This window comes from Neofelis nebulosa, chromosome 15 (genome assembly GCF_028018385.1).
Source record: "Neofelis nebulosa isolate mNeoNeb1 chromosome 15, mNeoNeb1.pri, whole genome shotgun sequence".
In the NCBI taxonomy this organism is placed as follows: Eukaryota; Metazoa; Chordata; class Mammalia; order Carnivora; family Felidae; genus Neofelis; species Neofelis nebulosa.
The window spans coordinates 64,412,023-64,556,201 of NC_080796.1; the positions used below are offsets into that span (position 1 = coordinate 64,412,023).

General features: G+C 44.8%; 1 protein-coding gene, 1 long non-coding RNA gene and 2 pseudogenes across 5 annotated transcripts in view; 3 read left to right on the forward strand and 1 right to left on the reverse strand.

The window, feature by feature from the left end:
- Nucleotides 1–24,306: 24,306 nt before the first annotated feature.
- LOC131495495 (uncharacterized) lies at nt 24,307–96,672 on the forward strand. Of its 4 annotated transcripts, XR_009253983.1 has the most exons (7): nt 24,307–24,571; nt 25,139–25,246; nt 71,965–72,170; nt 72,845–72,935; nt 79,148–79,252; nt 88,037–88,139; nt 96,328–96,672. It is a non-coding gene; the product is annotated as an uncharacterized LOC131495495 (long non-coding RNA). The 4 variants fall into 4 exon arrangements; XR_009253984.1 differs by lacking the exons at nt 88,037–88,139; nt 96,328–96,672 and adding an exon at nt 94,781–94,884; XR_009253982.1 differs by lacking the exons at nt 88,037–88,139; nt 96,328–96,672 and adding an exon at nt 92,910–93,439.
- LOC131495494 (ATPase PAAT-like) lies at nt 48,062–49,752 on the forward strand (annotated as a pseudogene).
- Nucleotides 87,681–87,805, reverse strand: LOC131496691 (U4 spliceosomal RNA; annotated as a pseudogene).
- A 36,638-nt stretch (nt 96,673–133,310) lies between the features above and the next one.
- Nucleotides 133,311–144,179, forward strand: part of LOC131495802 (uncharacterized) — a 14,381-nt gene continuing 3,512 nt past the window's right edge. Inside the window, exon 1 of the mRNA XM_058700949.1 lies at nt 133,311–134,317. The gene's annotated coding sequence lies outside the window, so the exon portion shown is untranslated. The remainder of the gene's footprint in view (nt 134,318–144,179) is intronic.

The following is a 144,179-nucleotide window of genomic DNA, read 5'->3' on the forward strand; positions in this document are numbered from 1 at the left end:
CCTAAACAGACAGGCCCTCGCAACCCTCCCCCCCTTCTTTAGCCTCTGGCGAAGGAGGGCTGCACTCTCCATGGTCTTTGTGAAGATCCAGCTACTGGGTTTTATGGAGGACTCCAACTGTAGGTATTTGGGCTTTGGGAGATACACCTCGATTTAACTGTGCTCAGGCACGCATCTGGCTCAGTCTTTCCCTTTGAGGTCGTGACGGGATTGGCTGGGGTCCTGAAGACAAATGAACTGCCTTCTCTGCGGGTTCTCCCCACGCCCGGGATATTAAAACCTGCAGCGGGCACCCTCCTCCCCCCACCCCCGCAGCCGCTCTTTGGATTTCCTAACTGCTACACGGGAGGCGTGCACTTTCCAAACTATTCCTTCCCCTCCAACCCCTCCATGCCCCCACCCCCGCCCCACCGGGGTTCAGAAAGGCTGGGCCCCCGCGGCGACTGGCCTGGGGCCTCTGACACCTCTGACAGGTGAGCTCAGAGAATGGGTGGTCCTTGGGTCCCTTGGATGTTCTGTCTTCTGTTATTTTATGAACAAGCATAGATGTCGTGGCAGGTGTGATTACTTCTGACTTCTTCATTTTAAGGATGGGGCAACAGAGGCTGGGTTCTTGACACTTGCCCAAGGTCCCCTGGGGAGTGAGTGCCAGGACTCTGATAAGGCTGTGGGTTTAGTGCCTCCTGAGGGGCAAAGGGAGAGGAGTCCTACCAGACACAATTGACCAACCAGATTCTGATCTGGATTGTTACAACTCAATGGCTTTTTAACTTTTTTTTCTTAACTGTTTATTTATTTTTGAGACAGAGAGAGAGCAGGGGAGGAGCAGAGGGAGAGGAAGACAGAGAATCCAAACAGCCTGGTGCGGAGCTTGAACTCACCAACTGAGATCATGACCTGAGCCTGAGTCGGATGCTTAACTGACTGAGCCACCCAGGTGCCGCTCAGTGGCTTTTTAAAAAGGGGGCATAAAAGGCGCTGAGCCTGTGGGGAACAGTGGGCTCCAACTGATCCATTTGTTCTTCCTTTCGGTAGTCCCCAAGAAGTTTCCCTCCAGGAGTTGCAGGCCTGGGCCTCTCCAGGATTGATACCCCCACCCTTCAGCCTGTACCACCTGTGTGGCTTTACTAATATGTCTAAGGTCGGGCCACATCCTGCTCTTGGGACGTGACATCATTCTTGAGTGTTTCTCCGTCTGGTTGCTGACATTTGGGATTTGGGACAGCACGAGGTGTCCGAGACCTCATCATGCTGGTCATGCAGCCACTGAGCTAACTCCTTCTCTCTCCCCCGGTCCTTAGACCTAGTCCCAGCCAGCAGATGATGCCTCCTCCTTTTGCACAGTTCTGGGTGGGTAACAGACCAGCCATAGAAGGTGGTGGAGGTGACAGCGGCTATACCACCTGACCCACGCCCAGAGCTCGAGGCTTCAGTGACCCCAATGACTATTTCTGGGGGGTTTTGAGTATGGGAAGAGGCTGGCATATGAAGCTCGGAGTTGAGGGTGTCAGAAGGAGCATGCCTGACCCCAACCCCAAAGAGCCCGAGAAGCGTTCATTCATTCGCTAATTATTAAATGTGAGACCTTGGGAAATTGGCTTCAGTTTCTTCATCTGTACAATAGGAAATAATGTTACCTAACTTCTAAACCACTGTGAGAATGAATTGCATGGTAAAATGTTAAATGAGAAAGTGGATGGCATATTATATTCCTTCCTTCCTTTATTAATTACAGTATTTACTACCTTATTAGTATTTGCACAGTTGGAAAAAAAAAAAAGGCAAGGAATCAGATCCTTAGATGGAGGCTCGTGAATTCAGGGCAGTCACTGTGTCCCCGGGGAGGAACCTTTGAAAGAGTAGAGCAGAGTGTTTGGATACAGTGTGTCCACAGAGGTTGTGCTCAGACCCCTCATCTCTATGGGAAGACCAGTGGCATTTCTTCTTGGTCCTTCAGGCACTGCACCTGGCATTCTGTGCATACAGCAGGTGCTCAAGACAGTGCTTTTAGGTGTGGTTGGGAGTTTTCCTTGGGAGCTGGAAGGGGAAGGAGCTAGAGTTTTCTGACACTTCAGGTTTGAGGGAAACTTAAGTATCTGGGGTCCAAGGAGGGAAAACTATGTGCCTACTGTTGAGGTCATGTCAGGACAAATGGAATTTGGGGAGTTCTATTACGTTCTTAACTAATCGCGTAGAGGGAAGTCTTCAAAACGGAAACAGGATATCAACTGTCCCTTTAGCTGGGAAAAGGCACCCTTTGCTTCTTGAGGGCAAGGCTGGGCTCTGCCTTAGGGTCGGAGCAATTCTAGCACCTCGCACAGCGATAGGTACGGGGAAGGCGCCTCAGGAAGTGTTTACTGAATAAATGAGTAACACATTGTTGTGTTCCTTGTGGTTACTGATAGTCCCAGTGGATCCTCAGGAACAACGTGATCGGTGGTTAGCACTTGGACACAGGAAGAAGTGAGCTAGAAGGCGCGGGAACTACTGAGTGGTGACTCGGGGAGGAGGAGCGGACTTGGAAGTCCCAAGTCATCTGGATGAGGACACACAAGGGTCCCGGACACTAAATCCGTTGCAGAAGAAGAAAATAAGTTCCCGAGCAGCGCTCCATTTGGTGAGAAAGCGCTCGTTCGCGCACGTTCATCTGGAGAACGTCGTGCGCAGGTGGGCATCGTTGGCCCCATTTTGTAGGTTGAATGACTCGCCCACAGTCACCTCGCCGGCAGTCAACGCGAGGACCAGGACGGAAGCCGGAGACTGTGTGCTTCCCGGGGTGGCCCGCTCCGGGCGTTAAGATCCGCGCCGGCGTCTCTCGGCACAGTGAGCGAGCGGGCTGCTGTCAATGTGCACCTTGCTTTCTCGTTCTGCTGCGCAAAAGCGTCGGTTAGTTTCGCCGAGTTCCAGAGCTCCCCCCACCCCCAACTGCTCACGCCCCACCCGCCTCTGGCGATTTCAGGGTCAGCAAATTTCAGCCGCGCTTTGATTTGTCAGGGCTGTTTATTTTTGTGTGTGCGAATGGGGTGAAGAGTGCACCCCGCACTTTCCTGCACGTGGTGCGAGCTCAAGAAATGAGCCAGTGAATGAATGAAAGAACGAATGAACTAATGACCGCATAAGATTCCTTATCTCGCAGGCCCCACAGGCGTCTGGTTGAGGATCTGGCCATTTTCTGGATCCTTCTATGGAGACAATCGGAGGCCGCGCACGCCCTCCAAAGGAGTCGCTGCGCGGCCCGGCTCTCTCCGCTCCCGGCGCAGACTGTGCTTGAAGCCTCAAGCCTGTAGGAGGGCGCCCGCCCCCCGCCCCGTTCGCCACTCATTTGGGTCCGATGGAGGGTCCCAGGTCCTCTGTCTTCTTGGATCCCCAGCGCCCAGTCGGAGGTCAGCGACCTCGCTCGGGCGGGTCCCGACATCAGCCCCGCAGCGGGTGGGCTGCGCCGGGCAAATCTGAAAATCTTCCCGGTAAGGCTGCCTTGGATCCCCCGCAGCGATCTAAGCCGCATCCCTTTGTTCTCGTCTCCCGCAAGGTTCCTGCCTCCTCCGCGGACTTGTCTCCCTCGGCGAGGGCGCAGTGGGTGAAAAACTAGAAAGGAAAGGAATGAAACTTTTCTATGACACACAATTTAAAAATGAATGTCGACCCACCGTAATGCAAATGTTCCCCTTTCCTTCGGTCTCCACTCTCCCAGTCCTCCTTCTCGCTTTGGGCATCCCCATCCCTTCCCACTTTTTGTTTCCCCCTCTCCACTCCTTGTGCTTGGGTCTTCCTTCATCCAGCGATTGTCCACCTTTCCACTAGGACTTTCAGAGGAGCTGGGCCGCGCTGGCGGGGCTCGAGGGCAACCAGGGCAGGTGATGTGGTGCAGGGGCTGCTCCAGAAGTCATGGCTCCAGCCTCGGCTATGACCCCAAATGAAACGAAAGGCAGTTATGTTGTTTGAAACTATTATTAAAAAACGAACGGCCCGTAAGATTGAAACAACAACACCGACCCACGATGATGTCATCCTCGTCAGAAGCATGGTTCAAGAGCCAAGAGAGATTGATGTGTCGGTGCACGTGAACCAGCCATAGCCTCGGTGTCATCCGTTAACACATGCATACACCATCTGCGCCCCTACTACGCGCTGGCGGGTTCGGTTCGGGACCATCAGCGGCTCCAGAGGAGCAACAGGAAAGCGCCCTGAGGTGCGCCGGCTGAACCAACAGTTTTAGCTCTCGGAATCTTTCTTTCTCCCCTCTTTTCCCCTCTTTTGGTTTTCCCATCGCAGAGGAGTGGTCATCAGGACACCCATCCTGCCTTCTGAGTCCTCCCCAGCCGTCCCACTATGCTTCCCCATCTTCTCCCCATCAGTTTGCTCAGCGACCCTGGAGGCAGTTCAGTATCCCTTCTACATAGGTTAGGGGAGCATATCTAATAATACAGGGGACAGTCACGGCCGCGCGCACGGTCGCGCGCGCCGTTATGCTGGCAAACAGAAGTGGCGCTCAGGAAGCGAGAATTGGCATTAAACTCTCACCACCCTCACCGCCTTTACATCGCTAATTTCTTCCGTTTGGAACGCGTCTTTACTTGGAAATCACCCAGGGTGGGGGCGCGCAAGTGAAAACGGAGGAAACAGACGCAATCGTTTCCCACTTTTAAGGCACAAATTCAAAGTCTTGTATCTCATTTAACCTTCCCAGCAACCCTGGGCGAGAAGATGTTTTCTTCCAATCTTACAGATAATCCAGTTTGAGGAGCAGAGAGGCTGGGTAATTTGATCCAGGTACTGGCTGGCAAGGGGCGTGGCCAAGCCTCTGACCCCGAAGCCCACCGGTTCCTAGTTCCAATCCTGAAAGGGTGGGCTTCCCCGACTCCCTCTTCGAAGAAAAAGAAAAGTTCAAAGTTCAAAGAAAAGCTCTGCTCTCCTTTTTAGCGAATTACTCCATTCATTGTTTCAAATATCCACTTTACATTGTGAGAGTAGACCCCGCCACAGAGAAATCCATTAAGCATCGTTCTGTCGCACCCCCAGAGAAAGCGCATGCCCGGTGTACCCTGTCTGGTGTACAAGGTTGATGACTGAAGGAGGGGAGAGTTCAGTACAAAAACATCTGTAAGCGAGTGGTCGCCATGAGCACTTAACTGTTCCTTTCCACCTCAAGCTGGGAAGCTAAGGTTAGTCTAGAAGCCACATCTTCCCCTTTCTGTGCTCCTAGTTACTCCCTTTTCTTTCCGTCCTCACCTGGCCTCCCGCTCTGCTGCCTCCCTCCACCTCCTCCTCCCACACTGCGGCCCAGAGCCTCGGCCGGGCTGTGACCCGAGTCCTGTCCTAATGCTGCAGTGGTTGTCCGTGCAGCGGCGGGACGGGATGCGACCGGCCTGGAGCTGCGGCGGGTCCCAGCAGCGCTTTGCCGCGGGCCGCAGCTCCTAGGACCGGAGCGAGGGGCCCGGCGCCGGGCGGGGCAGGAAATTTATGGTCTGTGTATACTTTCTGGCTCCAGAGCCCCGCGCACCAGAAGGATGGGGCCCCGCGAGCCCCTGAGGCCGCGATCTGGGGCCGCAGGCGCCGCGGCCAAGTATGGTGCCCTCGAGTCTCTCCTTTCTGCTGCGCTAAGGCCATAAACCTCCCCGGGAGGGCGCGGCTGAAAACGAAAGCCCTGCAGGGAGGTGGGTACCAGACTCGCCGAAGTTAACCCAGCCCGGTCAGCCTAGGAAACCGGCTCCCAGGCCTGCGTTCAGTCGCCCTGCGTGTCTGCACCGCCGGTGCGGCCGTGGCACAGGGTGGGATTCCGGGCCCAGTGTAGGACTGTGTGGCCCCAAGTGCGGCTAGGTGACGGGCCCCGGGGTTCCCACGGCGCCAAGTCCTCCCGGCGTCCCGTGGAGGCCTGGCCTCGGTCCTCCGCCCGTGGGGCCAGACTTCATTCTATTTCTCGAGTGGGTCCGTGACAGAGAAAAGAGCCCATCCAAAAGTTGGGGGCAAATGCGAGACTTCCTTGGGCCTGGGGGGCTGGAGGAGGCGCGAAAATGGTCCGGGGCAGGCGGCCAACGCCCAGCAACACTAGAAGTTCCAGTGCTCCGGCTTCAATCCTGCCGGGTTAGCACGAAGCGCGTCCACGCTGTCTCTCCGAGGCCGGGCCACACCGGCGCACAGGAGGTGTGAGTTAAGCCAGGCAGCCAGAGAAGGACAGGTCCTTTCATTCACGTTGTCAACAGGACTGGTGTTCACGGAGTGGCGCCGCCTAACGCACCTCGAAGGACGGTTAGGCCTGAGCGTAACTAATAATATCGGGCACAACTTTTAATTTAAATAACGTAGCAGAGTTTTGCGTGCCTATGTGTCAGGCACTGTCCTGAGGACTTTATATACATAAAGTATATACTTTATACTTTACTTATACTGTATATACTTTGTATACAAAAGCTTATTTGCTTTTTATAAAATTCCAATTGTTGTGATTACTTGGATTATCCCCATTTTACAGATAAAGAAACAGTGGCTAAGAAAGGTTAATTAACTCGCTGAAGGGCAGCCAGTTCGCAAGTGGAGTTGGAAACAATTTCCATCTCCTTCTCCAGGGCCTACATTATCTAAATCGTCTACGGTACTAATGAAACCACTACTTATTTCGAATATATTAAGAGTCACGCAGGCGAGAGCGGGCTGAATTCCCGCAGAGAGCCCGGGGGGGGGGGGGCGGGTGTGTGTGTGCAATTTATGCAACTCTTAGTCCTTCTCGGAAGGGGCTGGACACTCGCCCCCTCGCTGGGAGCTGCAAACCTCGGGGTCAGGCAAGCAGGGTGGCCCAGTCCATAAATACGGACCATTTAGCAATTACCCCGGGGGGTGTTAATTGCGCTGGGAGGTAGTAATTGTGAGTCTCAGACAACGGCTTCTCTCCCTCTGCTTTCTTTTGATTTACTGTTGGGCCGGGTCTCTCGGGCAGGAAGATCTAGGCGAACCCAGGCTTGGAGAAAACCCGCGCTCTGGGATGCGCAAGGCCGCTCGGGCAAGTGGTGCGGGGCCTGCGCAGTTCCAGCTTCTCTGCAGGGACAGCTAATGACTGCTGCAGGTGTCTTCACTCAGCAAGGGGGAAGTGGGGAGTCGCGTCTCCGAAGCTTTGGCACCTTTCATCGGGCGCGCCCACTGACGAAGGTGGCGATGTATTTGAAAATAGGAGAAGAGGTAGGAGTAAAAAATTGAGCAGGGTGGATTATGAAACAACGGAGTGAAAAGAAGAAGAAGAAGAAGAAGAAGAAGAAGAAGAAGAAGAAGAAGAAGAAGAAGAAGAAGAGAGAAGATGGAGATCATGAAAATAAGTGGAATTTTGCAGCATTTCTCACATTTTTCTAAAGAAGGTGGGCGGGGCTGATACAACCGGTTTGGGGCCGGGCCATAAATTAATAGATTTATTCCTCAATCAGGAAAAAGCCATTAAGATATTCTTGGCTTCGTCTGTGGGAAAATAATTTCTTTGATTGAGTTGCCCCAGAAGACCCTCCGAAGCCCTCTCCTCTCCCCCTCCAACGGCCTCCTCTTTCCTGCCTGCCGGAAGGAGGGGAGAAGCGGGAGACCCCTGGGAGAAGAGGCCTTTCCATCTTTTCCAGCATCTTGAATTTCACTTTGTAAGCTTCTTTCTACTTCTTGATTTGATCCCTGCTGCCTTGGAGACTCGGAACCTCTGAGAGAGAATTCTCCCGCAGCCAGCCTCGCCACCACCTCTGTCCCCCACCTCCCAGTCCTCTGCCCCAGCGGTGACTGGGCGCTTAACCTCCGGCCCGGCCCCAGCGCGCCTGGTGAGCCTGAGAAATCCAGTTATGGGGAGGGGGCGGGGCAAAAGTGCCCTCAAATGAGAAGCAGCAGCCCAGAGCCGGGTGGACGGAGAATTGTTCCTTTGGAAGGAAGGAGTTGAGCTCCTATCAGGCCCTTACGACCAGATGTGTGGTTCTGGGACCCCTCTGGGTCTCTGCGACCCTTTCAGAGGATCCCCGAAGTCAAAGCTATTCTCCCCAAAAAAGATTATTGGCTTCTCCGCCAGGGTGTGATGGAGTTTCCCAGAGGCCACATTAGGTGTGGTGACATCTTGGCTCTCATGGCTTATGGAATGTGTGCATCTTCTAGTACATTCCAAAAATATGTTTTGGTTTTCCGTGTGTATCTGTGCAGTGTGGCTGTTTATATTTAAATTATTTAAAAAGAAATGAAATATTTATGTCTTCAGTCACACCTGCCACGTTTCATTGTTCAATAGCCACACGTGGCCAGTGACTGTCCCCAGTGGGACAGTGCAAATGTACGGATGTTCCTTCATCATGGAAATTCTACAGGGCAGTGCTCATCTATGAGGTAAATGGGCATGGGCACAAACACACAAATAAATGCCCTTTAGCCACCTCAGGACGTTTTAAGATTGTAAAGGAGTTCTGAGGCAAATAATGTTTGAGATTCTCTCCTGAGAGCATCTTCAAGGTTACATCTTTGACATAGACGTTGAAACTAGAGAGGGTGAATTTGTCTGGACTTTGCACTTGCTATCTTCACGATGATAGACGATTTTCTGAACTCCGAGGGTCAATTCCTGCTTCTACAAAACAAAGGTAATGGTTTCTGATAACAAAACACGGAAAGGCAGAGTGGCTGGTGGTGGGGAGCTTACACTCAGGGCAAACTGAATGGACTTGACTTGTATCTCAGCTCAGCTCAGCTCAGATGACTCAGGGTTAGTGCTGGAACTTCTCCAGGGCTCAGTTTCCTTATCAGTAAATTGGAATAATAGTAGTAATGATAACATTGTCTTCTTTATAGGGTTACTGTGAGAATTAAATTAGATAATAAATAAAAAGTACTTAAGAACCTGTAACTGGCAGACTGAAACCTTAGTGGGTGACGATAAAATTTAACTCCCCTCCCCTTTCAGATCTGTATCTCTATCTATCTGTCTATAAAATTCTGGGTAAATACACAAAACATAAGATTTACTATCTGAACCACTTTAAGCATATAGTGCAATAGTGTTACGATATCCAATCTCCAGAGCTTTTTCATCCTACAGCACTGAAATTCTATATCCATTAAATAATAACTCCCCTTCAATAATATTTCTATGTGGATGTGAACTGGGCTCCAGGCTTTAGAATTGTAGTCAATACTTTGCACTTATGTTAACCATTCCAGTTAAGAAATCAATTAGTCCTTCAAAATAGCTGAACTGGTTGGAAAAGGACAGCCAGAGTCCTCAAAATGTAATCAGGCTCCACTGAATATGCCACTTCCACTGATTCCTTGGTCTCAGCCCATCGGTGACTAAGCAGTGGAAATACCCTGGGGCTGAAAATGATGTGATGTCCCCTATATCAGTGCTCATTGTGTGTTTGGGGAGTTAATGATGGATCTTTGAAATGTTTTCCAGAAAGTGCTTGAATCATCATCGTTACAACAGCAGATAAAGAAAGATAAGCTCCAGATTAATCTCCGGTTGCACCTAAAACCCTGGTGATGGTTAGTTATCATGAGAACAAAAAAGTCAAAATAATTAGCAATATTCTTGGTACAGTGTGTGAGGAGAGAAAAAAAACTTCTTTTTTTAAAAAAAAAATTTTTTTAACGTTTATTTATTTTTGAGACAGAGAGAGACAGAGCATGAACGGGGGAGGGTCAGAGAGAGGGACACACAGAATCTGAAACGGGCTCCAGGCTCTGAGCTGTCAGCACAGAGCCCGACATGGGGCTTGAACTCACGGACCGTGAGATCATGACCTGAGCCGAAGTCTCGGCCACTTAACCGACTGAGCCACCCAGGCGCCCCGAAAAAAACTTCTTTAAAAACAATAGTAGTCACTAAAAATAATGAAACACTTCTTTCGGGTAAAGTTTATCTTTCTCCAACGATTTAGTTTTCTGTCATTTTTATTTTTTTATTTTTATTTTTAATTTTTTTAATTTTAATTTTTTTTTCGTTTTCTGTCATTTTTAATTAAAAAAATAAGATCTTCACTAGAAAATATTAGATAAATACAATAGACTTACTACATAGGATGCTTTGAGATGTAAGAAAAGAGAACTCAGTGTAAGGTGGTATATCTAATAAAGGAAATTAATTGCTTCACATGATTGAAAAGTGTAGTGATGGAGTGAGTTTCACGCATGGTTTGATCAGGGCTCTGGCTCTGTTTTCTGTGGGTTTCTCACCTTCTCTCTATATCCCTTCATGCTCAACCTGGCCTCCCTCCTGGTACCATGGCGTCCTTCTCTTCTGTGCATGCTAGTATAGAAGATAGTGCTTGACCATAGCTGGAAGGATAATCAATTGGAGATTTTCTGAAGTCTTGAGATGATGGCTTTCTTCCTACATCTTTAACACTTTTGCCTTTGTCTACAATTCCCATATTGTGTTCCTAATTTCCAGATGCTGTGACCTATTTCATCTTGGAAATTTATTAGAATCCAAGTTCTTACTGATTTTCTACTAGGTTTTACTTCAGTAGGTTTTGGATGAGGGGATGATTGGATATTTGGATGTTTAATATGGTATCCAGGAGACTCCTATTATCAGGCTAGTTTAAGAACTAGGAACCTAAAATTGGTTATCTTTGCATTGGATGTGGGGGAGCTCCGCAGGCCAGTTCCCGAAAAGTGGTCAGGATGCTGTATGCATGCATAGATTTTGGATGCAAATTCAGTAAAACCTTGGGTTGTGAGTGACATGTTCTGTGAGTATTCCTTCCACGAGATGAGCAAACACCTCTCATAAATCTTAGCTTGATAAATGAGCGATGTCTTGTAATACAAGTAGTATGTGATGCCAAATCTCACGTGATCCCAACTGAGCCAATGGTTCTTGAAATTCACTTTGATATACGAGTGCTTTGGATTATAAGCATGTTTCTGGAACGAATTATGCTCTCAAACTAAGGTTTTATTATATTAGTCCTGGCACCAAATTCTTTTATCCTTACTTTTTTTTCTCCTAAATTTTCTCCTTAAATGAAATCTTACTGTACTCTGTGTGTGTGTGTGTATATGTATATATACTATATACTATATATAGTATACTATATATAGTATATATACTAGTGTGTATATATATATAGTATACTATATATAGTATATATACTAGTGTGTATATATATATAGTATACTATATATAGTGTATATACTAGTGTGTATATATATATATAGTATACTATATATAGTGTATATACTAGTGTGTATATATATATAGTATATATACTATATATAGTATATAGTATATATACATATATACACACACACACAGTACAGTAAGATTTCATTTAAGGAGAAAATATAGTATATTTTCAATGATATAGTAATATTTCATTTAAGGAGAATATATAGTATACTATATATATATATATATATATATATATATATATATATATAAATATGTATATACTCGCCCTGTATATATATAGTATATATATATATATTTGGGCTCGAACTCACGAACCTTGAGATCACGACCTGAGTTGAAGTCGGACACTTTACCAACTGAGCCACCCAGGCTCCCCCTCTTACGGTTCTAGAGGCCCGAAGTCCAGAATGAGTCTCCTTGGGCTAAAGTCAGAGGGTTTAGCTGGTTCCTTCAGGAGGCTAGGGTGGAAAATCTGCTTTTTGTCTCTTTCAGCTTCTGGTTAATTACGGCATTCCTTGGCTTATGTTTGTGTCACTCCAATCTCTGCTTTTCTGGTCACATAGCCTTTCCTTCTAGGTCAGATATCTTTCTGCCTGCTTCTCACAAGCACATTGTGGTTGCATTGAGCGCCCACTCAGATAATTCAGATAAACTTCCATCTCGAGATCCTTAATCACGTCTGCAAAGCCCCTATCGCCACATAAAGTCACATTCGCAGGCTCTAGGGATCAGGGACTGGTTATGGCTGGGGGCCATTATTCATTCTCCCACACAAGGACCAGTGTTGCTGGAAGGTTGCTGGAGGAGCCTGGAGCCTGGAGCCTGCAGCTGGGGAAGAGCAGAGACCCAGTTGTGGGCAGAGGGTGTAGCTGTTGACACAATGGTGTCACCTGTCCCTGGGGGGAGGGGGCAGGAGGACTTCCTCGTCTCACCCCATGCTCCCTGCCCTGATTTCCTGCCAGCGTGTCCCATCAGCTAAGTGGCCCTCCTGGAGACAAAGCAGAGCACAGCATGGATATGGAGACACCCAGCATCTGGGTGCCTGGAACTACCAGAGCACTGCCAAGCGGTGGGCCCTGGGGCAGTCCTGGGCTCTGAGCTGCGTTTCTCAGAGGAGGGCCTTCTGCCACCTAGGGCTGCTCATACTCTGGTCACACACATTCTCCAACGTTTTCACGGAGTCCTCGGTCTGGGTCCTGCCAGTTAAGAGGAGATAGTCTAAGAGATTTGAGCCTGAGTTTCAGCCCAGGTTTTGGGTTTCTCTTTGTATCCCCAGGACCCTTGTCTAAGGTGAAAAAAGGCTATTTGGTTGACATTAAAGGGACTGAGCAGTAATGGGATCCAGGGCACTCCAGCAGCCCCTCTCCGTCGGAAGGTTCCAGTCCTTAGGAACTTAGGCTGCATATCTTGTCTTCAGGAACCCCATGCTGTTCTGGAGACCAGCAGTGGAGCTCTGATACTTTGTATACCAGCTGCCATCTCCATATGGAAATTTAAAACCCAGCTTGGATCAGCAAGAGACCGGAGCCAGGCCTGGGATACTGGGTTACGGAGAGCCGCCCCCTGGGGGTGCAGGCCCAGCCGTCTGCCCTGATCCGAAGCCCCAGCCTACACACCTCACCGCTTCTTTCCCCATTGCCACTTCCTAACGGTACCCCCCTTCCCGTCCTCTGCCGGACCCACAACGGGCCATGCCCACAGCCCTCCTCCTGCACCTCTCCCCTGTCTCCCCTGTTGAGCCTTGAACCGCCCATCCTGGCCGACCTGCTGGGACTGACATCAGGTGTGATGGGAAGCTCCCATGTACAAATTCCTGCTTTCTAATGGTTGCCTGGATTTTTTTTTTTTTTTTATTGATATTTGAAACTAAAGACAAAACCAGCTGGTTCTTGAGGGGAAAAAAACAAAACATGAAAAGAATCTCCCATATAACACACTGCCCACCACCCCCTGCCAAAGCCCAAACCAATAAAATGAGTCTAACTAATAATTCAATCTCCCTGCCTGGTTCACTGTGACCAAAGCCAGGAGAGGCAGCACAGCAGGGAACCCTCATTGATGAGAAATTTATCATTGGTAATTTTATTAGGTTTAATGTAGCCAACAGGGGTTAGTGATAGTTTCAGTATTCTTTTTCCGGAGGGATTTCTTTCTGTTATATAGTACTCATATTTGATTGTCTTTATAATTTAGTGTAGTTTGGTTGAACTTTTCAAAATGCTATCACTGAGAAAGGATTCCGTAGTTTGTAATCTATACCAATTTGCCATTTGTATCTTTCTTTTAAAAATTTCTCAGGGCGAGGCAGCGGGGCGGCTCAGTCGGCTGAGTGCCCGACTCTTGATTTGGGCTCAGGTCATGATCCCAGGGTCATGGCATCGAGCCTCATGGCAGCCTACTTGGGATTCTCTGTCTCTCTCTCTCTCTCTCTCTGCCCTTCTCCTGGACACACGCACTCTCTATCTCTCTCTCTCAAAATCGATTTCTCCGGGCTCACAAGCGTATCTACCATAATTATGATAATAATCCTCTAAAGAAGACATTCCTCTGTCATGGTTGAAAGTCATTTCTTTTTAGTGGCAATGCTTTAAAATGTCTTGTTTGGACAGAAATGGCCATCCGTTCGTTGGTAATTTAAGTAAGTTACTTAAAGTCAGGCAATTAGGTTAATGAGACAGTTGGCCTTTTGAAGTTGAATGGGATCAGGGATGAGCTCACCGCTCCTCCAGAAGACGTTCAATCTACTTGGTGTCAAAGGTGGAGGGACACAGCTCCCCGCTGCAGTTTCGAGGAGAGATCATGCACACACAGATTTAGTTCCAGGCATGGAAATTGGATGGTGGGCCCCTTCGACTTCTGGCAACCACCATGCTGTGGAGGAAGAAACAGCAGCTGCTTCTGCTATCACTGGGGAGGATGACAGGCCTGGATTAGGCCCTCCGTGGAGCCTAGAAACTCTTGAGGGAGCAGCCCCGGGCCCTGACACGACAGAACCACGGACACATGGAATGCCCCAAACCGAAGCAGATGGAATTGCTGATAAATGAGTTGAAATGGTAGAGGTCCCTCCAGCGGGAGCCGGTTGGATTTACTGGGAGCTGCTCCACGGAGGGGGCAATTTCAGGGCGGCCAGGCTGCCTTTAGATGTTAATCAGAGGCATTCATATATTCTGTCGTTCACCCTTCAAAGGCAGGTGTCAAATGTCTTGATGAAATACCTCTCCCGCTTGCTCAGACACGGGCAATCAGCTACCGTGCTGATAGATGACTCAGGGCGAATCGACAGCGTGAGGGTCAGGCTTGGCTAGACCTATGGTCACAGGGCAAGAGTAATAATGTCATAATCGATCTGTGGGGCAGAGCCCAGGCAAGGCCATGCTCTATGTTTGAAGGCAACATGTGGAACTGGGGGGGTTGGGGATTATAAGGGATGGGAGCCGGGAGCTTAAGACAACAGCACTCTGTGATGGCCCCAGTTGTGCCAAATCATCTTTCTGCGACCGTCCCGCGGCCCCCACACGTGGCCGTCCAGATCTGGATGTAGGAAGCAGCAGGATTGCGTAAGGATATTGGTGCTTGCAAAGGGGGCGTGCTCTAATAGTTTGGGAGGTCCCCTGGCGGAAACGGGCCACCAAAGTCACACTTAGCTGAAGGGAAGGGTATGACCTATAGAGAGAAAAATGTGGGTGCTGTTCCGTGGAAACAAGTCCGCTGTGGGAGAAGCCACTATTCTGAGATGGACTTCTCTGTTGCACCACTCCTGCCTCTTCCTCTGCCTGGGACCTTTTTTTTTTTTTTTAATGTTCGTTTATTATTTTTGAGAGAGAGAGAGCACGCACAAGGGTGGGGGAGGGGCAGAAAGAGAGGGAGACAGCCGAGAGCCTGATGTGGGGCTTGAACTCACAAGTCGTGAACTCATGACCTGAGCCAAAGTTGGACGCTTAACTGACTGAGCCACCCAGGTGCCCCTGCCGGGGACCTTTCATGCATCGTAGACTAGTAGAATAGGGGCACCATCATGCACCCTCAAGATTTGGGGAGATAGAACTCTATTCTTCATGATGGTGATAGGAGGGAACAATGGGTGGAGACAGAAAGACCCTGCATTCTGGATGCTTCTGGGGCACCACCACACAGCACACCGGGCCCTCATGCTGCTGCTGCGGATCAGTGCTTATGAGGGCAGCCGCTGTGAGAGAGGAGGAAGTCACTTTGGCAACTGGTGCTAGAGAAAGGCCTGGGGTCATGTGCGCGTGGTTGGCTGACATTGTCTGCCCTCCTCTCTCCTTGCTTTCAGTGCTTCTTCCAAAGCTGCCCACATGTGTCTTCTTCCCCACTTGAGGACTGTCCAGATGTTCAGATGTTTCTTTTGACCCCATGTCACCTGGAGCATCTAGAAGTATCCGTTGTGATCATCTAAGTCTCTGGGCTCTGGCTTGTGCTAAGGTTAGTCCTGATCCCTTCATAATTGTGTCTTCTTTTCGCTAGAGTTAGAGAATCAGGGTGAGCTCTCCGAATTAAAAAAAAAAAAAAAATTGAGTCACTGAGACAATCGTGCATGGCTTTGGTCTGTCTTGACCCGCCTGTGATTGAACCACACCCAATGCAGTTGCCAAGGCCGTTCGACACATGGCACCAGACTCAGAATACGGTGTAGGATGTGGGGCCGGGTAACATGGATTCCCCAAAGCCTGAGTGAGATGTCCATGTAGGGCAGGTGGGATGATACCGGCCAAAGTCAGCCTGCTAAGGTGGTGTTACCCTGATCAGCAACACTGGCCAGGATCAAAGCAGTATCAGAGGCAAGCTCCAGGGCAGCATCATGGATACTTCTAGGCCTTTCCTGCCCTAGGTTCCTCCATTTCTGGGCTACTCAGAACTACCTGAGTGGGTTTTTTTTTTGGACATTCTTAAATCTTTATCAAGAACCTTAATGTGCCAGGCACCGTTCTAGGTCCTGGGGGGAAATAGCAAGGAATAAGAAAAACATTCCTCCGTGGAATTTAGAGTCAAATGTAGATGCAGACAAGAGGACAAGACATTATGATACGATGTAACAATACATGCTAAGATAAGGGGATTCTTGGGGGCTGGAGTCGGGTCAGAGAAGGCTTTTGGGAAAACGCCATCTCTCAGCTGGGCCCCTCCAAGTTTTTTTTCAGGCAGAAGGAGGATTGTCTTCAAAGATCTAGAAGGAAGAGAAGGCACAGCACATTCTATCATGGGTGTGGCCAGAATGTAGAGTCAGGGTTGCAGGGTGGAGATCTAGTTAGGAACCTGCTGCCAAGACCATCCCTACTCGCAGGCAGCTGACTTAACAGTGATGTATGGAGCTCCTTCAAGGCACTGGGCTCTGAGCTAGGAATTGTGATGGCAACAAGAAGGACAAGGCAGGACTGTTGTCTTCAAGATGCTCCTCTCGCCCATGACCTCTGTGTCTAGAGCAGAGAAGCACATCTCCACCCTCTTCTGAGTCTCCCTGTCACAAGGGCCAAGGCCTTACATGGCTCCTTCCAACACCTCCTGCCCCTGGAGGCAGGTCCTGACCAAAGGGAGGACATCCACGGGTTAGAGATGCTGTGCTTGGATTCTGTCAGCTGGCTGTCCCAAGAAGGTGCCCTGAGGTGGGGTGATTTACATCCAACCATTCAAATTCTCTCATTTTCTTCTGTGATCAAAGGGTGTAAAGGCTTAACAGGCTGGGTTGGACTAAAGGTTCCATTTGACGATTTGCCAACACGAGGCCTTCAAGACCTTTCTCTTTGACTTCCAAGATCCCCCCTCCCCCAACTTTGCATAAGAAATTATTCTTCCTTCTTTTCAGTCAGTCCACATCCTTTCTCCTTTATCTCTTACATTTCAAAATAAGGTGTACCTCTTCCAGGAAGTTGGCCTCGATTAATTCTACCCACCGCCCTAGCATCTCTAGTGGCCTCTATCCCACATATATAATTGGCGTGTCTTACGTACAGGGCTTTCACTCATTTCTGAACCCTGGTTTTGCTCTTTCCTGAGTGGAGGTTGTATTTTCACCTTTGCTGCTGCTTATGCAGTTTTGAGACCCGTACAGCAGGTGGTGTTAGTATCCTCGTGCTCTGATTACACATTCTGAATAATTTGCAGACGAGGAAAATGGAAGGGGAGAACTAGTTTTTAATCGAGTACCTACTATGCGCCAGGCCCCTGTGCCGCAGCTAATTTGATCATCAGAAATATTCTGTAGGAGGCAGATATCACTGTTCTCATTTTCCAGTTAAGGAAACTGAATTCGGGGAGAGGTAAAGACACCTCCCCAGACTCACGCCATCCTTTGCGGCAAGGCTGGGATTGGTCCCTGGGTCTGAGCTCTCCAGCTTTGTGTTTGAGATGAAACATGCAGATTTTCTCTACCTGATTATGAACACAATAATGAAATGGACCACTGTTTCAAAGTAACTGTTCTAACAACACCTCCGGGATAAGTTGGTATCTTTCTCACTAAATCTTATATTGTAATAATCCAGAATATTTGTAGATGGGCAACAAGCTGCCTCGCAGAATTTTTTCTCAACACTGGCCATGTTTTCCTCCCTGCATAGTTGCCCGCTTAGGTGTTTGGATGATTCACCAGGATGTCTAGGAAGGCCCTTGTGTGCTATTGAGACTTGGCGAGGTTGGGAGGGGATCTAGTCTGGATCTTAACTTAGGAATCAAGGTTCTGTGATTCATGGGGTCATAGATAGTGAGAGGCTTGGGGGCCAGGACATGGGTGGGGTGGGATGGGGATTCCAAGTCTTATGGGCAAACGTAGTGTGTCTGGATTAGCATTCCAAGCAGAGGAAAGAAATCACTTAGTCTCCAAGGTCAAAGAGGAGACTCTAGGAGGCTGGGCAGAGCAAAGGGCTTCCACCTTGGGGTCCAGTGGACTGTGAACGGTCATTGTAACCTATTCCAGCTTCCAGTGTGCTCAGACCTTTTGGGGCAGAGAAAGGAGGGCTGGGCCCGTGCATGGCAGGGAGAAGGAGAGCGGAAGCAAGACGGCATGCTATTTTTCCTCTCCAGTTGTTTTCTCCTTTCCCCTTCACTATACAGACCAGATAAAAAGCTACAGTAGCAGGGGGGAAAAAGAGCTTTAAAGCATCTAATGTCCCAAAGTGTCCATTCCCCACAACCAAGTTCTCCGAAACTTCTAAATCATTTTGCTAATTTGCCATATTGCCTCTACTTTGAGGGAAGACTTCCCTGTCCAGTGACTTGAGAGCTCAGAGTCTTGGCTTCTAGCCCCAGCTCTCCAGGTAACGAGAAATATTTCTTGAAGTCTGTCTCTTCTCGGGTCTGGGCTTCAATTCTGCCACATGCGCAATAAGGGGGTTAGAATAGGGCCACTCCACTCCTCTTCCGCGGTCGGGCTGTCTACTAGGCTGTGCGAATGGCCTCCTTTCAACTCATCCGACAAATCAGGAAATGTGCCACCATGAGGCACATTTTCTGGGTTGGTTCATGTAGTAATCAGTAATTACGCATAGTTATTCAATAGTTACGATAATTCAATAATCAGAATAAGCCAGCCTCTTGTGGCGGAACTTGCTTCACAGTTAAGGGTAAGTTTCGGGACCATCCTATGCAGGATGTCCCCACGTTTCCGTGAACACACTGTGTCGTTTCTCTGGTGCACACCTTCCTCACGCCTTTGGCCCCCTCCAGACTAGGGGGATGATGCACGCATGTATGTGTGCGTGCGCGTGCACACGGGTGCATATACGCAGACACGCACGCACGCAAGTAAATGTGTGCGCGTACGTATGTGTGTGCGTATGCATTCGTTCATTTTTCACAGTTGTGTTCGTCTCACAGAGGAGGGTCTGTAATTCTCACTTCTTGTCATTTGATTGCGAGCTGCAGTTTGTTGGCTGTTTCTTGGGGATTCCTGAGAGTACCAACGAGGACCACCTTTCTCCCTGGAGCACGGTGCTGACCACCTATGGGCCTCTGTGCCAGACCCTGAGGGAGCGAGGCGGATTAGGCGTGGTGCTCCGAGCACCGTGGAGGAGACGGTTGGGCAGACCGCGGGCACAGCACCATCAGTGAGTGCCTTGGAGGTGTGGGCCGTGGATACGTGCCCCGGGAGCGCAGATGAAGGCCTGTGCAATCGCTTGGGCTGTGGGGAAGCAGGCAGGGCGGCCACGTTGGCTCTGGGCCTCGTGGGAGGCCGGGCAGTACTGGGCAGATACCATGGGAAGTGTGCACTCAACGGAAGGGTTGGACCAAGGAGGTGGAAGGGTTACCTGGGAAGTGTGGCGAAGGCATGGGACTTAGAGATCAGTTGTGTCTGTCGTGACAGGAGATGGGAGAAAGATAGATCTGTATCGTGGACCTGTTTTAATTTTCTGTCAAAAGGGGTTCCTAAGATCGTCCTGAGGAACCTATTATTAGGAAGAGCCTTATTACTGAGGTACTAAGATACCAGTCGAGAAGAAATAGTTATCAAGTGTGGGCTAGCTGTATTTTCAGGTCTCCTTGCTGATCCCTGGCGGAAGGTTGAGGAGGACTCCCAGGCGGTGAAACACCAGAGACCAGTTTGGCCGTTCTGGCTGAGCTCCCATCTCCCGCTCGACTCTTCTGTAAGCCTTCTAGTCTCACCGGATGCGGCCCTGCCCCGTTCCGGGCTCTCCATGGATGCTGCTCAGAGCGTCCACCCTCCCATAAGATGGGGAAGGGGTGGATGAGAGTTTCACTCTCCCGTAGCTGCAGCTCAGAGGCGGACAGAGCTCAGGAGAACGGGGCACGGGCGATGGCAGGAGGTAGGGGCCAGGCAGTGACTGCTACAGCTTCGCAGGCCTCTGGTTCCCGGGGCTCATGGTGCTGGGGAGCCCTGCAGTCAACGGAAGTCATAGGTACACAAGGCCCAGTCTTGTGTGAACGGCCATAAGTGTCCAGTGAAGCCAGGGGCCCAGCAGCTGTCATTTCCTCCCTGGGACAAATCACTTTAACACTCAGCCCTTCCTCAGAGGGTTCTTGTAGGGTCACGCAAGACTGCCTGTGTAAGGGTGGTAGATATCAAAATTTTTGCCATTTTTTGTTGACAGTATTTGCTCAAAAGGGTTTAATAATGGGACACCCGGGTGGTTCAGTCGGTTGAGCCTCCGACTCTTGATTTTGGCTCAGGTCACGATCCCAGGGGTGTGGGATCAAGTCCCACGTCGTACTCTGCACCGATCGTGGAGCCTGCTTGGGATTCTCCCTCTCTCACCTCTGCTTTCTCCCCGACTCGTGCTTTCTCTCTCTCTCTAAAAAAAAAAAAAAAAAGAGAGGAAAAATAAAAAAGGATTTATTAATGATGCATATTGTTTTTTCACCCCCCTTGGTGCTGTATCTTTGTTAGGTGTGTATGTACTAATATTGTAAAACGTCTAGGAACTGGTGTTTTACCACTTGAAATACTGCTGGGAACGGCATGTTGCTGGGATCGTGATACTGGGACAGGAGAGGCTCTGATGATTATTCCTAGGTAAAAATAACAATACATGTGATTCACAGGAATATTTGGAAACTTCAGAAGAGACAACAAAATTTTCTATGATGCCATTATCTTGCTACCAACTTCCGTTGTATAACCAGATGCCCGGTCTATGTCATGACTCCCTTACTTAGCTTATTTCACTAACACTATGTGGGGAGCATTTCCCAGTAACAATATTTGCGGTGCAAAAACAGGCTATCATTTCATACACATTTAGGTTCGTTCCAATTTTCATTCTTTTTTAAAAATGTTGTTTTAGAGAGAGAGTGAGAGAGAGAGTGTGTGAGCAAGGAAGAGGGGCGGAGAGAGGGAGAGAAGGAATTTGGAGCAGGCTCCATGGTCAGTGCAGAGCCTGTCTCGGGGCTCAATTGCACGACACTGAGAACATGACCTGAACCAAAATCAAGAGTCAGATGCTTAACTGACTGAGCCACTCAAGTGTCTCCCATTTAAAAAAAAAAAATTTTTTTAACGTTTATTTATTATAGAGAGAGAGAGAGAGAGAGAGAGAAAGAGAGAGAGAGAGACAGAGAGACAGAGCATGAGCAGGGGAGGGGCAGAGAGAGGGGGAGACACAGAATCCGAAGCAGGCTCCAGGCTCAGAGCTGTCAGCACAGAGCCCGGCACAGGGTTCGAACTCACAAACTGTGAGATCATGACCTGAGCTGAAGTCAGACGCTCAACTGACTGAGCCACGCAGGCGCCCGCACCCACCCCCCCCCCATTTTTAATTCTTATGCATAATGCTGTAGTAAGCATATTTATGGGTAAATCTTTGTATTTCTTTAGGATAAATTTCCTTAGGATAAATATTTCCTTAAGATAACTTTGTAAGATAATATTACATGTCAAAGGTTCCATTTCTTTTCCTTTTCCTGTGAATTTTTGTTTTCTGTTTTCTGGTACCAATAGACACATATGGGCGACACAATTTTCTAACTTCTACCAAACATTTGATATTATAATGAAAGACAACGTTGCCTAGAAGATAGGCAGAAAATGACAAAGGGGGTCTCATTTTAATCTGAATATCTTTTGAAACTGGTAAGGTTCTATATTTTCATATGTTAAAAAGATTATTTTAATGCTTTTTAAACAGTTATTTATTTATTTATTTATTGAGAGAGAGAGAGAGAGAGACAGCGCAAGCGGGGGAGGGACAGAGAGAGAGAGGGAGACACAGAATCCGAAGCAGGCTCCAGGCTCGAGCTGTCAGTGCAGAGCCTGACACGGGGCTTGAACCCCGAACTGTGAGATCACGACCTGAGCCAAAGTCACACTTAACTGACTGAACCACCCAGGCGCCCCTATGTTTTCATATGTTAATTGCTTGTTGGTATTTATTCTTCAGTAGATTTTGAGTTAATGTCTTTGCAAATTTGTTATCAGGGTGTTCTTTTGTTTCTCATGATTACATACATGTAAGATTCCTATGTAGCTTAAGGCATTAACTCTTTGCATGCAAATATTTTTTCCAGTGTTATTTCTCAATTTTGTTTACGGTGGTTTTCTTAGGCTCAGAAAATGTTAATTTTTATATAGTCCAGCATTTAATTGTTTTTTTTTCATGGTTTCTGTCTTAACGATGTTCGCCCAAAGGTGACATTATATAAATGTTTATCAGTATGCCTTTAAGTATTGTTTTTTTTTAAATGTTTATTTATTTTTGAGACAATGCAAGAGACACAGTGCAAGTGGCAAGCAGCGAAGGGGCAGACAGAGGGAGACACAGCATCTGAAGCAGGGTCCAGACTCTCAGCTGTCAGCACAGAGCCTAACCCAGGGCTTGAACCCACGAACCATGAGATCATGACCTGAGCAGAAGTCGGAGGTTCAACCGACTGAGCCACCCAGTCACCCTTTTCAGTATGCCTTTAGATATTTTTATGGATTCAATTATTATTTACCTTGTAATATAGTGGGTTGTCATTCATCTGAAATTTATTTTGGTGTGTACCAAAATTCTGGTGTACCAGAAATATTTTTATTTTGTTTTTTTCAAATAATTATTAGATTTGCTTCATCATTTGTTTTCCTTATTGACTTGAAATGTCACCTTTAAGTGATTCCATTTTTATTCTTTTTACATTTTAAAAAAACGTAAAAAAAATTTTAAAAATGTTTTTATTTATTTTTGAGAGAGAGAGAGAGAGAGAGAGAGAGGGAAAGAGATCGTGAGCGGAGGAGGGGCAGAGAGAGGGAGACACAGAATTCAAAGCATGGTCGAGGCTCTGAGCTGTCAGCACAGAGCCCAATGTGGGGCTCGAACCTGTGAACTGTGACATCATGACCTGAGCCGAAGTCAGATGCTTAACTGACTGAGCCACCCGGGAGCCCCATGGGTGATTCTATTTTTAAATAAGAAAAATACCTTCACTGCAGAAATGTATTATTGACTTGTTCAGTCTTATGAAGAAACATGTTTTTAGTTGTCGAAGTGTATGGAGATGGTGAGAAGGATTCTGGGAAAGGAGGCAGAATAATGGCGGTGGCAAGAGCAATTGGAATGTAGGACCATGTGGTTGCCAACAAGTAAAGATTTAAGTTTAACTTCATTGGTTTTGTTATGTTCATCACACCAAGATATATCTGTTAGGAGAACACTCTTTTCTTTCTTCTAGCAAACATTTGTTAAGCGGCTATTTTTGGACTAGATTCCAAAGGGGGCTCAAACATAAATATGGCCTCTGTCCTTGACTTTCTCATCATCTGGTCCGGGAGCATATTAGCAGGGAATGCTTTTAGCTCTGGTAAACAAAATACTCAACTAAAAATGGCTTAAACTAGGAGTGCGATGCTCTGCATTTACCAAGGGTAGTTTAGTAGCTTAATGATATCAAAGCTCTGCGTTGTCATGTCTTTGATGTCCTTGGCCTTCTTCCTCATTGTTGCAAAAAAGCTGCAGCTGCTCTTAAGCATTTTGCCCCCCTCACCCGTCCATGTTCCATAGCAGGGGGAATGGGCAAAGTGGGACAAGAGCGCTTCCCCTCGTGGTGCTTCCCTCTTAACCAGGAAGGAAAAGCTTTCCAGAAGCCTCATGGGTCAGAAACCAGAAGCTGAGTCGAATCCATTTCTGGGGACCAATGTTTAGAGAAGAAGCTGGTCCCGTGCTTAAATCAGAAGCCGGGTCCGTTCCTGGGGTCTAATGCATCTGTGGCCCGCACTGAACAAAATTCTGGTTCTATAAATAAGAAAAGAGGCAACAGTGACATTTGGGGACGTGAGCGATAGTGTCTGCCATAGAAGGACATTAATTTATACAAATATATACATACACAAATATATATTAAAATACATGCTTATATGTATGCATATACTATATACTAAAGTAAGTGCCAAGAGAAAGCTTTAGAAACACACGTTCTAACACACGTTAGAAAGCTTTCTAACGTGTGTCCTGCTTTTTATGGCTTTGGTAAACCTGACCTGTCTGAATCTCAGTTTTCTCATCTGTAAAGTGGGGAATGAATACTCGCTCTGCCCACATCCAGGGCTACGTGCCCATCATCTTCTATGAATGCTTTGCAAACCGTAAGGCATTGAATACCTATTGGCTTCTCAGTGCAAACACTGCCCTTGTTTGGGACAACCTGTGTGATTCTGCAGATCTGTACTTTGGCCTGGTCAATCTGGACCTGGAGGTGGGGCGAGGGGCCGGGGCCTCGAGAGCGCTAGGATCCAGGCACAAAGCTGGGACACTGAGAAGCTTGCTGTCACATTTCTGTGCACCAAGTCCTGAGCCAGACCAGGAGCTGGGAAAGTGAAGGCTCTCCTCTCTGAAAGGGGTCTGCACTTGGGGGCAATGCTTTTACTTGATGTTGATGTGGGGGAGACAGATACCCTAGGAAGTGTCCCACGGAGGGAATCCATGGTGGACACCACAAAGTCGACTTCCTATCTCTCTCCTAGCTGCTCTCTCTCCTGGGCGTGGGCTGGTGAGTAGAAAGCTCCCAGGGAGAGCCTGAGGCAGGTGCTCCTTCCAGAGACTCAGGATGCCGGTGGCCGAAAGACTTGCTCCCTGATGGCAAAGAGCTGTCGCTCAGCCTCTAAAAACAACTTGGACAGGAGGAAAAATTGAGTTAGCTGGAATGAGAGGTTGGTCAGGGGAGGGCTTGAAGGGGGACCCTGGTGATTAAGTTCAACCGTTTCCTTTTTGCGGGTGTGGGAGAGAAATATTTCTGAGTGTGCCCTGACCTTTTAAACTTTAGCCTGCTTGCTAATCTGGTTGGAGCCCAAGTTCCTCTTCTAACCACAAAAGTCCTTTGCGTTCTCCCTGGAAATGTGGAGCCTTGCCATTACCCACATCTGCCAGAACCTCCCCTCTGTAAACCTTGCTTGAACCTTGGTCCATGTTAACCAACCCTCTTCCACGTACGGAGGCAGCTTGCTAAACAGACAGCGTTGGGCGCAGTTAATAATCTTGTCATTTTTACCTTGTGGTCTTGTATATCTACCTCACCCATCCAGTTAAATTAAATTACCATCAGTTTCTTCCCTGCCAGGGTGAAGATTAATGGCTCTTCAGCTCTCCCCTTAGAACACATGCAGTCGTCACGTCCTGAAGAGAAATGCAGCGGCTCATAAATTATGGGCTGTCGTCAGAGAAGATGGTGGGTACCTCCAGAGTCCTCCTGGGTTCGTGGGGGTTTGAGCCGAGCATGTGCAGGGTCAGGGATGGGCACCGGGTCGCCGCGTCTGTCAATGCTCAGGTTTCTGACAGGTGCAGAGGAGGGCGGGGTGTTGGGAACAGGGGATGCGCACGGTCACGGAGCAGTTACTGCTGTTGAGGCCCTGGAAGTGTGGGAACAGGTGGGTCTTCTCCCAGAGCAGACGGCCTTCTAGCTGGTTTCTAGGGGCAGGCACATTTGTTGTTACCAATGTCACCTCCAGGGCCCGTTTCTGCTGTCCCAAGGGCTTGTCTCCTGACTCCTCAGAAAGCTTGTGCCCTCTGCCCATTGAATGGGGCTTTCTAGGTTGTGTCCCGAGCCCTCACTTAGCACCTGTGGGGCTCCTGGGAGCTTTAAAAAAATCACTGTACCCCCAACTTGAACTGGCCTTGCAAAATGTGTAGCAATGTAAATGTCCCCCCCTGCACTCAATGATCCCTGTCCTCTCCTGCTGGCCACTTGTGGGGAAAGCTTGCAAAGTCATCAGTGGGAATGAACTCAATTTTATTTCAACAGAATGGATTCGCGTTGCAGTGCTTACTCTTCTATTGACGGATTGGGTTCTAAAGAGACATAAAACGTTTTATTTATTTATTTATTTAAAATTTTTTTTTTAATGTTTACTTATTTTTGAGACAGAGAGAGACCGAGCATGAACGGGGGAGGGTCAGAGAGAGAGGGAGACACAGAATCCGAAGCAGGCTCCAGGCTCTGAGCTGTCAGCACAGAGCCCGATGCAGGGCTCAAACCCACGAACCGTGAGATCATGACCTGAGCCGAAGTCGGACGCCCAACCGACTGAGCCACCCAGGAGCCCCAACATAAAAAACGTTTTAAAATAGAAATCTTACTGATACCAAACGTCCTTTCTAATGTTCCTTAGAAGTAAAACCAAGAGTCCAGTTGGTAAAGCAATTCCCCCGATCCGGTCTGTGCCATTGGACGCTTTCCCTCATTTCCTCTCTTGATTGTTAAATCTCAGAGAAAGACTGACCTTGCTAATGACGTTCACTCTGTTCTACGCACCGTTTCCACTGCTGGTTGGGTCCCTCTGAAGGCAAAACTGGTCGCTTTGGGGAAGTGGGCCCCCCAAACCCGAAGAACCAGTAGCTATTGTTTCATCCCTTACTGGTCAGCGAATACCCCACATGGTAATACTATAGAATTTTAATCAGAATGCACATAGATTGCATGTGCATTCTGTGCACATGCTGTGCAAAGAGCTGTGTGAAGAGCTGTGCGACCTTGAGTAAGTCATTCATTGTTTACCCCTTCTGTCTCTTCGCATGTAAAACGAAGCTACAAAGAGCCTGCCATAGGGGCGCCTGGGTGGCTCAGTCGGTTAAGCGTCCGACTTCGGCTCAGGTCACGATCTTGCGGTCTGTGAGTTCGAGCCCCACGTCGGGCTCTGGGCTGATGGCTCGGAGCCTGGAGCCTGCTTCCGATTCTGTGTCTCCCTCTCTCTCTGACCCTCCCCCGTTCATGCTCTGTCTCTCTCTGTCTCAAAAATAAATAAACTTAAAAAAAAAAATTAAAAAAAAAAAAAAAAAGAGCCTGCCATATTGCTTCATCGTTTGAGTAAAAGAAAGTTAGGAAAATGTCTGTAGTCGCGGCGCCGCTTCGACGGACTTACACGATCTTCATGAGTTGTTTTCCGTCCGAGGGGTGAGTGGCATTTGTAGAGCATGTCGCCTTGTACGAGGGGCTTGATATGCACTGTCTATTGTCCGCTCCGAATTGCTGCATGTATTGTTGTAGGGATAATTATTTACCCCCCTTTCCAGAGAGTCATAGTAACTAACACGTATTGTTTTCCATATGCCAGGCGTTATTGTAAGCAATCTACATGCTTCAATTTATTCTAATTTTCACAACAACCTTGTGAGGTATAGACGCTGTAATTGTTCCATTTTACAGATAACGGCGTCAAGGCGCGGAGAAGTCACGTGTCTTCGCCAACATTATATACTAAGTGATAGAGCTGGGCGTCCCATGCCGGTGGTTCGGCTCCAAAGTTGTCGCTTGCAAGGTGCTAAATTATACGACTAGGGTAACGACCAGCCAGTGAAAGCTCAGGTCCTATCTGGAATCCCAAGGCTTTTCTTTACGCGTGCTACCTCTTGTTTCCCTGATGCCCCGGGCGTTTCTAACTAGTGTTAAAAATCGTTATGAGAACTGTACGTACGTATGGTACATAAACGCACACTTATCTCCATGTATTTAGACAGCGTTCCTCAAATATGCTTGTACCGAGACCCCAGCAGACGCTTCCCATTCAGATTAGAATGAGAAAAATAGTGATAAAGGACCTCAAACTGGAGACCTTAGCATCTTGACTGTCACCGTTTATGCTGAAATGTGCACTGTTTTCAGCAAGAAGTATGATCCCAGTTTTCAAAGGTCAAATAAATCACCTTTAAAGTCGTGAAAAGGTAAACAGACTGATGCCTGGACAGCTTTCCTGAGTTTATGAGGTCTTCTGGCAACAGGGATATACAAAAAGCCCCATCAATCACCCCCTCCCCATCCCCACCTCCCGGAGCATTTATTCCTGGGGGGAATCACTCTACCATGAACGGTAATTTCCCCTGAAACTATTATTAGGAATATTAAATCAAAGGAAAATAGAACCCCCCAGAGTAAACACACTGCTTCAGAAAAGCATTTCTCCTCTAGCCAAATTCTAAAATGTGGCTGTGATTCAGGGAGGCAGGGGTAGGAGAATGGGGGTGGGGAGGAGGAGGTGCGTGAAGGGAGAATGGCAGAAGACGGTCGGGAGACCTCTGGGGCAAGCGGGCGCGATGCGATGTAAACAAAATTGTTGTCACAGAAGAAAACTGATTGTGCAGCGCCCACAGTGCATTTGACTGCCAATCCGTTTCCACTTGGCTGGTGTCATCTTCTAAGTCCTTTAAAAGGGCCCTACACACCTGCTTCCAGCACATTCTCAGGTTATACGTCTATACATAGAGCTCACTGTAAACCTACAAGCCATCCTGGAAATGACTATTCCGTACAAGAAAATAAATGTCTTTTAAAGACCTTTTCATCAGAGCACTTAAATTGTGTGCTATTATTTCGAAGGCATGTAATGAGAGCCTGCCTGGTGTAACAAAAACCCTTTAAAGGAGTGATTATAGTCGCGCCTTGCGAGCCGCCCCAAGGATGGATGGATGGAGCCTTGACCGTAGAGCGATATTGAAGTTCATGCCAAGACCCTTTGGGGATTTATTCTCTTCGCCAGTTTTTCTTCGGGGTGCAGTAACTGCCCCAGATGGGCTCTTTCTTCTGGAGAAGCTTCCCCAAGTTTAGAGGCATAGTGGTGTTTTCTTCCAGTCTAGATATCCTTGGGGCATTTGGGGAGGAGGCATGCAGAGTGCTTTAGAACTTCAGAAGAACCTGATTCCAGAATTTTCCTTCTTTCTTTCTTTGTTCCTCTCTTTCTTTCTCTCTCTCTCTTCCTTCCTTCCTTCCTTCCTTCCTTCCTTCCTTCCTTCCTTCCTTCTTTCCTCTTTCTTTCTTTCTTCCCTCCTTCCTCCCTCCTTCTTCCTTCTTTCCTTTTTCTTTCTTTCTTTCTTTCTTTCTTTCTTTCTTTCTTTCTTTCTTTCTTTCTTTCTTTCTCCCCTCCTTCCTCCCTCCTTCTTCCTTCCTTCCCTTCCTCCCTCCCTCCCTCTTTCTTTCTTTCTTTCTCCCTCCTTCTTCCTTCCTTCCCTTCCTCCCTCCCTCCTTCCTTCTTTCCTCTTTCTTTCTTTCTTTCTTTCTTTCTTTCTTTCTTTCTTTCTTTCTTTCTTCCCTCCTTCCTCCCTCCTTCTTCTTTCTTTCTTTCTTTCTTTCTTTCTTTCTTTCTTTCTTTCTTTGCAATAGACAAAGGGGAAGGGAAGGAGGGTCAGGAGGGAGGGAGCAAAGATGAAAACTGGATTTCTTCTAACTCTTGCTCCTTTTGAAATCAAATGGTGTTCCATTAAATCAATCTCATTTACCTTGGATTTTTGATCCCCTTCCCCCACTTTTTTTTTTTTTTTTTTTTTTTGTGGCCTGGGATTTGTCTAAGTCAAGCTGGAGAGACCACCAAGTGTTCTCATCAACCAGAGACCTAATTGTAGTCATTTATTATAGTCACTTATCTGATAGTAGCTTCATTATCTCTGATAGTTTTACAGGGACAAAATCCACCAGGCATCCAATGGAGTGTATAAACATGTTACCTTGTGACAGGGTGTCTGTTACGTACTGTCAACACTAACTGGCCCCAGCCACATATCTGCAGCTTATATGAAGTAACGATGAGTTTAATAAGCTCCAGTGAAAGCTGCAATGTAAACATCGCATCAGGAGTGTTTGCCTTGTCAGGCCTCTTAAACAAATAAAGGTGATGGAGAAGTACAAACAGAACTGGACTGGAGCCTAATGAGATGGCCATCGGGTGGCTGCAGCAAATTCCTCTGCTGCTTCACCGCGGACTCCGTGATCATCACAGGCCACGCGTTTGAAATCAGAATACATTAGAAGGGATGCCTCCTGGAAAATCTCTTCAACGGAAGCGCACCCCAAATTCTGATTTGAGGACTTGGGGGGAGTTTGCCAGCCATTGGGAGCAAATACGTGCTGAAACAGGTACTGATTTCTCAGGATTATCATCTTCAGAAAATATCTAGCGAACCACTCGGTTTTGAAAGGCACCACGTTCAGCATCATACAGCCAGCATTTCATGGGCCCGTCCCTTTTGTCGGCAAAAACTCACGTGTGATGGGCAGTCGGTTTGAGTTTGGCCCCCTCAGAATAAGACCACGACCCAAGCTATTAACAGATGGAAGAGTCAGTGGGCTGCACAGATCAGAGTACTCCAAGTTAATCTTAAAGATTTTTTAATGTTTATTTTTGAGAGGCAGAGCGAGAGCCGGGGAGGGGCAGAGAGAGACGGAGACACAGAATCTGAAGCAGGTTCCAGACTCTGAGCTGTCAGCACAGAGCCCGACGCGGGGCCTGAACCCAGGAACTGCGAGATCATGACGTGAGCCGATGTTGGACGCTTAACGGACTGAGCCGCCCAGGCGCTCCCCCGCCCCCCAACTTATTCTTAGCTAGCCCCACTCCTTCGCTGTGCCTCCACGCAAATACATGGCTATTTGCAGAACCTTACAACCTTAGTTTGGAGGAGGGTGGAAGGGTTCCTTGCCCAAGCAGGCGAAACTTTCCTTGTACCCACGGGGAGAGAGGGCTGTGGTCTGAAGGAAGACCAGCCTCCTTGGCTTCCTCAAAGTCTTCTGTGATCCCTGTCAGTCGGGATTCACTTCATTCTTCTGGGATTAAAGTATTTCTTCTCTTTGACTTTAAAATGTAAACAGCTCTGGAAAGTGAGCCTATTAACCCCTGATTGACAAGAGTGGCCAGTTTAAAAGGAATCATCACAGAGGCTTGGATTTAGCTCTCAGCTTGCTACCTCCTGCTTGGGCAAGACTTGAGAAAGTTCCTTCCCTTCTTTAGGGCTCAGTTTCTTCATCTGTAAAATGATTTTTTTTTTTCCAGAGTATTTTGCGGAGTAGCAACCAGTACCGAATAGTGTGCCTGCTGTTCTTAACTCAGTGAGCCATTATTAGCTCACCTATTTGAACCATTCTGACAGAATGAGACAGCAAACAGGGGGGATTTTATGGCACAGGAGGGGTTCAGAGGAGAAAACTGGTCTCCAGCAGAGTTTTTCAAAGGGTATTCTGTGGACTGGTGATTCTTTCTTTGTTAGGTGTTATTAAAAAGGGGCAGTGCGGCCAAATGCATTTGGGAAAGGGAGGTTAGATAAGTTTCTCTAATACAAGACTTCTCAGAGCCTTCGGTAATGTGTCTTACAAATATCAAAGGGGGGAATTTAATATGTAAACACATTTAATCGTGAGTTTTCTCTCTTTAATATTTTCTTTTTTTTTTTTTTTAACGTTTTTATTTTTGAGACAGAGAGAGACAGAGCATGAACGGGGGAGGGGCAGAGAGAGAGGGAGACACAGAATCGGAAACAGGCTCCAGGCTCTGAGCCGTCTGCCCAGAGCCCGACGCGGGGCTCGAACTCACGGACCGCGAGATCGTGACCTGAGCCGAAGTTGGACGCTTAACCGACTGAGCCACCCAGGCGCCCCACTCTTTAATATTTTCTTGACGATAAGTGTTCCTTAGAGTTCCCAGTTGGAAATTCCAGCCTAGAGCATCAGGTTTTGTTTGGAAAGTATAGGTTTTGTTTGGTGTTGCAGGTTTGTTTGGCAGGTACAGGTTTTGTTTGGTGGTCCTCTGTGTCTGAGGGTCGTGAAGATCTGAATCTAAGGTCCCAAGGTGCAGAGAAGGGGTAAAAGGATAGTACCTGCCGAAAGTGAGGGGACGTGCCTAGGAGGTGGGAGAGAACCGAAAGCAAACACTATCATCTTAAGGGTTATAATGAAGGCAGCTCAGTGCGTATTTGAAAACTGGTCAGCAACGCTTAGAAGCCACCCATGGGGCTGCGCGCTGCCATGGGAAAGAAATGCATTTGGGAAATACTGGGTTAAATAAGTTTTCTTTTAATTGCAAGACTTCTCACCGATGTGTGTTGTCCATCTCCAAGAAGCACGTGCAAGCCCTTTTGGGCACAGTCAAGTGACAGGCAAATCAGGACAGGGAGAGAAAGAAGCCAGGAGAGGAGGGGAAGGAAATGAGGCGAATGACCTGGGCATGGGGGAACACCTTGGGGCTCTTCTGAGACATCGCCGCCATCATTTCCTCGGTCTGACTTCTCTGTGGGTGTGGGAGCTGTGCCCTATTCTCGCTCCAGACCAAGATGGGTGGAGGGTCCTTTGCATGCACTGGTCCGGTTCTGTGCTTCTGCCCAGGCACGGCCCCAGGAACTACAGACTAGGGGGGAGAGAGGGAAAGACCTTGGGTGTGGCAGGATCACCCTTCTTGACCCTCAGCTTTGTCAGTGTCGAGGATAATCTTTTGCTTCCTAAATTTTGGCTGAATTAAATAGAATGTAGGTGGAATCTGAGAGGAAGACAGAGCCTTAGCCTTTTCCTCTCCATACCTTGGAGCAGGATCATCTTTAGAGGTGTAAAATTATGTATGTAATATACCGAATGTTTCTCTTTAAATGAGAAAAATGGAGATTTATGAGACAACACTAAGAATAATATTAATGATGACCAGCATGTCGCCTTGTTTTAGTAACAGAGGCAAGTGTGGTACAACTTAAAGTCCATCTACCATCGTCCTGGACCATGAATTTAGTTCCTCTTTACCTTCATTTCTAACAACTTTCCAGTGGGCAGAAATCCCAAGCCCTTCCTACCCAGATACTCCTGCCTCTCTTAACAGTTCATGTAGCATATGTCATCTGAGGAATCCTTTGACAAAGCAGCAATGCTTTTCAAATATAAACTTGAGTATTTAAAAAAATTAAAAAAATTTCTTAATGTCTATTCATTTTTGAGAGAGAGAGAGACAGAGCACGAGCGGGGGAAGAGTAGAGAGAGAGAGAGGGAGACACAGAATCCGAAGCAGGCTCCAGGCTCTGAGCTGTCAGCACAGAGCCTGACGTGGGGCTCGAGCCCACGAACTGTGAGATCATGACCTGAGCTGAAGTTGGCCGCTTAACCGACAGAGCCACCCAGGCGCCCCTAAGTTTTAATACTGATAAAGGACTTTTTACATGCCTATGACCACAAGGGAGGGTAGAACTCGAGTTGGGTTGAGTTGAGAATTTGTAGTGAGTTGGAGGCCCCTGGGTCACTGTGTCTTTTTATTTTTTTTATTTTTTTTATTTTTTAACGTTTATTTATTTTTTGAGACAGAGAGAGACAGTATGAATGGGGGAGGGTCAGAGAGAGGGAGACACAGAATCTGAAACAGGCTCCAGGCTCTGAGCTGTCAGCACAGAGCCCGACGCGGGGCTCGAACTCATGGACTGCGAGATCGTGACCTGAGCTGAAGTCGGCTGCTTTCACAGACTGAGCCACCCAGGCGCCCCCCTGGGTCACTGTGTCTTGAAGCACACGGTACATGCTCAGGATGGCTGCACCCAGGGTACAGCGAGGGGCCTTCAGAAAGGGCAAGGTTTTTAACAGGGCTGTGGACAGAATTGTGTCCTAAAATTCATGTGTCGAAGCCCTCGCTCCATAAATGACTGTATTTGGAGATAGGGTTTATCGGGAGGTGATTAAGGCTCAATAAGGTCATCAGGGCGGGGTCCTGACCCAATAGAATCAGGATCCTCTCTCTCTCTTTCCGGGCCAGGTGAGGACCCAGCTAGAAGGCAGACATCTGTGTGCACAGGAAGAGAGCCCAAATCAGGAACCAAATTGTCTGGCATCTTGATCTTGGACTTTCAGCCTCCTTCTGTTGTTTAAGCCCCCCAGTCTGTGGTATTTCGTTTTGGCAGCCTGAGCTGACCAACACGAGCAGAAAAGCTGCAGTTGGCTTCTGAATTTTGCCTTGAATTTGGCATTACAACTTCCAAGGGAGCTTTGTCTTATCCATGCTGGTCCTGAATGACAATAGGAAGAACGGGGCGGAGTGGGGTGGGGTGGGGGTGGGGTGGGGGGTGGGGGGGTGGCCTTTTTGCTTGGCCTCTTCTCAAATTCTTTCTCCTGCTTTTCTTATTTAAGAAGACACAGCTCCAGGGGCACCTGGGTGGCTCAGTCCTTTAAGCCTCTGACTTCAGCTCAGGTCACGATCTCATGGTTCCTGAGTTCGAGCCCCGTGTCGGGCTCTGTGCTGACAGCTCGGAGCCTGGAGCTTGCTTCAGATTCTGTCTGTCTGTCTCTCTCTCTCTCTCCTGCCCCTCCCCTGCTCGTGCTCTGTCTCTCTCTCTTTCAAAATTAAATAAACAAAAAAAAAAAAAAAATTAAAAAAAAAAAGACACAGCTCCATAGACATATGTCCTTTTGGGGTGTAAGAGGGGAGCTCTCTCTCTCCATCTGTTTCCTCTCTGTCCCTGCTCCACTTCTCCACTCTTTTCCATTACATTCAGCCACCATATCTCGGGCCTAGTGTAGAGGTTCCAGGGACACACCGATGCTTTGATGTATGGGTAACATGTCATGTTTTTAGAATGGCAACGAGAAAATATGTGCAGGGGCCTTTCCCCCACAAATGGCAAACTACCCATACTTCCTAGCAGGAAGCCCTGGCCCATGCCGTGGTTTAAGACTCAGGAAGGACATCTGTGATGAGACAGCTCAAAAAAAAGCAGATGGTTGTTTGAGTTGCTAGGAAACGGAGTTGATTATGTATTTGGAAAAAAATACAGCGTATATTTATATATGGAGATACACTCAGCTAATTTTGATTCTTCTTAAAAAAAATTCTTTTTAAATGTTTGTTTATTTCTGCAAGAAAGAGAGAGACAGAGCACAAGCCGGGGAGGGGTAGAGCAAGAGAGGGAGACACAGAATCCGAAGCAGGCTCCAGGCTCCGAGCCGTCAGCGCAGAGCCCTAGGTGGGGCTCGAACCCACAGACCATGAGATCATGACCTGAGCCAAAGTCGGACGTTTAAACCTACTGAGCCACCCAGGTGCCCCTGCTCAGCTAATTTTTTAGAAAATTCGTTAACTCATGGTAGTGAGCATACACCCTGCTGTGCCACTTGAATAAATAATTGAGTTTGCTGGTTTCTCGCGATTGCTTGTCTCTTCTCAGGTCCCTTATTCACCTCGTGCTCAGTCAAGGAATAGCCCGAGTGACAGCTGAAGAGCTGAGCCATGAGAGAATTGTCAAAATTCCCGTAGATTAAGAACCATTTTTGTGTGGGGGTGGGCGTAAAGAAATCAAAGATGGCACTAAGTGCCTCCTTGGTCCTCATACGTGGCCAGTCAGGGTCCAAACGACTTATTTTTAACAGCACAAACTGCTGACTGTCTCCAGAGAATTAGAGTTTTCGCTGGAATGCTCAGGAGCGGGGCTGAGGGCAGGGGCGGGAGAGAGGAAAACTTGATGTCCCTGGCAGCTGGGCCACCACACCGATTTAGATTTTGGAAGCCTCGCAGCAATTAGCAGATCACCGTGCCATCTGTAGGCACTAATTGACTGGCCTGGCCACCTGCTGCAGAGGGCTGGCTTCATTTGACAAGTGGCAAACGAGATTAGAAGGTCAGATGGCAGCAAAGACCGCTTCGAGCCCCTCCCGGACACGGAGTGCCTGCGACGCGCCAGCCGTTGTGCGCCGATTTTGTCTAAGCTTTGTACCGAGGATCCGCGTCATGAAAGCGTTATGTAGCAATATAGGCTATTACCGTTCCCACTTTCAGATGAGAAAACCGGATCCCCAAGTGACTTGCCCACGACTGTATGGCTTCCGGGTAGCAAAGCTGGGGTAAATGCATCGGTCTGCCTTTTGGGACTCTGCCAATTTGCCAATGTAAGAAAGGTGAAGAACCTTTCCTTTCACGGGGCGCAGAATTAATGGAAGCCCTGTGTTTCTTATTTTGTGAGGTGGGAGGTCCGGAGGGAAGCAAGACACACTTTGACAAGTGCAAGAACATTTACAGACAAAAAACAACAACAACAGCAAACTCCTATAAACCTAGGATGATAATAGAATCTTTGGGTCTTGGGGACTAAAGGCCACGGGGTCACACCCAATAGACTTAAATTCCATGAAGTCAGGGACTTCGTCTTATTCGCCGCTATAAAACGGTGCCAGACACACAGCAGATGTTCAAAAATTAATTAAAAAATGAATGAGTATGTGAATATGTATGCATCTCCTGGCTGATTTTCCAGTCTCTTCTCTAGCATTTCATTTCCTTGACTATCATTTACTGCCACGTACTGAACTAGGGCTCAGCCTGTCCGTGTTTGCAGTACCTTTTGAAATACTAGAGTATTTGGCTATGCGCTTGAGAGGATTACGTGTTTTAAAGCCACACTCAACAAGTTAGTAATAATTAGTACACAGTTACTACTATAGCACAAGCACAACAAAAACTCACAATGTCTGAATAAACATCCACGGTTTCTGGATGATTCGCTTACTCGCTCTGCAGGCATTCATGGTGACGCACTTTTCTGGTATAGCTCATCTTCCATTACGGAGACCAAAGAAGCCAGGCACTTGCGTTCCCAGACTCTTTGGCTGCTAGGGTAGGGCCATGTGATTCAATGTTGGCAATGGGCCTTGAGGAACATGCAACTCTAAGGAAGGAGACCCACTGGAAATTCTTTGCTGAACATCATCATGTCTACCTGTGACGACTGGAACTCTGGTAATCATTTTGCATCCTAGGGGATAGATACTTAAGGACTAAGTTGATGGGCTTTGGTCTGATGATTGGAGCGATGGATGAGTCTGGGATTTAATGATGTAATTGAGTTGCTGGACCAACTTTGTACCACCTTCCTCGAGACTTCTTGTCCTGCAACGTAATAAGTGTTCTTACATGTTACCCACTTTAGTTGGGTATCGTGTTATTAGCAGATAAAAGTATCCCCGAGTACTCTCATTGCTCAACTAGAAATACCTGTGACCCAGTGGCACATTCTTACATTTCTTACATTTTCTCGTAAGGCGTGATTTTTCTTTGGTGGAAGATTGGCATTATCCCCTGCTCCAGACAATATTGTCTCCTCACTCAACTCAGTGATTTAGCTGAGGAACCCAGCTGTATACTCAGGGTGGCAAACATTCCTTTCAAGCATTGTTTACTGTTTGGCAGTATAGTTGGGAAATGCTTTGGGTATATCCGTGTGCCATGGCTGACTGGTTGGGAAACACCACTGTGTTGAAATGTTCTGCCCCTGTTGGTTCCATTTTCTTTGGTGGCTGGAGAATAATTTACTGATCTTTCCATCCCCAGGGCATCGCCACTGTGTAAACATAATAACGGTTAATATATATCGACTGCTTATTTTTGTGTTGGGCATGGTTTTAATCATTTTGAATGTATTAACTCATTTAATTTAAAAATATCCAAAGGGATGCTGACTCAGGATATGAATCGGGCAGGATGGCTCAGAGCTCATTCTTGAATCCATTACGCTCCACTCTTTTTTTTTTTTTTAAGTTTATTTCTTTCTTTCGAGAGAGACAGAGACAGCGTGAGCGGGAGAGGAGCAGAGAGAGAGGGAGACAGAGACTCCCAAGCAGGCTTCACATTGTCAACACGGAGCCCGGTGCGGGGCTCAAACTCACAGAACCACGAGATCATGACCTGCGCCGAAACCAAGAGTCGGACGCTTAACGGATTGAGCCACCCAGGCACCCCTGCCCTCCACTCTTCACCAACAAAAGCTTCCAAATAAATGTATGCTGAATTAACAGTACTGCAATGGCCCCTTGACATCCTGCCCTCCATGTAATGCGCACTCGGTAAATATTTGTTGTATGTGGTCCAGCCTCTGCTTAATTACTCAGGGTAAACCAGGGAAGAGTCTCTGGAGAGGCTGGGCTTTGAGCAGGGCTCTGAAGGAGACAGCTGCTCCCAGGCACACTACAGCCATTTCCTTTGGGGTCACCTGCTCAGGTTCAGCCCAGGGCCCTGACTCAGCAGGCGACAATATCCGTGTGGCAGACCGTGGGGAATAAGTGGTGACTTTAGCCTAATGCCTGGAAAAGAATCTCTTTGGCAAATCTAAATTCTCCGCTGGCAGCCTGAGTGGAAGGCAGGAAGAGTTGGATGCTGCTCCCTGTTGCTTAGCATTGGGATTTCCCTGAAGTTGACTGAAGTCTGCTCTCACTTTTTCTGCACACACCCGAAGGCTGGGAGAGAGCTGTGGGAGAGCTTCTCTCCCAGCGTACCCCACTCATAGCATCACGGGGGACAGTGGCAGGGATTGTGTGTTCAGGGTCCAGCAACACGAGGGTACGGTTCAGGATGGGGAAGCAGTTAGCTCATCATACTATATTTTGTGGCATTTATCAAATGCCATCTAGATTACATATAGAGATAATATATTATAGATATGAGATATAATATTATATATTATAGATATATAGATATATATCTCATAGATATGAGATATAGATAACGTATCTATATAATTATAATCTATATCTGTAATACATACATATTTATAATCTACAATACGTATCTATAATCTAATCTAATCTATATCTGTATCGAGAGAATGTAAAAAATGTATTATATATTATATGTTGTTGTATATATATTTAGTCGAGGAGGCTTTGTTAGAAATGGAGATGGGAGGTCTCACAAAGGTAAATGGCTGACTGAGAAACCCCGGGGCTGCTATAATAATGAGGTTTGTTCCTGCCTACCCCTCTTGCCCCTGCCGGAGAAGTAGAAGTTGGCTTGCAACCTCTCATTTTTGTCCTTGGAGGGTGGGGGCAGACCAACTGTCATATGGCACAAGTCAACAGGACGCCTCTTCTATGGCTTGAACATGGGCCTGCGTCAGCCCCCAAGGGTCCTCTCACTCACTGTCCATTTATCATGACCTCCTCAGTCCTGAGCAGCTGTGATAGGCTTTCTATTTTATACATTGCTGGAATGATTTAGCACCTCTGAAATATGTGACAGTGGATTTAGCCATAGGCAATAACCACCCGAGCCGGTAAGTGACTGCACTCAGAGCGCTGGCGTGGAGGGAGCTGTTTTCCCAGCACCCATGGGACATTTCTATTTCCAACCCCCAGCCCAGTCCACCTGCCCCCGGGGACCGTGTGGGTACAGGTGATTCCAGGTGCTGACCAGCAGCCCTCCTCGTGGCCCTCCCCGCCCGGCTATTGTTTCCCCACCGTGTGACCACAGCCTCTTGCTGTCTAGCCCTGATAACAGGACCATAAATCTCCCTTCTGGCTGCAGCCTGACACCTGAAACCTCAGCCCGGGCCTGATGTGAGAAAACAAGATAAGACATCAGGACGGGGTATTTTCAAGTTCTCCAAGGAGGCAGGGGAATCGTGGTAGGTTATGGGTAGAGATAGCATTCCTCGAGGCGCTGTCTGCCCGGCCAAGTAAATCTCCTCGAGTGAGATGGATGGTGTTACCTGTTGATAGCATCTACCTGCCGGCCCCGCATCAGATTTCTAAACTTGTCGACAGTTCTGTGGGTGCCCCTCCCTGCAATAACATAACGGGCTTTGGCAGAATCAGAGGGGAACAAACGTGGGGTTGTTCTGGCCCGGCAGAGAGCTGGGGATTGATGGTTTGCCACGCAGTCCCCATGTCTTCATGTAGCTTTCGAGGCTCCCTATCATCTGGTCCCTTCTTACCTCGTCCAGAGGAAAAGCTTCTAGCAGTGAGCACTCTTCTTCCTGGAGTTCGCTGCCTCTGATGGCTGAGCTGTTCGGGCAGAGACTAACTGACTACTTTTCAGGGTATCACTGAGAATTCACGTACGAAAAAGGGGACATTGTTTGGGGCACTTGGGTGGCTCAGTCGGTTAAGTGTCCCGTTCTTGGTTTCTGCTCAGGTCACGGTTCTTGGTTTCTGCTCAGGTCACGGTCTCACAGTTTGTGATTTCGAGCCCGCCGTCAGGCTCTGCACTGACAGCGTGGAGCCTGCTTGGGATTCTGTCTCCCTGTCTCTCTGCGCCTCTCCTTCTCGCTCTCTATCTCTGTCTCTCAAAGATAAGTACGCAAATATATATATATATACGTATATGTATATATATACACATATATATATGTGTGTGTGTATATATATATACAAGGGGTTATTGAACTGGAACATACAAGGGGTTGTTGAACTGGAACCCTTGTATGAAGCCCTTTCCTCATGAGATTCTATGACTTAATCTTATGCTGTATGACTCCGGAGGCCTTTCCTAAGCCCTTCTCAACGGGGCTTCAGTAAGAGAATTCTGCCATGATGTGGAAGGTATCCATTTTATGTAATGATCCAACTTCTTTCCAGTGTGGCTGAAATAGAACTAATTATGTACTATCCTTGTGAGACAGAAAATAGTCATCCCAAACACTTTTTGTGTCCTATGGTTCATAGGGGAAAGCCTGATTGAGGATATCATGGTCTTTAAGGGAAAAGGCAAAGCCTTACTTAGAAGAAGGGATTTTTACCAAGGACAGAACTGCTTGTAAGGCGTTATGGGGTGAGTGGACAGAGTCAAACTATTTTTAGGCTGTAGGTTATCTCATTCCCTGAAACACAAGCGTGTAGTTGTATAGCATGATTTGGTGATCTTGCTCAGTGACAAAGTGTGGCCAATAGGGCCACAGGTCTCACAGTAGTCTTGGTAACTGATGATGTCTGTCAGATAGGGGTAAAACCCACAAAGGTTTCCTAAACTCCAGGTCCCGTCATCTTCTCAGGTTAATGCTTAATACTTCTTGTTCTCGCTGCTGGTCATGACAAATGGTATGATGAGCTTTAGAGAGGGAAGCCCATGGAGTGCCTCCCAGCAGGACAGCACCTTGAAGTAATTTTGATGTCTTCATCTCAGTTAGGTTCAGCCCACGAAAATAGTGTCAAAGGGGAGCACACCCAGAATGCACTGGGAGATCACGATAAACCCTCCTGATGCTTTGCAGCTGGGCCCATCATCTGCGCATTTCACAATAAAATTTTATGGTGCGTCCAGACACCCAGCTGCTTGTGTTCATGGGGACAGCATTTCCTCTGCTACACCATTCAGATCTGTCCCACCTGGGACTCCTTTCCCTTTTCCATCGACCTCTTTCAAATGACAATGAAACTTCATTATCACACAGCTCCTGGGACAGAATTTGAGGAATGCCGTATCCAGAAAAATGTTCTATAGAGGCAACTTCATTTTATTGGACACAGAGAAACTATTCCATGGTCCCCAAGAAGCTATAGGGCTATTCCAAACTTTTGGGAAACATTTTAGAAAGGGCCCCTCCAAAAACCCCTAACCCTCTTCCAGGGGGCAGAGCCCCCGAATTCTCGTGCACTGTGCGGCATCGGGGTTAAAAGAATGGGCTTTGAAATAAAGCACATCTGGCTCCATACCTCAGCTCACTGCTTATTACGAACTTGGTTTCCTCACTTGTAGGGTGGAAATAACTCTACAAACCTCCGAGATTAGAACTGGCTGAGAAACGGCATGTGAGGTGCCCAGGCTGTGCTGGGCAAACGTCTATGTTCAGTACATTGTACCTGTTGTCATCACACACTGGATGATGACACTGCGTTCCAGGCATCTGACACTAAAGGGGATCTAGTCCAACTTTCTGCCTAATACAGAAGAGCCCTTCCTGGTGAAGAATTCTCAAGGCGAAGGGTTTACATTTTTGCATTGGGAGCATTGTCAGTGCATTAATTCAGCCGTGCGAGTCCTGCCCACATTCAGGACATTGCACTAATTCTAAGAGCTGCTACTTCCTGGGATTTCCGTTTAATAGCCTTCCTTCCCCTGCAGAGATGGAGACGTGTAGTCCCCCCAGCCCATTTTTGGATTTGTTACATTTTCAAGGTGCACATGAATATTATCTTCTTGTGAAAGCTAAAATATTACACATCAGACCGTATTCTGTCCTGCTCAGCACCCTCGGCCTCTCTGCTCCTCTCTCTCCTTCTCTGACTTCAACCGTAGGGTAACCATGGTCAGTAGATGGATGTGGACCTTTCTACACATTTCCCGATCGATTTACATTCTAGGGTTGTTGTATTTATAGAAAAGATTTAGGTTGTGTAGTGTGTTTTTGTGTGTGTGCGCGCACACACACACACACACACACGGATGTACGCTTTAAGCAAATGGGCTCCTACTGTGTTATTTATATTCATTTTTTAAAGACCTAACATGTCTTAGAGACCTCCTCGTGCTAGTACAAACAAATTAACTGCACTTCAACTGCTGCGTGCAACAAATATTATTTAGTATGGCTCTATCAGCTTATTTTGCCCTTCACCTATTGTTGGGCATTTTGTTCATTTCCAGGTTTTCAGTTAACATCCTTGTGCACGCTTTACTACTCGTTAGCTTTTTCACACATGTGTTTTCTGAGGGAGAACTAGAATACTAGGTTATAGGGTATTTAAAATTCTAAAGGATGCTGCCCAATTGTTTTCCCAAGTTGCTTCACCAATTTGACCCCCATTTCTGTTTTTCCGTATTCAAAGGGAGCATAGCTTGCAAAAGAGGTCTTGAATCAGGCCACGCAGAAGTTACAGTCAGTGTGTCCTCAATCACAGGCCACGCCCCTTGACAATTACTCTCCGTCTACTGACTGGTTGTCAGGGGATTGGCTGACAGTCAAAGGTGTGATTCGCTTACTGCGACAGGAATGGAGAAGATACGAGAAATAAAATCCGTCCTCAGCTCCAGACTGCCTGAACCCACAGCGCCCCCCAGTTTGGCAATTGGGTTTTGGTGACTCGGTGCATGAGCAGGGTGGGTGAGTACATGGCTTGGAAAACTGGGGGACGTTGGGGTCTCCCCCCAGCCTCCCCGGCTCTAGCTCTGCCTTGGAACTCCCAGAAGCTGTGAGGACGGTGTGGAGAGAAGCCAGTCATCGCGACTTTCATTGATCTGTGGTTAAACAAACACAGGCCCAGAAACCAAGTGTCAGAGTACCAGAAAGATTTGTCAGTTTTGTCCAGGACGGGAAATGAGTTAGGGTAAACCTCTTTCTTAGAGCACGAATTCTTTTACCAAATGTGCAAACTCATTCTTACCTCCCTTTGCCCGGTTCTTCTGGCAGCAGTTTGGGAATTGTAAAATCCTGACATGCTTGAAACTGGGCTTCTCTTCCTTTCTACTCATGAAGTGCTTATCAAGCATCTGCTGTGTTCCAGGTACTGTGATCAGGGCTGGGAGATCAGCGGTGATCGATCTATATTCCAGCTCTCACGGAGCTTGCAGTCTGATGGGGAAGAGGCAGGTACTGGGGTCTGGGTGATGCAGTGCCATGTGACATGGACGGTGGACAAGAGAGGTGCTTCTCCAAGGATGTGGGAGGTCACTGTTTCCTGTCCCTGAGGGCCTGGCTGATTTGAGCATTTCTTTCTTTCTTTCTTTTTTTTTTTTTTAATGTTTATTTATTTTTGAGAGAGAGACAGAGTGCGAGGGGCGGGAGGGACAGAGAGAGAGGGAGACACAGAATCCAAAGCAGCAGGCTCTGAGCTGTTGGCCCAGAACCCCACGCGGGGCTCGAACTCACGAACTGCGAGATCATGACCTGAGAAGTCAGACGCTCAACCGACTGAGCCACCCAGGCGCCCCTAATTTGGCTGTTTCTATCCCGTGTTTCTAAGAAGTCAATGGAGCTGAATCTTGTCAGTCCAGACCCAGCAGGGCATTGAGACTTAGAGAGGGAGACGGAAGGGTTAGGAAAAGATTCACTCCTCCTACCAGCAAACAGTGACACCATCTCACTTGGAGTCTGGGCAGAAGATACCGCACAGGGGGTCTGGAAGCCATCATGGCACTTCGACACTGAGGAGACCCAAAGGGCATTTCTGGTTAGGGCAACATCCAGAGGGACCCCAAAGTTGCCATTTAAGGGAAATTTCCTGCACGGTCACATCCTTGTTGAAGATGCAGTCTCCCCTGAAAAAGTTATAACCCCTCCTACGTCAGAGCAGGAGTCCTAGGATTCTCCTGCCAATACTGGGAGTGACCATGCACTGCACAGGGTGGCAAAGGAGAACCCAGGAAGGTCCCTGTGCCCCCACACGGGCAGCATGAGTAGTCACGCCAACTTTGGTAGCTATAAACCTTAGATCGAATGCAGAATGTTGGGTCACCTTCCCCTTAGCGTCGATTTCTTTCCCCAAAGTTCTCATATGTCTAGGTTTGCTTTTGCACATCTTGCTGAAATGATGAAAACCCAGAATTGTGAGTCACTCAAGCTGGGGATAATTAGAAAAAGTTAGGAGACTTGTTTTAGGGACTAGAAAAGAGACATCATGCCAGAGGCAGAGCAGGAGAGAGAGGCTCAGGAGGGGGACTTTGGCATGATGTAGTCTGCAAGGGAGTCTTTACATCCGCGTGTGTGTGTGTGTGTGTGTGTGTGTGTGTGTGTAGGGGGGAGAAGGAGGTGGGGAGTTAAAGGCATCAGAACAGAGAGCTGAGCACATTATTTAGATAAAGTTTAGTGAAAGCTTTTTCTGTCTCAAGCTGCAAGGTTCCCATGTTTCTTCTGGAGCGGGCAGAACAATCTGGAACCATAAAACCAGACAGCACTGGACAGTCAGGGGAAGGACTCGATGTGGGGTATGTGCCTGTTGGTATGGGACTCACTCAGAACAAAGCAAACACATCTGCAGGCATCTCATTGAAATGCTGAGAAAAGCAGCCCAGGACAAGGATGTGGTGCCCGGGAGCTCAGCCAGGGGCGGTTTCTCCCCTGGGGATGTTTGGGAATGTCTGGAGACATGTTTGGTTGTCACCACTGAGGTGAGAAGTCCCGGTATTTGGCCAGGTGTGCACAGGACAGCCCCCACCCCCGTAAGAAAGATGTGACCTGAAATGCTAATAGGGCGGAGCTGGGGACACCATGGCCTTGAGAAAGGGATGGCAAATATTTAATTTTGTGGTGCTAATGATTACTGCGAAACATTTAAAAATTTAAATTGTGTAGTTACTTTGCTGTGAAAAATATTTAGGAACTTTTTTTTTTTTTTTTTAATTTTTGGGTTCTTTTGGAACCTGTATCTTCCGGCACTATATTCCTAATAGAATCTTCAGTTCTTCAATTCACATCCCATGGGGCTTTGAAGAATTTAATTCTTGCGCTTGATGAAGGACTACTGTGTAACAGCTATCGATTAATGTATGCAAACTGTTCTGTCTGAAACACTGTGGTCAGAGTTTGGGAGAAAGTGTCTACCCATCCACCCAGCGAAAGGTTTTTCCTGGAAATTCAGGGTGCCATTATTGGGGCACTATATAATTACAAAATAATCAGATTTGTCTTGTGCCAGGGCTGTGACTATGTGAACCCAAGGATGTGTAGGTATTAAGGCTCTGAGAAAAGATTTTCTTGTAGGTCGTTTCCCACCTCCTCCCATGTTTTAGATGAAAAATTTCTAAACATAGGTTGAGAGAATCTTACAGTGAATTGGTGCCACCAAGATTATACAATTCACTTGTGGTGTATTTGTTTACACATAAGGACCCACCACTCCATGTCTCCACCCATCCATAAATCTACCTCCTATTTTGGTACATTTCAAAGTAGTACATTTCATTAGTTCACTCTACTCCTAAATGCTTTACTATATGTTCATTAACTAGAATGCAGTGTTTGTTTAGGGTCTTTTTTTTAAGTGGAGGGTGAATTCTGCACAGAAAGGCACAAATCTCTGGGTGTACCATTCAATCAATTTTGACACATTTATACACCTGTGTAACCGAACCCCCTATCAAGGTATAGAGTATTACTATCACTCCAGAAAGTTCCCTCATGCTCCTTCTCCACCAGTCTTACTGGTCTGATTTTTTTTTCCACCCTGGGTTAGTTTTTTTTTTTCGTCTACTCTTGCAAACTGCTCTTGGCAATATAAGGATGAATTCTGGCTCTCACTCCAAATCAAGTTGGCCAAGCATGTCAGCACCCCCTAAATGGGAGTCCCTCCCCACCTGGCTCCTTCCCTCATCACTGCCCTAGGGGTTCATCAGATGCAATCTCAGAAACCACTGGCTTCATGTCTCCTGTCCAACAGGGTATCTGCCTTGTATCCACTCTTGTTTTCCACCCTGTCCACATGGCAACAGAGCTAATACATGATGAAATAGATGTTCTTATTGAGTCATCCTTGGATGATCCTTCTGTTACTGGTAATCAAATATAGGCTCTCTATTGCCTATAGGAAAAAATGAAAATTATTTGGAATTAAATACAAGACGCATCAAGATCAGAAGCCTGCCTCCTTTTCCAATCTCATCTCTTATCAACTCTTTCTATGCACCTTATATTCAGGCTATACTGAATTACTGGTGGTAGTCTGAAATGCTGACCTCTTTACTGGAATACCACCTTTTCCTTATTTGCTTTGGTAATTCCTACATTTCTTACATATTCTTCAAAATTAATCTCATCTAATCCTGGAAGCCTTTGCATATCTCCTCAGACACTTCACTTAGAGCTTATGCATTTACAAGTAGCCACTGTTATGAGACTGGTATAGCCTTATAGAATCTTACCAGTGCCTTTATATGCAAAACAGAAATCACATATTTTTTTTTGAAGTGATAACTGATGTAATAGTCTACCTATTATTCTGCAATCAAGCATTTGCATACAGCCTCCAACTCACTGACCACATAATCCATCCCAGAGTTGCGTCCCCTACATCATTGGGATGTGGTTTGGGTATGGCTTGCGTGGAAGAACTATAGGGAATAGAGGTTCCTGTAGTTTGCTATTTTCATAGGAAATTCAATTCTTGTTCTTGGCCCCAGGTGCCTTTCTATCCCCGTATTGTGTGACTTCTTGAAGCTGTAGAATGTGCTAACAAATATACCCCAAGGAAATTGGATTCGGTGACGGAATCACCAGGCCCCAGTCAATGACCCCGAGTGGGTCTGCCTTGGGTGGAGATATCCCAGGACCCACGAAGTGGATTGTAAAAGGCTTGCAACGGGGTCCTGCCACATGCTGCTCAGGCTGGCAAAACAGCCTTCTGAGTTACTGTCCCTCCTCTTGGTCTGACCCTTGGACCTTGAGCCCCAGAGCTGTCCCCTCATACCTGCTATGCCTGACTCATGTTCACACGGTTCCAAAAGCAATCTCACCCTCTTGTCTCCGATAGTTCCTCTCGAGATAAAAACAGATGCTCAGAAATGAACTTTCCCCCCTATTTTATTGTATTCTTATATTTAAAGACAAACTGCTTTGGGCATTAAGATGCTGCTATCTACATCTGTTTGCATCATTTAATTTCCTGCCAAAAATTTATACGCTAACCTGATTTTAATGGGTAAAACTAAAGCTATAGTTTCCTTTCACACAAGGCAAGTCAGGGATGCTCATTTTCCACTGCCCCGCCCCCATGCCTCTGTCACATGAACCATGTTTAAGAGTTCTCTCTTATAATCTGGAGGGAATACTTTATTTAAAAATATTTTTTATAGACAACTGGGTTTTAAGGGCAACTAACTTGCCTAAGAGCTCTGATTTTCTTCTTGAGCTTGCTTTCTTGGAAGATTCCTTGGAAACAGCTTTTAGAAATATGGTGCCATCTCTGGGAACCATAAAGTGCCAAGTCCAACAAGACCCCCATGGTTTGCTTGTGTCTATGGTGAAATGGAATGTATTCATCTAAAGCTCAACCACCCTTGCTAAATATTTCTTTAAACACAAGCCCTTACACTGTTGCTTGCTTTCTGCCATGCTATGAGTGTTAGATGATGAGGACCTCTTCCAGGGAGCTGTCCATAGGAGAACCTCAACCTCAGTTGATTCCAGACATCATGGCTCCAGTGGATACAGACTCAAAGCCTGCTGGGTTCTCAACCCCTGGATTTGAAAAGCCACCAGAGGATGTTGGAACTAGGAAGGAGGCCTTGAGCAGGGATTCCAGCAAGGGCAAGAGAAGGCCAGACTTCCGCACATATCTGGGACACCAGGTGTAGGAATGATTCAAATCAATGTCGGCGTGGTTCTCAGGGCAACTGGCCCAATGGTTCTGTCTGACATCAGATGCTGGAACGTTGGGGTGCCGGAATTCAGGACTAAAATACTGGCTTTTAGAGTGAGAATTCTCTTTGTGGCAGGAGCTCAGTAGACCAGAGAGCATGTATATTGCAGGAGGAACAAGAAGTGGGATGTAGCCTCCAGGGGAGGGGATCAGAATGGGATGGTAGTTTGGTGGGCGGGGGGTGGGGGGTGGGATGGTCCAGTCACTTCACGGACCAGAAAATTGATTTCAAGGAAGCACTCAGTGGAGGTGTAGCTCAAGAACAAGATGAAGAAGTGTTTACTAAAACATTTGGTTTGTTTTAAGTAATGTTTGTCCCAATTAAAATAGTAAAGTACAAACACAATCAGTGTATACAACTTGGAAAAAAACTCAGAAAATCACAAAGAGAGCTTCCGGGGTTAGCCTGGGCTGGCGGCGGCAGAATGGAGACCGGGCCTGAGGACAAGGGACTGACCTGCCGCCCGTGCTGGCCTCTTTCTGGGATGCTGCAGGTGGAACTCTGGCCCAGAGCCTTCCTCGCACCCAGGCTCGTCCGCATGCCACCTTTCCTGGGGCCGAGATCTGGTGAGTTTGAAGAGAAGCCTGAACAGCCAAGATGAACACCCCTGCTCCTTTTACCTGAGATGTGGCCCTAACGGGGTGAGCACAAAATGATTTTCTACAAAAAATATAGAAAATTGGAGTCCCCCAGCCACGCTTGTAAAATAAAGTTGCTCTCCGTTGGTGAAAAGCAATATGTATTCATCACTAAAGTTATGGTACACGTGAGGCCGGTTTCAGCAAATTCTTCAACCAGCTCTCCTTCAAAAGTTCAAAGCAAGTAAGGGAGGATCATCTTACATACATCAAGTGACCTCAGTGTTCATTGAAAGTGTACCCGTTACTGCAAATCTGGAACTGTAAGGTGATAGGGTCATAGATTATTTTTGTTTGCAGTATTTTTTGTTTTTTAGGATCGAGGCTAGACCTCCAGAGGGTCCAAACTCTCGTGGAGTTTCCGGGGTCAAGGTTGTCACCTGGAGCTCAGCAATTGATGAATATGATTAGGTTTCAACGGCAGAATTGGATTCCTATTGGAAAGCGGCATCGGCCGGTTTTGGGAAATAAGGGATCCAAACGTATGATTGACCTACAATCGTCATCGACCTCAGGAGCCTTGCACGAGTCACCCTCCACACCTTTTCCTTTTCCTTTTCCTTTCAGAACTGGATTGACATCTGGAACTGTGACTGGAGACTTAAATGCTTCCATTGAGAAGAGTCCGCAGCAAGCTGGTGGAGGAAATATTACAAATCCCAGAGTGTAAAATTGTGCCACAAAACCATCCTCTCCTTGAGAATGACCTTAAAAATGCAATTTCTTCTTTCCTAGCAAAGAAAGCAAGTGACAACTCTGATATTCCCAACTCCGAGTTGCTGTCTTTTCTTCAGAATCTATGTAGTCTGGTCAACCATCTCCGCGTGGGACATTCACGCCAAGTGGCAGGAAAACATCACTGACGTTTGGTCATTGTCGGTGTTGCAATGGAAGAGCAACCTGTGTGCTCCTATTTGGAAAAGATTCTTACTAAAAATATGGACCTGATGGAAGAAAAACTCTTGTGGAATATATTGATCTGCGAATATATAAACTTCAGGAGCACACAGATACAAAGATTGTTTTGTTAATAAACACGCTGCAGAATCCCTACTCCCCACCCACTTATCATGTACAAGGCACTACAGATATTTACTACACATTTATTGCAAAGCCAAAACCCCAAAAGTTCAAAGCAACTAGGGAAGGACCATCTTACATCAAGTGACCTCAGTGTTCATTTTAGCTGTACTTGTTACTGTAAATCTAGAACTGTAATGTGATAGGGTCATAGATTATTTTTGTTTGTAGTATTTTTTGCTTTGATTTTTTACTTTTATTTACTTTTATTTTTGTTTAAGCATTTAAACTTTTTAAGGACTTTAAAAAAATTTTTTAAAACATTTATTTACTTTCGAGAGACAGAGAGACAGAGCATGAGTGGGGGAGGGGTAGAGAGAAAGGGAGACCCAGAATCTGGAGCAGGCTCTGTGCTCTGAGCTGTCAGCACAGAGCCTGACGTGGGGCCTGAGAACCCTGATATCATGACCTGAGCCAAAGTTGGACGCTCAACTGACTGAGCCATGTAGGTGCCCCTAAACTTTTTAAGGATTTCTAGTGCAATTCATGAGTGTGTTGTATATGTGTTTGACTTAAGTACTGTTTTAATTTATACAAAGACCTTATGTTTTAGAAGAATGAAAAAAATACAGTATTTGATATATTTTTCTTCTAATTGATCGTTCTTGGAAAACTGAGCCCTTAAGACTTGCAACCTTTAATTTCAGATCACCAAAATACATTTTATATTGTTTATTTCAGGTGAAAAATTAGACGTGATGTTTCTGCAACATTAGTTTACATCAGGCCATTAACCTTATGTTCTGTCACATCAGAGCGATACTATGGATAAGAAAGGAAAACCAGAACTGGACTATTTGTTAAGATTATTATTTTAGATTTAGCGTCTGATGCAAAACAAGAGAAGTCATCTTGTTTCATCCCAATAAACCCAGAATGAATAAGGAACTCTTCTTTTCTGAGCTGATAGTGGTTCCTCTTTCGAGACACCTTTTCTGCCACGTTTAAGCATAAAGCACTGAATCTCTGCGCTGAAGGATTGAGGCATATGAATCAACAAGATTGTGGTTCTCGCTGGCAGATACAACTTTCAGAAATTATAACTATCTTATATGCCTTGAAGGGTGGTATATTTGCATCGAAAAAATAAATTCATCTTCTCTGGGAAAAGAAAAAAAGAAAAAGCAACAAAGAGGAAAACCCTATTTACGATCCAATTGGTAGTGTCCTTCAAATCTCTCTTTCTCTATAATTGAAAGATTGGTATCATATGTATAATTTTGAGATCTTGTCTATAATATGAATTCTATATTATTAATTGCTGAGCTATTTTTGCATACAACTTGATGAACATCTTTATTCTTTAGAACATATATTTTGAAGTGAATTTTTTTCTGGAATCACAGGGGATATTCCTGTCATCTGGAAAGCTTATATGGATTTACACCTGTAGAGTGCCCTCTCTGTCACTGACAGGGCTTTCCTGAGTCTGAGCTCCATGGGGGACTCAATACAAGGTAGGGATGCACAGAACTCAGGGGGCACGTTGCCGGGAATATTCTCCGGACTGGGGAGTGAAGAGATTTTGAGACTTCTGGTCTTGACTATGCCACATACCTGATACACGGCCTGAGGCAAACAATTATCCATCTGGCCTTTGTTTCCTCATCTGTAAAATATCGTGGTTGGATGTGATAATATCTCAGCTCCCTTCAAACTTCGACATTTTCTTATCCTCAATGACAGTGAGCACACTGAGTCAATCACCCAGCCCGATACTCCCATGGAATGCTTGATGAACTTGGTCTTTCAAGAAGACCGTCACTGCACAGATCAAGAAGAGAGACAAACTCTGGGTCCTGGAAAATAAGACGCGATGCCCCACCCCCCGACCTGAGACAACCAGCAGCTGTCACGTTTTCAGGAGTGAATTACAGAATGATCTCTCCCCTTCTTTTGTGCTCCCCTAGGAGGCAGAGACAGTAAATTCTTACTTCATGGAATTAATTTCTAGGGTGTCTTATTTTTTCCTCTCATGTGGTTGCCTCATATAAACAGATGGGGGAAAGGGCAAGAATGAATGGCGGGGAGCAGCTATGCGGACTTACAAATATGAAAATATGAAGTGGAATTTCGTGAAGGAATCCAGGCGACCAGACAGAGGGGAGCGGCTGCCGTATGATCTCAGGGAGACGGACGGCCCAAGTGGACCACAACAAACCACGGGACGGCCTTGGGCTCTGCCCTTCTCGGGGCTGCCTCTTTTGCTCTGACTCAAATGCTAGAATTGTCTCTCATGTTGCAAACAAGGCCCATGGCACAGTCTGGTAATTTAATCGATTCCTCCTGGTTGTTGGGGCTAGCAGATGAACGATTCGTTCTTTTGGCGCAACTGAGTTGCTGTTAAAAAGTGCTTCTAAGCGCTTAAATCACGCAGTACATAGAACGCAGTGGGCACCTGGTGGGAAGGTGGCCGTCACGTGGCTAATTTATTTCAAATCTCACCCAGGAAATCCAGTTTATTTCAACAAATCCTGGGCCAGGAGCGAGGGCTGAGGGAGAGCCACCAGGAGCAGCCACAAATATTAAGTATTGCAGAGCTGGATTAAGGCAGGGTCAGAGCTCCGATGACTGTTTCAATTATTATAGAATGTAAACTCATCGGATGACATCTAATCTGGCCATATTTCCCTCAATTATTTGACCCCAGCAGGGTTTACTTTCCCATCAGTACTGGATCACAGAGCTGTCAGCTGGTGGGTTTGAAGGATGATTTGTTGCCCTAATGATGATACTGAAATCTGTTTATGGTTGTTTATCTAGGGGTCATCTTTCTTCCAGGCAGCTTTCTTCCCCTGGGATTCTGTTGGGGCAGCTCTCTTTAATTCCCCAAAGAGAACAACTGTCAGGGCTTCATACAGGGTAAATATTCCTTCCATGTTCATTTTATGACCTATGACTGTAGCATAGTTATTGAGCCAACTATGTTAATAATGATGCCTTAGAGGGGTGCCTGGTGGCTCAGTCACTTAAGTATCCGGCTCTTGATTTTGGCTCAGGTCATGATCTCAGGGTTTGTGCGATGGAACCCGAAGTCAGGCTCTGCGCTGACAGCATGGAGCCCGCCTAAGCCTGCTTGGGATTCTCTCTCTCGGTGTCTTCCTGCTCCTCTCTGACTCAAGGGCACGCACGAGCTAGTGTGTGCGCACGCTCTGTCTCTCACAATAAACAAATAAACGTTAAAAAAAATAACGATGCCTTGTACATGGAAGATGCTTTGACGTTTACCCAGCACACTCATATGTATCATTTCACAGGCTAATTATATTCAGCACAGTAATTCTACAAATCAGTTGTACTAATGGCGAAAACAATGGTAATCCATATCGGGCACTTTGCAGTGTTGCAGGCAACAGTCTGGGGGTGTGAGTACCACTGTCGTCTCCATTTTGCCGATGAGGAAATCGAGGCACAGGACGGTTGCGCGCCTTGCAAAAAGTCGCACAGCTGGTGATCTGGGCTACTTCTTGGAGGCAGTGGCATGGGAACAGCCCTGTGTGGAGGCGTGTGGGGCAGGCAGAATGAAAATGCACCTCTGGGGGATTTGGCTCTAAAATTAATAGTGACTCTCAGAAAGTTCACCATATTTTTTAAAAATCGTGGGATTTTCGTATAGTTTTGTGCAAAATTTTCACTCTCTAATACACTGGCTCCACTTGAGCAGTGATAGTCCATTTGCTCCCAGTATTTAATAAGAAATTGCCAGATAGATTAATGATATGTGTGTGTGTGTGTGTGAGAGAGAGAGAGAGAGAGAGAGAGAGAGAGAGAGAGAGAGAGAATCAGTTAATAGACGGGGTATCTAGGTTGGAATGATCATATACAGACATGTAATAGAATTGGGATTAGTATGTTCAAGAAAAAAGAATACATGAGTAAAAGCTTAGAAGTTAAGTGTAATCTATAGAAAAGTAACAAATATCAATCTGAGAATACAACTACAATATCTGAAATTAAGGAACAAACTAATAATGGATTAAATACAGATGAAGAGAGAATTAATGAACTAGAATATAGGTCAGCAGAACACATACAGATTTAAGAATAGAGCAGAGAAAATAATACAGACAATAATGTTGTGAGTAACTTTTGAAAATTTTTTGAAAAAATCCACTGTAATTCAAACCTTAGAAAAAGAAGGGATAGCAAATGACGCAGAACAAATGTTTGAAGAGCTTAAAAGCCACCGATTTTTCCAGACGGTCAAAAGACATCAAGCCACAGATTTAAGAATCACTACAAATCCCAAACTGGCTTAAAGGAATCCACTCCTAGGCATATCATAGTCAGACTTAAAAAAACCTAAGACGACGACAACAACAACAGCAACAAAACCAACAAAACAAAAGAAAAAGCCCCAAACCCAAACAAACTTTAAAGCAACTACAGAAATCTTGAAAGGAATCTTCAAAAGGAGAAAATAAGACCTAGCTCATTTCTCAAGAGAAACAATCAAAGCCAGAAGACAATGGTGTAGTGTATTTAATTTTGAAAGAAAATAACTGTCAACCTAGAATTCTACGCCCAGAGGAAATGTTCAAGATGAAGGCAAAATAAAGTCACGTTTTATAAAAACAGAAACAACTTAGCTGTATATCTATACTAAAAAATACCACAGTGAGTTCTTCAGGCAGAAGGAAAAGTATCCCGGATTGGAAAAAAAAAAAATTGTAGAAAGAAACACAAAACAATATAATGGATAAATACATGGTGAAAATATAAACTACTATTTTCATAAAAGGTAACAATAATGTCTTGTGGGTATGAACTATATGTAGATACAATACTTGACAACGAAGCTCAAAAGAGAGGAAGATAAATGGAATTTAAAATGTTTTTACGTCATGCTTTATTGTGGGAAAGAAAAGTTCTAATTTATGTCAGACTTTACAAAGTCAGGGATGGATGTTCTGATCTTCAGGGTGACCACTAAAAAGAAATGGTAAAAGAATGTATAATTCACAAGCCAGTAGTGGGGAACAGAAATGTTCAAAAAAGCCTTGAAGCTTTGTCTCAGAGAAGGCGAGAAAGGAGAGTAAAAGGAAAATATAATAAGGGAGACATTATAAAACAGATAGTACAATAATGATAGTTTAAGTACGAACACATTGGTAGGTATATTAAATGCAAATACATTAAATGACATTATTAAAAGACAGAGATACGAGGCTGGATTAAAGATCACAACCAGCCATATGGTGCTTATAGGAAACAGACCTTAAATGTAAAGATACAGACATTTTGCAAATAAAATGGTGGGAAGAGTTGTGATGTCATCATAATCTAAAGTAAGCTGGAACAGCTGTGCTGATGGACCAAGAAGACGAAGTCCAGAAGTATTACTGTAGCAGAAGAGGGGTAGTTGATAATGATCAGATGTCAATCCAAGGGTCTTGTTCCAGTGTTTCTGCTGAGTACCTTTGGGACCGTGCACAGATCACGTGCCTGTCAGAGTTTCGTGTTTTTCGTGTGTGAAGCGAGGGGTTGGATCAGAGCGGTTGTTCTTACGCTGGATTCTTGAAACTCCTCAGGGCTCTAGACATATGGGGACTCTGCCATGCTTAAAGGATTCAGTTCTCAGTTGGCAGGGGACTTTGCCTCCTGACTATGGATCTGTGTCCTCGGCTCTCAAGGGGTTTCATAAATTCAAGGAAATTGTTTACGAATTTGACGTGTGCGTAGGAATCTGTATTTTTCTGGGGATAGGCTCCATCATTTCCAGTAGATTTTCAAATGACGCACAACACAAAAAAGCTCACTGAGATTAGTGACTAATTTAGATTCTCAGTTAATAATCAAAAGGGAGGGGGAGCCTGGGTGACTCAGCTGGTTAAGCATATGACTCTTGGTTTCAGCTCAGGTCATGATCTCATGGTTCATGAGATGAAGCCCCACGTTGGACTCTGTGCTGACAGCATGGAGCCTGCTTGGGATTTTCTCTCTCCCTCTCTCTTTGCCCCTCCCCTGCTCACACACCCTCTCTGTAAATAAGTAAATAAACATTTAAAAAAACAATCAAGGGTGGGGCACTTGGGTGACTCAGTCCATTAAAAAAGCAGCTGACTTTGGCTCACGTCATGATCTCGCGGTTTGTGGGTTTGAGCCCCACATCGGGCTCTGTGCTGATAGCTCAGAGCCTGAAGCCTGCTTCAGAGTGTGTGTGTGTCTGTCTCTGCTCCACCCCCACTCATGCTGTGTCTCTCTAAAAAATGAATAAACGTTAAAAAATTTTTTTAAAAAAGTAATCAAGGGTCACCTGGGTGGGTCAGTTGGTTAAGCGTCTGACTCTTGATTTTGGCTCAGGTCATGATCTCACAGTTTGTGAGTCTGAGCCCCACATCTGGCTCCACACTGACGGTGCAGAGCCTGCATGGGATTCTCTCTCTCCCTCTCTCTCTGTTCCTCCCACTGTCTCTCTCTCTCAAAATAAATAAAGAAACTTAAAAAAATAGTAAAAAATAAAATGCAGTGGTAGGAGCTTGGGAGTCTTTGAAAGCAACAGTTGATTCTGATACTCATCTGCTGTTTGCTTTTTCTATTCCAAAGATAATCTCAGAAGAAGGTTAAGATTTTTACTGGTGTTAAGAAAATGAAAAGCCAACGTTTACAAAATTTGACTGTTTTTGTCTTCCTATAAAAGTGCTCTACTTTGTAAAGATGGAATTGACATTAAAGAAAATGGTTTTAAAAATTTCCTATTGAGTCTTCACTATAACATAACCGTTCATCATTTTGGTTTATTTTCTTCCGAAACTTTCCACTTAGTACTTATTTATACAATAATTGTAATATATATGTATTTAATGTTTTATTTATTTTTGAGAGAGAGAGAGACAGAGTACAAGCTGGCGGGGGGGGGGGGGTTGTGCAGAGAGAGAGGGAGACACAGAATCCGAAGCAGTCTCCAGGCTCAGAGCTGTCAGCACAAGCCTGACACTGGGCTCAAACTCATGAACTGTGAGATCATGATCTGAGCCAAAGTCGGCCGCTTAACCAACTGAGCCACCTATACAATAATTGTAGTTGTAATGCAGATGCAATTTGTATCTTCTTTTTTATGTACGAGTATGTTATAAACATTTTCCACAGTTTGAAATAAATGTAACTTTTAATAATTAAAATTAGTCCACTGAGTTGATGTTTCATATCTTACATTTAATAGGATTTTGGGATTGTGCACTCAGAAAAGTACAACAATCATAATTGTAAAACTTGATGATATTCACAAAGTCAACACACCCATATAACAAATGTCCAGATCAAGAAGTAGAACATTACCAGCCCCTTTCCACTTACTATCAACCTTTCATTCTCAAAAGGGGTCACGATCATGAATTTTATTGATTTTTTATCATTTTTAATGTTCTATTTATTTTTGAGAGAGAGTGCAAGCGGGGGAGGGGCAGAGGGAAGGGGAAAGAGGATCTGAAGTGGGCTATGCGCTGACAGGAGGGAGCCCGATGTGGGGTTCGAACTCACGAACTGAGGGATTGTGACCTGAGCTGAAGTCGGGCACTCAACTGACTGAGCCACCCAGGTGCCCCGACGATCATGACTTTTAACACCATGGGTTAATTGTGCTTCTTTTGAAATATATATATATAAATACACACACACACACACACACACACACACACACACACACACAGTCATCTGGTATGTACTCTTTCTTCTGGCTTTTTTCATCATGTTTGTGTGATTTACCCACATTGCCACGTGTAGCAGTTCATTTTCACAACTGCATAGTATTCTCTTGTAAGATTTACCCCAGTTTGTCTAAATCTTGATAGGCATTTGGGTTACTTCCAGTTTTGAGTTATTGCAGATAGTGTTGTTATGACCATTTTTGTACCTATCTCTTGGTGTACATCTGTAATAAGTTTCTGTTGGGTATGTATCTAGGAGTGGAATTGCTGAGGCATATTGCATATGCTATGCTTATCTCTCAAAAGAGAGCTGTGGACACTTCTCCAAAAGAAAGGTAGAGGGGTGCCTGGGTGGCTCAGTCGGTTAAGCATCTGACTCTTGATTTCTGCTCAGGTCATGATCTCTGGGCTTGTGGGATCGAGCCCTGTTATTGGGCTCTGAGCTGACAACACTGAGCAGGCTTGTGATTCTCTCTTCCTCTCCCTCTCTCTACCCCTCCCCCGCTCACATGCGTGCAGTCTCTCTCTGTCAAAATAAATAAATAAACTTAAAAAGAAAGCCAATCCACAAAGGATACAGAACAGTTATTAAGTTGCATAAAATTTATAACATAGCCTCAAAATACATAAAACAAAGAAGGGCCAAATTAAATTTTGTTTATTTATTTTGAGAGAGAGAGAGAGAGAGAGCGAAAAGGAGAAGGACAGAGAGAGAGGGAGAGAGAATCCCAAGCAGACTCCGAGCTGTCAGTGTGGAGCCTGATAGAGGGCTCAAACTCATAAATCGTGAGATCACAACCTGAGCTGAAATCACCAGGTGGACGCTCAACCGACTGAGCCACCCAGGCGCCCTCCAAAATGACCAAATTAAAGGGAAAAGTAAACAAATCTGCAAATGTGGAATACTCAAAATTCTCAGGATACGCTTTTGAAAATGTCAACTCTTTTTTTTCATACGTAATACTAAAAAGGATTTTAATGTGCACAATATGTTCTTTTTCTTTTGAGTAATTTCTTCTGAGTAAGGAAGAAGTAAGCAGATACATTTTTTTTTTACTTTGATATGAATATACACGTGAAATTCCCAGAGAGCTCCACCTACATGTGGTGAACGAGCTTCCTTCTTCCTTTTTCCTCATTTCTCCCCCCCATTGGACCTCAGGTGCAGAGTATTCCTTAATTCAGAGCACATTGCCATCATCTGTACAAGACCTCTTTCTTGTTTGAATTTATCTTATTTTATTTTTCGCCTTCTTTTTCAATTTCTACTCCCACTCAGTCTCAAAATCCCACCCTTCTTGTATGTTCTCCCCGAGTATCCTTGGGAACGACAATTCTCGGAATCTCTTGACAGTAAAGTTCTGCTTCCTGTTTTGCCAATGCAAAATCCTCATAAAGGATTTGGGAGGCGGAATAGATGTAGATGTCATTGATTTTCCTCCGTCTGCGGCGTGCAGACATCAGGATTTGGACAGATGAGATTTTACAACATTTTACCACATCGGCCACAACAGTGAGTTCCTGCGGGTTTCGACCTGGTTGACAGAAACCTCCTCGTTCTCTGAGAGGCAGAAACATCCTTCCCTGACCTTTACTCCTCCATCAATGGAAGCAATTTTTACGTACTTGATTGCTTGTATTAAATCCTTGCTTGAAATACATTGCGTGCTGGTGTTTCCGGGACTGAATCTCGGCTGATAAAATGTTTGGTGCTGGTAGTGACTGCACGTATATTTATATGTGGGAAGCTGGGGTTTGTTACTTGACCTCGTTATATTTGAAAGCGGTGGTGACTTACTTGCCAGTGACATGGATATTAATAATCCATGGCATGCAATAACAAAAGCATTATTGAAATTATCGCCTGTTGGTGCCTACAAATTTTCTTTTGAAGACGAGACATTGAGTGACCAAGTGCCTGTTGCAGTCAACTCTAAGTACGGAAATAAAGGCTACAGGGACTGTGGGGTGCGACAATGTCTTATGACTGTGAAAGAGAGTTTAAATTATCTGATTAAATCACAGTCGAAGAACCAGAGGGCTTGGATGACTGAACCAAAAGAACCCCTTAGATGTGGTGGCTGCTGGGCCAACGTATAAAAAAGTCAGGTCCGCAGTGTTGATCCTGCATCTTATAGAATTACATCGCAGGTTGAATTCACAGCTTTGCTGTGTCACATGTGAAAATTATGACATTGCTTTGCAAAGGAAGACACCATAAAAAATGAATTGGGAACATGTGGGAAAGGGTGGGCGGGTCTGATTACCTTAAAGCTCACATCTAACTGGCACCCTCTTCCCAGCAGCTCTTCCCTTATCTGAGGAGGCTAGGCTTGCTGGAAAAGTCTGCAAGCTTGCTGGAACTGCCTGGAACAATTCTCTTATAAGTGGATCTTCGTGTTCCTCAAAACCTGCTCCCGCCACTCCTGATTACCTATAGACCTGTAACTCAGGTCAGAGCCCAGCCTGTCCCAGAGGGATAAGTCCAAGTATAAGTACAAGGGGAAGAGATGGCTGATGCTCCTTGACCCCTCTCCCCCACCCCCATTACAAGACAGATCGAAACAAACATGAAATCTGCTAAAGTTATTGGTTTGGGGGGATTATCAAAAGATTATGGGTTCAGTGTGTCCATTTCAGCAGCTGGGAACGGCTCTTGAGTTTTCTCTGTTGGTTGATTCTGTAATGATTTGTTTGCAAAATTTACTCAATAGTTCTTCCCACTCCTGTATACCCATCCCTTTGTAATGGGACTTCACCATCAAAAGAACTTCACTGTTTGTCCGCTTCTTGAATCTGGACTTGAAATGTAACTTGCTCTGGTTATGGGACATTAGCAAACATCAAAGCAGAGGTTTAAAAAGTGCATGTATGTTGGGATTTGCATTCTCCCGCTGGTGGGAACCATTTTGCCACCGTTTGAACAAGCTTAGGCTAGGCTAGGTTAGTAGCTACTAGCTACTGGTGGGTGAGTGATAACTTGGAGACCTGGAGAAAAGTCTCAACCATCTCAGGCAAATCTTTGGATATATGAATGAGGTTATCCTAAATCATTCATCCTTAAACCCAAAGAACTGCCCAATAATCCCAGGGAATCACAGAAATAGTATTTGCAACTTTTAAAAGGTTTATTTATTTATTTATTTTGAGAGACAGAGAGAGAGAGAGAGAGAGAGAGAGAGAGAGAGAGAATCCCAAGCCCAGGGTGGAGCCGGACACAGGGCTCAATCTCACGACCCTAAGATCACGACCTGAGCCGAAACTAAGAGTCAGATGCTTAAGCCACCCAGGAGCCCTAGTGTTTGCAGTTTTAATGTGTGGTTTGTGAAATATTGTTTATGCAGCAGAGCTTAATTGATACAGGTTGAAGCCTGGATTTAACTCTGTCCCAAAGAAAATAAATTGAGATGCCAAAATTCACTTACCTCTTTCTTTACTGGGTCATTGGAAAGACTCCAAAGGACACTTCCTTCAGAAAGGCATAACAAAATATATTGGTGAGGGGAGCACTTGCCTTCTTTGAAAGCTCTGTAGTGACTTTGAAAGTTGGGAATGAAGACAGGAAGTGCTGCCATTGAAATGCACTTCTTCCCAAACAGCAGAGACCAAAACCCAACATTCAACCAACAGAAACCAAGTGAGCAGATTATCAGTATGGGATGCAGGGTTAAAGTTAGTAATATTGGTTTGACCCTCAGTAATCTTTCATTGATTGTTTCCCCAAGAACCAATAGGAGGGAAGCTGTACAAATCTTACTTGCTATACATAAATGAAAATATTTTAGGTCTTCATTTTAGTCACCATAGTAGGGAGTTATGGCCCTATCCAATTTCTTTCTTTCTTTTTTGAAGCTTATTTATTTAATGAGAGAGAGAGAGAAAATGCAGGGGAGGGGCAGAGAGCAAGGGAGAGAGAGAATCAAGAATCTCAAGCAGGTTTCTGTGTGTCAGCACAGAACCCAACAGGGGGCTCGATCCCATGAACTGTGACACCATGACCTGAGCTTAAATCAAAAGTCGGATGGAACGCTCAGCTGACTGAGCCTCCCAGGTGCCCCCCTTTATCCACTTTCCATTCTTAACCACGTTTATGGACCTAGAATCCTTAGAATGAAGTGTGGGGCAGGTCCCCTGACACCAAATATGGATTATAAATATTTTTCTCAATATTCCAAAGAGACATTACAATCTACTGGTGTCATCATTCTACCAGTTTGAGTGAAGTACTTTACGTGTCTTTAGATATCCCTTATTCTCACCCATCCAAGAAAGACATTTCTTCAGTAATTTTCCTCCACATATATTTACATACATATAAACATGTATATTTACAACCACACCAGACAGTGTTATAATCTTTACTTCAATCATCAGACATAATTCAGAAAATACAGGATGAGGAGGAAGAGGAGGAGGAAAGCCTATAGTAATTTACCCATATTTTTCTTATTTATTTATTTTAATTTAAAAAAAAATTTTTTTTTTCAACGTTTTTTATTTATTTTTGGGACAGAGAGAGACAGAGCATGAACGGGGGAGGGGCAGAGAGAGAGGGAGACACAGAATCGGAAACAGGCTCCAGGCTCCGAGCCATCAGCCCAGAGCCTGACGCGGGGCTCAAACTCACGGACCGCGAGATCGTGACCTGGCTGAAGTCGGACGCTTAACCGACTGCGCCACCCAGGCGCCCCTATTTTAATTTTTTTAAATGTGTATTTATTCTTAAGAAAGAGAGAGAGACAGAGAGACAGAGCACAAGTGGGGGAGGGGCAGAGAGAGAGGGAGACACAGAATCTTAAGCAGGAGCTCTCAGCACAGAGCCTTACATGGGGCTCTAACTCATGAACAGTGAGATCATGACCTGAGCTGTTAAGCATTGGATGCTTAACAAACTGAGCCACCCAGCTGCCCCTCTTCTGTTTTAAATATTTATTTATTTATTTATTTATTTATTTATTTATTTATTTATTTATAGAGAGAGGAGACAGAGAGAGAGAGAGAGAGAGAGAGAGAGAGAGAGAGAGAATGACCACGAGCAGGGAAGGGGCAGAGAGAGAGAGAATCCCAAGCAGACTCTACACTGTCAGCACAGAGTCCAATGCAGGGGTGGATCCCACGACCCTGAGATCATGACCTGAGCCGAAGTCAAGCGTCAGATGCTTAACTGCCTGAGCCACCAAGTCTCCCCTACCCATATTTTTTCTTACATTGTTCTTCCTTCTTGATCTTCCAAAAGTTCCTTATTTTATCATGTTCCTTATGTTTAGAGAATGTCCTTTAGATATTCTTTTAAGATAGGTCTACTGGGGACATCTTTTAGTTTTTCTTTACCTGCGAATGTCTTGATTTCCCCTAATTCCTGAAGGATATTGTCACTAGTTATAAGATTCTGTGTTGAGAGTTTTTTTTTTTTCCAGCTCTTGAAAGATACTGAGCCACTCATTGCTGACTTATATGGTTTCTGTTATGAAGTTAACTGTCGTTCAAATTGTTTTTTCCCAACAGGAAAGCTGTGGCTGCTTTCAATATTTTTTTCTTGTCTTTAGTTTTTATGACAATGAAATGGAAGGTTCTCCACTTTGCTCTCCTCATGTCACCGAACCAAGGGACACAGAAGGGGGGTTCCTGTGTTGTCTAAAGCTACCAATCCTCCAATATAATAGGGTTACTACTTTAAAACAGAGTCAGAAAGCTTATATGTGGATTGGGGGAATTAGGGGTGCCTGCTGGTACTTTCTTGCCAGTGAAAAATGTAATGGAAGACGATAGTAACCCAACACAGACAGGGCCACCAAGGGTTCCGGCCCTTCAGGAATAGAGTGTTGGCTCACTATACTAGATCAAGAGCTACGGCCAGCAGAAGTGGTTATTGAAGGACAAAGAGATCATGGAATAGGTACTGGAATATGAGTTAAAATACCAACTATAGTCCTGGGATCGGTTTTAGACATGATGACTGTAGCAGCTATTTGTATTTTCTTAGGTGTATGTCTTTGTCTATGTTAAGCAGTATGGAATTTCCACCTTCCCTCTTCCTTTCCCCTACTATTTTATGTAAGGTATGCTGTTGGTGATTAAGTACATGTCTTTAGATTGACTCAACGATAGAAGGATTGTGGTTGAACTAGACAATGGTTGCAATGATGATGGTAGACTTGGAAACCTCTTTGTGGAAAGGGTGAAGGCCTCTTTATTTGTATGAGGGGTAATAGCATCACATGAGGCAGAGAGTGTGAATCTCATACTATTGTTGTTTGGAAGTTAAATACAGAAGGGTGCGAATGGGTCCCGGGCAGCCAGAAGAATGTCTGTTGTTCAGCAACTTTCCTCTGCCCTTCTAAGTGCTCCCTGCATCGCTAAGCTAGAAGCTCACGTGTTCCAGATTCCACGGTCAGAAGGTTCTAGTTTACATTTCACTGGTGAGAGATGCCCTCGTTCGAATTAGGAACACATTATTTTTCCTTCCTTGTTGTAGCAGATGTGTGGGCTTTGGCAGATCTGAGATCTTGCAGCAACCTCAGGGCTTCTCCCATAAATCACCTGCCTCAGTGCTAATGCAGTCGTAACCCTTGGTGGCACTTCCTTAGTCCTTAAGGGTGACTGTATCAACTTCTTGTTTTTTGAAGTCTGGTAGTGAACTAGGGAACCAGGGGTGGTTGTCCCTGCCCCTCACGCCTCCAGCCCTTCCAACGATTTTGAGTGCACCTCAGTCCCTGCTTTAAATCCCTTCTTGCCTGGAGGTTTGTATTTTCTTGCCTGTCTTCTCACCAGGGTACTCTTGGTAGAAGACCATTCTAATGCGTCCCTGAATTTGTGCTCTTGCAAACTATGTAGTGTGGTTCTGTGTACGCATGTGATGTATTCTTTTTATCCATACGTCCATGGAATTGCATTATAACTTTCATTTTGTTTCTCGCTTGCCATGTATCTTTTGAGATTTATTCTTGCCTTTTCGCTTATTACCGCACATTATGCCGTAGCGTGTATTTCTTGCACGTAACTTATTCGTTACCCTAGTGATCAAAAACTAGCTTGTCTCCGACTGCTTGCAACTATAAACAATGTCATGGGAGACATTATTGTCCAGGCACACTTATGGACTTCTTTGGGATTTATACATAGGATTGAATTCATTGGGTCAGAAAAATAAACGTTGAGTTTTGCTAAATGTTGGCAGGTTCTTTCTAGAATGGCAGTTCCAGTTTATACTCTCACCAGCTGTTTTTGCTTTCTGAGAACTACAAAAGTTACCCCTTAGTATCTCATTGTTTCATGTTTTTATTTTTATTAAATATAAAAGAGACAGTGTGTGAGTGGGGGAGGGGCAGAGAGAGAGAGAGGGAGACAGAATCTGAAGCAGGCTCCAGGCTCTGAGCTGTCAGCACAGAGCCTGACATGGGGCCTGCGAGATCATGACCTGAGCCGAAGTCTGACGCTCAACCGACTGAGCCACCCAGGCGCCCCAGTATCTCATTCTTTTAATCTAACTTCTCTGATTATTGGCAAGTTCAAGCATTCCTTCAAAGGCTTTTTATTTTTTTATTAAAAAAATTTTTTTAATGTTTTATTTATTTTTGAGACAGAGAGAGAGCATGAGCGGGGAGGGCAGTGGGGGAGAGCAGAGAGAGAGGGAGACCCAGAATCCCAAGCAGGCTCCAGACTCTGAGCTGTCAGTACAGAGCCTGATGTGGGGCTCGAACTCATGAACCACGAGATCATGACCTGAGCTGAAGTCGGTGTTTAACCGACTGAGCCACCCAGGTGCTACCCCTTCAAATGCTTTTTAGACATCTGTGATACTTCTTTTGTGAATTGATTCTTTATAGCTTTCCACATGGGAATTGATTTCTCCCGAACCATCTGCTAAATAATTTGTCTTCCCTTATTGTTTTGTGTTGTTGTCTTTATCACATGCAAAGTATGCGCCCAGTCACCTACATACTCACACACCCACAATGTGTGCTAATTCCGAGTTCTCTATTCTGTCCCATTGATCTATTTGTTCCCGATGCAGAAGTGTCTGCTTTGATTAATAGGAGTTTATAATATGTCTTAATATATCAATATTATTTTGACCTGTATTTATTACCTTATTACTTTCTATTATATTTATGTTATATATTGTATTTATTAATTTGTAGATATTAATTTCCAATGTCATTTTGCTATTTATACCTTCTTTTGTGTGAATTACCTATTCATCTTGTCTTCACATTTTTATTTATATTTTAAATTTTTATTTTAGAGAAAGAGAGAGATAGAGAGAACACGAGTTGGGTAGAGGGGCAGCGGGAGAGAGAGAGAGAGAGAGAGAGAGAGAGAGAGAGAATCCCAAGCAGTTTCCTTGCTGAGCACAAAGCCCGACTCGGGGCTTGATCCCTGGAATCATGACCTGGGATCAAGAGTCAGATGCTCAACTGACTAAGCCACCCCAGCGCCCCCACGTTTTTATGTTTATAGCTTCCCTTTTTTTTCTTATAATTTTGAATCAGACTTTGTATCTTACAGAAAGTGACCTTTGTCCACAGTATGAATATAGACATTCTTTTGCTCTTAACATCCAACGGACAGCTGGGTAACTGTCATGAGAGCTAAGAATCATAGAATTCACTGATGAGTGATTGTGTGTGTGCACGTGCACATGCGTGTGTGTGTGTGTGTGTGTGTGTGTGTGCATCTATCAAATATGTGCTGAGGAACAAGGACAGCGGTACAATCACCGAGGGTTAGGGCTGCAGTGTTAGTCTAGTCATTTATAAATGAAGGCTCAGAAATATTCAATCCTTTGCCAAAGTTCCCACAGCTCATCGTTGGCAGAATCGAACCTGGACCCCAGGGTCCTGACTCCCAGCCAAGGCCCTTTTTTTTGGCACACTTTCTGGCTTCTCCTTCAGGGAATAGTTGACAACTTGTTGGAGGGTAGGAGGAGGCTGAGGGAGCTTAGGGCGGGGGCTGGGAGGGGGAGTGGTATATGGAGGCCCGCTGGGGGGGCTGGAGGACTCTAAATAGAAACACTGCCTCCTTCACAGATTTCAGCCACAGTACATCATTTTTGGCTTCTCGTTTTTTTTTTCTTTCTGTGTCTGTTTCATGGCAGCTGGGTCCCCTACAGCTTTGACTGCTAATAACGCAGCCCAGAGTTATGCAGTAAGTAATAGCAGACCGAGAGAGAACCTCCGGGGGAGAGCAGACCAGTCCTAGGGGTACCCCTGACTCCTATCTGCTGGCGGGGGGTGGGGGGCTGCTGCGGATTGTAGCAGGCACTGTCCGGGTCCTTGAGAAGAAGGACTTTCTGGAGGGATGTAAATTCCACAGAAAGTTCTAGAAAACAGGGAAATCCCGAGAGAAAAATGATTTTGTGGACGTGTTGTTCTGCAAGAGTCAGGCACAGGAGACTGAAGACAGTAGGGGAGATGAGTAGAGAGCCCCATATTTTCATAAGACGCCTGTAGATTAGCAGCAGGGTGAGTGGCCGGGAGCGGTGTTGGGGTGGCCTGAGAGACCCTCTTGGGGGTGTCTGAGAGTACCAGGGTGGAAGGTGATGGTGTTAACCATGATGTCACCACCACCACCATCTCCAGCATTTATTCAGAATTGGTGAATTCCAGGTACTGCGATAAATGCTTCATGGGGTGATCTCACTGAATGCTTACATGGTTGGACGGGTTGAATGAATTCCTCAAAGTTACCACATAGAGACGGGACTGGGGTGTAAACGCGCCTTTGATTGACCCCACAGCCCATGCTTCCAACCACTTGCACAAGCAATTAATGGTTTTCCTTTTTTCCCCACTTAATTGACTTCTGCATCCAAGCAGCAAGCTCTATTGGCCCATCCTTCTCGCGACGCCACGTTAGCCCATGATGTGGTGATGTCTCCCTCCCTGGACTCCTGTTCCAATGGCTGCTTGTTTTACTGATTTGTGCACTCAGGTCAGAAAAACAAACGCGCTTTCTCTTCGTGTATGATTCTGTGTTTCCTCCTCTCCTCGACTATACGATTCTGAAAGTTTACTCATCTCTGTAACCACCGCCCCTCTCCCCTCACACCAAACGTAAACCACAGTGCCTGACCCCAGAGATGCTCCACAGTATTAATTTATTTCCTGAAATAAAAGCCAGGCCATGTCCGGGAGAGAAGAGAGCCAGAGTCCTAAAGCCCTGAGGTCCAAATTTGACTTCGAAGTCAGTCACCTACTATTTTTGAAAACTCGGGCCTCCATTTCTTAATGTACAAGCCAAGCATAATAATAAGACCTGCCTCACATGACTGTTGGGAAAATCAATGAGGAGGTTGTCTGGACATTCTTTGAAAGAAGTCAGAGAAAGACAGATATCATATGATTTCACTCATATGTGGAGTTTGAGAAACTCAGTAGGTGAACATAGGGGAAGGGAAGGAAAAATAAGATAAAAACAGAGAGGGAGGCAAACCATAAGAGACTTAAATACAGAGAACAAACTGAGGGTGGCTGGAGGGGAGGGGAGATAGGTGGGGGGTTGGGCTAAATAGGTGATGGGCATTAAGGAGGGCACTTGTTGGGATGAGCACTGGCATCATCGTAAGAGATGAATCACTGGGTTCTACTCCTGAAGCCAAGACTACACTGTACGTTAACTAACTTGAATTTCAATAAATAAATAAACCCCTAAAGAACGACACACAAATGTTGTAACGGTTAGATATTCCGACCATGTAAGCTGAAATGATGCCAGTCCTGCCACGACTTCATCCTCAATCTGGTTTAGTTTCTCTCTCACCAGTCCCTCTCACCCTCCACGCTCTTAAGGTGTTTTCTGGATATTCTGCGACAGCATCCCGCCCTCTACGCTGACACCGTCATACAAATGACACTCAGGAATCATGTTTGCATCTCCACTGTCCCGCAGAGCATCTCTAGTATGAATAATGAGTTAGTAATTAGTAAATGAATAAAAGCAACGAATGAGTACTTGTACGGATGAGCATTTGTACAGAAGAACACCTTTTAGACCCTCCTGATGGTACGACGAGGCCAGCATGGCAGACAGGGGGACTTTCTAGACTAAGTATAAAAGGAAAATGGCTTTTTTGAGGCTGGGTGCTCATTCTTCAACCGAAAAACCAGGAACTGGAGTGAGTCACCTCTGGAGTTCTAGTCCTGCACCAGAATTTCACGATTTCATCAAGTGCGTTGAGTAGCCAAACAACTTACAATGGAAGAGGCGCCACCCAAACAATAAAACACCCCCTTTTTTGATTTTACCCAAAGCTGGAACTATTTCTCTCTAGTTATTCATGTTTTATGTATTTTTAAAAGATAAAACGGGGACAAAACCAAATAGCGGCATCTGTTGTCCACATTTCTCTTCCTCTGACGTCCTCAGGATATTTTCTTCTCTTGTTATTTTTTTTTCAGATCACATACATCTGAGAATTCAAGGCGGAATGTTTCACTTACTGTTAAACAGCTTTCTGGGCTGCCGGTGAATCAAGAGACGTGGGGGGGGGGGAAGGCGGGAACAGGGCCCCCAGTCCCAGGTGGGGAGGCAGGGAGTCCCCAGACGGGGATCCCCAAGCTGCCGCCAAGCTGGAGACTTGAGTTACTGTCACGGCCACTGTCCCTGTGTTGCCATTTGGTTTTTGCTGTGGATGGAAGCCTCGTTATTGAAACAATTTGAGGAGAAGACTCAGGACAACAAAGCGCTGGGACAGGCAGGGCCACTGGCCCAAAGAAACTAGGAATGGAGGGTAAGAAAGCCTAACAGATTTGTAACAGCAACTCCTCTCGATGAAGCGTCTATCCCACTGCCTCGCTCTGGGCGCTGCTGAGGAAATGCTCTTCCAGGCCCTCGAGCACACACGTCCAGGCTATTATCTGTGGTTTTCTGGGATAAAGACTTAGATCACTTCTTCCACCCCTGCCAGGAAGGGGTTATTACTGAGGGTCTACCAGCCTGAGTGAGAGAGCTGACAGCATCCTGCTCCGGGCTTCTGGTGGCTGGGACAGCATGGCAGGCTGGCCCTTGAGTGTGTTTCGTCTGTTATCTCCCCAACCAGCCTCATGCTTTCCACGCTTAAAATCTTTGCATTTGCTGTTCCCTCCTGGGATGCTCTTCAAAATATCTCTGTCTATTAAAATCCTACTCGTTTGTTGCTATGAAACTCAAATATCATCCCTTCTGGAAGCTTTGCTGGAGTCCCCAAGCAAGAAACACTCCCTCTTCTGAACTTGCCCAGCAACGACTCTAGCTACCGTCCCCTTGGCCTCACGCATCCACAGCCGGGTGCAACGGGCATTTGTTTGCTAGCTTTTCCAGTCCTCTTTGGTTCTAAGCCTTAGAGGGCAGAGACTTCTTGACTGAGGCCGACCCTCTTTCTCCTCCTTTTCTCAGTTGGATAACTGTAGTGATGGCCTCCTAGCTGGCTGCTCCGACCTCCGGTCTCCCTGCTCTGTGAGTCCATGCTCCACGCTGCCCCAAATCTTCTAAGATGAGATGAGATAAGATAAAACCTCTCCCTTGTTAAAGTGCGTTATGCATTCCTGTTGCATTTTGACAAAATGCTGCATGTAAATCTCCCCACAATTTGACTTTTTCCAGTGTGTCTGGTCCCACCTCTACCCCTTCCCACAAGGACCCTATCATCTAATGTTGGTGAACCGCTTGCTTTTTCTGGAACGTCCCATGATTGTTCCTGTCTCTTTGATGCCAATCCCACTGCCTGGAATGTTTTTCCCAGACTTGATTACCGGGAGAACTCCTACACCGTATTTGAAAATTCAGTTTAAATATTACTTCTTTGTCGGGGCGGGGGGGTGGGGTGGGGAACGTCTTCCTTCTCTTGGCAATGATTCGCTTTGTAAAGTCTCCTTTTACAATACATATTATATAATGGTGATTACATAAGATGAGACACACACGGAACTTAAGGTTGTCTATAAATATGTTAGTTTTATAATTCGCTATTATTATTCTTAGGAATGGTATCAGCAGGCCAAGCCCTGGGAAGGGAGAAAAGTTATCACCAGAATGAAGAAAGCCTACTTCAGAGTGCGGATGAGTCTAGAAAAATACTTTCAGCTTTATTAGGTACATATGTCAATATCTAGCAGTAGAGAAAGTCACTCCCTCACAGAATCAAAGTGGTCACTTTCCCTTTGCTCTTTTATTCCCTTTAAAAAAGAAATAGTGAGTCCCAGCTGCTGTACTTAAGGGAGTTGTATACTTACGGAGAAGCTCATTTTGGGACTCCTGTCATTGCTTAACCAGTTTTGTCTTCCTGGAATGTCTCCAGCTTCTTGGATATCTGGGGTCACCACGTCTTCAAGGCTCAGTTTCTTCCCCACCTCTTTTATAAACTGTCCCCCAAGTTTTCTAGTCCATTGGGCTGTTTTTGTGACTCTTGTTTTTGAAGCATGAGGATGAGGCTAGGGGGAGTGGGAAAGGGGGGGAAGAAGGTCATTTTCTAAAGAGGACTATTATGGCAGCCTCTTGTGGGGCAAACCAAACTCATCCACGCTCCTTGCTGGGGAAAGCAGACTTTCCCTTAAACAGGGGCACTCCATGCCGAATGAACGGGAGGGTTCTGCTTGACTGAAACATGAGTGGGCATTGTCTTCTTTAAGGACCAGAGCCTCCAAGCTCTGGTAGTGAGGAATGTGTGGTAATCCTGTCCTGGAGCTCCTGAGGTAATGACTGACCTTCCAGTCTGCTTTTGGTGAGGCCTGCTTCCTCATTTCCAGGTAGATTCCTGCCTTCTATTATTAATAGCCTTATGATAACTTCTGTTCCCTATTTTTAAGGGTAGGAAAGCCATGAAATGATTCGGAGGTCAAATTCCTACAGAGCAGAAATGTCTCTCCTGCTGCGCCTTGGTGGAACTGGGCCTGTAGAATGTTCCAGTAAGTGCTGGTTGATTCATGGATTGAGTTAATTGGATTGAACTTAACGAGATACAAAACTCTTGGTATCTGTAGCTGCTGCTTCTTCCAGTGTCTCCCGCAGAGAATCTAGCCTAGACGTGCGCATATAATAGGTGTTGCACATTTATATGATGCTTGTGGCCTGAAAGACTGGCTCTAAATATCTGGGTTCATTTGTTAGCAGGTGCTGCTACAGATTGGCTGAAAGAACATAAGGAATTTTATGAGCCATATGGTCTTGATTTGTGTCTCTAAACTAATGCTGAAAATGACAATTCCTTGCCAACCTTGACAGGTGACGCTAGAATCAAACTTTTAAAGGCTCCCCTCACCCCTACAAGCGCTATTGGTTTAACATTGTGCAAAGAAGCTTCATGTCAATTCACTTATTTGAGGTTCACACAAACTCTGAGAAGTAGTTATTATAATTACCTCGATTTTAGAGATGAGGAAATTGAGCCACGAAGAAGTTAAGAAGCATCAGCCAAGGTCTCACTCATACAGTAAATGGCAAAGCTGAGATTTGAATCCAGCCTTAATCCCAGGGTCTCTCAACGGACCCAGATTCTGCCTACTCACCAGTCATCAGCGTTCTTTTAGCTTCCAGGGGATCTGAAAAGTTGGAAGGAATGAAATCATGGTTCTTGTCACTGGGGAAGAAAGATGACTGTCTGAGCTCCCGTTGTTCCGTTGAATCAAACACCTGCAGGGCTGAGGAAATACCTGTAGAACAGTATGGTACCTCATCACGTGGGTAGTCTTCATCAGTGTTCATAGATTACTTGAAGGCTGGATGTGGAGGCCCTGATCAAAGGCAAATCATCATAACTTGCGTCTGTTTACCTTATAGCAGATCCATTAGGAATTAGAACTGTTAGAAATGGAGTGGCTGACATCCCCCTTCCAAACTTCTCAGAGTCTTCAACGAATAACAAATGGAAAAACAACAACTAAACAATCCAACTGCTAAACAATCCATCTAGCACTGAGACTCTGAAAGAGCTCTGGGGGCATCGCTGTCTTGGAACATTACAACATGTTTTTCAGGATTACAAGGTAATTCGAAGCAGATCATAGAGGAGCAGTGACAAGATCTGCTCCAATTTGGGAGAGGAGGAAACTGTGAGGGAGGCCTCACGTGGTGTATTAGCATCACGAGTCCTTGAGACCAGGTTCCTCGTTGAAGGCGTTGGGGGGAGGGGAGGGAGGGGACCACAAAAGAGCTTCACTTGTCTCCACCCTGCCTGTGTTACTGAAAAGCCAGCAGAGAGTGGGATGCTGTGGGGGCACCCCAAGGGAGGCAGCAGACTTCGTGAGATCTAGAAATGAAATGACCCATCTGCCTCAGGCTTGGTTTTACTCTTGATAAGCTCCTTCACAGAGACGGGGCGGGGGGTTGATTGTTTCCCCTTTTGTCCAAAGTTGGGTGAACTTTGACTCAGTTAGCGGTGGTTGACAGGCATGAGCGATGCCTTCACGAGGACGTCTGACTTAGCTAAAATTAGTGCCGTATAATCATGACTTCATGTTGCCCAATATAATCCGTCTTGTGAACAGAGGGGATGATGCTTTTCGAACGGTTTTTAGCAGCATCATCAAAAAGAACTTGTAATCAACTCTCAATCATTCCCCCTGAGAGAGAGAAACGGAGTGGATGATACAGATGACACACAACCCTGGAATGTTTTATGTTTGGTTTTGATTAATGTCTGCATTTCAGTGGCATGCAGGTGTTCCTAATGTTCCCAGAATTGAGATCAATTTCAGACTCAGCACTGAAGCCACAAAGAAGACTAGAAGTATCTCTACAGGCCTGGAAAGGTGGAGCCCGTGGATGGACCAGAGAGGGTGGGATAAAATCCTTCCCAGCGATGGCAAGGACAGTGTTTTACTTGTCATGACCGTACAAAACACTACGCCATAAATGGCGTGCCCTGTACTCTTCTGTTGACACGGAAGGCTAAATGTCCTGTTTTAGACGCCCCTACACCAGATTACGGGGAAATACAGTATAACGAGGAAAGAGATTGTCTTCTTGGTGATGTTGAGGAGACCAAACAACTTTTGAGTCAGATAACTTTGGTTTTGAATAGCACCACAGGTACTTTCTGGATACACGGATCTTGAGCCAGTTTACATAAAAGCAACAAGGGTATACTACTGTTTAACTTGGTTATTGTGCACAATAAATGAGATTTTGTGGTAAGTACGCCATAAACGTTATTACGCTGTTATTAAGACCTTGACTCAGGTGAGTGATGCTGGTAAGGAAGGAGGCTGTGCACCTGTAGAGACAAGAGGTATATGAGAGATCTCTGTACCTTTCTCTCGATTTTGCTGTGGGCCTAAAATTGCTCTACAAAATTAAACTCCTAGAAAAAATAAAAGGAGTACTTGAACCTAGCTTGATTCATTTTCTGAAGAGGAAGTTGGAGGTGAGTTGGAAGTATGTAAACTAGTCCATAAATAACTGAGCACAAACTTGCATCAACTGGGCAAACAGATAAACTTCCACTAAGGAGGTCTAGAAAGAACAGCATACGTCACAGACACTTTTGAGTTAAGTGGACATTCATATCTGAAATTCTTTAAAACTTTTTTTTTTAGTGTTTAGTTGTTTTTGAGACAGAGAGAGACAGAGTATGAGCGGGGAAGGGGAGAGAGAGAGAGAGAAGGAGACACAGAATCCGAAGCAGGCTCCAGGCTCTGAGCTGTCAGCACAGAGCCTGACAGGGGGGCTTGAACGCACAGACCATGAGCTCATGACCTGAGCTGAAGGTGGAAGCTTAACTGACTGAGCCGCCCAGGCACCCCATATATATGAAATTATTATTCACCAAAGTGCGAGGCACCAAGTGGGAGTTCAATGCACTTAATTATACTTTAACTCATTGAAGATGAATGGATGGGAGACTCATGTGCAGTGAGTAGTCACTCTTACTGTGCAGAGAGTTTTGGGTAGAGAACTCAGGGGGTGAACTTGGTGGATCTTTGACACTCTTTGGCTTTTTTTTTTTTTAAATGTTTATTCATTTTTGAGAGACAGAGAGAGACAGAGCATGAGCAGGGAAGGGGCAGAGAGCGAGGGAGACACAGAATGAGAAGCAGGCTCCAGGCTCTGAACCGTCAGCATGGAGCCCGAGCGGGGCTTGAACTCACGAACCGTGAGATCGTGACCTGAGCCGAAGTCGGACGCTTAACCGACTGAGCCACCCAGGTGCCCCTTGGTAACCACCATTCGACTTTCTGTTTCTGCAGGCTTGACTTTTTTAGATTCCACATACGAGTGATACTATACAATATTTGTCTTTCTGTATTTGACTTACTTCACTTAGCATGATGCCCTCAAGGTCTATCCCTTTTGTGACATAACAGGATTTCCTTCTTTCTCTTGGCTGAATACTGTTCCATTGTATACACCACCACATCTTCTTTATCCATTTTTAGTGAATCTTTAAATACTGAACTAGATGCATCATATTTTCTGTTGCCTGTTGGTCACTTGGTGAGGTCTTTTGGAAAGAAGTGAAGATAGCAGCTTGATCTTTGAAACCCAGGGACAACCTAGCATTCCAGGAATTCAACCAGCATGCTTTTAATGAGCTGGCACACATTGATTCCACATCACCTTCCATATTAGGCCAAAATAAAGCCTGGCTTAGGTTTTTAAAAAATGTTTATTTATTTTTGAGAGAGGGAGAGAGAGAGAGAGAGAGAGAGAGACAGAGACAGAGACAGAGAGAGAATGAGTGGAGGAGGGGCAGAGAGAGGGAGACACAGAATCCAAAGTGGGCTCTAGGCTCTGAGCTGTCAGCACAGAGCCCAACACAGGGCTTGAGCCCACCAACTGTGAGATCATGACCTGAGCCAAAGTCAGATGCTTCACCGACGGAGCCACCCAGGCGCCCTAAGCCCTACTTAGGTTTTATCTGAGGCTTGGATTGAAAGTTATACTCTATCCCATCCCATAACAAAAGTATATATATATTTCTACTATATACTATACTGTATGCTGTATATTTATACTGTATACTATATAAATATATATATACACACACACATATAGACATGTACAAAAGTGTATATGTATATATATACATATATATATGTATATATATATACATATATATGTGTGTGTATATATATATATGTATATATATATATATATATGTATATATATATATGTATATATACATATATATATATATATATGTGTATATATATATATGGTTTGGCTCTTTCCCTGCTCTGGTACTTTTCTAATCAAATCAGCAGTCTTATTATTTACACTCTACTTTCCTCAGTCTCTTCACTGTCACACTAACAAGAAGACAGGAGACAGCTGTGGAGATGAGCACTGGGGATAAAGATATAAATGGCCTTGCGCTGGCCCTCAAATGGCGGCCTCATGGTTTTTGGTAGGGTCAGCGTGTTGTAATTGTGTGAAAAATGTAACTGCAGAAGTGTGGACATAATACAGAAATAGAAGTGCAAAGAAAGGAAGTTACTTTCCGGTAAGTTCGAGTCAAGAATAACAGACATGAGCAAAGCCTTCAGAGTAGCGATGGCACCTGAGTTGCATGTACTCATTCGACTTTCGATTGTTTATCGAGCAATAATTTTTATGAATTTGGCCTGTCCTTCATGCTGGAGATACAGCAGTGAATAAAGAAGCAAACGATAAATAATAATAACAGCGGTGAACAAACACTAAATAACAATTAATAAATATTTATTATATTATATAGTATTAAGGGAAATGGAGAAAAATAAAGCAGAAAAGGGAGCTAGAGAGTCCAGGTGTGGAATAGGTAGAATATTAGAGGGTGAGTTTTGATCTTTGTGAAGATGCTGCTTTTTGAGAAAGCCATTTTGATGGTGGCACCAAATGCCCTGATTAAAATGCATAAACTTTGTATTAGTTACTCAGTAATATGTGTAACAGACACTCTTGATTCTTACTCCGAATCTAACTCCAATCTCTTTTCGGACAACTATCACTTTCTACTTAGTTCATTTTTGTATTGTTTGAGTTTCTTACAATCATACATTATTATATCCAGAAAAACAAAAAAATATTTATATATATATATTTTTTTTATTTGAGAGAGAGCGAGAGCAGGGGAGAGGGGCAGAGGGAAAGAGAGAGAGAATCCATGCTCAGTATGGAGCCTGATGTGGGGTTCGATCCCACGACCCTGAGATCATGACCCCAGCTGAAACCAAGAGCTGGGTGCTCAACTGACTGAGCCACCCAGGGGCCCCAGAAAAACAAGAAGTGTTTTCAAACTCGGGGACTGGGTTGGATTTTTAGGGACACACTAGTTGTTATTCCCTAAACCATGACTATAAAGGAAGTTAATTATATGAAATATAATATTTCACATTAGAGCAGTACTTACAGAACAGTACTCAATTGAGAATTTCCCGGGCTGTCTGGACTTAAGAATAAGAATAATATTTTGGCTTGGATATCCTCCCACCAATGTTTAATGTGTTACTCTAAATCAGGGCACCTGTAAGAAAGAGGTGTGCACCAAATGGAAAAGTAAATACCGTATAAAGCAAAGCAAATATATTTGGTAAATGCGAGTACTGACTATGATCATTGTAAATTTGAGGAGAAAATTCGAGGAAACAAATGAGTTCCTCAAGAATTAACAGATACGATGGCGCGCCTGGGTGGCTCGGTCGGTTAAGCGTCCAACTTCCGCTCAGGTCATGATCTCGCGGTCCGTGAGTTCGAGCCCCGCATCGGGCTCTGTGCTGACCGCTCAGAGCCTGCAGTCTGTTTCAGATTCTGTGTCTCCCTCTCTCTCTGCCCCTCCCCCGTTCATGCTCTGTCTCTCTCTGTCTCAAAAATAAATAAACGTGGGGCGCCTGGGTGGCGCAGTCGGTTAAGCGTCCGACTTCAGCCAGGTCACGATCTCGCGGTCCGTGGGTTCGAGCCCCGCGTCAGGCTCTGGGCTGATGGCTCGGAGCCTGGAGCCTGTTTCCGATTCTGTGTCTCCCTCTCTCTCTGCCCCTCCCCCGTTCATGCTCTGTCTCTCTCTGTCCCAAAAATAAATAAAAAAACATTGAAAAAAAAATAAAAAAAAAAAAATAATAAATAAATAAATAAACGTTAAAAAAAATTAAAAAAAAAAGAATTAACAAATACGAGATGGTAGCTACCCTTGTGGGAAGCATAGAAAAGTTAAGTCACTATGTTGTACACCTGAAACTAATGTAACATTGTGCACCGACTCTACTCAAATAAGAAAAATTAAAAAAAAAAAAAAAAAAAAAAAAGAATCAGCAGACACCTTACATAGAAGTTTCCGAGTTGGGAAACTTTTGAAAACATAGGACTTTTTGATGACATTTAGTTTGCCAGAACATCCAACTCATTCCTGATAAAAAATCCCTGATTCCTTAAAACAATCACATTGAAATGGATCGGACCCCCTTTCCTAGACTGGGGCACTGTCTGGGGGCAGTGCTCGGGCTGAGATGCTACAGACCCGGGCAGAGAGTGGACTCTTGCTGGAGTCTTTGTGGTTCTAAGACTGGGGAAAAGAGCCGTCCACACTTCTTCCCTCTGCGTCTCCAAACTAGTTTGGTTCAGGAGTTTTAAAAAAAAGGCATGTCCCTGCAGGAGAATTACTTGGGGGTTTCATCAAAAGTGCAGATGCCAGGGGCTTAGCTCATACCTCTAATCAGAATCCCGGTGTCGATGCTTTCTTCTAATAATTACAAGTACGGATGCCGCTGTTACCGGTTCGAACTCAGACTTGCCGTGTTAGACGCTAACAGGAGTGATTCAATTATACATTCGTTGATGTACATATCATATGACAATTTCTCAGCCAGAGAGGAGCGCTGCCCCTAAAAGGAAAAGACTTTTGCTCGGGAATCCCAGGAGAGTGTTGTCCGCAGACTGAGTGAGATCTGTGGATTCTCAGCAAAGACGTCCGTAGCTATCCAAATTGCCCTATCTCTGGAAGTCCTTCTCCCGCACCTCAGGGAAGGGCCGCGACTCCCAGAGACACTTCGCGCGCCAGGTAAACTTTGGTTTTGGTCAGTTGCTCTCCCCTCAGTCGCCTCTGAGGGTGTCAGATGGCTTATCTCCCTCTGGAGCAGCAGTCCCAACGGCAGGCTGCAGGCCACCCCCGCTTATCACCACTTTACACGGCTTCTCCAAGCAAATGGTGAGCCCTTCTTGACTCTGGGGCGAGAGCCCTATTGATGATTAACTTCAGACAAACATCTGGTTGTCATTACCAGTGGCAGCAGACCAGAGCGGGGCGCTGGACGGGCTGGTGTGGTCACCTCGCGACCATCAGAACTAGCTATAAAGAAAATTTAACATATCCTGTAATTACAGTCTGCCCGGCACAGAGGGACGGAGGCCTCTGCAGATCTGATTTCAGGCCCAGAGAAAATGTTGATTGTATCTGTTCCGCACATTTATTTACTCAGAGGTCGGGAGGCCTGCTGAAATACAGCCACCCCGGCCCTGCTTTTCCTGCAGGCCCAGAGCGCCTTCTTGTTTAGGTCAGGAAGCTCCTGCGTGGCTCCAGGCGGATGGTCCCTTAATGCTTTTACAGGCTTTGGAATTTGGGCGGGTGGACGTGGAAGGGAGGATCTTGTCTGGAATCAACAATCCTCACCCTCCACGGCGCAGGGTGCCCTCTTCAGGTGCTCCCTTCAACCTTCCGGAGATGCCTCCAGTGGCTTCCCCAAAGGCGTCTTCTTCCTCCCTGGCCGCAGGGAGAGAGTCTGTGAATTCACACCTACGGCTTGTCAAATACGTGTGAGACACGCGCTTGGCATTTTGATCACATTTTCTCATTTGCTCCTCACAACTCCCTGTGAGTCACACGTTAGCATACCCATTTAAAAAGGAGGGAAACCGAGGCCAAGCGTTGTTAATTTGAAGGCAGTAATGGTGTCTCCCCTGACATAATGTAGGAGAGAGACCTCCTCACTGCCACCCACAGTGGAAGGACGGTAATGAGCTTACCCTTAGGGTCTTTGTGGATTTTTGGCAGAGTGACCTCAGTGCTATGGGCTGGAGAATCGGACTGATAAATGCCACGACTGTCCTGGGATAGGAGCCATGGAAAGTCAGTAAACTGGACACGCCAGCCTTCCAGGTATGAAACTCTTAACACTGAGACACGTGTGAAGAAATAAGAGTAACCCCCAAGCTCAGAGGTGATATCATCAGATGGGCGACCACAGGATTCAGGCAATTTAGTGGGGGTCAATCACCCAAGATGGGCAGTTTGTGAAGCGGGTGGGAAGGGCTGGTTTTAAAGCTACGAAGAGGCGATGGGTTGAGTCTTTGGGTTCCGTTTGTCCCTCTTTCAAACCCTACATCCCTGAACTGTCTCCTTTCCCCCCTCAAATGCAACCCTCATGAACAGACTGCATGAATTTGTTCAACCAAGGGTTTAAATGGCTCACGTCGAGGAGTGGAGAACAGTTCATGCATTAGCAAGTTGATTAGGGAAGTTTGGGAGTAGACGGTGTCCTAACTCATGGACAGGTTAACCGCTGCAGGGAGGCTGCCCAGGAGGAAGTAAGATCTGGAAGCCCTCCAGTGGACGAGTGGGCAGGCACAGGAGAGATACCACACTGCGGCTTCTGCGGAAACCTAGCCCCGATCCAATTTTCCATAAATTGGGACATGATGCAGGTTACCAGGTGGGGACTTGGACTCAGTTACCAGCACGGCATGTAAAAAAGGGCTGGGGCAGAATTGCTTTCCTTCCACCTGGGGACAGGGGCAGGGCAAGGAAAGTTATAGGAGGACTGGCTTGATGCTCACTTGGGGTATCTTCGATCATTCTTGTCAGAGACCAGACTTGGGGGCAGGGTAAGCCCAACAGCCATAAGTGAAGGAGGAGGAGGGCTGTGTAGGAGCTAGGCTTCCCTGTCACACCTGCCACACCCCAGATCACTCCTGCCAGGCCTTGCCTACTCTACCTCTGGCCATTTCAAAGAGGGTAACACTGAGGAATTGGAAGGTTGGCGTGCATATACCCGGACATACCAAATGATGTATATGCATGAGAGAGCGGGTGTTCGGGGAAGTATTCTCCCAGCTTGGTGTCTTTCACATTAGTTATCATGAAAATTCCAGAACCCTTGGCAAATTTATACAAGTACACAGAAAATCTAAACAAAAAAAATCCACTGTAAGTGCTAAACGAAAGTAATAATGATATTCTTATGTTTTAAAATCCTTCACATTTAGGAGCTGATGTAATGACAAATAGAGGGAGATTTCTAGTCAATCGATATCTAAGAGATTCTGGTTAAACATGATGCTTTTTTCCCACCGAAATCCCACTAAAGTGATGATAAAGAAAAAAAGGAGTAAACTTATAAGAGATAAGAAAAGAACAAAATCTGGAAACTGGAAAGTGACTAGACCAGTGGTAAAAAGCTGCAGTGTGGAAAGAGTTGAAAATTAAACACCTGTTGGCAGGAAGAACCGGTAAAAAAAGTGAGCTCCGAATCCTGGGAAGAATCCCAAATGGGAGGCACCAGTCTGAATAAAGAGCCCCGGATCTTCTTCACCAACCTTGGAAGCCAGGCTCCTGCCGTCCCCTAATTTCTAGACCACTGACAGTTTATTCTCAGGGTAGGCAGGAAGAGAGAGGCCCTGTTCAAGCATACCAGGCATAGCACTGGAAGGGGGCATCGCACAGAAATCAGGAGGATTAAGTAAAGGTTTACATACCAACCATTGATATCCCCAGCTTCCTTTTCTGAAGCAGCTTTTGGAATGTGTATAATCAGGGTTATACCCTCCTGGCAGGGAACAGAATGCTCTGTCCTTGGGGAAACTTGCTGAAGAGAGAAGAGCTAAAGACACACAACTCTGAGAGGTTCCCCAAGGGACGACCAAGTCTCCACCTATAATGAAACTCACAAATGAGAAGAAGACTTCAAAACAAAAATGCTTCTAAATAAAATTAATGTTTCACTCATACATAGGAAAGAATAATCAAGGGACACCAGGCATTTGAGAAAAGCCTCTAAGATGAAAATAGAGACTATAATTAGAACAACAACAACAACAACACCAATAACAACATCAGAAAATGGGAACTCAGAGGAAGGAAAGACAATGTAAGCAAGCAACGCACACTTAAAAATAAATCTCTCTAAAATAATACCCGCAGAAATATATAAAAACATATTATCATGGCGGAATAGCATTCTACTTAAAAAGGAACATTCAGAGAACAGGAAGAGCATTTGCAAATTAAGAAGCAAAATATTAGTGGTCAATATGAGGGTTGGAAAACAAAGTTGAAGAAATCTACAAAATAGAACAAAAAGTAAATGGATAGAAAATGTGAAAGAAAAGATCAAATTAAATGACCAGGCCAGGAAGTAATAGTTGTAAAAAGAAAGATCAGAGAAAACAGAAGGGAGGAAATTATCTCCTAACTGGAGTTCCAAAAAGAAAGAACAGAGAAAACAGAAGAGAGGAAATTGTCTAAGAAACAATACAAATGAAGGATATGACGTTCCAAATTAAAAGGACCCAATGAGTGTACATTAGAAAGACACACTAAACATCGCTGTTAAATGTCAGAACACTGGGGACACAGAGAAGTTCTTAAAAACTTTGACAGAGAAGAATAAAAAAAGGTGGGGGAAGGGGAGAAGTTGAAGGAAATCAGGTTGTACTCAGAGGATGGCCATCATGGCATCAGTTTTCTTCTCGAAAGCAAATTGGATGCCAAAGCATAGTGAAGAAGCTCGTACACAGAATTCTGTGCCCAGCCAAACTATCAGCCCAGTATGAATGCAATATAAAGACATGAGAAGTCATGGAGCGCCTGGGTGGCTCAGTCGGTTAAGCTTGCGGCTTTGGCTCAGGTCGAATTGTGATCTCACAGTTCGTGGGTTTGAGCCCCGCATGGGGCTCTGTGCTGAAGCTCAGAGCCTGAAGCCTGCTTCGGATTCTGTGTCTCCCTCTCTCTCTGACCCTCTCCTGCCCGTGCTCTGTCTCTCTCTCTCTCTCTCTCAAAAATAAATAAACATTAAAGACATGAAGCCTCTCAAAAATTCATCTCCACATTTTCTTTATCTGTCATCCATTGATGGACATTTAGATGGATTCCGCCTCCTGGTTATTATGCATGATGCTCCAATAAACATAGGCGTGCAAATAATTCTTCCAAATCCCAATTTCAGTTCTTTTGGATAAGCATCCACAAGTGGGATTGCTGAATCATAAAGTATTTCTATTTGTAATTTTTTGAAGGATCTCTGTACTCTTTTTCAAGGTGACTGCCTCATTCTACTTTCCTACCAACATTTCTCCACAACCTCACCAACATTTGTTTTTGTTTTTGATAATGGCCATCCTGACAGGTATGAGCTGCTAGCTCATAGAATTGACACTTCTCCAAAGAAGACACACAGATGGCCAACAGGTACGTGAAAAGATGCTCAGTCATAATGGAGGTGCAGATCAAAACCACAATGAGATATCTCATGCTTGTTAGGATGGCCAGTATCACAAAACAAAACAAAATAAAACAACACGGACAATAACAAATGTTGGCAAGGATGTGGAGAAGTTGGAACCCTTCCACACTATTGGTAGGAATGTATTTTTTTTTTTAAATAATAACCATCTACTCTGCACGGAATGTTTGTGTCTCCCTCAAATTTGTATGTTGAAGCCTACACCCCAGTGTGATGGTATTTGGAGGTGGAGTCTTTGGGATATAATTGGATTAAGAGGGTGGGCCTCTTCTGAGTGGCATTAATGACCTTCTAAAAAGAGGAGGACATGTGATATCTGTGTTCTCTGCCACGTGAAGATATAATGAGATAGCCATCTGCAAGGCAGGAAGTGGACTCTCATCAGATACCAGCCTCTAGATCTGTGAGAAATAAATTTTTATTGTTTAAACTTTGCCCAATCTATGGTACTTTGTTCTAGCAGTCCAACTAAGGCATCATTCTAACAGGTGTGAAATGATATCACATTTTGATGTGGTTTTGGTTTGTATTTTCCTGTGGAATATACATACAAGGGAGTGTTATTTAGCCTTAAAAAATAAAAAAAAAGGAAGGATTGGAAAGCCCTTGTTGCCAGGTGCAACAATATGGATGGACTTTCAGAATATTACGTTCAATGAAGTAAGCCAGTCAGGGAAGGACAAATGCTGCATGATTCCACTTGTATGATGTGTCCAAAATAGTCAAACATGGAAGCAGAGAGTGGTAAGGTAGTTGCCAGGGGTTGGCGGGGTGGGGTGGGGTGGGGTGGGGGGGTGGAGAAGGGGGAGTTGCCGTTCAATGGGCGTAGGGTTTCAGTTGTGCAAGTTTTACAGATCTGCTCTACAACATTGTGCCTATAGCTACCAATAGTGTATCGCACACCTACAAAATTAAGAGGTAAGATCTCATGTTAACTCATGTTAACTGTTCTCACCACAATTTAAAAAAAAAAGGAAAAAGGAAAAAAATGATCTCCAAGGTTCTTTTCACAGGAAGGTATTAAAAATGGTGTTTCTCTAAAACAAAAGAGTAATCCAAGAAAGCAAAACAAGGAATCCAAGAAATGTGGGAGAGAGGGCATTCCAGTATAACAGTGAAGGGAGATGAAATTTGTTTAGGTAGAAAGCAATCAGCCCAGATTGAGCAGAAGGTTAGAAGGCTCCAGAAGGGTGATGTTTGACAAAAATATGAAATTAATAGATAGCCTAGTATGCTTCTCTGAACAGTGAACATTTTGAAGGAGAATTAGTGACAAATACAAAGCATAGTAACTAAAGAAAAATCTGGGTGATTATTGACTCCAGGGAAACAAACTTGTTCGAGAATGAAATGTAATTGTAGTGTACTCCATGGCTTACCTGTGAATACTATTCATAGATCCATAATAACATAAATGCTAAATATTGATATAATGAGAAAATGTGATACAGCTGCGTAATTAATTTGTTCCTTATTTAAATTTCTCTACATCCTCACCAACACTGCCCCAAGGCAGAGTATCAGCTGGCCTGTGTTCCTTTTTGGAGGGTCTGGGGAAAGAATCCAATGAAGTTTATTCAGATTGCTAGTAGAATTAATTTTCTAGTGGCTGTACGTTTGAAGTCCTTGTTTTTCTGCTAGTCTTTGGCTGAGGACTGTTCTCAGCTCCTAGAGGCCACACCTTCCCACCAACAGTTCACAGCATGGGTGTTTGCTTCCTTCTAGGATAGCTGGAGTATATCTGTCTGTTCCCCTCTTCTGTTCTTGGCTAGAGAAAACTCTACACTTCTAAAAGGCTCACGTGATTAAGTCAGACCCACCTGGATAATCTCTTCATCCTGCAACATGTCCTGCAACATAACCTAATTATGGAAGTAAAATACATCATTTTTCACAGTCCTGGGAATTATGTAAGGTATGCATACCATGGGCAAAAAAGCCTTGGAGCATGTCTTAGAATCTTGCCTACCACAATTATATTGGGAAAGGAAGAGCATCTTGGCAAGAGAAGGGGGTGGTGGTGATGGTTAAGAGAGATGAAATGCCTTCTTCCCTTGCAGAGCAAAACCAGATAAAACCTAACGTAGAGAATAAAACAATAGCTATGTTAAGTACGTCATTTAAAATATACAGGTAATTATCTATAGGAACTTTTAAAAAGTAAGAAGTGGTTGCCTGTGGGGAATAGACTTCAGGGATAGGGTGGTGTGAAACAGAAGGCTGGCATTTTTCATGATGTGCCTTAAGTGTTACTGTATTTCAATTAATCTAAGATCCTTTGATTGTCTAGTGCATTCTGATTTCACAGTTGTTGCAACGTGAAAAATGCGATTTGCCTTACATTACTGTATATAAGTTGACATATCTAAACACACACACATACACACATACATACAACACCCACTCTGTTGAAAAGAAAAATCAGAAGCAAACCACAGTTAAAGCCAAAGAATAATTTCTGTTTTGGGTAAGTTAGTATGTTCTGGCCTCGCGCAGCATGTGTGGCATGCTTGAAGACAGTCTAAGACCCTCTGCGGACGTCAAATAAGTCCCTTAGAGCATAAATAAACAACGGGAATGTTGAAGAGTGATGGTAACTGGAAGTATAAATACATAATCATTCCCCATGATTAAAAACTTTTTTTTTTGCCTTACCTCATAAGTCCAAATTTAAGAAAAAGTGTGAATTTTATTTTATTCAGAGATTTTATTTTTAAGTAATCTCTACACCCAGTGTATGGCTCGAACTCATGACCCTACGATCGAGAGTTGCATGCTCTATCGACTGAGCCAACCAGGTGCCATGAAAAAGTGTGAATTTTAAACCATAAGAGAATAAATTTGGCATTAGCTTTGCCTCTCTCTCTCTCCATCATCTTTTTTTTTTTTTTTTTTTTTTTTTTTTGCATTTGTAAGCTAAGTTCCAACAAGGAACTAAGAGTCTAGCAGGCTATGAGACACTCTGCCAGAGTAGGGAAAGCATGATATAGCTGGAACAGGGTAAGTGAAGGACAGTTATCGTAGAAAATTGAGTTGGCAAAGTCATGTTTTTCAATCATGTTTTATATAATGATTGATGTCTGCATATTTTCTTTAATTAGCCTGCCTTTACCCAATTCAATCATTAAAATATTCACTGCTAAGATACTCAAGTTTTTCTGATCTCATGGCATATTTATGTCATCAGTGTTTAGAAGTTTGGGGCTCAATTTCTAATAGTTACTCTCATCATTTCCTACTATTTTGTAACGGTAGATTTCACATGGTCAATATACTTCAAAGCCTTCTGGGCAGGCACTGATTTTCATTGTATAATGGTGAATGAGGATAAAAATAAAAAGAATAAAAGGCTTGCATATTTTCCATGCAATGCTCATTTCTGGAGCTCTTCCTTTCTTTGTGCAGATCCAGATTTCCATCTGGTTTAATTTTCTTTCTGTGTGAAAAAGCAGAAGGAAAATTGGGGTATGAGGCGTTCATTCAGCTTCTGTGTGCCTAAACAAGTTTTTATTTTGCCTTCATTTTTAAAACAATATTTTTGCTGGATATAGAATTCTAGGTTGACAACTTTTTTCTTTGAGTAATTTAAATATGTAGCTCCAGTGTCATCTGGCATGAATGATTTCTAATGAGAAGTCTGATGTCTCTTTTTTGTGTGTATATAATTTCTCTCCCCCCCTCCCCTTTCCGGCTGTGTTTAATGTTCTCCTTATCTCCCCTTTTAAGCAATTTTGTTGTAACGTGCTTTGGTGTAGTTTTCATGTCCCTTGTGCCAAAAAGCTCATTGAGCTTTTCGGATTTGTTAGTTTATAGTTTTCATAAGACTTGGACGTTTTGGCCATTATTTTTTCAAATATTAATTTGGTCTCGCATCTGTCCTCCATTTTTTTGGGATTCAAACTACACGTCTTTTAGGCTTCTTGAAGTTGATCCACAGCTCACTGATGCTGAGTTCATTTCTCTTTAGTTATTTTTTCCCCTGTGATTCATCTTGAATACTTTCTATTGCTATGTATTCAAGCTCGTTAACTTTTTCTTCTGAAAAGCTAGACTATCATTAATTTCACCAGTGTAATTTTTAAATCTCAGACATTTTGGTTCTCATCTTTGGAAATTCAAATTTTACTTTCCTCATATTGCCCGTATTTCTATTTAACATGCTCAATTTTTTATTTAGCTCCAGATTTTTTAACCTCAGCAAAATAAAGATGCCTTGGCCGACTCCGAGCTCCATTTCCTTGACCCAGGGAGACGGCATGATGCTGTGTGTCCATGGGTTTCCCTTCCCCAGGCTGTAGCCTGGAAACTCTGTCCAGGAAGTAAGCCGAGCAGTTGTTGAGCCTGCTTCCTCTCTTGTCTCTCAGGGATCATCTCCCTTTATCACATGATGCCCAATGTTTTGAAAGTTACCGTTTCACGTCTTTTGTTTCCTTTATTAGTTGTTTCAAGTGGGATGGCAATTCGAGCCCTTGCTACTCCATCTTAGCTGGAAGTGAAAGTCAGTTCGTTGTATGTAAGTCACTGTTGGCTGCATTTTAGTAAAAGAAAGCTCCTACCATTTCCCATAAAGTCAAATATCACTTATAGGTTGCTCAGTTCTCCCTTAAACTTTTGAATTGATTAGCTCCATGAGCTGATATAAATTGAAAAAAAAATGATTAGAATTCATTTGAGGAAACTTTGGCTTAATTGAAAACAATGATTAGAATTCATTGGCGGAAACTTGGGCTTATGTCCCAATTTGGTGGACTTGTTCTTCCCCTGTGCCCTGTGCTGACTGGTGGGAATTAAGATACTTCTCAGTGTGTACACAGGATTGGTGAATTGATTTTTTTGAATCGATCCAAGTCTGTTAAAAATATTAAATAAATTGATCTGAAATACTGTGCTTTATTTAATTTGAGTTTCCATGTTATGAATCAACCCTACGAAATGCTGTTAGTGGTTTTCTACCAGCCACCTGGTTAATTCAGTTAAAAACTTGACATATATGTATGTATTTTCTTTTTCTTTTCTTTTTTTTTCATGATTGTCTGCTCAAGTCAAGGGACCAACCTGTTTTCTGTGTCTCAGGTAGAGAAGGTAAAGCTCTATTGTACAGCTGTAACTGAAGAAAGAAAATTGTTTTCAATTAGCAATAATCGCGCCTCGGATAAACCTCATTGGCTACGATACTGCCACTGCGCAAAGCTTGAAGAAAGAAAATTGAAAGTCCTAAATGAAATATTCATTCTGTAAGTGACGTGATTCAGTAACCCTTAGCAAATATGCCCATCACTACTGTAATAGGTCTGCTAGGAAAGATTAGATCTCCTGAGAGTCACCTCATTCTGGTGTCCTTCCTGCTCCTTTTGTCCTTAGACTTTGGTCTTTTTCTCCATTTCCTACATTAATATCATAGGGTTTTCACTCTTCATTACCAGGTTTTGCTGATGAAACCACGGAAGGCTGTTAATTATGTCTCGCTTCTAAGCCTGACAGTGTGGAGGGGTGCTCAACTTTGATCACGCTCTAATGAGTTGAGTGGTAAGTGTCGGACTTGTCTGCGAGTGGACTTGATTTGCCCCAGGCATATTGCTTTCGTGAGAGAGTGAGGATTGCAGTCACGGATAACCCTGATGGGTTGGCCCTCTCTCTTTCTCCTCATCTTGGAAAAACTTGGTTTTATAATGTCACTCTTTCTTGGTTAAGTTGTAATTTCTGGTAGTTCTTTTCAGTCTCCCTTAATGATTTAACTGTACCTCCTAGCCCTAGGGTTCCTATCATCAGGATACTTCTCTTTCTACATGCTCTTCCTCCTTCCTGTGAAGGCTATCCAGGGCTGCGGCTCCAGCAACTCCCTGTGGATGAAGGACTCCCCGGAGTCTATTTCTAGATTAAAACTCTTTCTTGATAGGTTTCCATTGGCCTAAGAAAAATAAATCCACTCGGGGGTCCCACAGACTTCTCTAACTCAACACCACCGAATCCAAACACCTCACCTCGTCCCCCAAGCCAGCTTCCCTTCTTGGCCTCTAGCACTTGGAGAATGATGCTACCTTTCCTCAATTGCTCCCAGTGGAAACCCGAGAGCTACACTCAATTCCTCCTTCTCCCTGCTCCTACCCAGTCTCCAAGTCCAGTAAACTCTCTTAAAATCTGTCTCCTACCTCTCGTCATCGCCCCCATTATACAGAGACAGGAAGATTGCAATAGACTCCTTCTGACCGGTCATAAAACTTTTTTTTTTTTTTTATGTTTATTTATTTTTGAGACAGAGAGAGACAGAGCATGAACGGGGGAGGGTCAGAGAGAGAGGGAGACACAGAATCCGAAACAGGCTCCAGGCTCTAAGCCGTCAGCAGAGAGCCAGACGCGGGGCTCGAACTCACGGACCGCGAGATCGTGACCTGAGCCGAAGTCGGCCGCTTAACCGACTGAGCCACCCAGGCGCCCCATAAAACTTTAATTCACCTTCCTGGAAATTATCTCTCGAGGCCAGAGTCGTCTTCGTAACAAACAAACCTTATCCTTACTTTCCGGCTCCAATTCCTCGATGATTCCTTCTACCGACAAAACAAGATCTAACCTTTTCTTCGTGATCTAGCCTCTTCCTGCCCGTTCAACTTCTGCCATTATCTCCCTTAAATTTATTTTGAAGCATGGTGACTTACACACGATTTGTAAAGAAAGGATGAATGGATGAACAGCAGTCCTCTGAATGAATACACCATACACTCTTATATGTGTCTACACACATAGGGTTTCTGCTGTCTGAAATGCCTTTCTCCACCCCACTCCTTCCTGGCACCTTCCATGATGCCCCCTCCCCTCCCAGGTGGATGCTGGCGCTCTTCCCTTGCTTCCACAGCACTTGGCGCTCATCTCCAGGATGGTAGAGGTACACATATACTTTTTTTTCATCTTTTTTAAGATGCTTTTATTTATTTTTGAGAGAGAGAGAGAGAGAAGCGGAGTGTGTGCAGGGGAGGCGCAGAGAGAGGGAGACACAGAATCGGAAGCAGGCTCCAGGCTCTGAGCTGTCAGCCCAGAGCCCCACACGGGGCTCGAGCTCACGGACCGTGAGATCGTGACCCGAGCTGAAGTCGGACGGTTGACGGACCGAGCCACCCGGTAGTAGTATATTTGCACTATCTTGCCCTGAGCGGCGTTGGTTCTGGGTCGCAGTATTCAAATCGTTTGTTTGCTGTTTTCTCAATCGACTTAAACATTTTCCATCGGGGGGGGGGACCCCCGACTTTGCAGCTTTGTGTCCTCTAGGGCCTGACACAGGGCCTGCACATAACCGGGGCTCAGTCCCCCTTTGGTGAGCGAAAGCATGCTTTGTCAATAATCGGACGGGAGAGCTCTTTTGTCCCAACGTGGGAAATTAAGCGCGAACCAAAATTTAAAAAGAGTGTCTGCTGGGGAGGAACAGCGGTAAGTGGAAGCCACTTCCCTCGTTTGCGCCGAGTGGGGAGCAGAAGCAGGTCTGGAACCACTTCCTCTCGCCAATCCTGAGAGCTGCTGCCTCGCCCTGACCAGCCTTTCCCTCCTCTGCGTCTCGTGTGTCTTTGGTTTTTGAGGAGAGGATGAGGGGAAGATGAGAGAGGGAAGGTCTGGAGGATGTTTCCACCTAGACAAACTGGAGGAGATTTACCACTTCCAAAGGGAGGGTGGCCGGAAGTTTAAAAAAAATCAAAACTTTAAAAGATATTTTATTTTTGTTTATTTGAGAGCGAGAGCCAGCAAGAGTGAGCAGAGGAGAAGAAGGAGAGGGGGAGAGAGAATCTTTAAGCAGGCTCCATGGTCAGCGTGGAGCCCGACGCAGGGCTCGATCCCCTGACCCTGGGATCATGACCTGAGCTGAAATCAGGAGTCGGACACTCAACCGACTGAGCCACCCAGGCGCCCCTGGAAATGTTCTTGTCTTGACCCAGTAAGTGCCACCTGGGACTGGCTATGTGATTTGCGGGGCTCAGTGGAAAATGAAAATGTGGCCCCCTTGTTAAACATTTATGACGAAATTTAAGTGGGTGACAGCAAAGCATCAGACCCCGCGTGGGGCCCTTCTGAGCTGTGTGCCCTGAAAGGTTCACATTGCCCCGTGAAACGAGTCCTGGTGTTCCTTGAGGGAGGTTTCAAGTACTGGGTCTGGCTGATGTTTCTTTTACTTATTTGTTTATCTAGAAGTTTCTTTGAAATCTTCTGGACACTCAAAAAAGGGATAAACAAGAGTATCAATGTACCTATCACCAGCTTAAGAGACACGTGGTGACAAATACATTCAAAATGATTTGTGTGTCCCTGGCTCCCAAAAGTAACCCTTATTCTGATGAACCACAGGAACGTATCATTCTGGTCCATGTCGGTATTTTTTACTACAGATCCCCAAGAGAGATGAACTTTAAAGTGATGCAGGGGGAATATTTCCTGAAGTAACTGAGCAAGGGATTAAATCCTGTGAGACCCAGGATCAACCAACTCCAAATCCGTGTGAAAAGGGAGTCCTGGTTTGCTCCTTGGCATTTTTATTCATTGTTTATGTTTTCTTTAGCCCACTTCTACCTCCCTTCCTGCCCTTTGTAGAGTCTGTAAACCACACTTCCTCTTCTGCAGAATGTGTCTTCGTCCATTTTGCTTTACTTACGACCTGCTTCTTCTGTAACGCGAAACACCAGTCCAGGCCCCAGGCCCGATCTCCTTTCTCCTTCATGGTTATCCCGGGTCATGGCGCTGGGCATTCAGCGGGTGAGTCGGGTTGTGGCTTTGTGATGTTTTAAGTACGGCTGCATCTGGGAAGTTGGAAAAGCAGGGCTCTAGGAAGGCAGAATCTGTTGGAATTAAAAAAAGATATATATATATATATATATATATATATATATGTACATATTTAAAAACTGGAGTGAATTGGATTCAGAGATGAATATTCAGCCAAGGCCACATTTGAGAATTATGAAGTGGGACTGGGGGGTGGGGGTGGGGGGGGGGGGAGGGGGGAGAGTCGTGCTCAGCCCCGCAGCTCCGTGCAGGGATCCAGGCAGCAAGAAATGTGGGGAATGTTTTGCCAAAAACGAGGGTGAGGCCTGGGCACTTGGACTCTGGGCTTGTCCCACACGGTCATAATCATTAAAAAATTAATAGTTTGCACACCCTCCATGCCTTCAAAAGATGAAAGCCTGGCACATCCTCCAGATGAATATTGGAAACCGTGTGGAATTTCACAGTAGTAAGAAAGACCATTGCAAATGGCTGGTTTTTCTGTCTTCAAGGATTTATCTACATGGTAGCAGCCGCAGTTGGGTTAGAGCAAGGGGTTTGGGGATGGATTTTGGCAGGCCTTTGATCTGAACTGACTGAAATAAAAGAAACAATGCATCCCTAATCGCCTGACCAGATACCTTACGCAGCACCACTCCAAGCTCATGTGAATAATATGGTCACAAAATGCCAATAATAACCACCAGGATTTCCAGCGCAGGGAGTGATTGGAAATTTGACTCATGTGCTGCCCTCAAAAGTCGCTCTGGCCTAATTACTGTTAAAAACAGATGAAGATAAAAGTTAACATGGCCCCAGTGAGTCATCTCGTCGGGACTCACGTTACAGAAACAGCCATTCTGGGAGGAGAATTCCGAGGACAAAGGCTCTGAGAGTGGCCACAGACGACTGCAGAGAGCAAGTCTGTTAGAAAAGCCCGTGTCTGGATCCCAGGAACTTAGCGCGAGATAACTGTTCTGTGGTAACAGCGGCTTTTCAATAGTCTTTTCCATGAGGCAAGTGCAACTGCCATATGGGAATCCGATCTACAGCCCCATTTCCTCCTAGAATAGAACATTCCTAATTGTGGCTCTTTCACTTCCCCCCCAAATACTCTCTTACGCTTCTTTCAGAAATACTCTCCTTAATGAGTAGGGTTTGTCCGGCATGGGGAAGAGAGAGGAGGGGAGCAGGCCACAGGAAGCCTTGTCTGAAACTGGTCCCTTAGTCTCCCCCGGTAACGTGTATTGGTCCCCTTATAGACGAGGAAACCTGGGAGCCAGAGAAATCCTACAAATCAAATGTTCCTCTGCACGCGGAGCTCTGTGATCAATCGTATATGCAACATGGCGGAGTCGTGTTGGGGGGAAAGCACAGGAAGTTTGGGGTTGAACCTTGACCCTGCCACTGTTAGCTGTGTAAGGGACATGTTATTCAACCTCTCTGGGCCTCAATTTTCTCACTGATGACTTGGGAGTGATGATACGGACCCTAAATTAATGTTGTAAGTTACTTTACAAGGGGAGCAAGGTCTGAGTAAATAATTCTCTTCTGTAGGAAAGGCCTTGAGGATGTGCTCTGGGTGCCGATGGTCTGAAGTCTGATCCTGGGCACATGAAGGACGGTGGGTGTTCTGTGAACAAGTGCCAGTTGCGATCTCACAGATGTTCTCTGGGGAAGGGACAGTTTGTGAGAGCCCAGTTCTGATGATCCTTATGCCAAAATCATCGCTGTTTTCAAACCGGGAGTTTTACTTCTGTGGAAGATTGATTTGACCTCCCTCAATTTTCCTCCTTCTCCTGTAATTGCAACACATGTCCTCTCAGAATCAAAGAGGTTTCCCAACAAACACATCTTAAATACCACACCCATACTGTCTCAACTGCTAAAGAAAATAAAGACATAATGGAAGGAATACAATATGAAATTTAAAAATCATGTAAAAATGGGGTTTAGGGATGCCTGGGTGGCTCAGTCAGTTAAGTGACTGACTCTTGGTTTCTGCTTAGGTCATGATCTCACGGTTCGTGAGATCGAGCCCCGTGCAGGCTGTTAGTGCAGAGCCTGCTTGGGATTCTCCCTCTCTCCCCCCCGTCTCTCACTCTGCCCTTCCCTGCTCGTGTACTTTCTCTTTCTCAGAATAAATAAACGTAAAAAATGGAGTTTACCATGGTTTATTTGTAGTAGCAACAAACCGGAAGTAACCTAAATGTCCAATAATAAGGGATCGCTAAGACAGTGGGATACTATGCACCACTGAGGCATGGCTGTAGAATATGCAAGGTCCTGAGAAAATGCTAACAATGTGCGGTGCAGTGGAAAAGACAGATTTAACTGCAACATCAGAATTTGAACGTGATTTATACGTGTGTGATGAATTATGGACGCTTTGTTTCTTTTTGTTTAAATCACACAGAGCATAAAATTTACCACCTGAACTGTTTTGAAGTCGGTAGTGTTAAGGAGATTCACATGGTCATGCAACGAATCTCCAGAACGCGTTCATCTTGCAAAACTGAAACTCTGTCCCCACTAAACAGCAGCTGCCCCATGTTTGCTCATCTGCAGCCTCTAGCAACCACCGTCCTATTTTCTGTCTCTATAAATCTGTTTGCTTTAGGTGCTTCATCTAGGTGGGATCCGATGGTGTTTGTTCTATCGTGACTGGCTTATGTCACGTGGTATAGTCTCCTTAAACTTCACCCACGATGTGGCAAGTGAGCGATTTCCTTCTCTTCAAAGGCTGCCCAATATTGCATTGTACGGATATACCACATTCTGTTATGCCTCCACCCATCGATCGACACTTGGGTTCCTTCCGCATCTTCGCCTTTGTGAATAATGATGCTCTGAACTCAGGGGTGCAAATAGCTCTTTGGGATCCTGCTTTGTTCTGGTCTACAAAAATCCAGAACCTGTGTTTATGACCCGGACGCTTTTCTGTCTCATACGTGACAGTCCCCTATAAAAAGAGCTCATGCTGTTCCAAGTCAGCAGGTGGGATGAACAGAGGACCTTAGATGTAAGGATTTCTGTCCCAACTGGACTCATCTGGGCTTTAACTCGGTATTTGTCCAGGAGTTTCTGTGGCTTCACACACTGTGCTCCTGGCCGGGCACCAGCAAGTCTTCTGTTCTTTCTGTCTCCAGCAGGAAGAGGAATGGGGGCAGAGGGGGTGGGGGGGGGGCTCTAGGTTGTCAGGTGAACAAGCTGGCGCAGTCCCCCGGCAGAGGAAGCAGTCTAAGGGAAAGCAGGTTAGAGCAGTGATACTTTATGGTTACTAATGAATTCCGTTTTATAGCCCAACTCCCTTAAATTGTCTTCCTGTGATTAATTCTCGTTCTCCTGCTCCCCTTTAGGCAGACGCTTGTTGATAGGGAGTGCTCAGTGTTGAATGAGTAAAACGTACTAATGCATGTTCTCTTTAGCCAGAGATAACCTTGCTTTAAACATGATGAATGCAACTTTTACGAGAGAAGATATCATCGAGAAGGGGGCTTGTGGCTTATCCATCAGACACTTGGGTATAAGCTCATCGCCTAGCAGCATTTCTATCTCCATCTCTCTCTCTCTCTCTCCTGACCATTTTGAATAGTCCATCTGTCTGTCACTGTCCCTAAAATGAAATGATGTAAATCACCCAGATGACTGTTCTGGATTTAATCAACCCCCCCCCTCCCCCCACCTCCCAAGGACTCCACACCTTTTTCTTCCTCAGTGAACAAAGAAACAAAGAAGCAGCATTTCTGGGAAAGTCATAGAGCTTAAAAGTCATTAATCTACAACCATTAGAAATGATTCCTTTTGGGGACCAGAGAACAGTGTGTGTGTGTGTGTGTGTGTGTGTGTGTGTGTGTGTTGGTGTGTGTGTGTGTACTTTCACGGACGTGGAGACACAGCAGAGAGGTTTTTCTGGTTAGCATTGTACACTTTGTATTTTGACACAAGTTGCCTTGATCCCAGACTTCTTAATTTTGGCCCAGGCCCCCAAAATGTAGAGAATACAGCCACCAGTCACCCGTGGTTGTTACTTAGAGAGATGTGTCTATATCAAGAAAGCTCTAGCTAAAGGGGGAAGGCAGGGGAGGCAGGGGAGGTTGAGCTGGCACATTGATTGGGACTCAGCAGAGATGCCCACAGGATGCACGTGGCCACTCGATAAGAGCAAGAACGAGCAAAGCAAAGCAAATTATTCTGTGTGAACAAATTATTTACACGGCTCGTTTCTTCCAGCGCTTACAAAGGCTCTCTTCCACTCTGGCAGGAGAAGACTGTTAGTTTAAAGAGGAAAAGAAAAAAATCTCTCTCCCAGAACTGATAACCAAATAAAATCCTGTTATATTTTCTGTCTAATAAGCACCAGAAATTCCATAACTCCCTTGATTAAGCATATTATCCTTCTTCAGAAAGTCAGCTTGATTTATGCAAAAAGTGATTTGGGCATACTTTCGCCGGCCATGGAGATTTCATAATTCCTAGTGTATGTCTGGAAAATCTCCTCTCGTCGAGTCCAAACCAAATTAATGTCTTCCAGAGTGACCTGAGGAATTAATGAGGTTTCTGCTGTCAGTTCTACCCATCCAAAGGTCAAGTAAATCATTTGCTGGCTCTCGGGCCGCTGTATTTTTGCTGCCTCTCTGACTCCACGTTCAATGATAACAACGTTGCAGATGCCTTTGAAATACGGCATCACAGACACTCTCCGTCCATCTGCTGGGACATATTTTAGGCTCTGCTTCTCTTTCTGCTGTAAACTCGGCCTTTAATGGAGTCCGTAATTGCTGATAAATGGGGTATCAATGAAGTCAGTGTGCTAAGGCTCCCTCATTCTTTTCTGCTGATGTGTGCTATTTAAGTCTCCTCCGACGTGACTTAAAATTATTGTGTGCCCAGCTCTTTAACTCCCCAACTGGTGTTCTTGGCTGAAGACTGGGGTTATTTATTTTTTTTCCTCCTTCTTCTTTTTTTGGACAAGCTAAAGCTGGATGGCAAGACGCTTTCCTTGAGAAGCCGTGTTCTTCTTACCAGGAGAGGCTCCACAACCTGGAGCGTGATGATGTGCGCAGAATTGGCTGGAGGTTTTCGGATCTTTCTACCTCTTTCCGCCTCTGCCGCCCGAGTGTGGGGACCAGCTTCTCTGTGGACCCAAACTGTGAAATAATCGGAGGGGTGAAAACGCTTCGCAAGTGACTTGTCTGGTATCTCTGTACTGGAAGCCTGGAGTTTCAGTGTCTGTCCCAAAACTTCATCACTGTTGTTCCCTTGGGTTCTTTACTGATTGTAAATGAGGATGAAAAGTAAAAGCCACGATTGTCTTCCCTCCGAGTCTCCTCATTCTCTTTGAGTTTGCGTTTCTCATGAGCATCTGGTTGAACGGCCGCTGCTAATGAGCCAACAATCCAGAAAGGGCTGGTAAATTCTTTTGTGGCTCCTTAGCCACGAGTCTGGAGGAACCAGAAGCCTGTTGCTTCCCACTTGTGCTTTCAAAGCAGAAACACCTAAAATTACCTGCTAACCAGCCAGCCATGTGGATGTACACATTTTCCAATGAGGTTTGAAACAGTAAAGCCGACAATGTTGCCCGAGTCTCCCTGACCTTTCCAACTTCAGTTTCCTGAGCTATGAAATGGGGATGGTCATACCTGCTGGACTTAGCACCGAGGTTTGACCTGTGGCTGCTGCTGCGGGCTGGCTTTTCTGAGTACTCATTTTTTTTTAAAAATATTTTTTTAATGCTTATTTATTTTTGAGAGAGAGAGAAAGAGAGTTGCAGCGTGAGTGGGGGAAGGGGAGAGAGAGGGAGACACAGAATCTGGAGCAGGCTCCAGCCTGTCAGCACCGAGCCCGACGCGGGGCTTGAACTCACGAACCTGGAGATCATGACCTGAGCCGAAGTCGGACGTTCGACCGACTGAGCCCCCCGCAAGCGCCCATCTGAGCACGTCTTGCGTGCTGACTACGGAGCTTAGCACCTTCCCCGTATTATTTCATTAGATCCTTACAATAGCTGTATGAAGCACGTGTTGTTTTCAATACCACCATTTGACTAACAAGGAAATAGAGGCCTCAATGAAATAGTGAGGTTTCTAAGGCATGTTTTGTAGCTCTTACTGGTTTCAAAATACATTTTCATCCGTTAATTTGTCTTCCGCCCTCAAGAATTCTGTGAGGAATTTACTATTATGTTTCTTTCATTGGAGTTTAGAGAGAGGACGAGAGGCTTTCTCAAGGTCATACAAACCAGGAAGGGTTGTGACTTGAAAGAGACAAAGCAGTTGTAAACATGCCTCCAAGGGGGGGGGAGGGAAGCCATGTTGATAATACAATTCGATGCCCGATTGTCGTTGCTATGATATGATCCATTAACCCCCGGGGGGGGGGGGAGCAGCCTTGTCACACTCATATTTCAGATTAGGCCGTAAAACAAATAAACAATACGCCAAACTACTTCAGGCAAGCAGAAGATGACCAGCGTGGGACAAGGTGGGGCTGGAGAGACGATGGGGAAGAAGTTTAGTGATCTACGATGGCACTTCAGGGAATCTGGTGAATTTTGGGTCAGAGGTGGAGAGGAAGCCCTGATGAATAATTCTGATAAAACTTTGAAGACGGCAGGCAGGCTAAACCTCTCTGGTGCCTCTTACCCGAGTTTGATTTCGTTCAGCAGGGAGACACCTCAGAAATTTTTCTTCGGCTGTTTGTTTCTCATTTGTTGGAAAAACGGTGCACGGTACAGCTGGCTAGTGCCATTTAAAGTTAAGCAAAAAGGGGGTGCCTGCGTGGCTCCGTCGGGTAAGGGTCCAGCTTCGGCTCAGGTCATGATCTCGCGGTCCGTGGGTTCGAACCCCGCGTCAGGCTCTGTGCTGACAGCTGGGAGCCTGGCGCCTGCTTCCGATTCTGTGTCTCCCCCTCTCTCTACCCCTCCCCCACTCATTCTCTCTCTCTCTCTCTCTCTCTCTCTCTGTGTCTCAAAAATAAGTAGACATTTAAAAAAATTAAAAAAAAAAAAAAAGAACTAACTTCACAGGGCCCAACTGGGGGGAGGCTCCCTTGGAATTGTAGAGATTTGCTTTTTCCATCCCACTTATGGCTTCAGCACTTCACCTAGACTGAAGTCTAAGGTGCTTCCTCATTGCCAAGGTCCGACTGGAAATAGGTGTGGGTCTGTGGGTGTGGTGGGGTGGGGGGCGGGCAGGTTTTATTTCTCTAAGAGACCGTGGAATTGGCGAGGTTAGAGCACGCCTTTTGAGTAGGAGCCCCAGGAATAATGCCCACGGGGCCACTGCACTTAGCGGAGTCTAGAATAAGCGATCAAGCGGACTTCTTGCTGGGGAAGAAAAACTCTTCTCACGGCCACCTACTGGTGCGAAACCCTTTGCAAGTCAGTGGATACTTGGGCCTCATTTTTCTCACCCGGCAAGTGGGGCCGCTGGGGCTAGTAGGTCACAGGAGTATGGTGGATATTAAATGAGATAAAGGATGGGAAAGAATTTGCAAACTTGAAAGCATTAGCCCTCCCTGCCAGTGGTACTTGTTAGCGGGGGTCCTCGCCCCAACATTTTGGTATGTGGAATCAAGGGAAAATTTAAATCAAGCCCCCCTTAAAAACACTGGTGGGTCAGCGGAAGCGCAGAAGACACGGGGGTAGAGGGCGGAGACTCTAGGGTGAAGCTGGGCTCCAGCCTGGCTGCTGGAATGTGTTTGGAGTTTGGTGGAACCTTCGCACGGGCGTTTCAACCTTGTCTGCCACTGGCCGTCTCGCTGCCCCAACAGCCAAACCCTAGCGCGCAGGCCCTGAAACTGCGGGGAAATGAGTGATCTGTTTTCCCGGAATTCAGAACCAGAATGCTTTACCTTCAGGATCGGAGAGCCGGCCAGAAAAAAGCGAAATACAGTGCAGCGTTATCTACTATCTACTAGGCACTGCAGAAATCTCAAAACAAATAAAGTGAAATGAAATGCTCAAAATTTTCCGACGTGCTATCCACAGGCCGCTGCAGGGACCTGTCCTCCTCGCAGCCTGTCTCTGGAGAGTTCTTTTGCAGAGGCTGCTGTGACACCCGCCCCTCCCCTCCCCTGCCCGGGTTTGGGTAGCGTATGAGTCCTCCAACCGCCCGGTCCCGACTGCTTTGGGCAGGCGGGCGACCTCGTCCCACCTCCCGACCCGGGAGGTCCTGACAAAGTTACCAGCATCTCCGAGGAGGGGGGACTCCTCGCCTGTCTTCTCGTTTGGTTCGTGAGGCCGGAGGGCGCAAAGGCATCCTGCCCAGGATCGAAGGGGAAGAAGCCGTGAGTTCTAAGAGCGAACTCCAAGAGGTGACCTCCACACCCACACCCAGTGATCTCATCTGTGGGGGCCGTGAAGTGTCTGAGAGGCCCTGTGTTTCCGTGTCGGCGTCATCCCTGACTCGCGGGGACCGTGGCTGTTGCCCTGTGATACCGTGACATGTTTGTGTGGTTGCCGTTTTTTAAAGAGCAAAATACATCTGACTGTGAGCACATGAGAGTCACCTGCTTTCGCGCCGGGCCTGACTCACGCTCCAGTGGTGCCCAGCTAAGGCACCTTGAATGAGTGAATAAATAAACCAGGGGAGAAATCTGTTTCTAGGTGGGAAAATAGGACCTGTGTGTGGTGCTGGCTGCGAAGAGTGGTAATATTTTGACCTGGAGGATGGTTCTGGGGGTGGATTGGAGGTCCTGTGGGCTCAACACAGGGATTTGGGGCGGGAGCCAGCAAGGAAAAATAGGCTGCAGAGGGCCTTGGATGCGAGGCTCGGTAGGGCGGGCTCTGTCCTGAAGGCAAGGAGAAGATGGCGAACGTTTTGTTTTGTTTTTTTCAATCAGAATGTGATGTGAATGGAAACCTATCATCTATCTATTATCTATCTATCTATCTATCTATCTATCTATCTATCTATCTATCTATCAATCTGTCTATCAGACACAGAGAAAGAGAGGGAGAGAGACAGAGAGACAGAGAAAGAGACAGGGAGAAAGAGAGAGAGGCAGAGAATGGGAGCAGCCAGTTCAGCTGCCCCCACCAGGGTCTGGCAAGGTGGGTATCTAGGGGTTGTTTGGGGGGGAAATCCGGTGGGGGCTGGGGGCACTGGCTCATCCCCCTGACACAGGCAGAGAGAGACCAGCCCTTTAGACAAAGAGCAGGTGTTTCCAGCTCTAAGTCTTGGCCCTCAGTGTGATCCTGGGCTCTCTGCATCCCCAAGAAGACCAATGAGAGGAGAGTCGTGCCGTGGGGTACAGTTTCTGGGTGTCGGCCAGGAGGGGCCCTCCTCAGCTGGGGGCGCCAAGACCTGGGGCCGCGCAGGGGCAGCTGCACCCACAACAGGGCGAACAGGGTGTGATCGGCCAACGTGGGCCTCGGTGCAGAGGCGGGGCAGGGGACTCACCGCGTGGAGGGATGCCTGGTGCACAAGAGCAATGCATCTGTGTTGTCTTTGATTCTGTCGAACCCCTGGTACCTTGTGGAATAGCAAAGACAGAAGAGGTTTCCAAGCACTGTCGGGGACATTGGGCAAGAACAGCGATCTGTTGTGCCGTTGCTTATACACGTGCAGTTTTTCCTCCTGGCTCTCTAAGTAATCTGCTTTTACAGCCATCTAGGTGGTTAGGGATTAGAAAGGTAGACTTGAAACGTTACTGCGCAGCTCACAAAATAAGCGGTGACCAGGAGGCCTTAACCGATGTTAAGTTCAGGCTGTTAAAAGCATAATGACTCACTGATGGGTGTTTGAAATACCCTTCCCCCCATTTCTGTCTACACTGGAGCCTCTTCCCCCCCCCCCCCCCCCCCTTCTTCCCTCTGTCTTTGAGAATGACATAATCTTCCTTGCTGGTTGTCAGTCCTACGTGGATGCCCGTGATTGGGTGACTTGTAATAATGCTTAATGATACCAGGTCCCTTCCAGGAAAGTTTCAAAATAAGAGAATTGGATGAGAAAAGCAATTGCCACATATTTATGGCCTTGAATGTGCTTGTCAAGATGCCGTGCCCTCTTACGCACGCCCCTCCCCTCCTCTCCCTGTTTGCCATTGCAGTCTTATTCCACTTATCGAGAGAATCATTTTGAGGAACCAACTGCCTCTTTAAAACCCAGGTGGGCCCAGCCTGGTTAGGTCCAGCAGGAGGGGGCCGACCTTGGCCCACTGGGCCGGGAAGGAGATGATTGGAGGAAATCGAGTCCAGTAGGCAGAACAGGTGGTAATCTGTCAGGGACTAGGTTTGGGAAGGCCTAACACAAGGCTACAGGGTCTCACCAGGCCAGTGGAGCAAGGCTGTGGGAAACCAAGCCCGGATGGCACCAACAGAAGCACTGTTGAGGCCCCTGTGCCCTGGGCACTTCTGGGTGATTTCCTTACGCCGTCTCTGACTCTGGCCTAACGCTGACGTTCTAGCTTATTTCATATCATCGCAGGCTCATATCCGACTTTCAAGGTAGAGATTATTATTCACCTGATTTTACAGATGAAGGACCTCATGCTCTAGGAGGTGGAGTAAGTCCCAGGCCACACGGCTAAGAGCCGTAGCTCAAATCCAGGGCTGACGCTAAAGGCTGTGTTCTTCCTCACTGCACGTGACTGTCACCACAGGAGGAGACTTCCGGCCCACTTCAAACCAGAATTATCCACCCATATTACCAGGCTGCAGGCTGTGTGACAAACCGTCCATACCTGGGGCATGTGAAATGATGGAGATCCGAGCGGATATAAATTCGTTTGCAATTCACAGGCGAGAGCCTCAGCTCCTCAGACTCCTATCCTAGGAGGTCAGTAGGGTTGTGTGAGTTTCATGTGTCTTTCATGTAGAAAGTATGAAGCAAGTTCCCTGACCCGAAAGGTACACAGAGATGCGGGGGTATGTGCTTAAGCAAAAGGAGGAGCTGAGTTCTGTGCCGCTGTTGGGCAGCTCATGTTTCCATCTGGGTTTTCATCACCCGAATGGCCTCTCAACTGTTATTTCTGTTGTCCTCAAAAGTTCTCTCTCTCAAGCCTCGTCTTGCTTGAGGACCACTTCCTTCATCTTGAAAGGTTTCCTCTGATCCCCGTGGTGCACACTCCCTGCTCTCCTCACAGCTCTCTGACTAGTTTCTCCAGTTTTTCCATCCATTTTTTTTTGAGAAAAAAATTTCTTACTTATTTTGAGAGAGAGAGAGAGAGAGAGAGAGAGAGAGAGAGTGAGCATGTGCGCATATGTGGGAGGGGCACAGAGAGACAGAGAGAGAGAGAGAGTCCCAAGCAGGCTCCACACTGTTAGTGCAGAGCCCAACGTGGGGCTTGAACTCATGAACTCAGTGAGATCATGACCTGAACCAAAATCCAGAGCTGGGGGTTTAACCAACGGAGCCACCCAGGCACCCCGAGTTTTGCCATCTCTTTAACTCCTTTTGGTCGGCTTTTTCACCGAGAACTGAGCCCCACCAATGTCATCAGGGGCTACTGCTGCATAACAAGCCACCCCCTAATTTAGTGGCGCTAAACCGCGACCATTTATTTAGCCTCGGGCCTTGGATCTGCCAAGCAGTTCTGCTGGTCCAGGTCAGGCTCGGCTGCTCTTGGCTGCGTTCCGCTACCTTCGGCACTTCAGGCTCATCACATCAGTGGGAGGCTGGCTGGGGTTGGATGGCCTCAGCTGGCAAGACCTTGTTGACTCCACATGGCCCCTGCCCTTCAGCAGGCCAGCCTGGGCTTGTTCGCATGGTGGCTGTATTCCAAGAGACAGAGCGTGAAGGTGCAAGGCTTCCCGGGGCCCAGGCTTGGACCTCACACAGCGTCACTTCTGCTGCTTATTTATTTATTTATTTATTTATTTACGAGAGAGGGATGGAGAGCAAGTAGGGGAGGGGCAGAGAGAGAGGGAGACAGAATCCCAAACAGGCTGTGCGCTGTTTCAGCCCGGAGCCCGATGCAGGGCTCGAACCCACGAACCGTGAGATCATGACCTGAGCCGAAGTCAAGAGGCATTTAACCAACCGAGCCACCCAGGCGCCCCACTTCTGCTGCGTTCTAGTGAACAAAGCGAGTCACAAGGGTAGTCTAGGTTCAAAGGCAAGGAAATAGATTCTCCTGGTGGGAGTAGATGTTAAATCACACTGCAAACAGGTGAAGATATGGGAAGGAGTGGAGAATTGAGCGCATTTTCTCAAATATCCTGTCACACTAGGATCCTGCCTTTGGTTCTCCTCAGATGAACTCAATCTGTGTCGTGGTTTTGCCCTTATCCCACGTGCCACGGTGTCACATCGTTGCCTCCTCTACAACTTAATTTTATGCTGTCAGATCGAAACTCTGCTTTTGCCATTACCTTGAATAGAATGAAAATGCCTGCAGCACAAGGCTGGATTAGAGGAGTAGTGACAGAGACTGCTACTTGTCCCCCCGGACTGATTCTCTTCCAGGGCACCTGGGTGACTCAGTCGGTTAGGCGTCCGACTTGAGCTCAGGTCATGATCTTGCAGTTCGTGGGTTCGAGCCCTGCATTGGGGTCTGTGCTGATGGCTCAGAGCCTGGAGCCTGCTTCAGATTCTGTGTCTCCCTCCCTCTCTGCCCCTTCCTTGCTCGTACCCTCTCTCTCTCTCTCTCTCTCTCTCAAAAATAAAAATAAATTAAAAAAAAAAAAAGACTGATTCTCTTCTGGAGTAGTACATCTGCTGAGCCATAGCTGAGCACATGGCTGTGCAGTTAGAGATGAGATTAGTCCAGCCATGTGCCCTATTTCTGGGCAGTGGGATATGAGTAGAAGATATGTGCCAAGGAAAGTGCCTGATGGACCCTGCCTCCACCCCCCCCCAACCCCTCCTTTCCCGGGGGTTGGACGAAGGTGAGACCTCATGCAGTTAACTTGAACCTGAAACCACAGACAGGACGGCACAATCACGCTGTAAGCACTGGACCTACTTCTGAACTGCAAAATGAGAGAAAAATCAACTCCAGTCTTATTTAATCTTTGTGTCAGTGCTTTTGTTAGAACGGTTTAGCCTGTGCCCTAACAGATCTGGCTCTGGCAGCAGGGAGTGAAATGATGGGTAACCGTGGCAATGTCGGGCTGGGGTCTGGTGGGTTCTAGGTCGGAGGGAGCACCAATCTTTCCAGTTTTTCTTTTCTCATCCTTGTTTAGCATTTCGTTTTCTAGTCTCCTTTTCTTCCAAGGCACTTTCTACCAATCTTCTCTTTTTTTGTTCCACAACATTTCCATAATGATATAGTGGGAAATCTTTTATAACCTTGGCCTGAGGAGAGAAGATTAGCAACTATATTGGTAGTCGATATTATATTGGACGTAAGAGGACTTTTTTTTTTTATTTTGAAAGAATACAAAAAGCATGAAAAGGTAGTATTGAGAGTGTATGCCCCTCACATGGCTTCCCCTAATGTTAACATCTGCCATAACCATGGTACATTTATCAAAACCAAGACATTCATATTGATTGGTACAGCACTATTAGGTAAACTACAGACTTCATGCAATTTCTTCAATGCCTCTAATAATGTTCATTTTCTCTCTAGGGTCCAGTCCAGGCTACCATGTTGCATTTTGTGGTCATGTCTCCTAGTCTCTTCCAATCTGTGATAGCTTCTTGGTCTTTTCTTGTCTTTAATGACCTTGACACCTTTGGTCAAGTATTTTTTAGGTTGTCCCCAAATTTGCATTTGTCTGATGTCAAAGTCATGTAAGATTGACCGCGATAGACAGTGTAGGTGGTGATCCCACTTACCACCACCGATTTCACTTTTGGTCATAAAAGAGCAAAGAAAAGAGACCGTTCAATACAAGGCTCTTCTTGGGTTGTTCAACTTTTCCCTGTTCCTTAGAATTATAAAAATCGTGGAGTGTTATTTCTGGAAGAGACTTTGGAGACACATGACTATATTTTTTGATTCCTGATTTAGAAATAGGGGCAGGAATATGATCTCCCTGACGGTGGTGGTATTTTGTATTTCCTACAAAATAATTAGAGGCATTTTCTACCAGATAACTCATTCCTTCCTGTGCTTTCTTACCCCATATCTTTGACCCGGGCAGAGTCCTCTACCTGGGGTACCCTCTCCCTCATTTTTTTCCTTCTTCTGCTGAACTTCTCCTGTAAGGGACAACTTAAATGTCTCTTTGCCTGAGCAGTTTCCAGTCTCCCATTCTCCTTCCATCCTTCTCTACAGAAATGAATCACTCTTTCCTTTGAGTTGACTTAACACCTTAATGTAGCTGTTGAGACTGTGTTAAAGAAATACTTGTATGTAAATGTCCCTTACTATAGCATCAGTGCCTGGAAGACAAAAAGAGTGCTATCTCCATCCCGGGGCCAGGTGCAGTGCAGAGACGGCTTTCATGAACGCTTGTGGCTTTGAATCTGACTTCCCTCCTTTACTTTAAAGGCAAAGAAACTGATGGTAAGTGACGGGTATCATCCTTTTTTCAAAAATTCCCTTTTCCTGAAGATTGGTTGATCTTTGTTCAGTACTCCTGGAAATTGATGGTCTTTGCTATATTATTTCTTAAAATTCTTTTTAGCACAAAGAGCCCACGATGCCTCTTTGTGTAAGGTTACAGGAGCAAGGGCTTGGGATCAAACAGTGCCCTCTTCAGAGATGAACAAACAGTTCTGTGCCTGGTGAACCCAGTTGAAAAAAACTACATGAGGCTTTTGTATAGATTGTCTGGGATTTTCCCGTGTGGCGTGGCCACAGTTAGATCTGCAGAACATCTGATTCTGTGAAACAAAGGCTCACATACGATGAATAGATTGCTGCTACATTTTGATCCGTGTTCCTACAAAAAGACACATTCTCTCATTCATTGTATCCAGAAATCCAAAATTTATAGATCTCTTCCTTTGCAGAAACTCCTAAACCAGGTTTATTTCCATGGACTTGACCTTTGGCGTGTAGACTTTCTCCCCACTGGCAAACCCAGGGTCCATATTTTCCTGCAGACGGCCATTTTGGCAGTCTCCTTAACAGCCTAAGGAAAGAACCAGAAGTCTACATATGGAGACTTCATCCCCAGTTGCCTAATGGATTCAAAAGACATCCTGAATATTCATCATTTCTTCTTTTATGAGCACCTTGGCAATTCCCTCCAAAGGTGAAGGCTGCAGTAAATTCAGAAGTGCCATTTAGTGAATACCAATTTATTCTCAATTCGGCTCTACTTTTTTTCTGCTCTTCAGCACAGCATTGGAGCTCCCGAGATCCCCGTGAATGCAGGGCATTGTCTGGGCTCTGAGGAGGCAGGGTCTTTTTGTGCAAATCCAAAGTCTAAAGATATTGTCTGCTCCCCAGCCTGCCTGCCGAAGGAAGCACCGGGTGCTCACTTCACATTCTCTGCAGCAACCTCCCTGGAGAAGTTGGACCTTTTAAAACCACACTGGAGCGCCTGGCTTGGTGACAGGGCTTTTAATTAATAGCTGTAAATTAGCAAATATTGTTTTTCGGTTCCGCGCACATGGCTTTTCTCTTTGGTGTAATAGGAATCCGTCGCAGGGCTCCCTAAAGGTGTAGGTCCCAGGATACTGATGTGGGCAGCTGTTAGATGCAGACAGACCCAGAGAGAGACAGAGGCCCTCGTTACATTCATCCATTTAAACAGTTCAGGCTGGCTGGCCCTGTGCAGTGCTTAGAGAAGGGCACTGGGGGAGGTGGGTTGAGATAGTGTCCACGTGGGGTCCACTCTGTCTTACCCCAGGGTCTACACCGGGCATTGTGCCCTTTCTCTCACCCCACTTCTCTGTCACCAAACACCTGCACATCAACTCATTGGCTCCCCACGGTTCTTCTCTCCGTCCTGGAAAAACTGGGACCTGAATCTCACTCCCGTTTGCTTTTGTACCTCGAATGGAAACACATGTATTTCTTATTTATCTATTCATACTGGTATGCTCTTTAAATTAGACTCCCAAATCCATCCCTTAGCTTATTCTGCGGAGATTATTTCTTGGACAAAGGGAAACAATTGTCAAACCAAAGGCTTGGGCCAGCCAGCGCTGGCTGCTGGCCTAGTGCTTCCCCCGCGGCGTACCTTTCTTCCACACAGGTTGTTAAACTTCCATCCGAAGCCAGGAGGCTATGCCATTTCTCTTTCCTCCCTTATGCACCCCAACTGTCTTACTGCGTTTAAATAGCTCGTCAGCCTATCACAGAGGTTGCAAACCACGGCTCACAGGCCACATCTGGCCCGTGGACATGTTTGCCTTGGCCTTCACACTGTTTTGAAATGTTTTTAATTAGTTGCCAACATTTACAAATTGGGAAGTTTCTTTGGGAGCCTCATGAAAAATCCAAGGATCGGCCTCCCCTAGACCTGTACTTCTAGTCCACAACGGGCTGGAGCTGAACGATGGGGAGTCTGTAGGCATTGGGCAATGTGTTTACTAGTTTGCTACGATCCCCACCACTGTGAATATTTCATGCCTGCTCACTCACTCACTGACCTGTCTGGCCTCTGTGGCATTTGAGTTTGTGAGGTCTGGTCTAATGGATGATAGAAAGTCTGCCTAGGAATATTATATTTCCTGATTTGTTGCCCTCTCCCCCAGTTATTCTTCTCATAGGAAGGAACGGACCCAAGCAAGATTTGTGACTTTGACCAATTTTGGAAGTCTTTTGGCTGTTCAGCGGGGCAGGGAGGAAAGGTGGAAGTCTCGCACTGTTAATAATTATTCTTTTTTTCACATGCAGAGGCAGTAAATGGAATTAGCCTTAGATCTTAGGATTCTGCAATTCTCCAGCAGGAATTTGAGCAGGTTACATAAAGTAGAGACAGACTCTAAATATAATATTGGGGGAGTGCAACTGACAAGTAATCAACCTAGAAGAACAGTACAGGCCTCATCGAAGGCACGATGTGAATGAATTCTATCTGATCGATGCAGAATGCCAATCACAGGGGGAGAGAAAATAGATAATGGTCATTTACCCTGGAAGAAAAGATTAAGGATGTTAAACTGCTTTCTAAACTCAGGGTGCTTTATAAAAGCAAAGGATCATTAATCTTATTCTTTGTATTGATTAAGAAGAAAGAGAGAGGTGTTTGGTAAAAAGAATTTGTCCCTTTTTTAAAAAAATGTAATTTATTGTCAAGTTAGCTAACATACATTGTATACCGTGTGCTCTTTGTTTCGGGGGTAGATTCCTATGATTCATTGCTTACATACAACACCCAGTGCTCATCCCAACAAGTGCCTTCTTCAATGCCCATCACCCATTTTCCCATCTCTTCTGCCCCTACCCCCATCAACCCTCCATTTGTTCTCTGTATTTAAGAGTCTCTTATGGTTTGCCTCCCTCCCTCTCTGTTTGGAACTATTTTTTCCCCTTCCCTTCCCCATGGTCTTCTGTTAAGTTTCTCAAGTTCCACATGTGAGTGAAAACATATATCTGTCTTTCTCTGACTGACTGATTTCACTTAGCATAATACCCTCCAGTTCTATCTGATGAATGGATTAAGAAGATGTGGTTTATATAAACAATGGAAGACTACTTGGCAATGAGAAAGAATGAAATCCTGCCATTTGCAACAACGTGGAGAGTTTGTCCCTTTGATTGAACAGTGGGTGGTAGAAAAAGTTGGGTCTTCTTCTATTCTGCAGGTGACAGGGTGGTTCAGTGATTGAGTATGACTTGGAGAATGACTGATAGGAGGGTAAGTCATTCTGGAACTTACCAGTAACTTTCTTCAAAATGTTAGCTTATTCTTCGATTGTAATTCTGTTGAAGAAAAAAGCATTGGGGGTCTTCTAAAGTACATCAGTAGACAAGTGCTGAGGGTGTGGCTTTGGAATGATCCTTCTAGATCTGGGATTCTAGTACCCTGAGAAGTGAAAAAACTTTGCATTGCCTATGGTGTGAGTTCTACGTGGTCTGTTAGTGAGTTGTGAGCCTTGGAAGGGAGAAATACTGTCTATCTCTCTTGGTGGCAGATAAGAGAACAATTGAGCAGTCCTTCCAAACTTCTCTGTCTTATTTTTTTGTCTTGTGTCATGCTTGATCAAAACCCATATGTTGCAAAGTCATGTTTTAAACCTAGGCCAGCTTTCCTGCTTTTTGTATTTGGGAACATTCTGATGATCAAACTCACATTGTCTCCAGGGCACTTAGAGTTTTGAATCTAAGACTCCCAATTTTTGGAAGTGGTTCATGGCTTCTGCTTCTACTTCTCATTCAAAAGTCATGGTTTGGTCCCTCTTGGCCTTTGATTTTAAGTGCCCTACTTGTAATCTGCTCAGGCTGAGAGAGAGCTGAGAAGTCGGAAGTATTTTATGTTCCAGGCTGCAGGCCTTATGAGGTGATGACAGTGTCCTATAGGGATATCTGCTCTGCTTTTCCTATTGAATTTGGAGGAAGAACTGGAGCAGAGTGCTTGACAGGGGCAGAGAACAAATGGAACTGGCTTTGAGATAAAGCTGAGAATGTGGTGACGGCGTGTATCAGCACTGCTCATGCAGGTGGGGGGCTGAAGAGCAGGTCGGGGAGACAGGGAGGAAGAGAAGGTGTCCACACACTCTAGGCTGAAGAAAAAGCCAAAGGGATCAAGACATTGGGGAAATAATAATTAGTTTGAATAACTTTATTGTCAACATCCAAAGATGCCCATTTCTGAATAGAAGCAAGTGACCGAAGGCATCGTGGTTGGGTCCGTTGTGAAGGGGCTCGGGCTGTGTCCCTAGCTGGGGGCTCAGTCATTGGGCTAGGTGAATTCCTTACTTACGCTGTTCCCAGTGCGCCTGCAGGCAAGTCAGGGACCTCTTTGGAGTCTTTATTTGCAAAACAAACCAGAATCTGCATTTTTCTTGCTTTGAAAGACAATAACAGAAAGAATCTTGGAATACCTTTTAAACCAGTCCTATTTTGGGGCGCCTGGGTGGCGCAGTCGGTTAAGCGTCCGACTTCAGCCAGGTCACCATCTCGCGGTCCGTGAGTTCGAGCCCCGCGTCAGGCTCTGGGCTGATGGCTCGGAGCCTGGAGCCTGTTTCCGATTCTGTGTCTCCCTCTCTGTCTGCCCCTCCCCCGTTCATGCTCTGTCTCTCTCTGTCCCAAAAATAAATAAAAAACATTGAAAAAAAAATTAAAAAAAAAAAATAAATAAACCAGTCCTATTTTAACCACCCCCCCCACCCTTCTTCTTTTTTCTGAAAAGCATCTTCAAGTTTTCCTATAGAAAACCTTTCTCAATGAATCTCATGAATATTTGGGTCCTTTATTTCTCTCCTTTTATAATTATTTTGTTTCTGTAGCCAGAGTTATATTAGTAACATGTCGGTCTGTTCTGAATTGTCCATTATATTATTAGAGTAAAAGCCCATCCTGGATTATTAATATATTATCATTTATGTAAAGTTCTAGATGTACCAATACATGGTGGACATAGTTTTGCACCTGGAGATAGTCAATCACTGCATTATGTTCTGGCTGAAAACCGATATGTCTTCATGATCATTCAGCATCAATTGTTATTGACTTTGGCAATAAATAAAGTTATTTTGAGATTACTTGAAACAGGCCTTAAATTCCTTGGGGGATGATATTATATCTAGTGCATCTCTACAAATATTTGTCCATTGGAATATTTGTCCATTGGAATGCTCACTCACAAGTGAATAAATCTACTTTATGTCCGGATTTGGGATAGGCTCTGGGGATACATTAGGGAATCCCTTGTCCTCCTGGGGCTTAAAATTGTAATTTTGGGATTATAAATTAGTATGTTTTTTGGGATACAAAATAAGGTCTTACATGTCAGGACTCAGCACAGAGTGGGTGCCTGAGAGGCATTTCTTTTCACGTGTAATTGACTGAGTAGCTCACCAGAACTTGGATAGGTCACAAGAGCTGAGTTTTTGTTCATTGGTTTCTTTTCTTTTCTTTTCTTTTTTCCAGATGTATCTTCTCAAGAGTAGTCTTCAATTCATTTTTTTAAATATTTATTTTTGAGAGACAGAGAGAGACAGGTCATGAGCTGGGGAAGGGCAGAGAGAGAGAGAGAGAGAGAGAGAGAGAGAGAGAGAGAATCTGAAGCAGGCTCCAGGCTCTGAGCTATCAGCACAGAGCCCAATGTGGGGCTCAAATCCACGAACCATGAGATCATAGCCTGTGCCAAAGTTGGATGCTTAACCGACAGAGCCACCCAGGTGGCCCCTCGCTCATTGATTTCTATTCAGTTGCCTGATCAGCTACTCATGTTATACTTCCGAATGGGAGTTTTAGATTAAGACCAGTCTATACTCATCTTACAGTCCTGGGGTAGGGATACGAACTGTAAGTTTGGGCTTCAAGCCTTTTCTATGCATCTCTGCTCAGAGCCTCATAGAAACTTAAATTTGGTATTGAGAAGAACGCCTGTTGGGATGAGCACTGGGTGTTGTATGGAAACCAATTTGACGATAAATTTCATATTAAAAAAAAAGAAACTTAAATTTGGAAATATCTAGTCCTATGTGTTTCACAAAGGGTACACTTTATGTTAAAAATGTTTCATAGGGGAAAAAAAAGCATTCCGAGATCAAGTCGGTTTAGGAAACAGTAAAATTTCTTACCAGATTTCTTTACTGTGAGGCTTCACAGAGTCTTAATGTACTAATATGCATTGTGCATTTTTGCTTGGGTTAAAATGTGTGGAATTTTCCAAATATATTTGGTCTCACAAGGCTTATTTAAAAAGATTCTTAGGGGCACCTGGGTGGCTCAGTCGGTTAAGCGTCCGACTTCGGCTCAGGTCATGATCTCACAGTTTGTGAGTTCGAGCCCCTGATCGGGCTCTGTGCTGACAGCTCAGAGCCTGGAGCCTGCTTTGGATTCTACGTCTCATTGTCTCTCTGCCCCTCCCTCACTTGTGCTCTGTCTCTCTCTCTCCAAAATAAATAAAAATGTAAAAAAAAAAATTTAAAAAGATTCTTAAAGCATTTTCTATGGGTCCAAGGTTTTGTGAAATTCACATCAGAAAGTTGCGTGATGAGCCCACGTTCCTGTTGCATAGACCAGGAAGCTTGGGCGAAGCACTCAGTGACTCAGTGAAAGGCCCAGAGACAGCCGATGGCTGCCGGAGCCAGACCTGAGTGTTCAGCATCCAGGCCAGTGTTCTTTCTGCTATGGTGGAAAATTAAAAAAAAAAAAAAATTCTTTTATTCTCTTTCTTCCTTTCCTTCTTTTAGTTCCCTTTCCCCACCTCAGTGGCTCCAGCCTACCAGTAGCCCTGCATTCTTTCCATGGCCTTTGAGACCCTTTTGGAAGAGTCAGAGTGACCTGGGGTTCTGACTGGAGCTTCTCCCCCCAGACCCTCCCAAGTTCAGCATCTCAGCCAGCTCAAGGTAGCACCTTGGCTCCTCCATCCTTGACTTCATTGTGAGCACAAATCCCTTGTTAACCTTTCATCCTGTGTCCTGTCTTCCCACTGAATTCCATCAGGAATGCTATACTAATTTGAAGTCACTCTTAAGAGATTCATTTGTACTTCTGGGCTACATTTGTATTTATTTCAAGCTCTATTTTCCTTAGCCGATATTATCTGGCTGAAAGTAGCGGTCTCTTCTTCTTCCTTTTTTTTTTTTTTTTTTTAACGTTTATTTATTATTGAAAGACAGAGAGAGTCAGAGAGTGAGCAGGGGAGGGGCAGAGGGAGAGGGAGACACAGAATCCCAAGCAGGCTCCAGGCTCTGAACTACCAGCATGGAGCCTGGTGCCGGGCTCGAACTCATGAACCGTGAGATCATGACCTGAGCCGAAGTCGGACGCTTAACTAGACTGAGCCACCCAGGTGCCCCGGGGGCCTCTTCTTATGTTACCCTTACCTTCTGCCCCAGTTCCATTAGGACCTATGCCTGTATCTGGAAGTTTCTGTTGCCGCAATGTTTTTAACTTCTGTGGTGCTCAGCTGTAACGAATACCTGTCTGTGACCACACAAACATAAGCAAAGAAAGTTGGTCATAAAAAATTTTCATGTCAACAGAAGCTTTGGATCCTTTATTTTACCCAGTGTCTATCCACTTAATTAAAAATATTGTGGGACACCTGTGTGGCTCAGTCTGCCGAGCATCTGTTTCTTGATTTTGGCTCAGGTCATGATCTCAGGGTTGTGGGATCGAGGCCTGCGTCCGGGTCCGTGCTGAATGTGAAGCCTGGTTGGGATTCTCTCTCTCCCTCTTTTTCTGCCTCTCTCTCAAAATAAATAAACTAAAAAAAAAAAAAAAAAAAAAAAAAAAAAAGAATAAAATTAGAATTGGGCCTTAAATCCCCACAAATGGATAAAGAAATTAAAAAAACCCAATTCCTATATAGCCTGGCTTTTCACATAATCCTTTACTTCCCTTTGGAGGAAGGCCCTGTTCATTGGCTAGTCCCAAAAAGAGACACACTTAATTGCTAATTCTTTGTTTTTGCTTTTTTTAGTGTTCTATTTATGATTACAAAAGCTTGTTTAAGGCATTGTGGCTAAAAAAATATAGTCAAATGTACTGGAGCTCTTAAGGAACTTTAATAGGCTACCAAAAACCAGCGAAGATTTATTTAATGTCTCCTTTCCAGGAGGATATATTGTTGGTTCAGCTGCAAATTCTTAACTTCATCATATTTTATATGCTTTGGCCATCATGGATTGCCACAAGGCCTGTTGCACGGTGTGATTTAAAATGTGTTCTGATTAAGTATACAGAAGTGATTCTGTTCCCCAATGGAGGAAGGAGAGGAACATCATAAATATACATTGTTTAAGTGTAAATTCTACTTCGCACTCATAGGTTATATTGTACTTGCATGTTTTATGCTCTGTTGGTACTTAAAAAAAATAATTTCATTTGGGGGCATTTCCACGGACCCGAATCAAGAGCCAAGCAGCAGAGACCTACTTAGAATTCCCTCCTTAGGGTCTGTAATGGGGCAGAATGAGGCAAGGAGAGGAAGTAAGTGTATAGAACAAAAACTCTCCCAGAGAATTATGTAGAATGGGTACAAATCTTGGTCTACCAGCTCAAATGGGAAAGGATGTTTACTTCCTTATTTCTTTGCGTCATGAGTCCCCATTTGCCCGACTGGCAGAAATTCCATTGTGGCCACTTGTTGGGCTCTGTTTACTTTTGTCAGGGATGTCCTAGGATCTGGGAGGCTAGTGAGCCCGAGTAAATGGGTACAAGGCCCCTCATCTCTGGGCCCCTATATATACATTGATATCCTTATGATTAAACCATGGAGTCTTTGGTATCTGGTTGCTCTTTGCCTCCATGCTGTGTATGGGGCACAGGCATTTCTGTTGAGCCTGGATCCTGAGGGCCTGGGATCCCTCCCCTTGAAGTCCTTCTCAGCTCTGGCAAGACCAAGTGTCGCTTCCTCAAGCATCATCCCAGAGAGTAAAGAGGTCTATACATCTCCCAGGTCTTGCCCCCCCCCCCCCCCCCACCTTCCCTTCCCAAGACCCGGCAGGATGGCTCTAGGGTTCGAAAGGGTTTCCATCCCTTGACCTGCTTGGTACTCGTAGTGCTATCTCAGCCTCAGGATGCTTCTGTTCTTCGTTCTGCTGTTAATTCCACTAAACTGGCAGAAGCCAGGAAGCCCAAAGGGTGTGTTCACCCGACAAAAATATAGGGAGAACAATAAACATTTATAGTTCGGTAAATTATCCTTTTATAAAATTCTTGCGCTACGTGGGTAAAGATGTTAGGACCACAAGGAAATGACAATAAAAGTAGCCAGATTTGGGAAACTGAGGTAGGTACTACTGGACTCCATGCTGTCCGGAGAATTGTGCCTGCCGGTAGCATGGTTCATGTGATGTAAGCAGTAGGATAAACAAAGACTGAAGACTAAATTAAAAACAGGCCCCCGAATCCGTCTAGTGAAGAAAAATGGAGAGGGCAGTGAAATGAAGAAGACCCTCCCCCGCTTTTTAAAAAAATAGTTGCTTGGTAAGTGCTGTTGTCTCACTGGTCCTCTCACTAGAGAATCCAAAGCTCCTTGCGCTGATGCATAATATTTAATTTGCATTCATAGCCCTAATCCTAAAATACTAAGGACGAGATGCTTCTGGATCTTTTCAGTTGTTACCAGGATAACAAGGTGCATATACCTCCTATTATATAACACCCTTTTCTAAATGGTTATTTATTTATTTTGAGAGAGACAGAGCGAGGATGAGTGGGGTAGAGGGGAGGGAGAGAGAGACAGAAAGAGAATCCAAGCAGGCCCTGCATTGTCAGTGCAGAGCGAGACGCGGGGCTCCCTCCCACAAACCATGAGGTCGTGACCTGAGTCAAAATCATGAGTTAGATGCTTAATCGACTGAGCCACCCAGGCGCCCCTAAATAACACCCTTCATGCGGCCCAGGGCAGCACTTTTTAACAAACACCGTATTTCCTAAAGCAACATGCACAAATGCTTTTTACGAAGTGAAATAAATGAAGACTGTAAGTAGTGTTACATCTGTTCGGGTCAAGTTTTGTTGTTACATAGAAGGAAATCAGGTCAGATTGTGTGGTCAAATAGTTACAAAAAAACCTGTAGTGTTGAGGGCCTTTTGTATTTTGTAATCTCACCTAAAGGACTGTGGATCATACAGGAGTCTGTACCTGAGCAGGAAAAAAGGACACACTCTCCTGTGTAACCTGCTCACAACTGTGGTCAGGTGGTACCAATGCCATTTTTCTCCTTCAGGCTGCGGTGTTAGTTGTAATGGAAGAAAAAATTTGTTTCCATTCTGTCAGTTCAACGACGTGTAGAAACTTTAAGACAAATAGAGGCCTTGGTATTTCTCATTCCAGTCATTCAACAATGAACGAGACCCTACTCTGTTTCAAGAACTGGCCTGAGTGTCAAGGGTGTGAAGTTTGGGAAGATAGTCCGCATCTTCACAGTGTTTCCTACGTGGTGGGAGACAGCAGGGAGCAACTGCTCATCAGAGACGGCGTGGAAGGTACTAAATCAGGAGAAGGCGAAGGATGCTATGGGGATGGAAAAAGAGAGGCCATCTCAGGTAGAGGGCAGATGTGAGAGTCTATCTGTGTGAATGAAGGAGGAGAAGGCCCTGAGCTGAGCCTGGAATGTTACTAGACATTACAGGTAAATGGAAGCAAAAAGTTGTAGAGGGGAGGCAGTCGGGGAATGTTCCAGAGAGATGAAGCCGTATATGCAAAGACAGCGTGAAGGAAGGTCAGCCTGGGACAGAGGGGGCCAGTGACCGTGGAAGAGAGGGGCCAAGTGTCAGTGAGGGAAGGATGACTTTGTCTGATAATCTGGACCGTCTACATTAGTGGGTCACCCAAGAAAAGCTTGCCCCAGTGCAAACAAGATGCTGGGATCATTGGTTCATGAACCACCACCGAGAGCTCATCTGGTTTGATTAAAAATCTGTGATTCATGCCAGGAATGTGAGATTAGGCAATGTTCTCTTGTAAGCACTGAAAAGGAAAAAGAACCCTGAAATATACATGGGAAGAAGCGGTTTGAAGACTGTACTTCGAGAACTCGCCGCTCCCGGCAACCCCAAGCTGCTACCCATCCTTATCCAGGAAAGAAGAGAAGACATTGGAGACACAACTTCGGTGAGATCAGTGTTGTACCTGCCAATTCTACCTCTTGTTGAGTCAAAAGCAAAAATAGACAAATGGGTCTACATCAAACTTAAAAACGTTGGCACATCAAGGGAAACAATCACCAGAGTGGAAAGACAGCTATGGAATGGGAAAGAATATTTGCAAATCATACATCTGACAAGGGGTTCATATCCAGAATATAGAAGGAACTCCTCCAACACAATCAGCAACAAGAAACAAAACCAAAAACTCCATTAAAAATGGTCAAAAGATTCGAATAGACAGTTCTCTACACTGATGGCCATCTATACAGATGGCCAACAAGCATAAGGAAATATAGTCCACATCATGAATCATAGGAAAAAGGCAAACCAAATTTCCACTGAGATATCACGGCACACCCAGGTGTTAGGATGGACCCTAGGAGAAGAACAGAAAATACAAGTGTTGCAAGGATGCGGAGAAATTGGAGCCCTGTGCACTGTTGGTGGGTGTGCGAAAGTGGGACAGCCACCATGGAAATCAGCATAGAACACTGCTTAAGAAATGAAACAATAGAACTGTCACCCCAGCCAGCAGTCCCACTTCTGGATATATGCCGCAAAGAATTCAAAGCGCATCTTTGTTTTTAAATTAATTTTTTGAAAGGTTTACTTTTGAGAGAGAGAGAGAGAGAGAGACAGAGCGCAAGCGGGGGGAGGGGCAGAGAGAGAGAGGGAGGCACAGAATCCGAAGCGGGCTCCGGGCTCCGAACTGTCAGCGCACAGACCAACGCGGGGCCTGAACCCACGAACCCGTGAGATGGTGACCCGAGGTCGACGCTTAACCGACTGAGCCACCCAGGCGCCCCTCAAAGTGCGTCTTGCAGCGACATTTGCCCACGCCTGTTCGTTGCCGCGTGATTCATAATAGCCAAGAATGCAGGCAGCCCACATATCCACGGATAGATAAATAAAGAAAATATGGCATGCACACTCAATAGAATATTACCTAGACAGGGGCACCTGGGTGGCTCAGTCGGTTGAGCGGCCGACTTCGGCTCAGGTCACGATCTCGCGGTCCGTGAGTTCGAGCCCCGCATCAGGCTCTAGGCTGATGGCTCAGAGCCTGGAGCCTGCTTCCGATTCTGTGTCTCGCTCTCTCTCTGCCCCTCCCCTGTTCATGCTCTGTCTCAAAAATAAATAAACGTTAAAAAAAAAAAAAAAGAATATTACGTAGACTTAAAGAAGGAAATCCTGCCACGCGCTACAACACGGACAAACCTCAAGAACGTTATACTAACTGACGCAAGCCAGGCACAAGAGGACAAATACTGTGTGATTCCATTCACGTGAAGTATTGCAGACACAGAAAGTAGCAAAGTGGTTGCCAAGGGCGGGGGGAGGAGGGAGAGGACATTCGCGCTCGATGGGTGGAGAGTTTCTGTTCTGCAGGATGCAAGAGTTCTAGAGACCCCGTTGCACCACAATACGAATTTACTTCACGCTACCAAACCGCATATTTGCAAGTGGTTAAGATGGTGATTGTAACGACACGCATTTTTTTTTTTTTTTACCATAATTAAAAAAATCTAGAAGATCACATCAGATCGCAAGGTTCCGATGGTTAAGGAGAGTTCTCGGGACCGGGAAAGAGAGCGTGCTGGGAAGGGGTTGGCAGTCAAGGCCGAGGCAAGTTTAAGGACGCAGATGCGTGGATGGCGCGTAGAGCAGGCAAAGAGAGCTGGAGGCCGAATAGGCTCTGGGCAGTTTTAGCTTTTGCAGTCCCCTCTGTTCCCCCCCCCCGTTCTCCACTCTTCCCCTTTCTTTGAGTTGCTGCCGTGTCACTTCCAGCTCTTAGAGCTGATGAGTTATGGGTGGTGGTTGTTCCCTAAGTGCAGTGCATTTTTCCTTAATTAGATTGGTTCTTAATAGTACAGTGCAGACCTGCTCGTGGGGCGTTTGGAACCCGGGCAGGGATAAATCCCCCGGGGGCAAACTCCCTCCCTACACACCATTCCTAGGATGTAACACATACTTTGCCACCGCAGATCGGTGTCTGGCTATACCTACCGCCTCCTCCCCTCTCCACGCACACACCCTGAGGACTCGGCCCTCTGTGGTGCACTTTTGGCCAAGCTCAGGGGCGGTTTTATGTTCCAGAAGCAAGTGAAAAATAATCTGGCCTCCGCTTTACCGTAGGGAGCCAGGTTGCTGAGAAGGAACATCATGTCTTTTCTGTGCATTCAAAAATGTATTCAGGGGTTTCCTGAGACTAATAATGTAGTTAACACCTCTGGCTGGTATTGTGGTCAGGAAAACCAGCAGAAAAAAAACCACGTGAAGCTTGGGAAAATGGCGGCTACGGCAGGGGAAGTCTTCCTGGTGGATACCTGGGACTCTCTTACAGCGGATCCTGGGAGCACTGTGCACGGATTGAAGTTGTTTCTCTTCAACCTCCTTTTGCAACACCTGACTCTGGATGCCCAGGATGGCTGTGCTGAGGGACGGCTTTCCAGGGCTCATCTTGTTCTTTGCCCCTATCCTCACTCATCACCTTCCTCCCCTGTGGAAACAGGCCTATGGCGGGAGGAAATGATATTGAGGATCCTCGAACAAAATCTAGGTTTGAAGTTAGATTTGGAACAAGTAAATATTAACAAGAGGCTCTCCAGGGGCAGTGGCAGGTGATAAGGGAAAGGACTAGAAGGTAACCCTCGTAAGTTCCCACCACAGAGTGTCTGCCTCACCCACATTCTGTCTTCCTGCCTCTCGTCGGAAGTGAACTATCTGTGCTCCTCTCTAGAGCCAGCCTGTCCGCTTAGGCACTGGTGCCCCCATGCAAAATCAAGGTGCTGCTCCCACAAAAAATATCATTTTTTCTCTCATCTGGGTCACTTCCATCAGCTTATTAACACGTCATTACTCTTATTTAAAAAATCTTTCTTTTGACCCCCTATCCCACTCCCCACCCCATAGCATCCCATTTCTTTGCTATCTTCAGCAGAGAGTCTCCTAGAAAGTCTTGTATCTCCTTGCTGCCTTGTATTCTTTTCTGTCATGCTCTCTCTCTCTGTCTCATTTTTATCTGAGGGTAGTTGACACACAATGTTGCTTTAGTTTCAGATGTCCAACATAATAACTGGACAAGTTTATATATTATGCTGTGCTCATCACAAATATAAATACCATCTGTCCCCATATATAGCTATTACAATACCCTGACTATATTACCATGCTCTTTTTTTCTTTTTCTTTATTTCCCTTCCTCTCTCTCTTTCTTCTTTCTTTCTTTCTTTCTTTCTTTCTTTCTTTCTTTCTTTCTTTCTTTCTTTCTTTCTTTCTTTCAGATAGAGAGAGAGAGAGAGAGAGAGCAGGGGAGAGGAACAGAGGGAGAGAAAGAGAGAATCTTAAGCACACCCCACGCTCAGTGCAGAGCTCAATGTGGGGCTTGATCCCACGACCCTGGGATCATGACCTGAGCTGAAATCAAGAGTCGGTCACTCAACTGACTGAGACACCCAAGTGCCCCACTCATGCTCTCTTAAATCCATTCTGTTAGACATTTTCCCTTCATTCCACAAAAGCCTGCTTTTGTTGAGGTCACTAATGACTTCCATTTTGCTAAATCTGGTGACCTATCAGCACTATTTGACACTGGAAGGTCTTCTCTCTGGATAGAACTCTCTTTATTTTGTTCCAAACTCATTGACTACCCCTTTGCAACCACCTTTGAATATCTCTCCTCTCCTCTTTGCCTCTGAACATTGGTGTGTCCAAGGCTCAGTTCTTGGATCCCTTCTCTTCTCTACCTACAACCATTACTTGGCGAGCTCATCCAGTCTTACGAGCCAAGTCTCATTGCTTTAGCTACCACCTATGCTTGTAACTACACATTTATATTTCCATCTCAGTCCTCTTCCTGGATCCAGACTCCTATCTCTAAAACGGCCTACTCTACATCTGTACTTGGATGTCAACAGTGTATTTTAAACTTAACATGCCCAAAGTTCAACTTCCAGTTTTCCTCTCAAACCCTCACGCAGTCTTCCCCATCTCAGTTGCTGGCATCCCCATTTTTCTCAGTTGCTGAGGCCCAAAGCATTGACATCTAATCTATGCTTCTCTTTCTCACTTCCCATATCCAGTATCCATCAGGAAATCCTAGAGGTTTGTTTTATCTTGAAAATAATTTCAAGATCCAATCACTTTTCGCCATCTCCGCTGCTGCTCTTTGGTTCAAGCATTGACATCTCTTGTCTTGACTGTCCCAAGTATTCCTAACTAGTGTCTGCTTCCTCCGTGTCTCCTTCATAGTCTTCTCAACAGAGTGGGCAGAGTCATTATCGTAAAATAAATAGTTAGTTTACATCGATGCTCTGTGTAGAAGTCTCCAGTGTTCTCCACCTTACTCAGAATGAAAGCCAAAGTCCTTACAACGGTAAGGGGCCCTCAGGGTCTGTACTCTTCCCCACTAGTTACCTCCATGCTTTTCTCTCCTACTGTGCCCCCAACTGTTCTCACTTTGCTCCAGCCTCTCTGGCCTCCTTCTTGACTATCTGGGTGTCAGACATGCTCCCCTTTGGGAAATCTCCATTTCTGTCTTTTGATCCTTGTTTTTGAGGGTCTGCTGGACTATGTACCAAGAAGTGTCTTTAGAACCTACAGAGCCTATGTGCCTAAGAGCCTCCTTGTTGAACTATCCACCCAACTAACTTCCTCAGTTTTCTCAACCTTTGCTCAAATGTCACCTTTTGATGAGGTTTGCCTTGACCATCTTATTTCACACTGTAACCCACCTCATGGCATTCACAAACCTTCTTATTTTGCTGTGGGTTTTGTTTCCCTATAGCATCTATCATCTTGTGACCTATAAATTACTTGTCTATTGTGTTCAATTTAATTTTTTTTAAATGTTTATTTATTTTTGAGAGAGAGAGAGAGAGAGAGAACACAAGCAGGGCAGAGAGAGCGGGAGACACAGATCTGAAGTAGGTTCCAGGCTCTGAGCTGTCAGCACAGAGCCCAACGTGGGGCTCAAACCCATGAACCATGAGATCATGACCTGAGCTGAAGTCAGACACTTAACCGACTGAGACACTCAGGTGTCCCTATATTCAATTAAAATAACTGTATGTACACCCCAACCTCCTTCAAGAATATAAGCTCTAATAAGGCAGTTTTTTTGTTCTTTTAGTATTTTGTTCACTAGTGTATTACAAGGACCCATGTTACTTGGTGCTAGAAGGTTCCTAATTAATATTAGTTAAATGAATGAAAGGAAAACAACACATAAGCATTTTATTTTACCAAATATGATCACATGTTATCTCCTTTAATCTCACAATAGCACTGTGATGAAGGTATTATTATTATTATTAATTATTAATGGAGAGCTTAAATACATCAAAGATCAAGCAACTGGTAGATGGCTGATGTACTGGTATGTGGAATTGAATTTTTATTTATTTATTTTATATATATATATACATATATGTATATACATATATACATATATATTTATATATATTTATATGTATACATATATATACATATATATAAAATAAAAATATATATTTATATATATAAATATATATTAAAAAAAATATATATATATAGAGAGAGAGAGCGAGAGAGAGAGAGTATCCCAAGCAAGCTTTGCACTGTTAACGTGGAGCCTGACTTGGGACATGAACTCATGAACCATGAGATCATGACCTGAGTGGAAACCAAGAGTTGGACACTTAACTGACTAAGCCACCCAAGCACCCTCGAAATTGGATTTTTAAAAATCAATCTACCTCAACTTGTTGGCAGATGTGCTGTGGATGACCTTTCTATGAAATAAATATACCTGCTTTCTTGTGACCTGATGAATATCTGAGGAATACCCTGATTTGTGCCCTTGGAAGTTTCTGCTTTGGTGACAGGCTTCGAGGCTCAGAGCCTCATTAAGGGTTGGCCTGGATGATCAAACATGCAACTGGAAAATGACCGTGGCTCCATTTATTTCTAATGGAAAGTGTTCCTTGAAAATTATTAGTAAACTTCCCCATGGTGAAATTCCCAAGAATGTTCTTACAGACTTTTCATTTCCTTGAGCACTACACATGCTTCCCTGAGAATAAGGGGAGTTTCCCTGGGGGATCTTGAAGGATGACTTACTTTCTCTCTATATTGGTTCTTGGTACTCTGTAGACGTGTCCCATGGGCAGGCATAAGCTTCCTTTTGAAGCAGGAAATGCTCATTTCTTAAAGTAATAAATCCATATATGATATTAAAATTAGTTCTTTTGGGACTGGCTGGGAAGTGGTGACTCAAGGCACTTTTTAGCTAAGTACTTGGGTTACCCTGAGCAGCCTCAGGGACGAGGTGGTTGCAATAGCATCAAAGGACTCTTTGCTGATGGAAAACTGGAGTTGCAGGGGAGCTTACTGAGTAGTGAGTCACTGTTCAGGACCAGGCCTAGGGAAAGCTCTCCATTTCTGCCTTTTGATCCTTGCTCTTGAGGGTCTGCTGGACTAAGTACCAAGAAGTGTCTTCCGGAACCTACAGAGCCTGACTGTGTGTCGAGTACAAAACTCAGGGACCAGATCTTTCTTTGACATCGTGGAGAAAAAAGAAATGTATTTTGCTCTGAACAATGATTAATTGGGGGCGCCGGGCTGGCTCAGTAGGTGTTTGACTTCAGCTCAGGTCATGATCTCACGGTTTGTGAGTTCAAGACCCATGTCGGGCTCTGTGCTGATGGTTCAGAGCCTGGAGCCTGCCTCGGATTCTGTGTCTCCCTCTCTTTACCCCCCTCCTGCTCACACTCTGTGTCTCTCTCTCCTTCTCAAAAATAAATAAACATTAAAAAAAATAAATAAACGATGACTAATTGGGGAAAGTTTGGGATGCCCAATGAAGAAAAAAAAATCATAGAGATAAACTCCCATGAAATGAACAGCTTTAGTAGACTCAGTTTTAGAGATATTACATTCTGACCTCTCCAGACTCTGATTATGAAGCAGGAGTAAATGGAGAATGGAGACACTAAGGGCCACTGTGTCTTGAATGGCTGCTCCCAGTGAAGACTTGTGGGTGTAGAAACTTCATCTGTGGGAGCACTTGGCATTTGGGGCTGCAGAAGTGCAGCCTGGACAAAAATCTTCTGCCTTTTTAATTTTCAGGGTGTGCTTTCTCATACTCCGTTAGTCACGCCTACAGATTTAAGAGTTTTGTTATTTCAATGGATGTCGAATCATTTTGGAGACAGAATTGTCTTCGGGACCATCGGATCCTCTCATTTTTCAACGGGGAGAATGGAGACCCCTTCATGGCTTGCTCATCCAATATCCGTGAATACAGAGGCAGCAGCTTCTACAACAGCAACAACTGCTGTTACAACCTCCAACACCATCTACTGAGCCCCTACTAACAGGTAGAACCCATGTGGTCTTGTAATAGATACTCTGCAGCAGTCATTGTTCATTATCTTCACAAAACGAGCTATGGAGTCGTGTGATCCTGTTTCAATGATGAGGAAATTCGGGCTTGTGACTGATTTGCCCAAGGTAAACACCGTTGGTGTCTGGGTCACAATTCAATTCTGTTTCTTGGCTTCAAGGTCTATGCTCACGAGAGACCAGTCCTCATCCCGTTATCTCCCATTTATTTTCTCTTTTATGGAACATAAAGGAACCATCCTGTTCAAAAGAAATTCTCTTGGTCTGGGCGTTTCCTCAGAGCATGGGGGCTCTTCAAGCATGTCATTCGAATGAATCTCTGGTCATGATGGTGATCCTTAGTGGAGTAGGGACTATGTAGTAATCAGGCAATCAGCATCAGGGTTGAGGGGGTCAAGGCTGGCTTAGGGGCATGGGCAGTAGGATTCCTGTGTGGTTGCACATGACAGCAGCAGAAGGCTTTGACTGGCATGTCACTGTGTTGGACAGTTATCCCTGAATATAACACGGGTACCCCCAGGAGGGGGGACACATTAAGGAATTATCAACTACTCCCACATAGGAAGTGGTTTACCCGCTACTTTCCAATCTTTATAGCCATCAGAGTGAAGAAATGCCCCGACAATAAAATATAGAACCTGGGACATTTTGTTTTGGGAGAAGTAAGTGGAGGAAGAAAGACATGGGACCCCAAAGAGCAGGTGGTATGGCAGAGAGGAGACTTTAAAAAAGAAATCAGATCACAATAGTCCCTTGATTAAAAAGTTTCCCAGAGCTCCTTACTGCTCTTAGAACAAATTCCAGACTTCCTACTCTGGCTTACCACACCCTATGGGACTTGCACCCTCTCCAGTTCCCTCGCTCACCAATTTTCTTTTGGTTAAAGCTCATTTCCTTCTTAGGGACTTTGTGCAGCCCTTCCCATGGCTTCGAATGCTTTCCCGTGAACCACACACAGCTGCCCCCTTGCAGCAGCATTAATCCAGACTCATCAATGTGCAATTGCCACCATCCTTTGACAACTTATTTTACTTATCCACATGGTAATTACAACCAGCTGATACTTTTGGCCAGAAGGCTTGTTTATTTATTCTCTGCCTCTGTCTCCCAAGATGTGGTGTAGGGACCCATGGTATCCCCAGTGCCTAAGAGTGCCTGGCAAATGGAACATGCTCAAAAATTGCTTGTTGAATGGATGAATGAGAGGGATAGTGGGGCAGGTAGAGGCTTTGGGCTTATTCCTCTGGGTATTAGCTCATTAGTTTATCCAGTGTTCGACCCAACCTCAGCTCCGTGTTAGCTTTCGTACTTTGGGTAATTTACCCAAGCAACATGGACGCCAGCTTTCTCATACTTTAAATGAGCATAGGAAGTCCTACTTCTCAGAGGTGGTATAAAGACCTCATGAGTTGGCTCACGTAAATTTCTGATGAGTGACTGGATGCAGTGTCTGACACTGAAGAGACTGGCTTATTACTCCACACCCAGCTCTCAATATTAACGTGTGAATGAACCACTGCTGGTTTTCATATCTTCTTCTACCAACACCAATTAATACAGGTTAGCTCACTGGCTCAGCCCTGTCTAGCTGCTTCTTTGAGGTTAGAGAGAGAACACAAATTTCCCGTGGGTAAGGCAAGCAAGCTGTAGACAGGAATAGTGATCTGGGGTTGGTGGGGGAATGAAGGGTTGGGTGAGTGTGGGCGTTCTGCATTGGGAGAAAATTTGAGGGAGAAAAGCTTGGGGTACTAGAATGTTTTTTAAAAGTTATTTGTTATTATTATTTAAAATACTTATTCTTGAGAGAGAGAGAGAAAGCGAGAGAGAGACAGAGCATGCATGGTGGAGGGGCAGAGAGAGAGAGAGAGAGGGAGAGGTGGAATCCGAAGCAGGCTCTAGGCTCTAAGCTGTCAGCACAGAGCCCGATGCGGGGCTCAAACTCATGAATTGTGAGATCATGACCTGAGCTGAAGTCAGACACTTAACCGACTGGGCCACGCAGGTGCCCCAGAATGTTTTCGAAGAGAGGGTTGTTGAAGCCCCATTTTGCTTGCTTGGGGAATACATCCTTGGAACTTTATACTGTAGTGGAAAGAGTCCTGTCCCCGGACAGCTCCTGGCTTTGTCACCGAGAGTTGGAGTAGAAGGGCTGTTGAGAACAGGCACTGTGGGGCTAGTCTGCTTGGGTTTGAATCTGGCTCGTCATGTATTAGCTGTACAACCTAGGACAAGGTACATAACATCTTTGTGCCTCCTCTGCCTCACCTATAAAATGGAGAAATTGATAACGACAGTCTCTACACAGGTTTAAGATGAAGAGTGTATCCATCAGGTGGAAAAGTTTAGAGCAGGGCCTGGAGCACATTTAAGTGTGCTGTGGCTAGTAGCCATTGCATTAGCTGTGTTAGCTTTCTAGCTCCCTTTGTTAAAGTTTATTTATTTATTTTGAGAGACAGAGAGAGAGAGAGCATGAGCAGAGAGATGGGCAGAGAGAGAGAATCCCAAGCAGGTTCCACGTTCAGCGTCGAGCCTGATGCAGGGCTCGATCTCACAATCGCGAGATCATGACCTGAGCCAAAATCAAGAGCCAGATGCTTCACCGACTGAGCCACCCAGGTGCCCCACAGTTTTAGTTTCTTGAGCAGCCTCTTTGCGGCTTGATAGTTTCATCTGCAAAGTGGGGGCAGTGAGGCTGGTGTTACATGCTTCCCAGGATTGTCAATAAATGAAGTCTCAGATATGCATGTGTTTGAACTAAGCTTGAAGGGCTAGGAAATATAAAAGTGGCCCCAGGATATGCAGTAAGTTGGCCATAGATGGCCAATGGCCCAGCAATGAGTAGTGTGTTTGTTCTCTTCTTATGCCCGAGAATACCGTAAGTTTTCTCTTGTGTTGCCTTTCCCCACACACAGGCACTGATTTCTCCTTTTCCAAAATTACTGTTGTTACCAATGATTATTGCAGGCAAATGAACAAATGTATTTGCACTTGAAGAAGACGTACGTTTACCTCAGACTTCCCTTCCCTAGCACTAATTGCTTCCAGTTACTCATCTGTCCACGGAGGCTGGAGTAAGGGCAGAGACCCCCTTCCTGGGTGTGAGGTGTGATGCTGTGACATAATGAGCCAGGTAGTCATGCTCCGAATATAAACATTGGCTCATCATCTCATCATGAAACATTTTTTTTTATTATTTATTTTTTTTAATTTTTTTTTTCAACGTTTTTTATTTATTTTTGGGACAGAGAGAGACAGAGCATGAACGGGGGAGGGGCAGAGAGAGAGGGAGACACAGAATCTGAAACAGGCTCCAGGCTCCGAGCCATCAGCCCAGAGCCTGACGCGGGGCTCGAACTCACGGACCGCGAGATCGTGACCTGGCTGAAGTCGGACGCTTAACCGACTGCGCCACCCAGGCGCCCCTCATCATGAAACATTTTTAAAGCTCATTTCTGGATGCACGGAGCAGCTTTCTTTTTCTTTTTCTTTCTTTCTTTTTTTTTTTTTTTTTTTGTTAAAATTCGAATGAAAGAGAGGCTTACACATTAAATTTTTTTTTTAATGTTTATTTAATTTTTGAGAGAGAAAGAGGCAGAATGGGAGCCGGGGTAGGGGCAGAGAGAGAGGGAGACATAGAAACGGAAGGCTCCAGGCTCTGAGCTGTCAGCACAGGGCCTGACGCCTAGGACTCGAACTCACGAACTGCAAGATCATGGCCTGAGCCGAAGTCAGACACCCCTGACACATCTTGCTTCTGTTCTTCGTCTCTCTCTTGAGACTTCAGAAACAACTGGAATTTCCCTGGCCACCTTACAGGACAAAACTTGTCCCATTATGAGCAGCCCATTCCATCATCATCAGCGGGATCTGGAGAGCGATCTTGAGGAGGTGATGTTATTTTTGCTAAAGTTAGAAAAGGAAAAGAAGCTGATAGATTTCAGGACCACGAAAGAAGGAGTATTGAGCAGGGACATGTATCGTGAGCCATCAAGCTAGAAGGAAGGACGTGCTCCTGGTTTGGTTGTTCACGACGTGCCATCAATGAAATACGAAGCCCTCCAAATCCCTAAAACCCAGGCACAGTATGTTAACGGGCCGTAGCAGCGCGTATGGGTGGAGGCGGTGTGTGGACCTCATCGGCTCTCTCTGTTTTAAACACTGTGTATGTGTTCATTGGCCCCAGACCAGTTCTACCACTTAACCTGTCCTTGCCCCACAGCCATGGTAGTTTTTGCTTGGGACCATGTACCCTCTGCTTGTCTGCAGAATCTTGTATCCTCTCAGGGAAAGTCGTGTGGTGGGCTGGTGGCGAAATGAGAGGGAAATATGTACACACAGGGCCCAGCTGAAAATGACTTTAGCACAGAGTTTATTTAATACATCCTCCAAATTGTAGTTTGAAGCCTCTGTTAACAAGAAAGCACTCTCTTTTTGAGCAGCGGGAGTGTTTTATAAATGGAATTTGCAGACCGGCAATGCTCCCCATTAATTTTCCCTGTCTACAATTACTATCATTACATTCTTAAAGCACTTTTAAAATAAACTACGCCATGATGTAATGTGCACACTCTGAGCTCCAGTGATGGGACAATGGGGCAGCAGCATCTGGAGTTTGGACTGCTATCTTCTAGGGAACATCTTGATGGCTATAATTACTGTCATGTTATGGGAACTGAAAAAAAAAAGGCGCCAGAGTTCCAAATAAAACATAAAATGGCTTTGATATAATAAATGTTACTATCATTGTTTAAAAATGTTGTGACCCGTCTGCTGTAGTTTCTGAGAAAGATATTTTCCAGCACTTGATATTCTGCCCCCCCCCTCCTCTTTTTCATATTCTATTACTGCAGATAAGGATGAAGAAAATCCTTAGGACAGACTTGTTTTAAATCAGTGTAACACAATGCCAGCATTGTCTCTCTTCAAGATGAACTTTTAAGTTAAATTTGGCATGAGCTTTACCAGAACTACAAACAACTTTGCTCCAGAGACACTTTATCCACCCTATTAGGGAGCATTAATAATTCAAATGTTATGGTTGTGGTTAATTGTGCTCATTGGGATAAATCAGGGGCGGGAGCAGTTTTGTATAGGACATGCTTGTGTCCACTGCGTCCCCAGCCAAGGCATCCAGAAGAGTTTAAACTCACTCCAGAGGAGTCGCACAACGCACATGTGGTGTAAATGTTATCATCCCACGGGAACCAGGTACGGAAGAACCCGTGCTGAACTTGGACCCAGGTATTGGACCAATTTCTGTATCAAGTGATGAGGATCACTTGTATATGGAAGAAGTCATTATTGTGGGTACTGATCCATGGTGACATTCATTCATTTTCTCAAGGAAATTTTATTATATGAAATTGATTTAACTTTGTGGAATCTAAGTCATGGTTTTATAGTGAGTATCAGCAACTTTAAGGAAGCCAGTGCATCTGACTTAGGCAACCGATTAGCTTTAACAATAGTGTGTACACAAAACCTTAATGAAGTAATCTGTTCTGCTGATCATTTTTCTTTATGGGTTTGCTGATAACATCTTCAGTTTGAGGATGGACCTTCTGATGTAAGAGTTGGGACTCAACCAGGAAAAATTTATTTGACCTGATCTGGATTTCATCATGTTCTGTGAGTTTGTAGAGTCATCTTTCTACATGTGTCACATCCATTGACTGGCCGTCTCTACGTGTTCTCTTGGGTAGTGACTTTATTTCATTTGGTATCATGTTTCCCCTTTTCTCAAAGATTTGTCCATATGTCCTTGCTGGTTAGCAGTAAGTGAGACCATAGACAATGGTTTGGCTTCCAGGTGTAAGTTTTTCCGTCCTCACGCTACTTACTGGGGTGAGTTTCTTCAGCAGTCAGCACTGGCCAGCTCCCTAGACAAAGCATGGGAGACCATCTTAGGCCAAACCAGGTGAAGAGTGGCATTGACCTTGGTAGTCCATCTCAGTTCTGGAAAAACCAATCCAAGCAGAGACTCTATTGCTAATAGATAATAGAGCCTTCTTTGGGTACAGACCAGAGGGCATTGTTAATGTCTGTGTTTCCAAGTCTGCTGACCAGATCTTCTATTCACTAGATACTTTCCAAGGTCTGTTCTTTCTCAGAAGCGGGACTCACTTATCAACACACCACAATGCCGTGAGGCTAGAGAACAATTCTAGACTTGTTTGCAAGGGACGCGAAGCCAATTGCTGGAGGGCTATTTGCATACTACCCTGAAATCCAAGTCGGGTTTTCGTTTTGCCTTTGTGATACAGCTTTGAAAATGCTCGATTCTTCCCTTTGTCTCGTAAGTGTGCTTCTGCCCTTTGAAAAATAACTCCATCTTCGTTCTGCTCATTCTACCCCTTTATTGTTTTCAGTATGGTTCCCAAGTACTGGATACTCAATAAGGACTAATTGCTGGTTGCAATATTCCAAAGAATATTTGTGTAAGTGGCTTTGTTATGAAACAAATTGAACTTTCCTATTGAAAGATTATTATGCTATTTCGGCATTAAGTAGTACATCATAAAAAGACGTTAGCAACGCTAACTGAACATTCAATCTACTTTCTGCTTGTTGAAGCGTTTATGGCTCTTACTCAAGACAAGAGAAATAACAAGGAAAGAAATGACTCTGAATACAGAACATTTTATTACACAAATAAAAAAAATGAGAGCGTATCTGTTAGCTCTTGCCAACTTTTGAAATATGGATTCCATTTGTCTTTATTATGGTCTATTCCCGTAGTGCCGTTTTCCTATTTATTAATTTTTGTATGTTACCATTAAACAGATATGTGTGCCTACTGGAAATAGTCAAAGCTATTTCAAGAAACATGAAAAATGAGAAAGATATATCAACTCATCTTTTTACTATTCTGTCAATAAATTAAGAGGCATGCAGTTCTTGTGGCTTATAATCCCTTTCCAAAAAAGTATGTGTGTTATCATGGTAAAACGTCCCAGCAAATCTGTAATAATCACGATGACTCATAGATATGTGATTCCCCTTATTAAGAAAAAAAAAGTACAGGAAATCCAATATAAATGAACTGTTTTCCTCAGTAGTGTAATAAAACTTGGATACCGGTATATGAGTTTTTGATTATATCATCCACTGATAATCTCTGGGTTCATTTCCTCCCAGTGAAGATTCAGTCTCCTTCTTCCCCCCCGCCCCCGCCCCCACCAGCCCCCTTTGGCCACTAACATTTTAGCAATCCTGCTTCCTCGGCTGGGGAGGAGGCCTCCCAGTCACAGCCACCACAGCGTAGTATATTTTAAGGGCTGTAAATTTTCACCGTCAGATTTGAGCCAGGGGTGTTAAGCTCCAGAAGATACACATCTGCTTCCTACTCAAATGGTCTTTTGTTGTGCTTCTCAGTAGAGGGAGAGTTGTAATGCCGCAAGAATAAATCCCGAGTGGGGAGGGGTAAATTATGGCGTTTCAAAAAGAAATGTTCATGACTGCAAATATAACTGGGCTTAATTCTGTTCTTAAATTCTGTATTTCTTTTCAGAGGGCCATGATAATTTTTTATTACTCTTTAATGAACAGAGTAAGTCACTATTCAGTTTCGAAAGTGAAAAATTATTTTGTAACCTGAGTCATAACCCCTGAATGTATCTGGTTTCTATGTTTGGATTTCCAAATGTCAGGTTTTCCTAAATAGGATCACATGAGTACAGGGCCAGAAAACAAAAGAAATGTCTAAGCAACTACTTGGGAAGTGTGCCTGTGGTCCATGCCGTTGCATCCAGCCTATGAGTTTTTATTTACTAAAAAAGAGGTAATCAAAGAATACTTAGTGTCAGAGGTTTATTTACATTCTTTCTATTCTAATACTTCACTATCCAAGAGCAGACAATGATGGACCAATTTCATAGCTAGCAGAAATGCAAAGAGATAAATATAATCAATTTTCAGTTTCCTCATGGGTTTTGTTCCAAAGTCCACTTGTGAGTCTTTCTTTTGGAACTGTGGGCGTATTTTCCCATCGAAACAAATTTATCACTGGTAGGTCAGTTTCCTAGCCAGCCCACAGAATATGCTTAACCCATATGCCGCTAAAAACTAGTATGAAAAAACTTGATCATAAATTTTCTGGGGATACAAGCATTTATTTATTCATTCACAGATGTATTGAGTGCTTACTTGGTGGGAATTCAGAGACAACCTGGGTGTCCTATGGTAAGAACGTGTTGGTTGAATCAGGCAGTTAAATGCTTGTTTCTTAGTCCAAGTGCCATCATGGAAGATAAAATAGTACGTTCTGCAAGTACACAGGACATAAGGTGAAGGTGCAGGGGGTTAGAACAGGATTCTCAGAGGATGTCTGAGTTTTTGTTTTTGTTTTTTCTTTTTGCTAGAAGAGAAGGATGGAGTCAGGGAAGGGAGTGAAAGTGGGAATTTTCTCTTGGTGAGAAGGGGAATCATCATGAAGACTTAAAAGATCTTAGCCTGTTAAGAACAGGTGGGAAGGTTGACTGTCATGTAGCAAGGGCCTTGCCAATGGGGCTTGGCAAATAGGGGTTTGTTTGCTTCACTTGGAGGTGAGATTTCCAGTCGGGGATTGACATGTTCATATTTGCACTTTAAAAGTTCGCTTGGCCACTCTGTTATACTGATTGGGCTAGGCCATTGGCCCAGGGTAGGGAGAGGGAGCAGGGGGCTCTTGGAGTTAGGTCAGAAAAAAATACTGGGGCATGAGGGGAGGCTACGTGGGAAAGAAGGGATGGATTGGGGATACTAAGGAGGTAAATTTGCCAGGGCCTGAAGACAGATTTGATTTAGTAATAAGATAACATTAGAGATGAATAGAAAGAATGGGAATATACTATTCATACACACATGAAAAGAGGAAGAAAAGTGAAAGGAAAGGAAAGAAATAAAATGAAAAGGAAAGGAAAGAAAAAGAAAGAAAGAAAGAAAGAAAGAAAGAAAGAAAGAAAGAAAGAAAGAAAAGAAGGAAGGAAGGAAGGAAGGGAGGAAGGAAAGATGGAAGGAAGGAAAGAAAGAAGGAAGGAAGGAAAGAAAGAAGGAAGGAAGGAAGGGAGAAAGGAAAGATGGAAGGAAGGAAAGAAAGAAGGAAGGAAGGGAGGAAGGAAAGATGGAAGGAAGGAAAGAAAGAAGGAAGGAAGGAAGGGAGGAAGGAAAGATGGTAGGAAGGAAAGAAAGAAGGAAGGGAGGAAGGAAAGATGGAAGGAAGGAAAGAAAGAAGGAAGGAAAGATGGAAGGAAGGAAAGAAAAAAGGAAGGAAGGAAGGGAAGAAGGAAAGGGGAGGCATAGACCTGGGGGCAGGAGCTCAGTTACAAGTCTGTGTGCTGGAATCATTACTTTGCTCAGAAGGTTGGAGATGAAGGACGTACTTGGGAACAATAGAGGCAGGAGATATGATCGGTGAGAAGGAGGAGGGTTTAAAGGGGGTCTTCAGAGGTGGTGGATCATAGCTAGAAGAGAGCCTTGCCCAGAAGTCAAGACAGTAGAAGATTTCAGGGAAGACAGAAAAAAAAAAAAAAAGTCACTGGTATAGATACCGAGATTAAGAAATACATTGGATTTAGCCGATAGGAGGATATTGGTGATCCAAATCCCAGTTTGGGAGACCAGGAACACATTTCTCTGTCCTGCGCTGGTGGCTCTGTCACAGAGCAAAGTAGCTGTGCTGCAGTGACGTGGGGTGAGGGTGGGGCCATAGGTCTCTGTCAGGAAAGTAGTGACCACTGGGTTGAAACAGTGAAACTGCAGAGCTGTAGTCCTGAGTGGAAAGGGTTTGAAGGGTGGGTGTGTGTTGGGTGTGTGTGGGAGAGGGTGTGAAGAGTACTATTCCAATGAGAGAGACCCAAGGAGAAGTGTCCTTAGGGTAAACAGCTGTGGGAGATGGATGGCCAGTGGCTATGAACATGGGTTATCAATAAGCTGATTATTACCGGTCGCTGTGTTATTATTACCCAAAGGGCCCCATTTTTGGAAAGCGTGAGGGTGACATCTAAACTCCTTAGTGGGACGTGCAAAGCTTATCACAGGTGGGTCCTCACTAGCCTCAACTCTAGCCACCGTCCAACTGTGTTTCCCCATATTGGAATGCTGTCCTACTCCCTCCACACGCCCACCCCCATTCTCTCTCCTACCTCCATGTTCTTCGCATGTGGTTCCATTTGTCATGAATGTTCTATTCCCCTTTTCCCAGCAATCTTCCTAAACCACACAGACTGAATGTCATCTCTTTCGTAAAGCCCCTATGACAGAGTAGGTTCTCCAGTTCCTTGCTTATATATTTATTAAAGCAGCCAATGAAGCTTAAAAATAACATCTCACCTCTCTCCTGGACTGTGAGTTTCAAGGACACAGAGGTGCTTATTGATCTGGACTTTTCCAGTGCCTAATGAAGTGCTTACCCATAACGAGTGCTCAGGACTTGTTGAATGACAAACCATGATTGAACTCAGAGGTTAGTCGTAAAAACTATTAGTCAGAAAAGATGGCGCTCACTAAACTTTACTGACCAGAAGCAGTTATGGGAGTGGGAAAGCCCATCACCCCAGCCTCTTTTGGCAGGTATATTAAGGGACTGTGTCTAAATGCTATTAAGGCTTTTATGTTAAGAACTTACCCTGTGTCATCAGTGATACTGGGCAGCCAGGATGAGTCATGACCCTCAATTTAAGCATCTGGAAGAGTCAATTTTATTTTGGGAGAAACTCTGTGTCACCTTTACTGAAAAAAGAAGGGTGCACAAGGTCTTGGCAAGAGGATATATTTCATAAATCTGTAAAATAAATGAAGTTCTTTGGGGACATGAATTCTTCTATAACCTCTCTTGATGAGTTCAGAAAGTATTTATTAACAGATGGAGCCAATTCCAAAGTGAAGCTCAGAGAATTTTCTTTCCTGAGGTCCTGGAACACAGCTTTGGTTAGTGATACTAATCTATGATGATGACTCAGAAGCAGGAAGTGACATGAGAGGAGCCTTGGTTCCAAATAACATTTGAGAGGCGGGAGGAGCCCAGAGAACCAAAATCCTGTGTGTTTTTCTCAGTGTCTTTACTCAGATGATTGTCCTTCGTCCTTGTGAGTCTAGTCCAGACACAGTGAAATGAAGGATCCGTATAAGTATCCTTTGGGTTTCTGACATGAGTTACCGCTTCGTATCTGATCCTGTTAAACTCAATCAAACTGCAATAATGGTATCATAAAAGTTTTGCTTTTATTTATTTATTTATTTATTTATTTATTTATTTATTTATTTTATTTTTAACAAAATTTTTAATGTTTATTTGAGAGAGAGAGACAGACTATGAGCCATGAGCCAGGGAGGGGCAGAGAGAGAGGGAGACACAGAATCCAAGGCAGGCTCCGGGCTCTGACCTCTCAGCACAGAGCCTGACGTGGGGCTCGAACTCACAAACTGTGAGATCATGACTTGAGCTGAAGTCAGACGGAGCCACCTATGCGCCCCAAAATGTTCGCTTTTAAACCGTGAATTAGAGAATCATAGAAGGAAGAGGACTGCATATGACATTAGAAGACTGGGTTCTGGGGTGCCTGGGTGGCTCAGTCAGTTAAGCGTCTGACTCTTCAGCTCAGGTCATGATCTCATGGTTTGTGAGTTTGAGTCCCACATCAGACTCTTTACTGACAGTGTGGAGTCTGCATGGGATTCTCCTCTCTCCTCTCTCTCTCCCTCTCAAAATAAATAAATAAACTTAAAAAAAAAAAAAGAAGACTGGGTTCCAGTTTCAGATTTTCTACTTACATCCATGTGACTTTGAGCAAGGGCCATTTAACTTCTTCAAGTCTAATGACCTCATCAGTGAAATGAGGATGATGCTACCTGCTAATAATTCCTCACTGGCATCCACTGAGCCCGTGCTATGTGCTGCACACTACTTTACATGGATCGGTTCTCCTCAATCCCGTTGATGTACATATGGTTGTTATCCATTATGTAGGTGAGGAAATTGGGATTTACAGAGATGGTGGGGAGGGGAAGGAAGAAACGGAACTGGAATTTCAATCCAAGTCTGAGTTTATTACTGAGGCGCGCTCTCTCTCTCTCTATATATATATAAAATGGTAATATAATATATATTTCCAATGAAAAAGCAACACATGCTTACTTAGAAATGAAAAATTTAGGGGTGCCTGGATGGCTCAGTCAGTCAAGCATCTGAGTCTTGATTTCGGCTGAGGTCATGATCTCATGGTTCATGGGATCAAGCCTGTTGTTGGGCTCAGCACTGACAGCATGGAGACGGCTTGGGGCTCTCTCTCTCTGACTGTCCCCAACTCATGCGTGTGTGTGCATGCACGCACCTCTTCCTCTCTCTCAAAAATAAACAAACAAACTTAAAAAAATTTAGAAAACATATGATGAGCAAGAAGTTAAAGTTATCCATATTAACTCAACTCAACTTGGAAATACCCAGTCAACATTTCTTTTTCTTTTTTCTTTTTTTTTTTTTTAACATTTCCTTTTTTAAGTGTATTTACTTAGTTTGAGAGGTGGGGGGAGGGGCAGAGAGGGAGAGAGAGAGAATCCCCAGCAGGCTCTGTGCCCAGTGCAGAGCCCCAGGTGGGGCTTGACCTCACCATCGTGAGATCATGACCTGAGCCAACATTCTTTTTTTTTTTTTTTTTTTTTAAATTTTTTTTCAACGTTTTTTATTTATTTTTGGGACAGAGAGAGACAGAGCATGAACGGGGAAGGGGCAGAGAGAGAGGAAGACACACAGAATTGGAAACAGGCTCCAGGCTCCGAGCCATCAGCCCAGAGCCTGATGCGGGGCTCAAACTCACAGACCGCGAGATTGTGACCTGGCTGAAGTCGGACACTTAACCGACTGCGCCACCCAGGCGCCCCGAGCCAACATTCTTTAACAAAATTCTTTAACAAACATTCATTCTTTAACAAAATCTTACCATGCATATTATTTGAACTGACATAATTATTCATATTATTCACTTGGGGGCAGACACGGAACACCCGAAGAGAACAGGGGAGGGCAGGTTGCCACAGCACGGTGTCTGTGGGCATGGTTAAACAAGCGTTGTTTTCTACTGAGGTTTGGTATTTAACCTATTTTTTCATCCCTTCTACCTACCATCTTTCCTATCTCATATCTATTCTTCTCCTTCCTTCAATTAATAATTTTATTAATTTTCTTTTGAAATCAAAGGAATATGGTGTATAAATAGGTAACAGCAAATCAACAAGGCCCACTGGACGAAGGAAAATAGACATTAATTACTTAGACAATTCGTATGGTCCAAGTGGCAGCCAGTTCACTTAGTCTGTTAAATCTCAGAGCCAGATCTTTCTCTTGAGTATCTGGAAGGTTTGCACAAAGAGAATTACTTTAGCTCTAGCTTCTGGTCCTAGAATTGTGTCACAGAAAGATCCAACAAGAGAGTGGGGGCAGACTCATTGCAATGCACTATGACTGCTGGAAAATGTCTCTTTTTAAAATTGAAGCATAATTGGGGCGCCTGGGTGGCGCAGTCGGTTAAGCGTCCGACTTCAGCCAGGTCACGATCTCGCGGTCTGTGAGTTCGAGCCCCGCGTCAGGCTCTGGGCTGATGGCTCGGAGCCTGGAGCCTGTTTCCGAGTCTGTGTCTCCCTCTCTCTCTGCCCCTCCCCCGTTCATGCTCTGTCTCTCTCTGTCCCAAAAATAAATAAACGTTGAAAAAAAAAAAAAAAAAAAAAAAAAAAAAAAAATTGAAGCATAATTGACATCCAATATCCTATTAGCTTCAGGTGTTCATCATAGTGATTTGAATTTTTATACATTATGAAATAATCCCTTAGTTACCATCTGTCCCCATACAAAGTTATTACAATTTACTGACTATATTTCCTATGCTGTACATTATATCTGCATGATTTAATTCTTTTATAACTGGAAGTTCATACCTTTAAAACAATTTTTTTAAATGTTTATTTTTGAGAGAGAAGAGAGCACAAGCAGAGGAGAGGCAGAGAGAGAGGGAGTCACAGAATCCAAAGCAGGCTCCAGGCTCTGAGCTGTCAGCACAGAGTCCGATTCGGGGCTCGAACTCACGGACTGCGAGATCATGACCTGAGCTGAAGTCGGACGCTCAACTGACTGAGCCACCCAGGCACCCCTTAACCCACCTATTATGCCCACCCCTCAAATCCTGCCTGCTCTGGTAATCAACAGTTTCCTGTAACTATGAGTCTATTTCTATTTTATTTTGTTTATTTGTTTTGTTGTTTAGATTTTACATCTGAGTGCAATCACATGGTGTTTGTCTTTCTGTCTGACTTATTTCACTTAGCATGATATCTTCCAGGTCCATCCATGTAGTCACAAATGGCAAGATTTCATTCTTTTTTTATGACTGAGTAGCATTCCATTGTATGTGTGTGTGTATACACACACACACACACACACACACACACACACACACGCCATATACCACATCATCTGTATCCATTCATCTGTTGATGAGCACACGTTGCTTCTATAACACAGCTATGGTAAATATTGCTGCAATGAACATAGGGGTGCATATATCTCTACAAATTGGTGTTTTCATTCCCTTTGAATAAACACCCAGAAGTGGAATTGCTGGGCTGTATGGTAGCCTGTTTTTAATTTTTTGAGAAATTTCCATGCTGTTTTCCATGTATGGAAATTGGCTACACCAATTTACATTCCCACCAAACATGTATGAGGGTTCTCTTCTCTCCACATCCTCAACACTTGTGTTTTTTTTTTTTTTTGTCTCTGTGATAATTGCCAATCTAACAGGTGTGAGGTGATATTGCAGTTTTGAATTTCATTTCTCTGATGGTTAGTCATATCGAGCAGCTTTTGATGTGCTTGTGTGTCGTCTGTCTTCTTTGGAAAAATGTCTATCGAAGCCTTTTTCCTCTTTTTAAATCAGGTTTTGTTTTTTTTTTTATGTTAAGTTGTATAGGTTCTTTAAAAAAATTTTTTTTAAATGTTTGTTCATTGTTTTTGAGAGACAGAGACAGAGAGTGAGTGGGGGAGGGGCAGAGAGAGAGGGAGACACAGAATCCGAAGCAGACCCCAGGCTCCGAGCTGTCAGCACACACCCCGACGCAGGGCTCGAACCCACGAACTGTGAGATCATGACCTGAGCCGAAGTTGGATGCATAACCGACGGAGCCACCCAGGCGCCCCTCTAAGTCTTTTATACAGTTGGGGTATTAACCCTTTATTGAATGTATGATTTGCAAATATTTCTCCCATTTAGTTGTTTCCCTCTTTGTTTTGTTAATGGTTGTTTCTCTTGCAAAAGCTTTAGTTTTATATTATCCCATTTGTTTCCTTTAGATTTTGTTACCCTTCCCTTGGGAGACTGGCCCCCAAATATTGCTAAGACTGATCTAAAAACACTTACCGCCTATGTTTTCTTCTAGCAGTCTTATGGTTTCAGGTCTTACAGTCAAGTCTTTAATTCATTTTGATTTTATTTTTGTGTGGAGTGTAGAAAAGTGGCACGGTTTTATTCTTTTGTGTGCAGCCGTCCAGTTTTCCCAGCACCATTTGGTGGAGAGCCTGTCTTTCCCACATTAGATATTCTTTGCTCCTTTGGCATAGATTAATTGACCATATATGCATGGGTTTATTTCTGAGGTTTTCATTATGTTCCATTGATCTAGGTCTGTTTTTATGCCAGCATCACACTATTTTGATTACTATAGCTTTGTAGTATAGTTTGAAGTCAGAAGTGAAATATCTCCAGCTTCGTTCTTCTTTGCAAGATCGCTTTGTCTGTTATTCAGGATCTTTTGTGGTCCCATACACATTCTAGGATTCATTGTTCTAGTTCTGTGAAAAATGCCACTGATATTTTGATGGGGATTGCATTGAATCTGTAGAGTACATTGGGCAATATGGACATTTTAACAATGTCAATGCTTCCAACCTGTGAGGATGGAGCATCTTTCCATTTATTTGTATTGTCTTCAGTTTTTTGGGTCTAATAGTTTTCTTGGTGGGGTCTTTAGGATTTTCTTTATATAGTATCATGTCATCTGCAAATAAATAATATTCACCTCACTTCTTCCTTTCCGAGCCAGAGGCATTTTCTTTCTTTTTCTTGCATAATTGTTGTTGCCAGAATGTCCAAAATTATATTGAATAAAAGTGGTAAGAGGGCTGGGGTGCCTGGGTAGCTCAGTCAGTTAATGTCTGACCCTTGATTTCAGCTCAGGTCACGATGTCATGGCTGTAAGATCGAGCCCCACATCAGAGTCAGCACTGGCAATGCAAAGCCTGTTTGGGATTCTCTCTCCCTTCCTCTTTCTCTGCATCCCCCCCCCCCCGCCCACTTGTGCTCCCTCTCTGTCTCTCTCTCTCTCTCAAAATATATAAACATTGAAAAAAAAAAGTGGTGAGAGTGGGTATCTTTGTCTTGTTCCTGATCTTAGAGGAAAGGCTTTTCACTTTTTACCGTTGAGTATGATGTCAGCTGTGGATTTGTCATATGCAACCTGTCTTATATTGAGGTATGTTCCTTCTATACCTATTTTGCTGAGAGTTTTTAATCATAAATGGATATTGAATTTTGTAAAATGCTTTTTCTGCATCTGTTGAGATGATTATGTGATTTTTATCCTTAAAAATTTTTTTTTTGTTTATTTATTATTGAGAGACAGAGCATGAGCAGGGGAGCAGAGAGAGGAGGAGACACAGAATGGGAAGCAGGCTCCAGGCTCTGAGCTGTCAGCACAGAGCCCAATGCAGGCTCGAACTCACAAATTGCGAGATCATGACCTGAATCGAAGTCGGAGGCTTAACCGACTGAGCCCCCAGGCGCCCCTGATTTTTCCCTTTGTTCTGTTAACCTGGTGCATCGCACTGACTCATTTGCAGATGCGAAATCATCCTTGCATCTCTGGAACAAATGCCACTTGATCCTTTTAATGTATCCTTGAATTTGGTTTGCTAACTTTTGTTGAAGATTTTTGCATTTATGTTCATCAGGGATATTGGCCTGTAATTTTCTTTTCTGTTTTTGGTGTGTGTTGTTGTTTTTTGTCTGGTTTTGTTATCAGGTTATAGCAGGTGCTCCTGACAGTGGACTGGGATCATGATCATAGTATGTGAGATGACGAAGCACATCAGAGTTCGCTTCTGGCCACTGTAGGTCTTATGCACTTCTTTGCAATCTGAACCAACTAACTAAATTCTTTACAGTGTTTAGAAAAAAAAACCCCCATAATTGCCAAGTACAAGTTCTATCAGGATTCTGCAGGATTTGGAAGAGGTTTATGTTTTCTGTTGCTTTTGCTTGTTTTTACAACACGATATCTAAATAAATGCTTGCCCATTTTGCTGAGAAATGGTCCTTAAGTTAGCGGGTTGCATTGCCATCAGTAACTTGATGCAATATGTCAGTCGGTACCTTGAGCAAGACAAGCTTCTGGTACTTCTGATGGAACATTGCATAGAAAGGAAACTAGACTGGAATTTCCTATTACCAAGTGAGGATTTCTAAGCTTCTGAGAAATAAAAGGGAATGAAGCTGTTGTGAATGCTTGAGGGGAGCGAAGGCATTTGTAAATGAAGAATATTGATACAGAGAATAAAGATACCCCTGAGAATAAGGGTGAGAAGATAAACAGCTCCCTCCTGGGGAGAGTGGCCAGAGTCAGCAAATCAAAATATGGGACTCATGTAATATGCAGGATGTGCTTCTACTAAAACAATCCTTCATCGTCTGTCTGAAATTTAAATATAACAGTGTCCTTTATTTTATCTGGTAACTCTCCTTCTGGGTGATAAATCAGATAAACAAATCTAGTAGAGACATACAATACTTTGCAATTCTCTAGAGTATTCAAATCTAGTTAAGCCATACCCCTCCCTGGCTTCCTTATCTCTACTTCGTAAATCATCATTTCTTCTCGAAGGTGCATTGTATCTTTCTTTCTGGATTTGTCTGACTCGTGTGTGTGTGTGTGGGGGGGGTGGTTAGGGAGCTACATTCTGGAGAGGTTTCCAGGGAGAAAAAGAAACGAGGACTTAAATTTTCTAATGGGGATGATTTTGGAGAGACTGAGTAAGGAGAAGAAAGTGAGGGGAGACTGAGACCTTTCAGGACGGGCTAGATGCAACTCTGGATCGGAGTCCTGGATCAAGTCAAATCTTTGGCCTTGGAACTTCATAGTCAGAAGTCATAGCGTTCCCAGGAGCAGTTTCCTGCAAGGTTGGAGTCTCATGGAGGGTATGCGCCCAACCTGAACCAGGAAACAGGGGTCGCCCAAGAAGGCTAGTAATTATACTTCTTTCCCCTTCCGGGCTTGTCGTGGGCCTTGCTGCTGCCTCAAGGAGAGTGTTGGGTGATTGGGTTGATCAGGGCCTGGCCCCTTGTAGTGTGACAGCAGGAGTCCCACAACGTTCCAATTACTCAGGATGAACAAGGCTAGGTAAATTCTGGTCAGTAGATGTCTTTCTTCCTAAGGAACAAACAGACCCATAATAGGGCTGGCTTTTCTTTGTAGAGAAAATTAAGGCATGGAGGTAGACTTAAGGACTGTGCGGTGAATGGGAAAACCATCGGCTTTCTTTGCATCTAATTATGCTGCTTTTACTCATTTTAATAGGTTAAATCAAAGAGATAAACAAATTAATATTTTTTTTCCTTTACTTAACACCAGGATCTCTTCAATGTCCCAGCGTTAGCAATGCCTTATATATCATTTCCTGTTTTTCTCCACACTCATGCAAACGTAAAAACATATGCCTGTGTGTGTATACATATGTGTGCATGTTTGTATGTATGTATATGTACAGAACACTGTGTTTAGAGTCTTGAAGGGAATAGTGTGTGTGTGTGTGTGTGTGTGTGTGTGTGTGTGTGTGTGTGTGTTTAAATGGGATTACTAATTACATTAGTTACATTGCCCTGTAACTTCCTATTCACATATTATAAACAGTTCTCTAGCCAATAAAGACTATACTTATTTTTAATATCTTTAAAAGTTTTGTTATGTGGGTATATAAACTTTGTTTAATTAGTTCTCTATTGATGCGATTTTAGGGTTGTTTTGACATTAAAAACTGGGCTGCATCAATATTAAAACATATTCGTATCTATATGTTTATTTCTACCGGGAAGAGTTCAAACCATAAAATTGATCACCAAAGGACATGTATATTTTAAATTTTGATAGATATTGCATAATTACTTTCCAAAACATTGTAGCAATTTACACTCCTTTTCTCCACCCCTGTAGCCATAAATATGTGGGGGAGCTGATTTCCTCACAGCCTCATTCATGCTGATTGTTTTTAATTATTGTTCATCTGATGCATGGAAATATGGTATTTCATCTTAACATTTCTCTAACCATCGATGAGGTTGAATATATTTTTATTGATTTATTTGCTTCTTGGAAATTCATTCCTCTGAACTGCCTATTCATGTTTTTTACCCCTTTTTCTATTGACTTTTTTTTTTTTCCAATTAACTTTTAGATGCTCCCTTGTATATTAGGAATTATATTACTTTGTATCTGTGATGAAACTTTTTTTCTGCTAATACATTGTTTATGTTTTAACTTTGTGGTATTTTTTTTTTGTCATATCAAATTTCAAATTTTTATATAGCCATATATTTAAATTTATTATTTTTTATGTTTTTATTATGAAAGAAATATATCTTCATAGTAAAAATGCACATGGTACAAAAGGGTACAGATTGAGAGGCAATAGCCTTTTTTCCCAATATTTGGAATTCTTAGGACAATATTGCCATGCTAATTGAAAGAGCAGACCTAGGCTGGCTGACTCCATCTTGTTCTGTATCCTCCCCTTGAGTAACTTCCCGCTCACCCGTTCAAACTTCCCTATCGAACCACACCCGGCAACCTGCGTGATGGGACTCT